Raw genomic sequence first — 121,896 nt, 5'->3', positions numbered from 1 at the left:
CTGCAGGTCTTATTAGAACACCCCTCTTGATGTGATATTGGGAAGCTGTTTCTTGCACATTCAGGAGGACAACATCAAAAGGGGGATTCCCAAGGATCCCAGAAGTCACCCACACTCTGCTAACCCAGACTTCTATTACGGGTTTGTGGAAGAGTGATGATAGAGCAAGCACCAGAACAGCAATTCCTGATTTTCACCTTCTGAAATCTTCAAGCAAGTGTAAGCTACAGGACACATTCCTCAGACAGCCAAGCAGACGCACACTGTGAGTAATACAGAGAGGTCAGAGATGACAAGATAGCTTCTGAAAAGTTCCTGGGCTGGAGCTCAGGTGGGCTGAATTTGCCAACGAATCCTCAGATGGCATGGGGATGTTCTCTGAAAGGACAGCTGGATTGCTCCCTTCGAATCAGGGGCTCAGGTTATCCACCAGCCCAGGTCCTACCACACCCCTTCTCCTCGTCTTATCACAAAGCTCTGGCACTTCAGCTGTCAAGAAGATGGTGCAGTTCAGAGTCAAAGGATGGTTACCTCTTATTTTTACCTAAAGTCTTTGTCCTTGTCTCCTTGGAGAAGGTTTCAAGTCCCTGCTTTCCTGTGATTACAGAATTCATAATCTGTAAGAACCCACTCTGCTGTGTGCCCCTGCTATCCTATCTCCCTGAGCTTTGTATTCTGATATATTTTGTCTCTGCTGTATTTCCCCCAAATCCAGGACCATTCTCATAGATTTGGTTCATATGTTCTGGTAATCCTGAAGTGATACTTGGATGTTTCATATTTCAGCAATATTTATGTTATTAGAATTTATTGCAAGTGGGCTTGATAGTACCTTCTTGTTACTATCATTTCCTGTTAAAGTGACTGTATTCAGTTGGTAGTAATTTTGCCAGTCTTCTGGATGAAATTCTCTGGGCCAGGTGTCCACATCCAACTTAGACACATATACATTGTCATGTATATAGAAATTACATCATCATATGGTGTTTTTCATAGGCACTCTCCCCACCTAAGTGCCATGTGGATCTCCTTATAGATGAATCAGGGATTGAAAGGAGGATATTTTCTGTAGGACCTCTTAGTCGCTTGGTCCAAAAGTTAGAATGTATTTGGTTGGTGAATCAGGAAACTGCTAACTCAGAAAGGATGTTTTCACAATTAAAATAGCTGAATGCTACTCTAGAAAACTGGATTCTGTCTCTGCCACAGAATTTACATGTAATACAAAGCAAGTCCTTTAACTTTTTTTTTCACAGGTAGTCATTAAATGTGTCTTCCTCTTTTTCTAGGTTCCTGACTTGAGACTGTGGGTTCTAATTTACAGAAGTTCTGAGGGCTCATGGTTGCAGTTCTCTGACAAAAATGAAGTCCTAGGCATCCCAAATTAACAAATACTTCTAATTTCCCTCTGGGCACCTCAGTTCTTTTCTATAAAACTGCATACTGTCATAAGGAGTACTACCCCATCTCAGAGGGTACTGAGAGGACTTCTCTGATGAAGCTCCATGCTTTCAGACGGAACTTCCTGTGCTTCAATTTCTGCCCATTGCCTCTTGTCCTGTCACATGGGACAACTGAAAAGAGTTTGTCCTCGTCCCCTTGACACCCTCCCTTCAGGTACTTGTACACATTGATAAGATCCCCCCTCAGTCTTCTCTTCCCCATGTGGCTCCAAAAAACAATTAATAATTTTGTCTTCCAAACTGAGTTTAAATACAGTACAGTAAATAAGGCCAGCAACGGCATATTAGTGAATGAGGTAAAACATGAAAAATGTATAACTGCTCATTAAGGGCCCATCCTCTATTCTGTGCACTAAAAAGGTGAACAAATACTGTACAATTCAGTCACTAATTACTATATCAAAATGCCTACACATAAGGGAGACAAATTAAGCTTAATTCTGTGTTTTGTAACTTCTGATACTTGACTTTGCAAGTGTAATGATACTCTTTTAACATAGTTGTTCTGTGTACAATATGGATAAACACTGATAATATTGCTAATTTAAATGTTGCTCTTTAGAGGGCCACTTTGCTTGTGGGAGGGTCACTTAAAGTCCTGGATAAATCCCCCTTTTATAAAACTGAAGAAATAATAAACATAGAAGTATACTAAGAAATAAATCTGTATATATATTTTAATCCCTCAGCAATCTTCCTAAAATACTAAAGGGCACTTCTTAATGAGACCAGCGCAACAAAAATTGAAGCAAAGATTCCAGAGGAATGTTGAGCCAAAAAAATAAAAAAGGAATTTTAAGTATGTTTGCAAAACAGTGTAATTCAGGATCTTTCTGTATATATATTTCACCCAGATCTCTTTTAAAAGCATCTCTGGACATGATAAAGGATACTAAATTTTAGGGAGAATTGTCTTATTTTACAGAAGCTAAAAGACAAAGGGGGAGAAAATGCTTAAAAGCATGATTATATTAAAAAAAATGCACCCTTATTTGGAGAACAGCTTTTGTGACTTTATAAGGAGAATATCTTAATGCAAGATCATCACAAATATGAAGATATAGATAATGTAGAGATTATGAGTTTGGTTTTGTGGTTGGATGTCCGGTTTTGGTAAGACAGATGCATTGATTTCATATATGATTGAAAATAGGGGCTTTTTTGAGGAAGTACGTTTTAACTGCATAAAATATAACTGTATAGAAAATTTTAGTTCTATTTGTGACAAAAGCCTTAAGATGTCCCACTATTCTGGTAGTTCAGAACTGTAATACATACATGCTCTCAGAACTGACATATACACTGTTGACAGCCATTTCTGATACCCCAAATAAGTAACAGGCTCATAGGATAATTCAGATTGGAAGGGACCTTTAGTCCAACCTCTTGCCTAAAGCAGGACCAGCTATGAGATCAGACCAGGTTGCTCAGAGCTTTTCCCAGTCAGGTCTTGAAAATCTCCAAGGCTGAAGAATGCAAAACATTGGCTGTTCTCATGATAAAAAGATTTTTCCTGTCAGAACCTCTTTTGTTTCAGATTATGTCCAATGCATTTTAAAAATGTATATTTTAATTGGATTCCAAATAATTGTTTCTGACTCCTTAATGATAACTTTTTAAATATGAAATCTCAGGTGTAGCTGAGGCTGATTGAGATTAAACGTGATTTTAATATGAGGTAGTAACTTTGTATGATCAGAAGGCTCTGACTTCTAAACAAAATAGTAACAATGATATAGATAATAAATCACTGTATAATAAACATTTGTTAGCATCATAAATGTAAATGATGAACAATGCAGGTATTCCCCAAAGAGGATAAAATTCAACAGAGCAAAATGTAACTAAATAAACTCTGAACAAGCTCAGATTTGTATGAACTTGTTCTGCACACACCTTGAAGAAATATTATATACTGTTGCAATCAGAAGGATCATCTGCAGTTTCTATGTGATACCATCATTTTATGACTGGCATTTATTGTTATAGCTCATGGATACAAACTTCGAAGAATATTAATAATATCCCATCTAATGACCCTCTGCTTTTTTGTATTCTGTGTCTTGGCATGTCTACTTAAAGAGAAGCTTTGTTCTTTTTAATCATCTTTTCCCAATACCATTAAAGAGTTTGTGAAAGTACAATTCCCTGTCATAGAAGACACACCTGGCACTGAGGCACTGAGTAAATAGATCAGGAAAGAAAGCACCAAATGACTAGGAAGGAGGCATTTGTTCAGACTACCTCACTTTCCTTGTTCATTCAAGCCACTAGCCAGCAGGTCAGGGCTCAAGTACAGCACATGTGTACACCAGGTCAAAGGACAGAAAAGTCCCCTTGATATTCTTCTTCCAATATGCATTTCCCTGAATAAAATCTGCCTGAGTCATAACATTCCAGTGTTTCAGGCTATTTCTTTATAAAGCTTCAGGGAAAATGATGCCTAAACCATGCATTAGGATTTGACTACCTATAACCTGCTGCTATAGATTCCATAAATCTGTCTTAAAAAGACCATGCACAAATAATAGAGCACAAAGGGGCATATGTTTATAAGATGGAGACATGCTTCAGAGGTAAGACCAGGTGCCAATACAGTCATGAAGTTTATGTTAAGCATTGCACTGTAACCACATGCCCTGGAATGAATTACTGAGCTTCTTAAATGGTCATGCTGATGTTTTTGCTTATGAGTTCTTACCTGTAGAGGTATGGCCTCATAATTACTGTAATTACAAGGCTTATGAGTCTCATCACTCAAATCACCTTGCTCCCTCAAGACATTCTCAAAATTGCTATCTATCTGATTCTCACACTCTAAAAGGCAATTTTGAAGTAAAGTTTCCATTCTGAAAAAACAACCCCAACAGTCAAAACAAAGAAATATGCAGCTATGTCATGCAAACCCACATACACTCATTGGTTTCCTTTCTCAAGCTCTGCCACATCTTTCCCACTACCCACGGCTGACGTATCGCACCCCCCATCTTGAACAACTGAGCTGTAACTTTGACCACAGCGTGTGCATAGATTGTAGGACTGGGTTTTTTTGATGATTAGTGAACAGTTAGTGTAGATTACATGCATTACACATGCATGTAGTTAGAAAACTACCGCATAGTTTTCTTAACTGGTGTTTGAGTTAATGTCAGATAACAAATGCTGATGAAGAAACATTGGTCTGTAGTCCTAGGAAACCTATGTTACTCCAGATACTTCCAAAGGCATCAACTACAATACTGAAACCTGCATGCAGGGCTGCACTGACAAATACACTCTATAATATGGTTCTTGAATATTTCTTAGGGTTTTTTTTTTCTTTAAAATTTTAGTCTGACTCTAGTTAAGTATCACGTAGAGCTAAGCAGTTCCCCTGGCTAATCATGACAGAATTTATTTAGAATGCAAAAGAAATCCTCTATCCTACGGGGAATAACTGTATGCTTAATTTTGAAAGTTCAAAATTGCCTTATGGCTAAATGTGTGTACGTGTGAAATCTCAAATTTGTGGAGATGGTGGCTGTTTAGCCCCCAAATACATAAAAATAAAAGAAAAACAGGGTAATATTTAAAAGAGAAACATTTAGAAGTGATTCCTCTCTGACAATCCCAAAGAATTATAAAAATGATTGTCTTCTCAAAGAATACTGGGTAAATTTTGTATTTAAATTCAGTTATTAAAGAGATCTTAATTTTGCTTTAAGGGTCTAATTATTGCCTCATTGAAAATAATGTGGAAGGGCATCCAATGTAGGGAGAGGATGCTATAAACAGAAATCACAACTAGAGAGTTGTTGCTGGAGCATTCATGATACTGTGTAATCCAAACAAGCAGATAAATTAAAGAAAGTTCAGCAAAAGAAATGTAGGATACTATAACTTCCACTCTCTTAGTGTTATATCTCATTTATGTCTGACTTTACATCATTCGTAGTACAGTTATAGTTAAATCTGATTTGTGGCAACCTGAGCTTTATAAATGTCATCCCTTTAGCCTTTCCTGGATTGAGTTGTAGATACTCCATCTCATGAAGTACTAAATATTCTCTGAAAAAGAACATTAGTTACAGAAGGAACATTGGCTTAGGAGCAGCCAAGGCACTTGATGGCAACATGGATTAGTTTAGACCTTGGATCTAATAAACAAAAATATAGGAAATCTGGGGGTACTTAAGAATTACATAATTCTTAAAAAAGCCTTGCAATTGTAATAAACTCATATTATCTCCAACAGACCTTTATCTAATGATATAATCAATAATAGTAAAGCAATAGAGGTTTAAATCTGGACTTTGTTAATATTGTTGTTGATGAATTGACTGAAATTGTTTATGGCTATGGTTACAAGGTTGGGCCCTTAAAAATATTCTACTACAACTTCCTTTTTCCAGTCATATTACAACATCTTATATCTTGTCTCAGACACTAATATGAAAAAAATTATGAAGGAAATGAACATTGCTTACTAGGAAAATCCTCTATAAGCTCAATTAAATGTTCTGCTTTTTACTTATTTAATATCATGTCTCAAAATCCTTCAGTTCCAGTGGTCTGATTATCTCATCATCCTGTCTTCGATTCCCTTTTACTCTAAACAATAATGTACATTTTCATAATAATTATACTTTGATTTTCTATACACTCTTGTTTTCATTTGAGTATCTGAAAGAGCCTTAAGTACTATTGAGTTAATCTTCAAAACACCTATTACATTATCATCATCATCCTCATTTTGCAAATAGATGAAAATAACAGCAAGAAGCAAGTAACCTGTCAAAGGTAATAGAGAGAGTTAGTAGCAGGGATGAAACCAGATGTGAACTGAAAATAGATGACACCACCGTTGCCATTAGCCCCCAGTAATCCTCTAGTTTGATAAAGTAGAATACAGCAGCTGTTTCTAAACTGCTGGATACCTACAAAAAGCTGTAATCTCCCAGTGTGCTAACCACTGCTTTTAGCTGCTTCTGTGTCTAAACACTTTTGCCCAAAAAGGGAAAACATTTACCAGACAGACAGCATTCGTGCTATTGAAGACATACATAAAAATGTTTTCTACATAAACAGGATACATTCATCAATAAAACAATATTGTTCAGCTGTAAGCAGGTGAGATGACAGGAAACTTTACAGAGCATTGAGGTAAAGGGGATTAAACAAAAAGTGACCTAGATTTGGATAAACTTTTAGGATGTTGGACAAAGGAGATGGCTGGGAAAACACAGCACTCCCATTGACTTGTATTGAGTGTGTCTCATTTGAATTTGTGCTTGGGGGTACATTCCAGTATAGTTACATACGAAATCACTGCCTCTCTGGCCCCTAAATTACAAATCACATACAGTATGTACACATTGTACATTAGGGATCGACAATTTAAATTTATATCCTATTTTGGCTCTGCTTTTTGAATTCGTCTGTTTTCATGAAAATTCCGAGGAAAAGAAATTTGTCTATTCAACATGATTTAGTTTGAATCTCCTTTGGTTAATTCTTGATTATCTGTGGACAGTATGTGCCAGATGTAGCCTATTTTGGTACAGAGCTAAAAAACCCAATGGACCAAAGTCAGCTCTGTGCAGATCTAGTCTCATTGTCTCAGTGCTGTCCTCCAGCTGTTGGAGGACTGAGGTGCACTGATTCTGCATGGACCTATCTGGCTGGCATGGAAATGGAGCTAATAAATCCAGCTCCACTGAACTTGATTCCTGTACTTGTTTTTCTTTGCACTATTTTTCTCTGTGCTCTAGGAGGACTCACCAGCTCTGCAACATTTATTTGACCCAGAGCACATTGGAGCAGCTGGAGTACAAAGGTGCCAGAGTTGTTTTGCAGAAGTCATTTCATGTCCAGCTCTAGGCCTGTGCTGGCTAAGCAGAAACTCAGTTAGTTCCCTGCCAAGTCACTGCAATACTTTCAACCATGCTCTGTAATACCTGTATTATCTAGGTTTTTCCATTAGTCAGGTATTTCAGCCCCACCATTATTCCAGATAATGGAGAGTAATTGTAGGACTAAATTAATTCTGACATACCTTCATCGACTTCAACAGAGTTACACAGGAGGTGAATTTGGCCCATGGATTTCATTGTTATGTTAAGAAGCTGTCAGTGCCATGTATAGATTAGGGGAGCTGACACTGATGAGTTGGTGAAGCTAAAGTGTGCTATTTCACAGTGTTATTAAATAAATCACTCTAATTTCAGTGACAGTCTGCTCTTCATCCTCCTCTTGTCTTCCTAACTTTCTTGAACTCTTACTGTATTATTTACCGTGTAAAAATGCTGCCTGCATGTGACTAAAGTATGATGACTGAACATCAAGATTCACTGAACTTCAGGGCTTGGATAATCTCTATGCTTTCCCTATGTGAAATATTCCAATGAAATGCAATACAGGTAATGTAACTTCAGTGAAAGAAGTGGACTTACAGCCTCTCATGCTGAGGGTGGATTAGCTCATTTGGGTCAAAGCATTTAGAAATAATAAACAAAATCTAAAAAATTACAAGGTGTTTATTAGAGGGAAAAAGACTGATACCTCAAGACAATGCATTTGGAAATTCTACTGATGTATACATTTAGACAGAAACTTGAAAAATAGGACCCCTCTTAAATCCTTCTTTGCAGTGATTTCTTTGGTGGCAATCTTCAGCAGTTTCTGGATCAGGAAGGTAATCCAGCATGGGTCAGAGTATCATTCTACCTGATATACTCAATGCTAGAAGTTAATTATTGTCTGAATGTGTCTGAATAAATGTGCAATTTTACTGGAAAAAGAATTACAAACTGTATTTGAGAATACCTAAGGAATATAGCATCTGCTTTGAATTCTGAAGGTTTGACAAATTTCTGGAGTGTAGTTCAAGTGAATGAAAAAAGCCTTTGGCCTTGTCAAAATTAGGATAAACAGAGCATTGTTATCATATATTAACTAACATTAGTTAACTGAGAATTTAGTTAAGTCTAGTTTAAAAAAGATTCTAGAACAGGTTAAAATGGCCAGTTTAAAGCTGAGGGAAGAGACTGGATTTAATTTTACTCTGTTTAGCACATTTTTAAAATGAGGCTTCTTGTCTGCATTCAACTTTTACCCTATTATCCAACATCTTCTTTTAACATTTTCCTCTAGTTTTTTTTTTCTCTTTTTCTGACTATTCCATCTTCAGAACAGGTAGTACTGAACTCAGATCTGCAAAGCCACAGAGCTTAACTAAGGTTTCCCTATGTTCACTTTCCAGCTCTTCTGCAGCCCTCTTTTTAGCAATACATGTTAAAAAATGCCACACACACAAATGTAAATTCATAAACACAGTTGGTTTCATGGCATTACTTTAGCAGTTTTGATCATGATACATTTTGAGAATGCAGAATGCTTTTTTTTTTTTTTTTTTTTTTTTTTTTACTCCTTGGATAATTGGTCTTTTTAAATGTACTTCTGTTCATTTGCATTTACAGAATCACAGAATAGTTGAGGTTGGAAAGGAGTTCTGGAGATCATCTAGTCCAACCCCTCTGCTCAAGCAGGTTCATCTACAGCACATTGGACAGGGTTGCATCCAGGCAGGCCTTGAAGATCTCCAGAGAAGGAGACTCCACAACCTCTCTGGGCAACCTGTGCCAGTGCTCTGTCACCCTCACAGGAAAGAAATTCCTCCTCATATTCAGGTGGAACTTCCTGTGGTTCAGCTTGTGCCTGTTGCCTCTTGTCCTGTCACTGGGCACCACTGAAAGAAGTCTGGCCCCATCCTCATGACACCCTCCCTTAAGATATTTTTAGACATTGATAAGATCCCCTCTCAGCCTTCTCTTCTCCAGGCTAAACAGGCCCAGCTCTTGCACCCATTCCTCATAGGGGAGATGCTGCAGTGCTCTAATCATCTTCATAGTCCTATACAGGACTCTTTCCAGTACTTCCACATCTCTCTTGTACTGGGGAGCCCAGAACTGGACACAGTACTCGAGATGAGGCCTCACCAGGGCTGAGTATAGTGGCAGGATCACCTTGACTTGCTGGCAACACTCTTTCTAATGCACTCCAGGACACCATTGGCCTTCTTGGCCACAAGGGCACATTGGTGGCTCATGGTTAACTTGCTGTCCACCAGAACTCCCAGATCCTTCTCCGCAGAGCTGCCTTCCAGCAGGTCAGTGCCCAGTCTGTACTGGTGCGTGGGGTTATTCCTCCCTAGGTGCAGGACCCTGCACTTGCCTTTGTTGAACCGCACGAGGTTCCTCTCTGCCCAACTCTCCAGCCTGGCCAGGTCTCTCTGAATGGCAGCACAGCCCTCAGTTGTATCAGCCACTCCTCCCAGCTTGGTATCAGCAGCAAACTTGCTGAGGAGGCACTCTGTCCCCTCGTCCAGGTCACTGATGAATAGGTTGAACAGGATGGGACCCAGGACTGAGCCCTGGGGGATGCCACTACCTACAAGTCTCCAACTAGACCCTGCACCACTGAAGACAACCCTCTGAGCTCTACCTTTCAGCCAGTTCTCAACCACCTCACTCTCCACTCATCTAACCCACACCTCCTGAGCTTGCCTATGAGGATGTTATGGGAGACGGTATCAAAAGCCTTGCTGAAGTCAAGATAGACAACATCCACTGCTCTCCCCTCATCTACCCAGCCAGTCATGCCATCATAGAAGGCTATCAGATTGATTAAGCATGCTCTCCCCTTGGTGAATCCATGCTAACTACTCCTGATCTCCTTCTTTTCCTCCACATGCTTAGAGATGACATTCAGGATGAGCTGCTCCATCCCCTTTCCAGGGATGGAGGTGAGGCTGACGAGCCTCTAGTTTCCTGAGTCTTCTTTCTGGCCCATTTTGAAGACTGGAGTGACATTGGCTTTTTTCCAGTTCTCAGGCACCCCTCCTGTTCTCATGACCTTTTGAAGATGATGGAAAATAGCCTAGCAATGACATTCGCCAGCTCCCTCAGCACTCCTGGGTGCATCTGTTTGGAGCACATGGATTTGTAGGTGTCAGGTTTGCCTAAATGACATCTAACCTGATCCTCCTCGACCAAGGGAAAGTCTTCCTTTCTCCAGACTTTCTCTTTTCTCCAGGGCCTGGGATTCCTGAGGGCTGGCCTTAGCAGTAAAGATTGAAGCAAAGAAGGCATTCAGTAACTCTGCTTTCTCTGTATTCTTCATCACCAGGGCGTCCACATCATTTAGCAGCAGGCTCATATTTTCCCTAGTCTTCCTTTTGCTACTGATGTATTTGAAGAAGCCCTTCTTGTTGTCCTTGACATCCCTTGCCAGATTTAATTCCAAATGGGCCTTAACCTTCCTTGTCGCATTCCTGCATACTCTGACATTCTTATATTCCTCCGAAGTGGCCTGTCCCCTCTTCCACATTCTGTGTACTTTCTTTTTCTATTTGAGTTTCACCAGGAGTTTCTTGCTCATCCATGCAAGTCTCCTGCCCCTTTGCTGGACTTCTTACTCATAGGGATGCATCGATCTTGAGCTTGGAGGATGTGATGCTTGAATATTAACCAGATGACATTTTTATCCTAAAATGCTATCATGGATTACAGGGCTGTGGTCTGTTTAACATGCAAGTCTCCATGCATCAGTGTGCTCTCTGCTCAGTCTGTCAAGAAAATGCATTGAAAGTCATGAAATTTCTGCAAGGTTGCTGACCGCTTGCTACATCTGTACGAATTAGAAGCCATCAGTGATATTCCTCCAACCTTAGTTCTTGCAGTCTTGTCCATTTGAGAATGCTTTGGGTTCTTTGATGGTGACCAGTACTGCATTGCTGCCAATCACCTACTGTTCACTTCAACATTTTACCAGGATTGTTCCTGATACTTCCCAGCCCTGGCAGGTGATATTTGTGTATTTTTCAGGCAACAGGATTTTTTTCTGTCAGTCCAGTTGGTAGGAAAAAACTCCTAGATTCACTTTTCCAGCTCACTAAACTCTCCATTTATGGATATGCTGTTCTTCCACTGGGCTTCTAAATATCTCATTTGCATACAGTGACAAAACCTCCATTTCAGGCCAAAATGGCCTGAAATGCCATTTCTGCCTTACATTCTGAAACATTCAGTACATTTAAAATTTTGGTGGCAAGCTTGAAAAACAGATAGCACTAATGGCAATAACAGAGGATGTGTTAAGAATCAATCTCAACTTATAACATGCACTGTAATGACAAATTTTTTAGAACAGATTCTAACATTCTTATCATAGTAAGGCTATTCACTTCCTAGATTTTTCACAAATGGGAAACAAATGTAAACCAGTAAGTCACAGGCTATGACCTTATGTTGATGAAGACAATAATGTAATAGGGTTTCTTTCAGTTTTATATCAAACTAGATAAATACATTCTTTTTTCATTGCTTTGACAGATACTTCCAGATAAGAACAGGCTACTAACCCATCCAGAAAGCTAAGTAAGTGAACAGTCCAGCTGCTTAGAAAACAAGAAAGAACCACAGAAGATATGTTTGATAGACAACACAGAGTCAGGAAGACAGGTGGATTCAGCAGCTATGAAAGGAAATTGTGAAGAAAGGTAAGAATGCAAGGGATGCCCTAGATGGTCAGATAAAAGGCCCACATAGCCTCTGATAATGGCAATAGGAGAAGCTACTCGAGGAGAAGCTACTCGAGGAGATCAAATGAGTCTAACCACTTTCTGTGATCCACTCTCCAGCATCCACAATTGTTGTATTAGGGTTGCAACAGTGTAATAAAATGTTAAGAAGCTTTAACTTCAGAGAGGAGGGGACTAAAAGAGAACAGTATAGTCATGGAGTATCTCCACAGTGGATCTCAGCAAGTTGCAGATCTATAAATGGTCATGCAAGTACAAGTGCACACCTCTCCAGTTCCTTGCTGTGTACTTACATTCTGCATGGGACTTGGAAATCTTGGGGAATGGACTGAGAAGTGGCATGGAAAGAGGCCAAAATACTTGACCCTCTGCTTGAACCAATACAAAACATGTTGGATTAGGTATCAGGAAAGATAGACAAGAGACACACCAGCCAACAAACAGAACTGCCACTGAATCTGGTTGCAGTTGTATTTATTGCTTTCTCTGTTGTATATTAACTCCTTTTCGTTTTTTAGGTTTTTTTTTTTTTTTTTCTGCAGCCATTTGGCTTACGTTTCAAAAAGTGCACTTTGAACTGTAACAGGAAGCTAATCACCCCATGACATGCACTAGCACTCTTGAAATATTTAATATTCTTTCCAAGTAACCTGATTTTTCTTACACATATATCTCCAACCTACTATTTATAAACCTGCACTAATATTAACAGGTATATTTTCTGACAGCATAAACTAGTTTAGCTTCAGTATTGTGGGTCCATGTCCTTAGCCCTACAAATGTTTTGTAGGGTGCAGAAGTCCACAGTCATATCCACTCTTTCACCTAACTGACATTTGGAAGTAATCTTGACAGCATCAGCTTGTCTTCAGTCAGTCAAATGGACACTCCAGTACTGGTCTTCAGCTGCTAGGTATGTAACTAAGTTTTCTCCTGGGACCTTTGCAGTTAGAGAAAGATTTCATGAACTTTACTAAGGGAAGCTAGTTGTTACTAAAATAACAGTGAGCGATAATACTCCTTGGGTAACAGTATTACTGGGAAGAATCTCATTCTGTCTACAAGTGTAAGCGTTAGCTTCCTTTGGTGTTGCAGACCTTGCTGTATTTTCCACACTGGTGTTCAAAACACTGTCTTAATCCTCTACCAAATCTTTGTAGAACCAGAGTATATCGGTCTTGGCTGACAACTGTTCCAGGAGGACAAAGTAGGGGCTTCTGTGGTCCCTTAATATCTCTAGAACTATCTGGGGCCATGCTCAGCTACAAAAGCATCTTTCTCTGAGAGTCATTTATTTCCCCCTTTGGGACCATAAAGGGAAAGAGGTTTTTCAAAAATCAAAAATGAAAAGCAAGCTAATTCCTGAAAGGACACCTAGGATGATCTCTAGAAATCCTAAGATCAAATATTTAGATCAAATACATTCCTGGTGTGTAGGATGCAGTGTGTATACAATGCTGTGACGTGAAAAATGTACCCAAGTCAAACTTACTAGGATACAATATTCACTAAACTATATATAGATCTAGATATATATACCTTAAGTTAGACTTTTCTAAAGGGATTCCTCAACAATGTAGTCAGCTGTATGTTAAATGTTTAGATGGTGTTTAAGGCAGGAAAAAGGTTTGATATAGATTGGAAAACAGCCTTGAAGGGATTACTTCAGTCAGTGTAACTTAAAAAAATTGTACGGGAAATTTTTTCTCCTAGACAGCCTGAAATGAGGAAAAATAGCATAGTACTTCCTATGTTTTCTTTCACTTAGCTGCACTGTCAGTACAGGTAAGGCTAATGTCCTCATTCATCGTGCATTTTGTGTCACAGGTAGGACTCGGAGTATACTTTGGTTTGTACCTCAACTAAATTTATTAAGAATGCAGTGCAAAAAAGTAATGATATAAATATCCCTGGATGTGGGTGTGTATCTGCAGTCTGGAATTTGCTATGACAGACATGATGATCTCTTGGTGTCCTTTCCAACATCATAATTCTCTAATAGCTGCATATTAGTCAGATTGGTCCAAAAGAAATGCCAAAACACAATGTATTAATAAATAAGCTTGGGTGTTATATTTTGCTATGTTACAATACTTCTACTACTGTTTTATTTAAAAACACCATTTATTTAAAGTAATGTATTATTAATGCATTTGTTAATATTCCATTTTGGTAGAATTTGAATTCTAGTTATTATTCATTTGTTCAAAAGTATCAACTTTGTAATCATAGAAATTTATCTGCATTTTTTTTTACCAATGGTCAGCAGCAGTATATGATGTCTGCTAATACTTTATTACTTTTAGTTTGGCTTTCAAATGGATAAGTCCTTCACGTATCTTTCTCTGCAGAAAGTGATAGTGGAAGGTGTAATTTTTTTTTTCTTGAGTTTAGGACAGTATCTACTGTTGAATTATTTTGTAACAAAATGCCTGTTGTCCTTCAAGCTTCAGTTATGAAGAGATTCCCTCCTATAATTTTGTCAGTGTCCTTAAGTAACAGTTTTTAACTTTTACAGTAAACCTTCTAGTAAAGCTCAGCATCTTTCCTCTAGATGACATAGCTGATAATTGGTCTGCTCTAGCCTGACATTTCCTATCCAGCTAGCTTCTCTCTTGACCTTTGTCTCTATCCTTTGAGGAAAATGTTCTCAAAACATATCTTCGCATTTTAACCAGATCATTTTGGGTTCATAATATTTTGTAGGAATCAAGAATAAAAATCTCTTTCCTCAACATCAATAGCTGTCGATCTTGACTCACGTTAGTGTTAACTATGAGATGAGGGTTTTATACATGGACCTGTAGAGCTGCACCAGATAAACTAGGTCTTTGGAATAATTTAATCTGGAGCTTTAACACTGGGTTAGAATAGTAATAACCAAGTTATATAAAATGAATCATAGTTCTCATCTAGCTAGCATCTTGAAATATTTCAGATATCGTTGAACTTTGAACTGATTTCAATTTGCTGATTTTAGTAAAACTAATAGTGATAGCATAGTTTTGCTTGTTTAATAAAACAAAACAGACAGGTAGCATCCTGTTTATTTATGATTAACATATGTATTTACTATAGATCCTACCAGACTTCTTTTATGGCACTTTCATATCATCCTCTATTATAATGGCCTTCACTCTGTTTTCCAGATATTTTAATGCTGATTTTCCCATGAAATTGCAAGCAGATTAATCAGAATTAATTTAGAAAATTATACTCTGTGTATTTATCTTTCTCTATCATTTAGTGCTCTTGATTATTCTCAAAGTCCACCAAATCCAATTTCCCTGCCTAGGAGCATCACTTTCGAGGCCTTCAGCTGCTATTATGTTATATTAATGACATGAGTATTTCACAAACCTGTCTCAAATTGCTTTCAATATGTGTTGGTGTAATAGGAAAAAATGAAATAAAACAAGAATGGAACATGAAGAATGATGACAAAAAAGAGACTATGAAACAAATGGAAAAAAACTGAAAGCATGATTAAAATTTTAGAGTAAAATAAATAGAAAAAAAAGTAGAAAAATTGCCCAAAACAGAAGACTGCAAGAATTGCTGCATTATACTAGTACTTTCTTCAGTGCTGGTTGGTAGATGCTGAAGTGGAATAAAAATACCTGTGAAAAATGTATGCTGTTGATACGCCTCTCAGTTTGTTTCCTTTCAGTTTTCTCTCAGAACAATCACAGTACCTGAAAGTAAGTATGTTGAAGGAAGAGATCATGGATCTAGAAAATTTAATTCCATTTTGCCATCCTAACACTGAGTCACTACAGCCTTCAACAGGTTACTTAATTGCGCTTTTTCTACTATCAGAAGGAGAATGACACCACAGGTCTACTTCATAACAGCACTGTAGGAGTAAGTATTAGTTATTTTTGGAAAATAAGGTTTGCATCTCCATTAACAATTTTGAAATAGTAACTCTCTACCTATCAAGCTTTACCAGAGAGAATTTCAACTATGAAGTCTGCTAAACAAACCAAACCAAAGAATGTAGAATATTCTGTTTTTAATTCTTGTTATGTATCACTGGTATAAAATCTCTGCGAGCTCTATTAATTTAATGACAATCAATGAAGAGATTTAAATTAAGCAATCAGCCATGATGGGTGTTTGCTAATACCAATTTCAACTAAAATGAAGTCCAGCATTTCATTGTTGCAGATGTTGCCCGCATATGTAATCCCTCTTAAATTGTAAATATGGTACATTTGTTCCTGTGAGCATATTAGTATAGCAAATGAAGAAAGAATTTGCTATAGCACAAATGATATGTTAGTTTTAAGTATACTGTCTGATAGCCTCATGAGACATAAGCAAGAACATTTTGCTTTGGCTATTCCATTAGTTTTTATTTGGCTTGACTAGCAATATTCTTTTGTTGTAACACCTTGAAACACTCTGGTACTCTTCCTCAGAGTCAGGTACTAGCAGTAACAGATTATTCGCTTGTTTTATTTTACAACATTGTGCAGCATCAGACATCAAGAGCGATCAGAAACCCAAAGTGTAAGAAATAGCATTAGAACTACTGTGAATTGCTCAGGATCTGCATCATGTTAAGGAGGATTTGTGAAATCGAATTTACATCATGTTAACTCCATCAGTTCCAGAATTGCAATGTTACCTTTTTGCTTCAGAGAGTGTTACAGTGAGTGCTGCCTGAATTGTTTGACAGATCAATGGGTTTTGAAAGAAGTTGTTTTTCTTGGGAGTGAATAATAGGAAGAAGAAATGAAAAAAAACATTTTAGAGATCATTCAGTCCACCTTCTGGTTGATGAGGGATTGTTCTCCATGATCTTTGTTCAATGTAATTCTGACAATCAACAAAGCTCCTATTATGACTGTATTTTACTCTCAAGAATTATCAGTATTTTAGAATAAAATGTCTGATGTGCAATTATCTGTATTTGTTTTAAGTATATCAACATCTATGTAGTGACACAAGGAATAGGACTATTGATGCTTTTGTAGGGCAGAGATAAAATAGGAACTTGAAGCATTTATTTAGACAGAGCACAGGCAAGAGGAGAAAAGGAAAGGAGGGAAACCCCATGTAGTGGCCTGTTTTTATGTAATTTTAAACTAGGTTCAAGATGTTTCCCTTCATAAAGGGGCACTCACTACACCTTATTGAAATGTCATGGCTATAATACTGCAGGTGACCCAACTGGTACCAGATACTGTAAGAATTTGCCATGCATCAGATCCGCTCTCAAACAGACAAAAAAGCAAACGGGCAGAGAAGCATGAAACTAACAGCCCAAATTCATCAATAGCTTCAAGACTGAATTCATCTCTAGTAGGTACAGTATCTAATCTACTTGGAGGTATATAGTATTTCACTGATACTGTTTGCAATAATGTATGGATAGCAACAGTGTTTCAGAACTAAGCATCTTAGATCTTCGCTTCTGTAACATGTACAGTTAGTTATGTTTGTCATGAGGAAGCCAGTAAGTCCTAAAAGGTCAACCGTTTATTATTTTTTAACAATACATAGTTAACATTGTGTATGTTCAGAGTAAGGTACATATATAATATTGCCTGTTTTTTATAGATTGAGATATAGAAACAGTATGGCTAAAGCCTGTGTTCACGAAATATGACAACTGGTGTTCAGCTGCCAATTACTGGATGTCCTTGATTTTTACAGGCCTGTATATTCGCAATTTTAAATAATGTAAGTGAATCTGAATACATGGAAACTATGGCTTACTCTTCTGCAATCTTCTATTCATGGCAATACTTTTGCTAACTTTAATGCAAAATCAGGACTCTATCAGCCATTTTTTAAAATCACTTATGTCCTAAATATATGATTCTTGCTTAAGAAAATCCAGACAGTAGCAAAGCTAAAATTAGAATCCAGGAGCTCTAGCTTCCAAGGCAATGCATACTATGCTACACCTTTTCAATAACAGAAGCATTTTCTATTAGCAAAAATGGTTTACAGAATGTATTCTACAAAGTTAAATCTTCCTTCAAAATTCAGTGTCTGATGACAACATTGTTTCCTTACCAAATTTCCAAAACCCAACAACTAAGAGACAGTCAAGAACAATATAAATAGTTCTCAAGAAAATTAAATGACTATAGCATCACAACTTTTAGTTGTGATGATATATCCAAACTACGCCACCACTTTCCAAAATAATATACAGAGTTAAAATAGTAACATACAGAGTTAGAGTAATCTGCTCAAAGCATATCACACAATCATTCTCTAGAATAATACTTTTCTGAAACAAAACTATTTGTATAAAACTCCTGTTGAAAATAAGCAATTTATATGGAACATTTCATTTTTCATGAATACCTGTGAAGATAATATAAATATGAATCATGGTCTGTGTTTGAAGAACAAGGCTATCAACAGCCAAAATCTAGAAAATGGAATTTTAAGAACATGATGAATGGTTTACCTCAAGAATATTTCAGCAAAAATCTTTGGCCCTTGTGAGGTCTCCACACCCAGCAAATTACAAGCAAATGAGGAACTGCACAGTTGGAGAACTTTATAACATAACTAGCTAGAGCAAAGAATCATTTGCATATGCAGGCTTTACACCGAACAGTATGGTTTCCAAAGCTGATGGGACAACTCTTGTTTACTTTTTCTGTAATAATTATAAAATTCTGTAAAATGATAATGTTTTCAGCTAAATTTGTAAAGCCAACACTTTACCTTCTGCTTACATCTATTAAAATACTGTGCATTCTGTATGTACTACTGTTTGCATAGCTTAGTCATCCTGGACAAGAACTTACTATAGAGAAATGTTTGGTTTAACAGACTTGTAATTTTAAAAATAATTTCTCTAGCATTTGCCTAGCACAAAGGCTTCCGTGCACCTCACAAATGCATATAACTAAAAGCAATTTAAAACAGACAACACAGCTAAGTAACAAAACGAATACTGAAATCTACCGAAGGTATCTCCTGAAAATAGCTCAGGATTACAGTTTGGGTGAGATCCCACGTATCTTAAAAAAACAAAAACAAAAAATGGCTAGCTTTACCAGAAAACTGTGTAACTATTTCCCACTTAACCACCATGTTATGTTACACAATAGTGCTCAGGTGATCTGATCATTTTATTTCCATGTTCCACCCTCGTTTTCATTAAAGAAAAGTCGTAATATATCATTATATATTTATATTGTAGGGAGAGAACAGAGATTAAGTCTGCAAAACTAATTAGAAACATTCAAATAAAACTGGCATTGTTGAGCTTCTGGAATAAGGCCAATCTGAACTAAATTTATCTAGCTCTAGCATCTCTTCTTTTTTGGGGGGTGGAAGGAGTACAGAGGGGATAGATGAGAGAAAGTAAGGCCTTCCAGAGGCCTGTTGAGTACTATGGTCTTTGCTGAAAAGTAATGTGTTATATAGCCTCACGCGCCAAAGCCCCATAAAGGATTGGAAGATGGAGCAGATTGGTAATCAAATACACAACATTTCACCTCTAGGTCACTATTTCCTGTCTGTGCTGCCTGGTAGCAACTTTAAAGTTATAACCTGATGTGGGGGAGCTCGAACTTCCTCTGTGCAGTCTGCAGACTGAAAAAGGTATTCAAGTTTCAAACCTGCCTTTTAGAAAGCTCTTTTCTTTAAAAATAACGCAACTAAGAAGTATTTCAGTGTCTTCCTCTCATGGACATTAAACTCACAGACCCTCTGAAGTGCCCACACCTATCTGAGAAAGGGCGGGAGAGCACCACCACCACCACTCCCTGAGAACAAGGGACTCAGAAGCTGCAGAGCAAGTATGAGTAAATCCCTCCTTCCTACTCCTACGGCAGCTCGCCTCACACCAGACCAACTTTACAGGGCGACACAACCAGGCAGGCAGGCAGCCACGACGCGCCCCTCCTTCGCCCCTCGGGGCCATGCCTGCACCGCGGGGGAGAGCCCACGCCCAGACTGCCATAGCCACGAACCCTGCGCCCCACGGCTGCCCGCAGCGAGCACCGGCCGCCAGGCACCGCTAAGCCCCCTCTGAAAGGGGAGGAGGGGTCGAAACTGCCACCGGGGGGACGCTGGCGGGCCAGCGTGGCGCCTCCCCGCCACGGCCTTGCGGGCGCAGGCGACCCGCCTCAGCGCAACGGTTACTGCGCTGCGACCGTTACGTTACGAGCGCCCCCCTCCCCCTTCCTTCCCCCCCGCCGGCGCCTGCGCATGCGCGCACCGCCGCCTCGCCCTTCCCCCCGCCGCGCTTCCCGCGGGGCGCGGTGGCTCTCCGCAGCGCGCGCAGGCGCAGCGGGAGGGGTGGTGCCGGCCGGGTGCCCCCACCTGGAGCCGGCGGGAGGAGGAGGAGGAGGAGGAGGGCGGCACGGTATGTGGCTGGGCGGCGCTGCGGGGCGATTCCTCCCGCTCTCCCCCACGCTGCGCCCGCTCGGGGGCCGTCGTCGGGGGGCGCCGCCGCCCTTTGCGCGCGCGGCGGCGGGCTGCGCCTGGCCGCGGCCCCCGCTGCGGGACGCGGCGCTCGCCGGGGCCCGTGTCGTGTGTCCCCCCCCCCCCCCCCCCCGGCCTGGCGTTGCGCCGCCCCGGCTGCGCTCTGCGCTGCCGCCTCGCCGTCCCGGGGTGGCCCGTGTCGGGCCGGGCCGAGCTGGCAGCGGGGAGGCCGGCCGGAGGGGAGGCGGCGAGCCGGGGAGACCGCGGCCGTCTGCCTGCGCCGCCGAACCTGCGCCAGGCGCCCGCCTGGCCCTCGCCGCCGTGATGTCCGAGTGCCTCCGAGCGCGTTAGCTCGGTGGCACTGATCTGAGCGTTTCTGCTATTTATTCTTCCCATGGTGGTTTAAGAGAGGAAGGGAGGTACGCTGCTCGGTACCAGTCTGCTCGATAGCAGTCTGCTATCTCTTTACATCTCCTAATTTCCTAAAACACATAGCTCTATTTAAAACATATGTGAGAACTGCAGTGTCTTTACATGCACTATACTTACTGCAATTTTGCAATTCATCATCTGGACTGGAAAATTCAGGAATTGCAGGCATATTTATAGTGTCTGTTTTCCATATTTCCTCGTTTTCTATATCCAGGTAACACATACAGATTGGCAGGGGCTTGGGTTAACTGCTATTGAAAATAATGTATTTTGAAGTGCTATATAGATAATTTATGTCATGGACAGATGGGAGGATGTTTCAATTTAGGGCCAGATCCTCAAAAGTAATGAACAGTGCATGAGGTGTTTGGGCCCACTGCAAAAACAAGCTATCTTTTTGTACTAAAACGTGGAGTGGTTGTAATTCCTAATAAATATTTCTATATAGTGCTACAATGATACCTGGTCTCTATGAAAGAACTGAAACAGCCACATTTGTAATACGTTCTCTTTGAAAGTAGAGAAAAAAAGGTGGGGAAACAGAGCAGGTTTTCTGAGATGGTTTTGTCTCATCCTTAAGACTGGAATTGAGAAGCTTACAAGGGGTAGGGAAGGGGCTCATTTGAAGCATGCTGCCATGTTGTCCCCTGAAGCCTAAGTGCTGGGCCATTGGGAGCTGTACTGTCTGTATAAGCAAGAAGAGTTGCTTCAGTGGCACTCTTCAGTGGCCCTTGAGTGGGCTTAGACACCGGAGATGTTAGGCTGGTGCATGTTCTTGGTGGAGTCATTCTGTTCCCCAAGGAAGAGACCACACATCCACAATCCTAAGAGCTGGATTCGGCTTTTTTGTTTGCCAGTTGGACCATTGTGATAAGGGAATCGAGACCACATCTGGAGTACTGTGTCCAGTTCTGGGCTCTCCAGTACAAGAAAGACATGGACATACTGGAGAGAGTCCAGTGAAGGGCTATGAAGATGTTTAAGGGACTGGAGCATCTGATATACTGGGAGAGGCTGAGAGCTGGGACTGTTCAGCCCAGAGAAGAGAAGTCTTGGGGAATGTTACTAGTATGTTAGATAGGAAAGACCTTCTTCAGGGTGGAGGTAATTGAACATTGGAACAGTTTGCCTGTGGAGACTCTGGGGTCTCCATCCTTGGAGATACCAAAACCTGACTGGACGTGGTCTTGAGAAACCTGCTCTAGTTGACCCTGCTTTGAGTGGGGGAGTTGGGACTAGACAGTCTCAAGAGGTCCTTGCCCTGCTGTAGTTGAAGAAACACATCTCTGTTTTAGTTGCAGAAACATAGTTTTTTCATTGTTCTGTTACTTTGCTATTCAATTGCTATGGATCAGTGTATTTTTAGTGTTCATTGCAGTGTTACTGACAGATGTCAATACTAACACTTAGTTTGTTCTGCAGATGTCCTTTAGTGTGACTGGTGAAGAGGACTTCTTTTTGGAAGAAAAAAAATTCAAGCAGTACTGTGAAGAATTTATTAAACATTCACAGAAAATAGGAGATGGTTGGGAGTGGAGAACTAGCAAGGTAAAATAATCAAAGTATCAGTAGATAGTTCCTACCTAATCCTCTTCTCAATTTTTAGATACCCTTGCTGGCCTTTTTGAGCTGTTGGCAATCTTCATAAACTAGAACATCCTTCAGAGTGGTTTACATCACATGAAATAAATGGCATTTTACACAGCTGGTCCAAGAACAAGAAACTGCAAAGGTGATTTAGCTGAGGATGTAGGCCAGTACGTCTATTAAATAGATTAATAGTTCACGAATCCAAAAGCATCTGCTGTGATGGTGCAGTGCAACTTTTTACATAGCAAAGGGGTAGGATTATCCTGAGTAATTTCTGTTTTAATCAGAACTTATCTTTTAAGGAGTATTTATTAGATAACAGAAGCATTCCAAGTAGAAAAAGCACTCGAAACTCCCAATGATGAGGAAACAATCACACAAACCATCTTAGCAAGCCATTCTAATGGTTGACTATACCTAAATTAAAAAAAAAATGCTACTTCTGATCTGAACTGTCTAGCATCAACTTTCAGCCATTGGAACTTGTACATTGTCTGCTAGGCTGAGGACTGATCTTTTGTGAGAATTCTTGTTTCAGTACTTTCAGATTGGAATCAATTCACCCTTTAACCTTGTCTGTGTTAAGCCAGACATATTGAGCTCCTTGACTATTTGGCATGTTTTCCAATCCTTTAATCATTCTTGTGGATCTCTTCTGAATCCTTTCCAGTATATCAACATCCTTCTTCAGCTGTGGACAGAACAAGAAAATGGATGTTGTATCACTGCTAAATTCAGATGTTTTAATCTTCCTACTCCTACCGTGTTTCTTTGCTTATATACCCAAGGATCACTTTAACCCTTTACACAAGAATAGCACATGGTGAGCTCCTATATAGCTAATTACCCATAAACCTTTGCAGGGGTTCGTGCCTAAGGACTGACTCCTTCATCCTACAGTCTTTGTTCTAGATGTGTGACTTCGTATTTTATATTAACATGCATGTTATTTGCTTGCTTACAACTGAGTAAAACCTCTCTGTATTAGTGATCAATCCTCATTATTTACTGCTTCCCCATCATTTTCATACCTCACCAATGATAATTACATATTGTTTCTAGGTCATTAATCAAAATTTTAAGAAGCACAGGGCCAAACTAATCCCACAGGACCCCATTAGAATCACTTCTTTTATGATGATTCTCCATTTTTAAGTTACATTTGAGATCCGTGAATTAACCATTTTTTTCATCTTTTTAGTGTGTGTCATGTTAGTTTTGGATTGTTTTAATTTTTTAATTTCTGCATGTGGAATCTACAGTTGCCTTGTGGAATTCTGTGCATGTGCTGCCACCAATTTTATGTTTATCAACCAAACATGTCTTTTTACCTTGACAAGATCTATTTTTATTAAAAATAATTATATTCACTGGCTTCAATTTTTCATTTACTGAATTCTATATCAAATCTTCTGTTATTTTGCTTGGGATGATGTCAAGCTAATATGCATATGGTCATGCAAACTATCCAGTAGATATATTGTAAAGATATATTGGTACCTGCTGGCATTCTCCCAAGTTCTCTGAAACTTCCAAAGTGCTCAAAGACTTAAAACAAAATCAGCAGTTCTTATGTGCTGATTTAAGAATATCTAATGATAGCCACTTCATGTTACTGTCCTGCTTAACCACTCCTGAAATGAAAATTTCATAATAATTGTAGAATATGGCTACAGCATCTATATTTTTTCTCTAGTAACAACAGAAATATTTTGGACACTTGCTTTTCTTTGCAAGTGTTCTTCATTCCTTTCAAATGCTTCTCTTATTTTCCATCTGCTCTAGAATTTCTTTTTCCCATACTTTTTTTTCCTGTTTGGTGGGCAACATAGTTTCTCTTATATTATCTTGCTTCTCATACCAGTTTTCAACAATGAATAGTTTGGGATATATGCTTATTATTATTAACTGCTTATTTCTTCCATTTACAGAATTCATGTCACTAGCTTTTTATTTTAATGGCTCAATACCATCCTTCGTGAATTTGAGGGATAAAAATCATCCTTGTAACATTTTGAAATGCAAGAAGTCCCAGAGTTAATACATGGTACCACTTTTACATAAATAAATAAATACGTCATAGATAAAATTGAATTTCAGCAAGTAGGAGCTTGATTGTAAATACATTCTGTTTAGAACACATCTGCATTTTTAACACACTGAAAATACTACCAAGTGTTACAATGCACCCTTTCTTACAGGCGATCATTTGAAACTTTAGATTTCAGTCCAAGGCTATATTTATGAGGGATTTATTCAGCAAAGAAAGATGCTGTGAGCCTCTATCGGGAATTCAATACATAGGTCAAAGTTTGAACTTTCTGTGAAATAGGAAGCTTTGCTGGAAGTAACGAAATGAGATAGATTTTTGTTCTCTCTATAAAAAATGTTGAAAGTTTTTTAGTGGGCCAAGTTGGCAACTCCGTGATTTCAGTGTGTGATTAAAAACCTGACCATTGAGAACATCCATTTATGCTATATAATCTGTAAAGAGAACTTTTCTTTAACAAGATGTGTCATTTTTTTTTCTTTTTTTAACAATATATTTGCTATGAGTAGTTTAGGACACTTAATTTTCCTGATGTAATTCACTTGGATCCTATTCCTCATTCCATACTCACGTGAGTAGACCTATTGATAGTAATAAGACCACACAAGTAAACTAGAGATGTAGGACTGTGTTCTTACATTTTCTGTAGAAATTAAACTTAAATGATGAAATGATACCCATTTTTTTTTGTTGAGCTGGCTCCTTTGGCATAAGCTCACATGACCCAAGCAGAACCCTGTGTTTATAGCTTTAGGTGAAATGTTTCTAAACTATGTTATTTTTTAAACCTCTCTCTTCCCCACCCCCCCCGCCAAGAAAGCTATAAAAAAGCCTAAAATACTTCAGTTGTAGGACCTGATGAAAGTGAATTTGGGTATTAATACTGACTGTTATTTGGACTGAATAGTAAATCCCGTCAGTGAATACTGTCCCTCCTCTTGCTTTCTGTTTTATATTTGTTTCATGTTTAGTTAGGTTAATCTAGGTAATGATATCAAAGGCTGTATTGCTTCACCTCTGTTTGTGATGCTCATTTATAAGGCCATTGGAGTAGAAAGGAACTCCCTTTACCCATTTCGAGGATCAAATTCTGTGCTAAAGTATTGATTTTATAATAGGGAAAGAAGTATATAAAATATGCATAGTAGGGAGAATACGTCAGGAGGGATGCTTCTGTTTCCTGCCACCTCTTCAATGACCTCGGATGCATAACTATCAAATGCAGAGACTGCTAACTCCACAGGTTTCCAGCTGTCCACAGATACTTTTCATGGCATTCAAGTGTTATAGGTTGTAAAGGCTATAGAGCTTTGGCTCCTTCTTTCCTCTCTCAGGAAAAACTAGTTCAGGGAGGTGAATGTTATATCCAACCTCCAACCTTTCTATGGCAAAACTTCTTGTGCCTTGGGGCAGTTCACCTCTGTGGGCGGCAGTAGTACTTTCTCTGCTGCTCTCGGGGATAAATACTAATGTAGGTAGCTTTACTCTTGTTGACACTCACAGGAAGCTCCGCAGGAAGGAGAGACTTCAGAGAGCTTTGAATAAGTGACCTTTGTATCGCCAAGTTAGGCCTAATTTTTCTGTCACTGCTGTCCTCTTGCGTGCTTGGCTTTTGATAGAAGGGGATGCTGTTGGTTCTATGGTTGGACTTTCGGCAAAGTTTGGAGGATTCATGCTCTTGATGATATTTAGGGGAAAATAAAGCATATCAGTAAGAGAAGTTATGAGCAAGATAATGCCAAGTTCATAATACTATCTGTACTTTAAAATTCATGGACAAAAATGCAAGCTAACGTTGTCATTTTGTTTCAGGTATGAAACTTGGTAAGAACAGAGTACACAAATAGCTCATAACAGATGCTGGAATTAGATATATTCTACAGTGTCACTGAGAAGACAGCACTAATGTGTCAGAATAGAACACATGTTGATTTAAAACTCAGAATACATGAAATAAACTGTGTCAGAAATGATAGATTAACCAGAGAGTTAAGTTATATTTAAATTTGCAGCCTTGTCAAGCAATTTAATGCTGTATTAATTTTGTAGAGAGACTGTTTTGAATAGAATCCTTTTACATCAGATGTTGCACATATGCTTTCTGTATTTGTTTGTCTAAAAATGAAATGAAACAGCTAATAAAACCCCAATATATTTGTTTCCTTTGAAAAATAAGTCCTTAACGTGGAACTACTGTTCTTTGTGTTCTGTATGTTCTTTCTCCCTTGCAGAGTGTACACAGTGATTTGTTACTAAACTTGCTTCTCCTTATTTCTAATTGACAAAATAATCTTTATATATGTGTGCAGATAGGTCATCAAGGGGGGTGGGGAAGCCCTTAAAAGCTTCTTGTGCCATTGTGAAATTGCACAGGGGTCTTTTGCAACACTATACCATGTTGCCGGGAAAGCAGAATGATAAAAAGGGACTTGGGAGAAGGTATGGATACGGCTTTGTTTTCTCTTACATTTGACCCCCAGAGCTGATCAAGAGAAAGGAATTGTGTCTCTGCACACGCAAATTCTGTTTTTTTTTTAGGAACTTACGAAAGTTATTGGGGGAAGCAGAACTAATATAAACCAAAGTACCAAGAATTGGGAACTTTATACTGGTGTGAATGCATGGCTTGAAATAGGTTTGTCCAGATCATTGTCAGCTGCTTATTTCTGCATGACTTTAATGCACTATCTTCCAACTCTTTGGCACTAATCTTGGTCCCCACATATCAGTTGATTCATTCAATTAATAGCTATATTATTATTTTAATATCTGTATTATGATTCACTGTTCAGGTCTGTGACTACCTTAACACTGAGTTGTCGTCCAAACTACCTGTGGAGATTCTGAAAAGCAATGCAATCATTGGTGCCTACAAAAAGACTTACAACTTATGCCTAATTATCATGCTGTGTTTATGTTCTAGAATAGTGATAGCATTTAGCATTTTGGTTACTTGTGCCAAATATTTTTCTTTTCTGTTTTCTGAACACAGGACTTTGCTGATGGTTATCTTAGTAAAACACACTTCCAAATAGCAAATAGAAATGTCCCACCAGATCTCAAGGAGAAAAACAATGATAACATTGAACAAACGTTATTTATGCATGTTGAAGTAAGTACAGATTTTTGTATTTATAGACTTTTGGGCTTATAAAATAAATCATGAACAGTTTTTTTTTTCTATGTTATACTCTAAATACTTGAATACCTAGTACCTCCAGAAGGATTTCAGCTCTTAAGTTATCAGTAGCTTTTAATAATGCTTCATACAGTTTTATTCATGTATGCAGATAAATTGGAGAGGAAAATTGGGATGAAGTAGAAAGGTTACAGCACCTTATATGTATGATATTTTCATCATGGAAGGATATTTATTTGCATATTAATTCACTAACATTAAGCTTTTTGAAAAGGATCGAGCATCAAGATTTAGTTGTGTTAAAGGTAAATATGAATTAAAGCAAATTTTGAAGTTAATATTAATCTGAAGTGACATTTACTGAAGAAATAAATCATGTATAGGAGTTTTATACTCAGGGCTATTAATATGAGATGTAATTAGACACTTTTCTACTGTGGCACTAATTCTTACAAGTATTGATCAATTATTTTAACCAGTGATGGAAAGAGAAAATAGATTTGGATTTCTTGAAGAAAAATAAACTTCTTTCTTCCAGAAAACAAATAGTGTTCATTAAGATGAATTGATTTGAATAATTATTTGCTTGTTTGACTCTGCATTAGACATCCAGATTATGACTAATCAAGATACAAACAGGAGAAATTTACTCCCTTGTTATGTTGTTACCATATATATGAAAAGAAATCTTGGCTTTTAATTGACTGAAAACAATTCTTTGTATTATAAACTATTGAACTGATTGACATGGTGTATTTTTCAGTTACTTTTTTCTGTGACAATTCCTTCTCTTTTTTCACCAGCACATTGACTTTCTTTTTCCAAGAGAACTGAGCCACAGGGTCTAAAATGAGTATTCTTTAGGTATGATTCCTGAAGGAAATGACACTTACAAAATCATACTGTCTGTTAGTCTATGATATCTTCCTTTCTACTGATTTTTGAGTTCACTGGCTAATTTCAGCCAAATTTTAAAGGGGGGTTAGATAACTCAAAAAGAATTAAATTACAAATTTTCTGAAGGCTGATGAGTGTCTAGAAAGATGATTTTTACTAGCAGACAAAACTCTGCCTCTCTACATTCTGTTTGGCTAGTCAGTGCGAATGTAGGGACTAGCACTTTGGTCCCTCAGAGTACGATGGGGAGCACATAGGTGTTGAAATTGTGTTGTTTGAAGGTTAGGGTTCAAACGACACAAGCAAGCTGGAATGCCTTAGTTCCACTGGTGATAGAACAACTTGATTAATACATACTAAAAAAAAGAAAAGATTTAGAAAATTTTACAAGATTGCTGATACACCAGCTTTTCTACAAATTGGAATCCATGTCGTCTTTAGAATCATTGCTTATATTTGTTTGATAGGTACCAATTATAAGCAGGATATGCGAGTCATCTGAAAGGTACCTGAAGCATTTTAAATTTTCCTTTAATTTAAATTCTAGTATTTCTTAAAATAAAGGTGAATAGCAATGCTTCAAAGGTTGTTACTTAGTTGTCTTTATCACTTTGCATACTTTAGTCTTGACTTGTAAGAACAGATTACTGTTCAGAATTGCTTTTGATAATTGTAACTTTTTTTAAAAAAATGAATCAGGTCTTCATTACAGAGTGTTTTAAATGAACATCTTGTAAAGCTGTTGAGCCCTTCTTTCAGAAAAAAGTATCAGCTCTAGAAAAAGTGTAACAAAAAAGGGGCTTCAGAGGTCTAGTCTTTAATATACTGACTATTAGTCAGTATACTGATATATACTGATTATATATATATATATATTTTTTTTCATATATATATATATATGAAAAATATAATATACTGAAACATGGTTTGAGGTCAAACCCTATGGTTTATCAAGGTTAATACCTTGTTGTGCTATTCTTGAACAATCTGTTATTTAAATAGTTTTTCTTTTCACAAAAACACATTTTACATCCATAAATTAAATGATGTTAAGTAGTTATTACAATCTTTCTAAATTTTATTGATGCATGTTCTAATAAAATAAAGTTCAACCAAAAATACTGATTTTGGGGAAACTTGGAAACTCTACCACTGGTTATGTCTGGTCAATATTTAGCATATTTTCTTAGAAATTTTTAGAAATTTTATTTATATATATTTGAAAACTGGAGGAGCTCAAGAGAAAAATACAGATTTATTTTGCAAAATCTATGGCCATTGTCTGATAGTCCCATGTGGATTTCTTTTTGCTTATTTTAGGTATCTGCAATATAGAGTTGGTTACTTTAATCTTTGTTTACAGCCTGAGGAGGGAAAAAAAGCATTTTTTTTGGTACAGTTGAGTCATCCTATTTTTGATGTCTTCTCTAGGACACGATGACTCTATAAATGTCCATTTTTTCATTCACTGTCAAGAGAAGTTAGGTGGTTTATTCAGATGAAGATGTCTGCATTTTGTCACATGAATCTCATACAACCAAATATAGATGTGATCCCTTTAAAAGCGGTAGTAATTTTTGCTGTTGACTTCACTGAGGCCAAGATTTCACTTTGACAGTGAAGCTTAAACTCAGTTGAGGACTGTATTTTGTAAAGCAGTGACTCAAAAAAAAGGATTTAAGGATAAGCCATTGGAACAGCCGACATTGGCTTAAACTTTGAAATCTTTACACTGAGACTGGCATGCTTCACTTCGACTGGCAACTTCAGGTTTTGTGCACTGGAATGCTATGGGTTTTGTCATACTGGGGGTCAGAATAGACGGTCACAGACAGTGCATGTAATGGAGCTGTACATGCTAGAATACAAAAGCACTGCTTTTTTATTTTCTGAACAGCATAATATCACCATTTTTTGGGGAAAAATTAGTGTATTCCAGCTCCTGTTGGATCTTCTGGCTTGCACAGTGATTCCTGAATTGCAAGTTACTAGTGATCAGCTGATTGACAATAATGTGAGGGAGCTGACTCTATAGCTCTTGAAGGAAGCTAAGAACAGGTTTGGGAACCGCCGTACTGTTCTGGAGCAAGTTGGCATGGTACCTAGTATAAAGCAGATTCTCTGTTTTCTGTAACTGAAGGCTTCTGCCATGCACATAAGTTAATTAATAGTTGCTTCAGTTCATGAGCAAATCTTCGGAATTTGGATTGTCTTCTTGTTTTGCTTTCACATGTCAGTAAACCTTTGACATCTGCTAGTTTCCAGACACATTCTTGCAAAGTCCTAAACTGTCCTAGGCAGTAGAGGAATGACCTTATAAACTCATATGAGAAATGCATAGGGTGCAGGGAACTGTTGTGAGGGTCCAATACCCTACTTTTAAGTGGGTACAGTATAAGGACCATGAATTGGATTTTATTCTCTACATCGAACTCGCCCTTAATGCAAACTTAAGGTAAGTATAAAGAAGGACTTACGTCTGCGTAGTTGCATTGACATTATAAAGGCAAACGATTTGCAGACAGGTGTGCTTAAATACTAATAACTACTTAAAGCAGTTTCAGAGAGTTTCTCTTTGTACTTGTCAGTTACTGAGCTGTCAAGCCACTTACCAGCTGTGTACCTGGAGGTCTCTTTCATTTGTCATTGTAGTAGAAAAGGATTGAGAAAGTTCCTCTGAGATGCTGTTCTTTGATTTCTGTTGATTTAGTTTAATCAGGATGTTTAACATGAAAACATTTTTCATGTAACATGAAAAGTTATCCTTTCTCGCGAGGAATTGTTTCCTGCTCCCACCAAACTTTTACTTATGGTAATATACCTATCTAAATGGTAAACAGAAACTACTGATGACATTGTGACTAACCTGAAACAAACCTCTGACTGAGTCTGTAGAGGACACTCATTTTTAACCCGTGAGACAGGATTCAGTCCTTATAATATGAGCTGAAGAGATAATACATCTGTTTCAGGATATCTTCTAATATATTAAAAATAGCATGAAATGCAGAGCAAGGAACTGGTACAAACACACCGTACCATTTTAAATTTTTCAAGTTGCAGTTTTGTTCTGGTTAAATTTTTATTGAATCAGTGTTACCTGTCTGTGCTGCCCTGAACTTATACCAGATGAGTATGATCTATACTTTTCCACATAAATCTTGTTTAACTGTCATCTTGTTTTCTGACTGATTCAACAGCAATCTGCATGTGTGTTCTTGCTTGATCTAGATCAAATTTGTCCTGTCAGGAGGTCAGTCAGGATCTGTATTAATGAACTTGGGATCGTATGTTCTTTTATATGACTTCTTTGTATATGGAAACATACATTTCAAATAAATATTTTTTTATTGACACCCTTTATTACCTTAGTTTATGAACATGATTCATGTAAGTTGTTCATCACAAGCTTTTCATGGAGACTGGATATGATGATGAACAGGTGAGCAGGGGAGGTAATAAGGTTGATGAACTTAACCCAGATTTGGTTTTGAGAGATACTGTGCCACTGGTACCTTGACTCTGTGTGAGACAGTAATTACCACTTCCGTTGAAATTGGAATCTTATCCTTCTGTATTTGTGCTCTTTTTTGCCCTTTCAATATCCTTTTTTTTCCTTCGAGTCTAAGTAAATTACAATGAACAGAATGTTTTTTTTTCTCCCTATGGCTGAAACTATTCAAATGTTATATAGTCATATTTCACTTACTTTATTATGAGCCTTGGGTTGTCTATTGCACTTAAACACTGCCTTTCATTTGTAGACTTTAGTATTTACTATCAACTGAATCCAACTCCAGCTTTTGTTAAGTGCTATGTGGACACCTTTAAAGCAAGGACAGAACAGTTTTATTATGTTATGTGAATTGTTGACTAAGTGAAATAAACACTGTACAAAATTCAAAATGACAACAGTCCTGCCTTGAAGAGCTTAAATTCTAAAAGAGTAAGATAGAAAAATCTGGATTCACTTTATGCATTCTTTTTGTTTATTATTCAAATAGCTCAAGGGAAGCAATAACTTGCAGTAATAATTCTCTGTGTGTGGTTTGTCTCAGCTCTTTTGGGTATTGCAGAAAAATGAGTCAGCGTGGAATCATTTCTGAAGCTACAACCATTGCTACTTTATGAAGGAGTGGGCAGGTTGGGAATGTTGAATGTCTGTTAGTACCTGATGCTGCTTTTGGAAAATGAGCATTGAGTTTTGCAAACATGTTGATTATGTTATGTATTTATTTTACTGGACTCCACCTTTGCTGGCAGATATTTATTAGTGATAGTGAAGATCTGCCTGATGGAGGATGTGGGAATGAATCTGACATCTTTCTCATACTTCAGAAATGCTATATGATTGGCTGTTCAGCTGGGCTGTTGAGTTTAAAACAATTAGAAAATTCCAATTCTTCTTCTTATTAATAATTTTTTCTTTAAACCTAGTATTTTTAGAATGAAGAACAACTCTTTTTTTTTGTGCAAAAGTAAATAAACTCAGTGTAAATATTTTCATGACCACAGTATTTGCTGGGTGGTTAAAAAATGTGAAGTAAAAATCCAGTAAACAGTACTTAAGGGGAAAACTGTAGATACACTTACGAGGATCCAGCACTCGCTGGAGATATAATAAGTAGACCTTAGTAAAGGGAAAAAAACAAGTTTTACATGCTCACTTAAAACATCAGTTTGTCATCAATGATCACAGCTTAACAGCAATGCAGCTGCTTCTGAAACAGGTGAGTTTACATCCAGTCTTTCCCATAATTTCCCTGTTGCTCTGAGGAGAGAGTAAATGATGCTGCATCTATACTCAACCCAAAATATGTTCCAGAAAAGTTGATGTAGGAAGCTGTGGTAGCTTTGGTAGGAAGGAAGGAAGAATTCTAATTTCAGCCAGTCTCAGATCTACTTGGGCACTGTTCAGTGTGCTTGGCTTAGAAGTGTTCCATTTGGTCCTCCTGGAACCAGATTGTCCTTTGGTGCTGCTGCCCAAGATCCTGCCAATCAGCCTGAATTGAGCCACAGGATATGTCTATGCCCCGTAACTCTGTGTTAGCTGGGCCAGTGATTGGCCCCATCTTCTGAATTTACTAAACGTTTCATTTTCTAGTATGTGTACCACAAACTTTTTGAAATGCCAGGTCACAGAAAGGAAATCCAAATGAAAACCTGTAAACAATAAATCAAAAAACCACTTACTCTAAAGAGATCTAAATTGTGTTGCAAAATGCAGCAAAGATGCTTGTGATTTTGCTTAAAAATATATTAATTGGAAAATGGAGTTAGCCTTTATTAAACCACAATAAAAAGTTCTGATGTGGATTTTATTAACTTGTTTTACATGAAGAGACTTGTTGAAAGAATGACATTGTTTAGAAATATCAATGCTGGAAGAAACTTCAGTATAGACATTACACCCTTTCCTTGAGCTGGAGAAACCTCAATAAAGGAAGAATGCTGTGGTGGCAGAAGTAATTTGAATCCCTGATATATCCTGCTTCTGGGTTCCTTCATTGACAGGATGTCTCAATCCGAATGGAAGGGCCTAAATGCTTCTGCTCTTACAAAGATCTGGAAGCATGAGAAATTTCTCTCCCACACAGACCTCTATAGATCACTTTCTGTGTGTCACTTTGGTATCCCTAGCAAATCTTGTTAACAGTAGTTACATTTTGCCTTCAGCAACTTTGATGACATGCTGTTGGCTTGACTGTCATTGTAGGCGGTGGCACTCTGATCTTAATTCTCTATCTTAAACAGTCTTTGATTTCTACTCTGTTTTACCCAGTAGAATATGCTTAATAAGTTTTCACAAACCTTAGAAATGATATCAAAGCAAATATATAAACTAATTATGAAGCTTTTGGGAGAACTGAGGAAGCGTATTGTATGACCTCCAAAAGTGATTTCTTTCTAGTTTAGATGCTAGTTAGATTGATTTCAACTTTTTATCTGCTATTTTAGCATTCAGAGTTGTCACTTAATATTAGCAAATAAATGCAACATCAAACACAGGAAAAAATATTCTAATTCAGATTTTCTAACTGAATATGACAGTTCAGTTAGAGTTACAGTGGTTGAAGACATGGCATAATCCTGACAGCATATCTTCCTTGAGTTTTATAATAAATAAACTTCCTTTTCTTGTGAAGCACAAATTGGGACTGTGGTAAGTGAAGATGGTTTTCCCAGAGTTTGAACTTCGAAAGCCTAGTAATGCCACTGACAAAACATAATTATTTATAAGCTCTCTCATTTGGTCCAGTGATCCTGTCTTATAGATATTAAAAAGAAATATTGTTTTGTTACCATTTAGTGCACTGTTTCATGACATCTAGAGTGCTTTTTTTTTTTTTAGGGTATTTTTATTGAATTTAGGCAGGAAAAATCCAGACTGAACTTTTTGAACTTTTTAAAAAATTCATCAAGTTACACTCAAAATTTTAAGGTATGATTTGATTTCATTAATGTACAGATTTTTTAATGTGTGTTTTTTTAATAAATCATTATTGTGAGGTGATAAATAATATTTTTTAAAGGTGGAGCCAGATTACACTTCAACAGCAGTCATCTTTGCCCCATGAATTATGCAGGTTAATTTACCTTAACATTGCATGTAATAGCATGTATAACAAGAGTCTGAGAAACTAGAGGTTTAGATTGATACCTGGCTGACTTTTCTGTTCCTCCTTCAGTTTACTAGAATAATGTCTTTTTACACAAATTTTAGTGAGCTTTGCATCAAATGTTTTAGTAGCTGCATGCTTGACATGCATTCATGTCAGGGCAAAATATCCAGAGGTTCCAACCTATGTAGTTTTGTCAGTGAAAGAGCTTGTGAGAAATTAAAATCAGTTTTTCAATTTTCAATATTAAGATGTTATTGTAGTAGGCTTATTGAAAAAAATGTTTCAAAAATAGATATTTCTTTTCTGTTAGTGTTAAAATGCTTTAAAAAAATTATCCTCAAAATACAGTGGTGTGGGGTTCCAGCTTGGGGTTTTTCCCCCCTCCCCCCAGTAAGTAAAGGTTAAATTGAGCTGCTGTAGCTGGAAGAGATACTGAAGTGATGAGTGTATCAACAGTGCTTATGGTAAGCACCATGGCATTGTGTTCTACTATTTAAAGTATTACGACTGATGTGTGTTATAACACACTGTGGCATTTCCTAAGCACTGCTGTACTTGGGGGTAATAGCAGTGAAGTATCTGAGGGTGAGTATTATCAGTAGGATACAGTGATTCTTTGTCTTTGAGCAGATACCTTTTACTAAATAGCCTGGTATGTGTGTATTTAACTAAAACACTGCCCAGCTACCATACCAAACACTTCACCAATGTTAGGCCTCCAAAACTGGATAGTCAGGAGCTAAAAGAGGCTTTACGCTATAGAAGCTGGGCAGTGTTTTTATTCAATAAGAATCATCAGTAGGGACAAGCACAAGGCTAAAAGCTCAACAAAATGTGTGAAAGACAGTGTCTGTTACTCTGAATTTTACTCTAACTTTGCTTTATCTCTAAATTATATATGCCTAAAATGTTTATTTCTTTGAACACTCATTGCTGTTTGTGCTACCTTCTATATTTTCAACAATGCTTTAGGTTATTAGTAATAGTTTCGGTATTAGTAGTGTATTTCAACAGTACACTTTTAAGACTCAGTAGAATACATGAAACATGGGTGGTAGTTGTTCAGAATTGAGCAATCGTTGAGATATGCACAATGCAAAAGGAATATGCTCCAGACAGATATTGAAATTGATGGGGATGTTAAATATAATAAAAAAGAACATTCATGTTAAAATCAGTGTGTTCCTGGAAACAATTCTGTCGTATGTGTTTAAAGTAATCTCACCTTACAAAAGGAAAGCTAAGTTTTGAATATTTTATTGAGTAATAGAAATGCTTTTGAAAATAATTGATACAGAGTTATATTTTGATTTGACTAGTCCAGGGCATGGAGATACAGGAGAGCTGTTCATATCATGAGTAGCATTCTGGAAGCCAGGATTTTGAAGCGTGCTGTTGTATGCCTATACACATCATAAGTTAGGGGTAGTGGCAAGTTGTGCTGAACAGAGTGCAGAAGCATGAGCCCTGCTCCCAGCGCTCTGGGTGGTGTTGTTGCTTGCTAGGTGGTGTGTGCTGTGCCAGGTGTCGATTATTTTGCTCTCTCCTAGAGCAGCAAAGGAGTCCTGAGGGGGATTGCAACGCTGTAATCAGAATTTCAATATTTGGCTGCTCCATGGACAGTCTGATGATGTGCCACCCTAACTCAGGGCAGATCACTGTCTTTCTGTCCAGACTCTGTTTGTCAAATGTTTGTGATACGAGCTCACAAACAAGAAACATGACACCGTAGTATTTGTCAGTACTGTTTTATCACAAAGGAAACAAAATGACAATCTAGTCTAAAGGTAACATTTTACTTTTTACGGTGAATTCAAAATATTTAATATTGTCAGTATTGCACATATCCCTTCCTTTGTGCTTTTAAATTAAGTTGTACCTGTAGAGTGTTACCCTCTTAATGTTCTAAGGACAGTGCTCATCTCTACTGGAGCAGTAGTTATTTTAGTTAAGTGCCTGTGTTCTGTAGCAGCATTATATGGTATCTTTCACATCAATTTGTATATTCACCTGTAAAGTGCAGATCATGTTGGCTTGGAGTGAGTACTGAAGGTTTAGGGCCTTGCAATGAGCAGTGTTTTGGCAAAATGGCCAAGCCTCCATGCGTTGCTGCTTAGTAGAAACTTTAAAAGCTCAGAGATGGCTTATTCTCTTTGTTTCTTGAAATTATTTTACTTCTCTTAATAAGATTCTTCATTTAAATTATGGTCCCTTTTATTTTGTTTAAGTTATGTCCATGATCCAGCAGAGAATCTAGAGGACTCTGCTTTCAAAGGTGGGGAGCAGGGGAATGCAAAACCTGTTTCCATCCCATTGTTGCTGAGGTTAGATCACCCTGGGTTGTACCACTGATATTTCATCAGAGGCAGCAAATTATCTTAAAAGTTAAAAAGACTGTGCTATTTCTAAACAAATTTTTTGTTACTGTTATTGCTAAAGTTAGTCCACACAGTTACAACCCTAGTTTCCTGTGAGTTTATCCTCCTAAAGATTTGCTAATCATTGTTACTGTCCTTTTAGCTGTGAGGTCTAACTGTTGGTCCCCTCTTCCCCCCCCAAAAAAAAATTGCCTCTGAGTGGATCTATCTGGTTGATATGGATCGCTCTCAAGGTACATGAAACCATTCTTTTCCTCCCTTTGGTACAAAGGACAGTTATTACTCCTATTTCGTCCTAGGAAAAGGTGGAATACCATATTCTTTTTCTGTGTGGTAGAACTTTCTATACTGCTAATTTCCTCTGTTAATCTTACCCCCCGAAAAAAGCAGCCTTTGTTGCGTTTATGTTGATACTGTCATTGTAGCTATTTAGCTTTCTTCTCAAGATAAGAATGCAAAATGTCTCTCAGATATATTGTAGAGTTTCTTGAGTAGTCTGTGTGATTCTGAGGACTAGATCTTCCTACATAAAACTAAATAACTTAACTGAAATTTAGGAACTTGTGATACGGGAAAATACGTACCATAATAAATAAATGCTTTGGTGTCAATAAATACTTTGGTGTCAGTACTAATAATAACTTACCTTGCCTCATACAGATGTTCACACTAAGAGGAGAAATTGCTTTTTTATTTTGTAAGAGTTGTGTCCCTATAAAAATGAAGGGGTGTCCTATAAAATGTGTGTCCTATAAAAATGAAGTTACGAAAATAAGCCTTTTCCAAACTGGACTGGTACTCAATATGATACTGCCAAAGCACAATGCTAAAATTTGGTATTAGTGTGATTATGAGCACCCCCGACCTCAAAATTATTACTCTAGTGTACAGCAAGAGTGAATTTGATTCTGTGAATTTATATGAGATATAGGTGTTTTCTTGAATGAATAAGACAATAGATCTTTAATATAAAGCTTTTTTCTATTATTATTTGAATTCAGCTTGTTTGTGTTATGTAATCTTCCTGCCCTGGTTTGCCAGGGACTAGTTCAGACATTGCTTAGACCTGTTTGTTGACAATTTAAATGAAACCCTCACACTTGTACTTTACACAAGATACTGGAAGCAAATTCCAAGTAAAGAGAACATTGCTTAAATGATCATATATGTTTGGGAAGAGAAAAATACTACTTAACATAAACTGACATCTGTAACTGGGGGTATTTCATGTTGCTCAGTGGTAGATTTCCCATGGTGATCTGTGGCAGTAGCAAGATAAGTAATCCAAATTGAACTCAAACAGTATTTACCATTTTCCTCAGAATTCTGGAGAATCACTTAATATCATATGCTGAATAAGATTTAAGTTTTACTTTCTGCAAAAGAAAACAGTAAGGGATAACAGCCCTTCTAGGGGTTGAAGATGTAGCTATTTCTATGGGATGAGTGATAAACTGAGATGCAGAAAGACAGTTTTAGTACAGAAGACAGAGACAGCTATGGCTTGTAAGAGGCAAAAGACTTAGGTTGTGCTGTAAATAATAGGTCATATTTTATATCATAAGCTTTGTGTCCATCTAGTGATTTTTGTAATATGATTATAAGTATTTATTTCCATTTATATTTTATATTTTCTCCTACTTGATAGCTTGCCAATAAAATTTCTTTCCAAGACAGCTGAACCTAGCATGCAGACTGACAGGGAACAAAAAAACACCTTCAAAGGAAAGCACATTAAAAAGCTTAGAAATCACCAGAAAACGTTAACGGCTCTGTTGGCTGTTGCACAATGGGATGCAGGAATTGCAATAATGTTCTTCTTCCATCTGGTGCCTTCAAACTTGCTGTTTTCAGAGGCATTCATTACTGTAGCAAACTGTTCACTTATTCATTCATGTGTAGCTGCCCGTTATTCTTTGGAAAAGTCTTGGGTTGAAATCAGCACAGTTCTTTGTTGCAGTGTCAAATGTATTACAAGAAGATGTCAATCCCAATGCAAATATCATCAACTTTTAAAGTATCTCTGCATGTTGTGTATATTTGGAATGTACTGTGAAGGTGTAGTCCCAGGAGTGAGGATCTTGACTGACAATACTTAAAGGAAAATCATGCAATATCTGTGCCAACATGTCTGTCTTAGACTGAAATTTCAATTTCCGTTCTAAATTTCCTGGCTTATGTTAGCTAACATCACAGCCTTAAAATTCCTTTATCTCCTAGAATTTGTGTAGTTAATTTCTCTGTTACATCTGGACTAGTTAATTTTCAGGACTGAGAGATAGTTACTGGAAGGTGTCATTCTGAGAGGGAGGAAGGGTTTTATGAACTAAAAGATGGGAAAGCACTGAAGTTGGCTTTTTCACTCCCAGTAACAAAAGGGAACAACGTCATTTCAGAACTTGCCTTCGTATTTCTCCAGCATGTGGGTTGCCAGTCTTTATCACTTTACTGCAGAATGAGGACCATCTTAGGTCATCATGAGGCTCATCTGGAGAAAACATGGGTCAAGAAAGAAAAGTGTGTATTTTAACAGAAAGAGATAGACCAGGGCGTGTGGTGCAATGAGCAGAGCATGAATTCTCAGCTTGCTGGCAAGGTCAGTATTTACAATTTTCATAACAAAAGTTGCAAGCTCTGCTGGGAGGAAAGTGATTAAAGGTAAGTGTGGAGAAAGGATGCTAAATCAGGAGACAAAGAAGAGATGCAGCATAAAGCTGTTAAAAATGCCCAAACCTTGGTCCTTCCTGAATTTCTGAAATAGTTACATTCGTATGGTAACAGTCTTTGATGATAGTGTCACAGCAACATAGGCTTGCTAGATTAGCTCTCACCTGTCTTCTGTTTTCTTCTCCCAGAAAAGAAATTATTTTTTTCAGTCCTGCAATAGTGAGCAAGTAAATACATTTATTAATAATTTTCCTGAAAATATTATGGTATTTCCTGTAATTGTAATTAAATGTTATAACGTTATTAATGTTATAATTAAAGGTCATATAATCATATGCATTTATATAAATCTTATTGTCTTGCTTTCAGAAAGCAGGAACAAGGGGCTGAACAGAGTGCATGGGGAGCATTCTTTTTGGCATGTAGAGGGTTTTAGATACTTCACTATGCAACTTTAACTGTCTTTTTTACTCTTTTTCTTGAGGATTTTTTATTCTTTGCAATGATATACCTAAGCTAGTATGTTTATGGAGTTTATCACTGTATGTTGTGCTACCGTTGCAGTGATTAAAATCCTCACTGGCAGCTATTGGGCTGGAGAATGCTGCAGAAAGATGACCAGTTTACAGTTGCTAGAACATCACTGATGTTCTTTTAACTACTAATATGCTGCTTGTGAGGGAGAAATCGGTCAGTATTTCATGGAACACAAAAGAGACTCGGTTAGGTGAAACACATTATGTCTTTCAGCTAATGAGAGAAGTTTGAAAAAACAAGCTGTAGCAGGTAGACTAGTAGTACTGCAGAAGAACTTTGGAAACATATAAACATACAAAGGTATAACATTGTAGTTTGTGCAGTAAATATCCTTATAAAAGCTTCTTTAAAAAATGTACTGTGTGTTCTCAGTATGCAGTTTTAAAATGTTCATGCCTTGGCCACTTCTTATTATTCATTATAACAATATGCTAATAATTTCCACATTTCCATTTCAAGCATCCAGCTATTGTATTACAAAATTTAAAAATAATTTAAATGCATGTGAAACTCTTTGTATATAGTGAAGTTTATGCTAAAGTCCTCTGTTAAGAGTTTCAGTATCAAGGACTTTAGGATGAAAGCATAGCTCCCATGTCAGTAATTTGAGGAAGCCAGTGTGATCATTAACCATTTTCTCGACTGATTTTCTAAGGAAATGAGTCTAATGAGGTCACTCTACCATAATGTACTTTAAAAGTTGTTGGCCAAATTTAGTCACATTTGGCAGAACATTCATATTTCAAAGATTCTACGTTCCTAACAAGTTTTGCAAAACTGGTAGTAATTCCAATGACTGATTTCCACCTGGGAAGGAAGATAAGCCTTAGTCATAGCCTTAAGCACCTAATGTGTACCAGTGTTTGTGTCCAGTAGAGTAGTGCTTCTAAGTAGGGGTCCAAGTGGGGAGTGGTAAGTGCTTTTAAGTATTTCCAGATAGAGATTTTGTCTGTCTCAGTTTAGGCAGTAGTCATGCAGGCATGGCCCACTTTTGGAGACCGTCAAAGCCAGTTATTTCTCCACTGACCAAGTCGGAACTTAGGCGCTTTAGGAACACCGTTTCATTAATGTAAAACAAGCTTATAGGTTAAGGTCTATCTTAAGCAAACTGAATCCCATCTCCAGCTTCGTTAGTTCTTCTGCATTGCACATTCAGATGGTCACTTTTGGGATGTTAGCAAATGGTACTGATACTGTGGAAAGTGAGGGTTCTGAGAAGAATTAGTTAAAAATGACTAAAGATCATCCCATTTTTGGCATCTGGGCCATATGATTTTCAGTAATCCCTAGAAGCTAACTAATAGATTTCTGAACTGTCCTAGTATTTAGCAGTGGTGAGTCCTTGGGCTGTTTGTAGCGGAAGTTTCTGAGTACATGGTGCTTTGGAAAATCAGGCCACATAGGCACTTAAAATGGAAACTTGCTAATCTAAATGGAAGTTTCTGATTTTGAGAATCTTGTCCAAGATTTATAAGCTAAGATCAGGTTAGTTTTCTTGGGTAATTACGCTGGTTCACAAGAATGAGCACAAGAGCAAGAAGAAACCTGGGATTCAAGAATTTGTATAGGAATTTTTTGTTGCACTTGTGCTCCAATTTCATTACAGCATCGGTGTTAGTCTATATTGAAATAAGTCTTAACCAGTTCAGTGACATTCATTAAGATTTAGAAATACAGTTAAAGAACAACTGAAGAGAGAGCATGCAGTTAAAATTCTGATTCTGTGGTCTGGTGTTAGCTAGAATTATTTTGCTTTCCAAAATTTAAATTTTACAGCTGCAGCCATGTAAATATGAATAGATGGAAGAAACTAACATGAGTTTCTAAATTCTAATATATTTTTATTAAAAAATATATCTTTTCTGTGTTTCTGTGTAGTTCTCTGCCCTAGCCTCTACTTAGTAATTCTTCCATAAGATTTTTACCACCTTTGAGCAAAGTAGAGTTTTTTAAAGATAATTAAGCACCTAAAAGTTTCATGAAATTAAATGGCTGAGAAGAGGACAGGGACCATAAAAGTTCTCTGCATGCAGAAAAACTTACAGCATGATCTGATAACTTACTGTGTGGCAGAGAATCCACATGAAAAAGATCTGTTAAATGTCCCAGCTGTAAGGAAGAGCCTTGTACTTCTCTGGTCCTGAAACTCAATTGACCACAAGACACAAATTTGAAAGGAAGAAAAAATCAAGCAGACAAAACTTTTTAAATAGTTCAAGGTAATTCTGAGTGTATAATATTTAGCAAATAACTTGATGAGCGATTTCAAAATGTTTTGTCACGTTAATTTGATGCAATATGAGAAAACAAACATGAGTTGATTAAAGAGCTATGCTTACATAAATAAATGGTAGCTTTTTACTATTGAGATTTTTTCCTCTTTCTTCAAACACCTGTGCTGTGAGAACACAGAGAGTGCATTTGACTAACTGTAAGTAAAGTCATATACCTGATGGGCAGCCTCTGGCCCTTTCAGAATATGCTGGGTATATGGATGTTAAGACATTGCATTCATTGCATAGCCCAGCATGCCTTTAGTGGATGTAACTGTTCCTGTGAGTGGAAGATATATATGTGTGTGAACAGTAGAACTGTGCAAAAACTTTCTTACTGTCAGATGTTAAGGTCAACATATAAACTTATGATTTTATAGTGGTGTGAATTTTTTGATCCTATGCTTTATAGACATTCAGGATTTGATAAATCTGTCCTTAACTTCTGGATATGTGTGTTCATATCCATAGCTATTGTGTATGTGTGTTGTACTAAATATGCAGGCAAAATAAATCCAGAACCTGTACAGAAAGTCCAGTGATTCCACTAAGGTTTATTACCCCGTTCTTCATCTGTGCAACCCACTTCCTGGGGACACATTGGACTTACAGGCATGGTGTAGTGCTAGGCATCCGTCATACTTAGAGTGAATCGCTATCTTTTATAGCAAAATATAATGGGAATACTCATATTTAATTCAGTATGAGAAATACTTTCCTTTTTGGGTGGCTTTAACAGTCTTTTTGCATATTTGAAGTTTTTTTTTCTGGTTGTTTTTGTAATTATATAACTATAGTACTGCACAGGCATTGGTAGCTTGGGTAGATTTCAGAGCAAGGGTATGTTAAATAACCTATCCAGCTTTCACTGAAGTTAATGAGAGGACTTGTTCTGACTCCACTGTGAACTGCATGTGATTCTGCTTTACAGATAACAGACTTAGTTGCCATGCAAGGCTCTGTTATATCCAAGTTTTTGAGTCAAAGTGTATCATATCTTACTGGTGAAGAAAAAATATTTCTAAGCCTTGTTTTCTAGCATTTTAGCTAGTCTAATTTTTTTTTTACGCAGAGCTTCCTGGACATCCAAAATAATCTGGCCATCACTGATCAAGATACCATACTTTTTGCCACTGCTGATCAGATTTGTTGTATTAGACTTCATTTATGCTCCTTGCAGTTTTCCAGGTTTTTTACTTCTTGTACTAACATTATGTATTTTCTTTGTCTGTGCATCAGAAGGGCATTCTGCTGCCACAGTAGAGTCTAATTAATGAATTTTATTTCAGTCATCTCTAAGATTGCCTCTTACAATATCAGACTTTAATGTCCTTTCTTAAAGTCTTCGTTCTGAAAACAGCTCAGAGACCACTATGATAGAAATATTGGTAAAGGGGTTGGAACAGAAAAATACCACAGGAGAGAGCTGTACTGATGTCTTTCAGTTAATGCACTTTATTATTTTCATTTGAAATCCCTGTTGTAATCTGATACGCTTATTCTTCTGGAAGGTGTTCTTGCAAACGTATAGCTGGTACTTTTAGGTTTTGCTCATTGATATTATTTTAAGCCGTATCTTTGAAAATTAACCTATGCCTATTGCTTTTCAAAGGCAGCCCTCTATCATAGGTCTCCTAACAACCTGTAAACACCAGTTTTATGAGTCTACACTTTGGACAGCTGGTTATGTTGTAGGTGTTCCAGTGAGTGGTATCTCATTTTTCAAAAAAGACTAGAAATCTTGTTGTGGTGAGTTGTTCCCTAATATGTGTGAAGTTCTTCATAAAGGACAGCGCTCTTTAAAGATATAAATAATATGTAATTAAAAATATAATCAGTTTTCTTTAGTAATTGAAGAGCATTTAATAACCATACATGAGAGATACAACAACAAAGCGCTCAGGCAAATCAAATCAAAATCAAGTGCCTAGGAAATTTAAAAATGATAATTATTAAGAAATGAGTACTTACACCTTGAACTGAACTTACTAATAATATGTAGACATACTTACAAGAAGTGGATGAGTGAACAGAAACAAGTGTTATGAGTAGGCGGGGATTGAGCTGGAGCTGATGCAGTACTTTGGTAGAGAAGCAGATGAGCCCATTCTAGTCAGTTAAGAGACTAATTTTAGAGCAGTTTGCAGGATGCCATAAGTGAGATTATAGACAGTTTCAAGATAAGGAAAGGAGAACAGAATGGTGTTTTCCCCTCTTCCTTTCTTTTTTGAGCTAAGTTCTCCCCTACCAGCACCTAACTCCTGGAGAGTAAAAGAAAATCTCTAGAAATTCTAATTAAATTTTATAAAAATTATTGAGTTAGCCAATAGCATGCCAGTTGGAGAGGGAAGAAGCCTTGCAAATACTTTCTCCTACTACACTTACACATTTTGTATTTATGTATTATTTGTTACAAATAACAGAAAAGAGGTAAAGAGAAAAAACTTTTTTTCAGCTGTTCAAACATTTAGCTAAAACCAACTTAAAATACAATTTAGGTTGTAAACTGTTTTTTTCATGGATGTTGGTTTTCTTCTATTTTTTAAAGTAGCTGTGAGTGCTAATTCATGGAAACAGAGTAGCTGTATCAATTCATTGCTTTGTTAGACATAATTAACCTTGTAGAGAAGTAGAGTTACTATGTTAACCCAAGCAGAGTATCATGCTAATATGTCTGTGTTGTTCCTGATACCTGAACCATATATTTCTAGAAGTTGTACATAAGCTTTTGCTAATACAGATGATTAATACGGATAATGTCAGGAAACCAGTTCAAACAAAAGAATAAAATGACTGCTTACACTGATTATTTTCTGTCTGTCTGCACCTTCCATATTTGTATTCAGTAGTGTGTTATTCTCTGAGTCCTACTGTAAAATAAAAAGGAATATATATATAAGCCTCTTCCTCTCCTTATTTTTCTTCTTTCCTTTTGCTGCAGTTTATAGATAATGCTTCTTCTTGAGTATTTTTAGTAATGGTAGATAAATAGCAACCATATCCATAGTATTTGAAAGAATACAGAAGACTTCCACAACTCATCCCTCCAAAAACAGGTTAAGAAAAATATTTGTCATGGAACTAGAAATCAGTTCTGGAGGATTTACAGCTTTTTAGGTTAAAATAACAGTTGAAACAAGATTTCACCATGTCGATAATAGCATTTGAAGGCAAGCTTGTAAAATTACACTCCCCCACTAGTCTATTGCAAGTAATTTGTTGATAAGTATGGTATTACTAAATTTAATTATTACTCATTATTACTAAAGTAAGACTCTTTTGGATGTAACAGCTGGTGTGTTTTTTTCACCAATTGAGTTTCTCAATCAATAGAAAAGGAAACTTTTAGATTTGGCTTTAGCAAATCTAAATGTTATGAGAATTACAGAATAGCTAGCCTTAGAAAACAGGCTTGAATGGATATGTCATGAATTCATTCAGTTTAAGTGATTGAACAACTTAAATCTTTAAGTTTCTTAATTGCAAAAGGAAAACTTTATTCTCTTAAATTTATTTAATGATGTTGGCTGAAAAGTATTTGAGTGTAGAAGATGCTTGGACTTTGAATTGAATGCACAGAATAGTCTTAAATGCAAACATTTTCAGAAGATTATTAGGAAAATAAAGCATCTTCGAGGAATGGAGGATTAAAAATTTTGATATAGAGTGAGAATTGCCAAAAAGTAAATCTGCCTTAGATCTTGAAAATAGGTCTGAAAAGATCCTAAGACAAATGACAAAATGTTCTTTAATCCTGCATGAAAAAAGTTTAAAAGAAGAGAAGCAAGCATAAGGAAAAGATTGCAGACAATTATTTATTTACCTTCTCCCTCAAGTAAATGCAAGTGAATTATTTTCACTAAAGACAGTTTCAAAAGAGGCAGGATGGCTAATGAGAATGGGTATGTGTAAACAAGCCAGTCAAAAAGGAAGCAAAAATTGAAGGGGCGTTTTAAAGTAGAAAGTAACAAATAGTTTTCATTACAGAGTTCTCTCAGGTATCTCTTCTGGGGTTGTGTTGTTGGAATGCAAAAGAAGAAACTTGTTTTTTTCTATTTAAACAGGCAAAAGCTATAGGTTTATTAACCTGACATCAGTGGTGTTCAAGGTATTTGAACAGATTCTTACAGAAGAAATGATTAAAAGTTGGAAATGGAAATAGGATGAAATGCAAGATGAATTTATGGAAGGTGGGGTTATTGATTGAATCATGACCAATAGTATTTGGCAAAATAACTGATTTTTGGAAAAAAGAAAATTTCTTGCTTCTAATTCATTTTTATTAATAGTGCTCAGGAAAATAAGAGTGGCACTAGCTCAGAAATTGGTCTTTGGACAAATCTTATATTTTAACTATTAGCTGTAGCACAAGAAGTAGGAGAGAGTTAATTAAATTTGCTGACGGCAGAAAAATAGGGGGCACCGTCAATACAGCAGAAATAAGAAATTCCTACAGAAATAACCAGAGGACCTTGAGGACTGGCATAACAGAAGCAGGATGAAATTTATTGGTGCAAAGTATAAGGTCATGTACCTAGGGAGTAAGGACAAGATAATTCTGTTTCAGAAGTTAGTGGCTCATTAGTGGGAAATGATGGAAGAGAAGTAAGAAAATGGTGTTTTAGTTGATCACAGGATGACTTTTGAGTTATGGATGTCCAATGGTCCTGAATGAAATACAAACAGTTTGGGGTTCTATCTGGTAAGATGCTCCCAGCTGAAGTAGTTACTAATGCTATTATACAATCACTGCAGAGGCCTCATCTGGAGCACTGTTTGTCTAGAGATTCATTCTCTCCCACTCAGGAAAAAAAGGAAATTCAAACAAAATAGTACTGAAAATTGTTATGGTCATTGGGCAAAAGAAAAGCCTACCTTACGAGAAAAGACCAGAAGAATTTAGCTTGTTTAGCCTACAAAAATACAAAACCTGAAAGGGAATATGATTTATCTCTGTTAATTCATTGGGGAAAAGAAGTTCTAAATTCCTGGGAATGAAAGAGCTGTTTAAGCTAAACTGAAATGTTGGCACTAAAATTAAAGGTTATAAATTGACCAATTTAACCAGTAGAGATTCTGAAATAACTTTGAAAAAGAACAGTAGTATCCTGAAACCAATTAGGTTTTAGCTAGAACTGTATAAATTTAGTAAAAGATATTTTATAATATGTGATACCTGTGATGAGAAACTGAACGTAATGAGTCAGGAGTTCCCTTCCTCTCCTATGTTCCTGCATTACTGTTAATCATTTTGTGTTATCCAAAGACAAAGTATTTAGAGTTAATGCCTTTGTTGATATCTATTGCATTTTGCAAAGCTGCTTTAAGGGTCAGAATAGTAGAGAAAGGATTGCACAAAAATGCTTATTAGCCCCTGTAAAATAGGGCCACCATCTTTACAGTATCTGTGTGAGAGAGAGTTTCACTTTTGCTCTAGATAAAGAGTCCTAAAAATGTGGACTCTAATCTTGAGAAAATGTTATCTTGAAAATTCCTCAGATCTTATTTTTTGAAAATCTGGCTTCTAAGTTCTATTTTCATGTTGTGTAGAAATTCTTCCTCCTTTTGTTTCCTTCTCCCGAACAGATTAAATACGCACTTTACTGCAGAGGAAACAGAGAAGAAAATAAAGGAATGTTTATCAAAAACTAGCTAGCAATTCTCTGTTCCAGCATTTTCCCCTCTATGTTTGGAGTCCTATTTCATTACTGAGACTCCAGCGTAGCATGGGGAATAAGTGTTCTAGCAAAAGCCGTAATGATTTTGAATGACATTTGGCTAAACAAATACCAGCCTTTCTTTTTGCCTATGGAGTCTGCTCCAGGGCACAAAGCAATGTAACTTTGTCCTTTCCTGAAGCCTTGTTGAATTTATGGAAGGTAGGGTTATTGATTGAATCATGACCAATATTATTTGGCAAAATTGAAGGCTCCTTTTTTGAATTTGGATTGAAAGCTCCTCTTTTTTTCTTCTCCCTCTACTGAGTTTTGTTACTTGTGTTCTTTTTTTGAGTTTTAGATACCAAAATCTTTTAAAACTATAGTAAATGACATTACATATGGTAAACTAAACCTTTGCAGCAATAAACAGTGGCAGAGGCAGATAAACTAAGGAACATATAAGAGAAAATGTTTAACATTTTAAATTGCAATTAGAAATCCAGTGATTGTTCAGTAGTTTGAGGTGATACAAAAATGTGCTGAGAAACTGAATAAGAGTTTTCTTCCTCACATCATCAGTGCTATGCTGAGTTGAAGTTTATATGGGCAGTTAGGTATATGGTTAAGTGAACAAGAGGGGAAGGATAAATGTTGAAGGGTTTGTAGAATAAGTTGGAAGAAGTCCATGGAGCAGGACTAAGCAGGATGAACTTGTGACTGCTCTGTTAGACCCAGTCTCTGCTGCTGCTAGCTCACTTCCCGGGAGCCATGCTGCTGGTGTCAGTGATTAGTTCTTGCTGCTCAGGCTTGGATGGAAAAGTTCCTACCACCACCTTTCTTGGCCCTACTCCAAACCAGTTTATATTTCTTTCAGAGCATGTTTGCATCATGGAAGTTTTCCAGAGAAAATGAAGAAGGAACTTGATTTAGTTAAAATGGGCTGAGAATTTGAAGGTGAGATCTTATGATCATGCTTCCATACATGTAAGAAAGAGGGCAGGAATATTTTCTACAGTTGAACTCTGAAGAGGAAGGCTATGAAAGGAACGTGTAGAGAAAGTCTGGAATAAGCAGTCACTGGTATGAACTAGTATTGTTCTCTACTATGTTTACTTAAGTTTGATACTTACTGTATTTTTTTTTCCAAAGGGTGAACTGGAAACTTTTGTGCTTCCACAGTTCAGAACTGATACTAAAGTATCATTATTAGTAATGTTAAGCAGTGTCTAAAGGCCTCAGGTAACCTGTGTCCACTTTGTACTCAGCATTTAGACATTTAATAATTGCAAAGGGATGAGAAAAAATTATTAAATCCACATGGCTATTTTCTTTTCTTGGATTTGAATGGGCGCTGTCATAGCCATTTTTAACTTAATAGTCAAAAAACTGCATTCTTTTTGAATAAAAAGACCCAGGAAATGATCAAAAAGCTGAGAAGGAGATGTGATGGGAGATCCCATCCTGAGCACAAAGCAGAGAAAGAGAGCTGAGAGAGCTACTGCTCTCAGGACAGCTGCAGAGGGTGAAAGCTTGGTCCCTGATCTTGCAACTTAGCTTGAGAGCTCAGCTCTGAGGGAAGGCATTAGAGGAGGACACTGCCAAGTTAGACATTTACTTCATAGCTGTAGCTGAGCTTTGCCTTGAAGCACAGAAACACTCTGGTAGTTAAGAATACCGTTTTTAATGAAATACAATTTTAGATTATACATAGTTTGCCGTTTTACTTTTTTTCTTTGTAATCTTGTTTCCAACTTTATAACAAAGAAAGTAATCTTTTGCTTTGTTAGATGAAATTTGTTTTCATTTATAAGTCACCTACTGTTAAAAATGGACAGACCTGACAAACTTACTTCTCCAGAGAGGATTTATCCCAAGAAAGCAGGGTGTAAAGCTGTCAAGCAGCAGTGATCTACAACCTAAGAGAAGGCTGGGATTTTTTGGAACTGTGCATGTCTGCTGCCGACTGGAGGAGTCTGTGCACCTGGCATCAGCTGCTGACTGGTCTAGGAAAAAGTTTTGGCAGTCGAGGAACAGGCGGAGTAAAACAGAGCCCTCTGTAATCCCCCAGATCATTGTATTCTTTTAGCTTCCACGTTCAGAGAAGCACTTTTTAACCAATCATTGCAAATGACTGATATTAAGGAACCATGCTACAAGGTGAAGCGTATGTGCTATTTAATGGTCCATATTACTTACCTTCTCCTGGCTGAAGGGGCAGTCATTTGGAAAAAGAATAAATGTTTTTGAAAGTGCCCTTTTATATATCTGTGCTGAAAACGTGCTCCAGTGAAATAGATGAGTTTTGAATATTAACATTGTTCTTAACTTCCCTTGCTCTTACTCTCAACCCCACGCATCTGTATGAACTTGGTTCAAGCTTATTATTTTACTTTCATGATGGAAAAATGAGCCAGCATGAGGTAAAGGGTTTGAGGTGAATACTTTTTTGATAATGATAAAATGAAGACTGAATAAAAGTCATCCACAAATGTGTTGAATTTTCATTTCCTTTTTCTAAACTAGAGGAGCATTCTCTATTTTTTTCAGAAATACTGTCTTTACTTCTATTTCATTTTTAATACCCAGCTGCTCAGCAGCCTTTATCCCCATATTAGGAGTACAGACAGTACTTCTGACTTCTGTGGAGGCACTGGTCTATTGGCCTGTTAGTGCTCTCTCCCTATGTGCCTCAAAAGGATCCCCCCAAAACAAAGCTGTAGCTCATAAAAGATTAGTGCATACCCCACACCGGTTTCTAGGAGCCTGTCTTTTGTCTGGTCAGGTGTGCTTGGTAGCGTCTGTACAGTCGGAAGTGGGGCATAGGATATAGCATGTGTATAGTCCATGTCTTTATAGAGATTTGTAGTGGAAAAAAAATGTTAACCTTGATTATAGAATTATGGTTTTATACCAGAAAATCTAATATTAATGTGCTCTTTTTAGGTTAATTTTGTCTGAGTGACTCAGACAGTTCCCAATTGTGATTGGCAATCAATAGCAATAATATGAGCACTAAGTCATGTTTCTTCATCAAAATGACAAGCCTTAGAGCAGACAGTATAATTGTTTGCTTTTCTGCACAGATAGAGACATGATTGCTGTGCTTTTTCCTGAAGAATGAGTTCATGGGGGCTGAAAGAATTAATGTGTAAAGTACCAGAGACAAAGACTTATGTAGAAATAGGAAAGTGTAAATGTAAAACAGAACGGACATTAAAAAAGTTAAGCTAACCATTCACAGCCATAGCCAATGACAGATATTTTCTGAATAGTTCTTCAGAAATTTGAAGCAGCATGGAGTGCTTTAATGCATAGCTTCTCAGAGAGGCTTGTTGCATAAACAAAAACAATATTAGGTACATACATACCTAATTTCTCATTTAGAGAGAGAAACAAGGATTTTAGAGTTTATACGAGTAAAACAACTTATATAACTTCTAATTCTCAACAGAATCTAACCTTAAAACCAAAATAAAATCTGTAATCAATTTCTTAACTTCCCAACAGGACATGTGATTTTTCCTGTTTTCTTGAGTCTTATCTCCATAATAAAGGATTAGGTATTACTGTTTCCTTTTATTTTTAGTTAGGAGGTTATATATTTCTGTATAGCATCTGATTTTTGTATGTGTTCCAAATGGTATGTATCTGTTGACTCAGTAATATGTATATAACTTAATATCTCTAATACCAACAGTTCCCTCAATACCAGTGTGATTAATAGACAAGCCAGAAAACGTTAGCCATTTCTAGGGCACCTGATACTAGAGTGATGAAAGCTACAGAAATTTTATTGAAAGTTAGGTGGTTTCTCTATGAAATTGCAAGGCTATCTGTCAGGAGGAGGAGTGGGGCAAGGCTTAATGGTTTCAAGATGGAGCTAGCATCTGAAAGGGAATATGTGATATGATTACTATGTAAGACAGGGATTAGCCTTGATGCCTCATGCTGTTCCTGTGTTCACAACCATCTGATTACACTGAATATCCCAGTTAATGTGTGGGCATGATTTTTATTTAACACACTCACTTTGGAAAACCTGGACCTCAGTAAAGCCTGACATGGAATCTGCCAGGCTAACGTGACTCAGGTATTCCACATTTACTTTTATACCTTTTCCTTTTTATTCCAGATCAAGTGGATTTGTGTAAAACTGTGTCATGTGTCAAGGCAATTGCTCATGTACAACTACTATCAACCACAGCAAAATGAAAGAAACCAAATCACCTGGAGAATCAGCAGTTATGTCAAGCATATAGCCAATCAGTCAGTTTTGGGAAGCTCAGACCAGCCCTATTTGACACATGCACCATCCGTTATAGCTGTCAGTAAATACAAATATAGTTAGCTGTTCTTATAAAATTCATGTTTCTTTTTTTCTTTCCCCACTTCTGCTTTCCTCCAAAGATTATATTAAGATTTGGGGTTTTCTACTACTGCTTTAAGTTAAAATTAAGATTCTCTACTATGAGAAAAACTGAGAGCTAACAGGAATGCTTGCACAGGAAAAGGTGGGAAAAGAATTTTCAATCAGAATGTGAAAAACTGTTTTAAGTATGCTTTCAGCACCTACTTCTCTGATTAATCGTTATTTGAACAGAAGAGAGATTTGTGAAGGAGCTAACCCTCTCAATGGTTTGCTTAGAGTTCTAAGCTATAGATACGAATATATCTTGCATCTGCTGCTGTTTCTTAGGTATAAAAATCTGTGACTGGATTTACACTAGAAATTATTTATAAGCATGGTAATTACAGGCACAGGGATATTGTATTCCTTAGTTACAATCAGTAATAGTCTTGTGCTAACCAAAGAAATTCACCAATCTTGATGAAACCAGGTTGAGGTATTTTTGCATTTCATTCTTCATTGTTCCTGAAAAGTGAATTTTGCTGACATAGGGGCATCCAGCTTTCAAAAACACATTGTCTCATAGTTCACAGAACAATTTGGCAGTGTTTTTGGTCTTTAAACTTACATATTTAATACAGAGAATCATTATTCCTCTTCAGATGATTTGTATTGGAGTTGTTTTTCAAAACACAGTTTCAATGGTGGCTAAAAGCTGTGAAGGTTCCAAGAGTGATTTTAAGGTCCTCAGAGACATGGTTATGTTGATATGGTCCTGTGATTAAAGATGCTACCTTTTGATAAACCATTAAGCATGGTTAGTACTGATTTCAGTTTTAAATTTAAACAGTTATGAAAAGGACTTTCTAAATATGTTGATGTTTTAGCACTGAGTGATCACAACTTGCTGATATTTGATCTTCATTCTGAAATGTTTAGTTTTGAAAACAAAAGCATGTCTTTAAAGTGTATTTTGCTGTCATCCATTGGTTTAAAGGTTGCTAAGGTTCATAAATGCTTTACCTAGTGAAGCTTCAGAACTGTTATTTTAAAGTTATTTTACTAAAAAAAATAAACAGAACTGTAGGGTAGCTAAATATTGTTTTGAATTTTTGGACACACAAAGCATTGTAATGTAAGGAGTCACAAAAATTAAATTCTGCTCTCCGTTTTGTTGTTAAATTAACACATATGCTTGATTAAAGCACTTCACTTTTCTATCTTAGGTTTCACAGACCCAACTTTTGTTTGTAGAGGGTAGAAGTTAACAAAATAAAATATTTTCTGAATAGTAATCTTGATACAGAATAAACAGTAAACCTTGTAATGTCACTCTGTAAGGAAAACCTGCTTTATACTATCACATAAAACTGCTAAGTCAAGACCTTTCCTTTGAATTAATCCCTTTGCACTGTGTTTACTTTCCTGTCAGCTATTCCCACCTTAAACAATGAATATTTAGGATCTTGCCTTCCCTCCCTGTTTCCTCTTGGCCCTTCCAGGCTCATTGCTAAAAATGTTACATTTTCTTTTTTTTTAAACTGGAACAGAAGGATAGGCAAACATGATGCCACTGAAGAAGATTGTGTATCTAAGAACTATTTGCGAGGAAAAATTCTCAAAACGAAGCTGTTTGGTAATTATGTTACAGATGATGAATCTAAGCTTTAAAGTTAGAACAAACTGTATTCACAATGCAACTGTATATAACCAGTGTTTAGTACAATAGTCTACATTCATCTTCTGTGTGACACACTGAAACATATAGAATTAAGCAAGGGATAAATTTGACCCCATTTTTCTTTTTTTTATTGTCATCCAGTTTTTAACTTTACAGTTTTCCCTGAACAGTGGAGAGGGGAAGCATTAGACTGTCCAAATGAAACACAGCGTATGATCTGAGGAATTCCTGCTGCATGTTCTGTGGTAATGAGAGCATGTATATCATTATAGATTCCCCTGCTGCAGGTTGTTTATTCGGCTTGAGTAGCAACCACATTTTCTATTTGAGTACTAACATATTGTATTGTAAGTGGTTGCATATTTCTCTGGTGACCCATATCTCTGAGCAATTGGAGGACAATTCAAAAACAACGAAAAAGAAATGACATTTGAACAAGACTGGAGGGCTAGCTTAACCCCCTCTACCCTAGAATTCAGTTTGAAATACAACTTCCTGTTGAAGGTCTGAGTCCCTAATGGGGGTTGAGAGAAGATATTATTTTTCCTTACTAGATACGTTCTAGTTGCTAGGAAGGGTGGAATGGGTAAATACGATTGCTTGTACTTGAGGGAGAAAATCCAAACATCATTTTTAGTTCCATTGAAATAAAGATATTTTTAAAGCTCTTTTAGAAAAATACAAGAAACTACTTGAAGGTCTCTCAAAAATAACCCAAGTCTGCACTAAGTATGCTCTGCCAGTAAGCCATACCAGCAAAGCGCTCTTACTGTGGATATAGTTAAACTGACGCAGTTATGGTCTATCCCTTGTCCCAGATGAGACAAACTAGGCTGATAAAACCATAGGTTTGTTCGTCTAACTGCACCTGCGCTATACGAGAGGCTACTGTTATCCTGCTTCTTCACATTATTGAGCACCTTAGCTATATTGGATGGTATATATGGCAGATCCACAGAGATTGTAGTTGCTCTAACTCTAGACCTTGGAGATTGCACTGTTTTAAAGCTACACCTTTGATTTTATTTAATTCAGATTTGCGTATTGTCAGTTGTTTTCAGAGACAGAGAAAAAACTGATGTAAAAGTAGCCTTGTACGTAGTGAGCTGTAATAAATTGATTTTGGTTTTACGATCTATCATGTAAATGTGTGCTTTGGCTCATGACGTACTTTGTTAGTATGCTCAATATGTTCATACAGTAAAACCCTTATAAAATGATTTGAGAAGTCCGGTGTGTCAATGTGCAATAGATGATTTTTTTTTGACAAGCAAGTGGACTTACTTTTTCTAGACTTACACACATGCAGTTCCCTTTTGCTTAGTGCTGTTTAAATGAACACGGTGGAAGAGGTAAAGCTGTTAGAGATTTTTTTTTTAATGGAAAAATCATTTTCTGTAGAGTCAGTTTTTTCTCTGGTAATTTATTTTTCTAATCAGACAAATGAAACCAGAGTAGTTTACTTAAGATCAGTTTAATCTTACTGGAAGTGTGACAATGTATTAAACTTCTGAAAGTTTTCTTCAGCAACATTTCAACCATAAACTGCATTACCCAGCAGAGCTGTATTTTTTTAGCTCTTTCTTAGTGTTCTGATGTGGAAAACTGCATTATACTTTTGATAGTACAGTACAATATTTTCTTTGTGTGGCCGTTAGAGTAGTCAAGTACCTATGAATGTGTCACGGAGACGTAGGCTGGCTAGAGACCCTATTTTCTGCATGAGAATCAGACTTGAGTGACAGCATCTGTTAGGTTATACTACTATCTGTTAGGTTACACTACTAGGGTAATACAGTTGAATGTCCAGCTGATTAATGAATTAACTAAGTGAGTCAGTTCAGCAAAGTGGTATGGCACACTTTAATTTGGAAATACTGATGTATGTTTCTTTTTCAACATTTCATCATTTCCAACTATAAAGTTTTTGTTGTGTAAAAAATGTTCATATTTCACTTTCATGTGGATTAAAGAGAAATGTTAAAATAAGTTGAGTGAACAAACATTTGTAAAGAGTGTTTGAAGTGAGATTGGGTGAGTGCTTTGTATAATGACATTAATATTTCTTTATCAGCTGAAGGCATCTCCACTGGTGAACTACCCTAAAACTTTCTCTACCTTAGTCAAGGCCATGTCATATTACTACTTACAGTCATCCTTTGACCAAGAACATCCAAATCTTTCTCCTTTTCAGTCGTGTCTGACTAGTAAGACCACGGTTTGTACCTTATCTTTGTCTTACAACCTGTCCTGAAATGTATGTATACCTGGTAGTAGCAAATTTCACCCCACAAAATCCTCCAGTTCTTCATGTGAGAATTTCTGCCTGCTACGCTATAGACAGCTTCCCAACTTTGTATCACCAGCAACATTTGTCAACAGTCTGTTGCTTTTGTGCTAAGGTTTTTAATGAAAAAATGAAGTGGGATTGTTTTACAGACGAGTTTATGAGGTACTCAGCTAATCAACTGTCTCCAGGTCAATAAGTCTCCTTCCAGCACATTCTGTTATTATCCCCCTTTTCCAGTTTCTTATACATTTTTTAATGTAATCCCCATCTTCTCCATTTTAAATAATAATTTCCCATTTGGCACAGTATCAAATGATTTACTGAATCCAGATAGATTGAATCTATTGCATTTCCTTGTCCACTAATGTGGTTATCTAATCAGAGAAAGATATCAGGTTCGTCTGGCATGCTCTTCCTTTGGTACCAATGTTACATTTTATCCCATTTTCAATATAGCTCTGTATGTTTAATTATTCCCTCTTTCAAAAATTTTTCCAACTGCTGTATATTACTGAGGTCAGACAGCAGTTACCTAGATAATTCTTTTCCTTTTTTTGAATGTAGATACTTCACTTGCTATTTTTCATTCAGATATTACCTCTCCAGAATGATTCAACTGATTCCCTGCTACTGGATCTGTAATCTCATGTGTCCATTCTTTCAGCCTTTTAGACTGGTGATTGTTCTGGTCCCCTGCCTTGGCTCTCACCAGTGACAAAGATGAGTCTTGGTCCTGTGTCGTGAGACAAATGTGCCCTCCTCCTCATTAACCACCATGCAGTGTTCCCATGTTCAACATTATTAATTATATTGTGTACTGAGGTGAAATCTGAATTTAGGTTTGGGGTTGTTGCTTTGTTATTTTCAATTTGAACCTCAGCCTTGTTGCATCTTTGCACTACTTTTTTCCTTGTTCTTCTTTGACTTATGTCTAGTGAGTCTTGTGCCATTTTTAAGTGTAAATTCAGCCTGGATTTTGGCAGTTCTCACATTCTCCCTCTAACTTAGGCTTCAAGATGTGGCTTTTTTTGCTTGTCATTCCTCTTTTCTATTCTCTGTAGGTTTTTTGCATGCTCTTGCTATCCTTTCTGAGGTGATTATTCACTGAGTTAAGTCTGGAGCCTTATCCTACAATGTTTTTTCAGTAGTTCAGGATGCAAATTATAGGCATTTTTTGCATCTCTGATTTAAATAAATTTGAGCCTTTTCCAAATTGCAGTCTTTCATCTTTTTAGTTCAGCTGCCTTAACTCATTAGCTCCCTTAATTTTTCAAATGTTTTTAAAAATCCTAACATACAGGCTTGAGGAAGGCTCGTCATGACCAGGTTCTCTTGACAGATATACAGTACAGGAAGATCCATAAATATCTCTTTTGTGAGCATCTTGCAATTGGTTGTTCTTGAGTGTTTGAGCAAGACACAGCAGTCAAGTGCCCTTAATGTATATATGGGCTGATATTTTTTGGTTTTGTTTTTGTATTTATTTTTACTTACATATTTGAAATCTTTGAGTCAGGCTTGTTTTGCATAGGCAGCTATCCTGCAATACTCTTGCAACTTTGTGAATCTGCGTAAAAATAATTTGTTGTTAATTCAGTGGCTTCATGGTGAAGAAATAATTCAAGTATCACATCTAAGAAAAACGAGATCTTGACAATATTTAAAACATTTATTCTGAGCTCTATAGCTACAGAGTTTGTCTCCTGTAGCTCCTGGCTGTCCTAATCTCTAATGCTGTTTGAGAGATTTTTATCCAAATACAATACTGCATGTCCTATTTGGATTAGTATAAACTCTATTTTTTAATTTTTTTCCGAGCAGATGATTTTGACCAAAGCTGAGTTACCTTCATCTGTGTTAACTCATATTTCTTTACGTAATTCACAGCTCGCGTATAGGCACTGAAAGTGTTGTCTTTCAGATTGACACTCTCATAGATTACACTATAATACCTTATAAGTCTTTCATCAGGAGTCCACTGGAAGTCCCTGTTTCTTCTCTTATGGCAGAAGTTCTTGAATCAGTATACTGACATAGTAAATATTTCCTTTTGACCTCTCTGAGTTTCCTATATAAGTCAAATATAATCCTAACTGTGATCACTACTTGTAAAGATAATACTTTCTCTCTCCTGCTTCCAGCTTCTGTTTTACTCTTCTGTTATTTATAATTAATGGTTTCTTCATTTACAGTTTTATTCTCTGTTTAGGTAAAAGACAAATGTTTCACAACTTTTTTCTCCCAATTTCTTGTTTTAAAGTGCTTACTAACTATGCTAGACTTGACTATGAACGGTAGTGTCAAATGCTCAAATGTTTTTATTGAGAGAAGTCAGTTTTCTGTGATGAAAGCCTAGCAGTGACTAAATATCCCAAACCTTCCAAACCAAGATAATAAATCATCTGTCAATCAATGCAATGATATTCTGCCTTTGCCTTCCTTCTCTTGAAAAGGTAAATCCCAATGAATCACAGATTTTCTGCTGAAAGTTCCATTAATCTTTGTTTCTTTAAGCCTTTTCTTCTGGCTGGTGTAGTTATCTGTGAGTTGTTTCTGTAGAGTATGGCTGCTTCATTTGCTTTTTTGGGGTATGTGTGGACATGAAGTAGAGTCTCCCACACTTTTGTCTGGGTCTGTGACTTGGAAGTTGCATATTGAATGACAAGAATAAAAAAGTATTGTACTGCTGCTAATTCTTTGTCCTGTGTACTGTATGGGGTAAAGAATCCTTTGAGAAAAAGATCATGAAATCACATAACTAGATCCTGCATTCAAGGGAGCTGAATTACTTAGGGAACTTTAATTCTTTTATCTCCTAACACTTAAGTGCTTCAGCTTACTGTCTATTACAAAACCCCTATCTATATGCCTCCACTCGTAGTGTGCATACCTGCACACTGTGTGCATGTGTTCATAAATGTGCAAATGTGATATAAAAAGCCAACTTCTGCCTTTTTTTCTGTTACCTGCATATAGTTCTGTAGAATTCAATATACGGAATGTGCTGGTAATCAGGAATTGATTCCTGCAACGGTAAATTCTTGATCTGCTCATGTATTATTTCCAGATTCAGCAAAGTCATTTGTGCTCTCTGCAAAAATGCAGAAGTCCCCTTGTACCTGACATGTTACAGAATAGGGACTTCAGCAGTAATGGGTAAAATATCATATAGACACCAAGCCTTCATTCTAAAATTATTCCTATACGGGTTGTAGTTGACTTTCAGAAACCTATAAAGAGAAATTAACAAAGAAACAATTAAATCGTATCTTTGGTTTTGATGCAGCACAATGATTCATAGCCTCTGTCTTCTGAATAAAGTTATAGTCCAGGCTGTTAAAAATATATTTCATATATTTTAGTTGTGTTTTCTTCCTCTACATGCTTTGTTTTGCAAATGCCTAAGTTTAATATTTAGGAAAGCATGCTCTTAGTTGATTCTAGATTGATTCTTTTACATAACCAGAAATAATTTAAGTAGTAAATATTTTGCCGTTTCTGTGGGACCCCGGTTGGGGTACATGCGGCAGCACGCAGCACAATAAAAGGTTCTTTCAGCAAATGTTTAGGAAAATACTTTCCAAGAGATCTGCACAAGATTAGAATTACTGAGTGTTCTCCTCTTTGGCTTCCTGTTTTGGAATTAAATGCCTTCGGGACTCTTGGAATATCTCAGTTTTGAAAAACAAGAGCAATTTAACCAATTAAATACTCCATCCTCTTAGATATGATTTCAGTCAGTTGTAAATAGGGTCAAATATATAAAATAGTCCCTGAGATACCTTAATCAAATTTGAATGAATAAATTAGTTCCAGTAGCTGTAGAGCAGCTTTTGAGGGAAGTTAGAGGAGAGATAAAATGTAGCAAACAGTCAAAGCTACATTCTAGCTCTTGCTGTGCAGGTGTCTGCAATTACTAGTGGGTTTTTTACTTCTGGTAGCCTGTGTTCCTGATCCCATAGGATAATGACGGGGTCACTTCCTGATAAAGTCGAAGGAGATCGGAACTGCTGAGCCTCTCACAGGTGGTGCGCCCTGAACGCAGGAATCCCGTGCAAAGGTTCGCAGAGCGTCGGCTCGCTCCCCTGGCACCTGCCTTGGTTCCCGGCGCCTGGTCAGTGGCTCGTCCCCAGCAGGAGGAGGAAGCGAACCTGAATCTTCCTCAGTCTGGGCAAATGCACCATCCTGGGGTAGCAGGCAAAGATACTGTCTCTCCTTTTCCTCCTCAGGTTTTGTGTTGCCACCAAAAAAAAAGGACCTCCGTAAACAATCTTCATATATTTTTTAGAATGTATTAATGGCCTGAAGTATTTTACATAGATTAGCTGTAAAATTTGAAGCAAGGTTTAGCTATGCCTGAAGTATGATTGTGTGTGGAACAATGTCCTCAAGTTCCTGCACCTACTACTGAGCAATTACTTCAGCTAAAAAAAAGAAGTACAAGAAATGAACATAAATCCACATGTTTAATGGTTCACAGGTTATCTGAATTTTAGTAATAATCTGATTTTGTAAAATAGTCATAGCAACACTGTTAGCAGCTTGGCCAACTGTCTGTATGCACAATGTGTATCATTTCTTGATTTTTGTAATCCTTCAGCTACATTGTTGTTGGCTGGTTGTTGAATTCATATAATACTGTTGACCATTGCAGGTGTTTTCAACTGTATACTGCAGCCAGACTATTTAAATGTTCCTAATTCCCTAATGAGTTTTTTAGTCAAATAAAACAAAATTTGCCTGAAGATGGAGAGTGTTTGAAAGCTCGTTTAGTTAGGAACACTGTAAATAATTCATATGGACTTTTTACTTGATTTTAAAGATTGTAGAGCAAATGCTTATTTTTGGAGCATAGCAGGCTTCAACATACAGTTGTATTGTGTTGTATAAAACTGTTGCTGGTGTATTGTTATAGTTGAGATTCTTTTCTACTTACATATGTACTTTATTTATTTGCTTATAGAAGTCTCCTGGGTGTTATTTAGCCAAAGTAATAAAGTATAGTTGCCCTTATTATTAGATGATGCCTTAACAGTGTATTTTTAATTGTGGGAATGCATTGCATTATGTCTTCTCACTTGAATTTTGTGAATTTTAGCTACATTTTGTCAGACTACAATTACTTCCTTGTAAAGACTGCTAGCAGTTAAATTTGCCTTGAGATCTATTATGTACTGCATTCTTGGAAATTAATAGTGTCACATAGTACAGCAAGGCAGTTTTACTTTGAGATCACATTAATAAAAGAAATTATTCAGTATTTTCTTTCCTTCCACTGTAAATGTCTCCAAGTATACATTTGGGACGGTTGTGATCAATGGTACTTGATAACATTATCTTTATTAATAATTAGAATATATAGAGTATTTCATTTGAAAATGAGCTGAAAGGCTTTCATTCTGTCCAAATCAGAATTCAGATCTTTGTATTTTTTATATAACAGTGATTAAAGAGTAGGAACTAAGTACATCTGTATTACATTGTATATTAATAAAATAAACAGTTCTAAGAGTAAGCAAAAGCTAAACTCTTTTAACTTGTTCCACAAAAAAAAAACATGGATTTTCTCTGTAGGAAATTTTCCTCATAGGAAACAGTTTTAGGGCCTTAGTAGGAATGAAAGAAAAGTACTCTTTCTGCGTTTCTTTTAGATAGTTGAAATGTGAAAAATATGTACTAATCATCTTTCTGTCCAGCCTTAATGGAGAAAAAATAAGATTGACTGAATTATGTGAAAAATTATAGGAATTCATTGGAATAATGAACTGTAATCTAGCAGAGAAAACTCTTATACCTTTCTTCTCTAAAAAGAAAAAAATTACTGGATCCTGATGTGTGAATATTTTTATATAACAAATCTAGAAAAAATGGAGAGATAAAATTAAAATATAATGATCCATTTTAAATTCAAAATGATCTTAATTTAAAAATGTGTCAATAATTCAAAATAATGATGAATTTACTTGTAAATCCTCAAAAAAAATCTTAATTTTATCTCCTCGTTTTCTTAATAAGAGAATAATGTATGTGCTTCAGTTTAATGTATAGTTAATTTAATTGGAGCTCCCGTATTCAAATAAGTTAGTTGTGATTAAGCTAGCTTGTTAAAGGTTGTTGTTTCTAATTGTTGTGAGCATATAACATAGGCTATGGACAAGCTTAGATTAGCACCTCCGGTAACTTAAAAATTGCACACTTTTGACAAAGATTATCTTATTCAGTTGCTATCCTCTTTTTGCCGCTAAGTAGCACGCTACTGCACGGACTGCAGTAAGTGGTATGAAGGAAGATATTAATCATTGGTAGTTTGACTGGCACAGTTGTCGCTGGGCCAGGGACACTGCATTTCTGTTACAACAGTCTGTTACCAACAGCCTCCCTGAAACACTCGCCCCTGTCCCAGTGCAGCTGCCAGGCGCGTGGCGTAGCACAAGACTTCAGAATTGCATCATCCCCCCCTTTTTTTTCCTTCAGCTGCTTTTAATTGTAACCTTTAACTTTGAATTTCTTGGTTTTATAATGGCAGATTTTAAGACATTTGATCATTTCTGTGTATAACTTCTTCACTTGAATTACTTTAAACACTATCAGTCTTAGCATTATTTTCATATAGTTTGCCACCTGCAAAATTAATGAGGATTTAAGTTTGTCTTCTGTAAGGGGTGGTAGGAATTTACTGTCAGTCTCCCCATTGAATTGAGTGTGGGCAAAACTGGGTTGCTGCTGAAATTCTCAATGCAAAAATAACAATCCTTGTTCTGGAAAGAAAAAATTGACCTAAAATACAGCTAAGCTATTACCTTTGTATTATAATATAGCGTGTTTTTTTTTTTTTTTTTGCATATTATAAAGCATAGAGTAGACTCGCTAAAGCATAGAAGCACTCGGGTCTGAAAAAACAATCATCTCGTTTAGTAGTAATTAGCCTTGTCATAGTAACTTTTTGCAATTTGTAAAAATGCAAGGTAGTGTTAAAAACAGTGGGAAAATACTACAATTTGGTTTATGTTTGGAGGAGATTCAGTGATAGAAAATTTTGCTCATACTCTGTGTTCTATTTTTTTTACTTCTATCATCATATCAAACTAACTGTGAAACAATGTATAGTTCTACCTATTTTATTTGTTTTTGTGATCCTTGAAATAACTGTGTGTACCATTGTGTAAATGTGGTGTTCTCATACAGCAACACTATTGAGAACTGGCATGATTTGCAAGTATTATATTATAAAGTAGTGTGAATGAAATTCCAAAACTTACAATTAAATATAATTTTCGTGTTATAATCGTAGAACAGAAAAGTTCACGTATTGAAATCATTTGAGGTTGTATCCACCAGCGAGCATGGATGCTCTTGGCAGCTCTGGCCAAAATTTAGACCCACAGTAGGCTTTCTCACGTGCCAGCTTAGCCTGGGACATGCCTGGGGGCCCTGGGAGCCTAAATGCCTGTTCAGTCATGCCGTGGACTTGCAGTGTCTGTCTTGCCTCCGACGTCGGCTCTAACAAGGCTTCTGAGAACACAAGTGCCAGAATGTGCTCTGCAAGAGATGCCCAGAGGAGATGACAGTTATCCTGCGTTGCCCCATAGTATAAGGGAAGTTACGGGCAATCCTGATTTCAGTTGTCTTCTTTGGCAGAGGGGCTTGAAGCTGCTTTGGAAAAATGCCTTACTCATTGGGCTTTAAGGTATTCTGGAATGTCGCTCTTACTTTCTCCTGTTCAAGTTCTACATTAGATGAAACAATTAAGTACATACTGGATGAGACGAAGGAAAAGACTATGAATCTTTGACCTGATGTTTAGAGTACTCACCTGAAAGGAGAGGCTGGAGTTCCTGTCCCTGCATCCATAAAAGTATTGTGTATATATATACACAGAGTGATCTATGCACCTTATCTATCCTGGCTTAATTTTTTTACAAATGTGCTAGTGGCAAAGAAGAGAACTGCCACCTGTAATTGCTTCTTGCCTCAGCATACCTCCATAGTAAGGACAACTGCTGAAAATGCCTAATTGCAAGGAAAACTTACGACAGTGAATATTAGCTGGTGATAGTGGAAGTAGAAGCATCCCTACAGCTTTCAAGTGAGATTGCTTAGGTCTTCTTTGAGGCCTTTAGCTTAGGATGTGCCCTTCTTTTTTGGAATTTCGCATTGTCCAGATTAGTCGGTTCCTCCCTTGGCAGATGAGCATGTCGGTGCAACTCTTTTGACTCCTTGCTTACTTTCCCAGCTTTGCTAGCTGTTAACTGTGGAGTCCACCAGAAGAGGTTTCCTAACATTCTGTGTTTCCATGCTTGAGTTCTGCTCAAAATGGAGTCTTGTACATTACAAAAAGGATAAGAAAGTGTTTCTTTTGGGGGAAGGATGAAACTACCAAATTCTGCATTTTAAATGCAACAACACAGGAAGAATGAAGAGTGATTTTGAAAGAATTCTTCACTTTTACATGAAGAGCAAATTCACAACTGTTCTGTTTTCATGGTCCATTGCTTCTTTTGCTTGAATAGATTTTGCTTTCACTTGTGATAACAATTTTAAAGCAATCAAAAGACAAATCTAATTTCCAGCCATTAGAAATGATTGCTAATGCATGAGAGACTACTACAATTTTGTTTGCTGCATCTTTTTGGATTGGAAGTCTTGATTTTAGGCTTTTGATATGCTTTGAATGACAAAAGACTGTGTTTTTTGTTTACTAACCTGTATTTTTCTGAGAAAAAAAATAATCATTCTAGTAATGACTACATTCTTTAACAATATAGAGTTAACATAATCAGCGTGCTAACTACACTTACAAGATTTTCCTTTGGGAAAGGGAAATGAAATATGGAATCCATTGCCTCTTTACCTTACCTCACTTTTGAAATGTTCTCTTTGTGGCTTAATAATCTTTCAAGGAAACTGTAGTGAAAGTTCTTTGGACTTAGTGTTTAGTAACGTCACTGATTGATTTAAGGCCTTTTTTCTTTTTTGGTTATTGAAGAGCAGTATTTAACCAAGTTCTTCACTTGGCTAATTGACCTTGAAGAAATTTATGAGAGGTTGTAGGGAGGATTTTGTAGCCACATGCAGAAAAAAACCCCTTAAGATAACTTTGTTCTCTTCAGTTCTCCACTGTCCTCATCTTGCCTCATCAGTAACTAATGATAGTCACCCTGGAAAACACATAGAGATTGTTATATTCCCCGTATATACTTAAGATAAAAGAACAATTTAGTAATGTATATAAAAATTTTTGAAACTGATGATAAAGATGTGTACACCATTCAACTTAAATTATTCAGGAAGATGTCCACACTTTTATGCATTTTTTACAGCCATGATACAGCGGGGTGAGTTTGATTAGAGCCTATAAATTTTAGCATAGTATGATTATTTAATAGTGAAAGCAAAATACTGACAATCACTTAATGCAAACGGAAGTTCTCTCACTATATTAAAATAAAAAACCTGCTAGCACGGTCTTGAGTCTTGTTTTGCTTTTTTTCCTCAGGATGTTTATTTTTGTGAGGAGATGTTTTTAAAAAAATGTTTATAGTCCTCCTTGCAATTTTCAAATAATACTTCAGTTCAGAACTAGAATCCAAGCATTTGGCTTCTTTGCAGTCCAACCTTCACTCTGTCCGCCAGGCTACTGTCTCCTGCCATCACTTAGTTTATCTTGACTATCCGAAGTGGTTGTTGGGGACATGAAGTGGACTGTAGCCAACAAGTCTGATTCTCCTCTCAAGCCAAGGTTACTTCACTGAGTGCTGTGATTTTACACTGGATTTTCAGTGTAGTAGGGGAAGGGAGAATCCGATCCAGAGGTCTAAGGCTTGTGAAAGGGTGGGGGAGGACTTGAGCTCCTGCATTAGAGGGACCAAAACCAACTGCAAAATGACCTGCAGAAACTAGAACAGTGGGGGCTGCAGGCAAAAAAGTGAGACACAGTCCAAATAAATGTGGAGAACACCCAAGAGGAAGAATAAAGAGCACAGATACAATCTCACCACGCTGCCGCACCCACCACATTAAGCTCTATTTTAATTCTATCTGATGAGCACTGTCCTACCACTCGTTTTTCATGTTCAAATCTCTGTATTTGCCAAAGGGAAAGTTTTGAATTGGGAGGAGAACTGCTCCATGAAAGCTCTTGTGTTTCACACGGTAGCTCACAGTCATTTTTGAAAAAAAGAAGACCACCATACAGGAGAAGCAGTTAAAGAAGTACAAGCATGGGACATTTGTTTTCAGGTTTAGAGGTTAAAATGAAGTGTAAATACATTTTAAGCAGTGAAATCAAATTTACTTACTAATCTGAGTTGCATCTCCTTTTCCCCCCTCTTATGACTAAACTAGCAGTACCAGTAACTGTGCCTGCATCACCTTTTCCTCTCTTTCCTGCTTGCAGACCAATCCTGCAATGCTTCTGCAGGAGAGTTTCCCAGGAGACTTGCCCAAAGCAGGAGGAAATTGAGGTCAAAGCACCAAAAAAAGAGATGAGAAACCTGGGAATTGGGAGAAAGGCAACAGTGACTTGATATCCAGGAGAAATGTGCCTGCCCTTGGTTAAAACACTTCTCTTCCCCTTTCCCCTCCAAAGACATTAGGGCCTGCTTCTGCATTTCAAAGGGAATTTGGGCTGAGTAAGGAACCTTGGCGCAGCCTGCCTCTCTGTGGGTGAGATGGAGGGAGGGAAATGTTTGGTGTCAGCAGAGAAAAATCCCCTATTGTCAGATAGTTTTGTCTTCTTCCCAGCTTACACTGTCACTTCCCTGGCCTCTTCCTTTCCATGGGAGCCCTCTTTCCAGAAGCAGCCTACCTTAACCCACACCTTATTGCTGCTGTTCAGCCCGTTGAACACAGTTCCAGCTAAAGAGTAGCGAGACAATCTGCCTCTCTCCAGCTATCAAATTAGCTTGTTACCAATGGTTTCTAACTTGTCTTTTTCATCAGAAGGAATAAAAATAGTAACTTTTGATAAGAGTACAAATATGTTGTTTTGCCTTCAGAATGACATGCAATGTAATTTCTTATCTATTGATTTAAATAATTCAGCATTTTAAAAGGAACAAATCAACTCAATTAGTTTAGGGGATACTTAAATGTTGAGAACAACTTTACATCAATTAAAATTAGTGATAATTCATTTATGAAGGAACTAATATAATTAATTAGATGGTAGCTGGGTGTCTCTTTTATAATACATACATTGCTGTGGGTATAGTGCTTTTAAACATCTGCTCAATAGTCTATTATGATAGCACAAGAATGCTTTTACGTGAGAGTAATAGAGTAGCAGATGCTTCCTGATGACAACTTCCCAATTTGTTTAGGAAACAGTCAGCGTGTCCTGGATTTGCAGTTTTAACTTGAAGCATGGCAGCCATGTAAGCAAATTGTAATGCAGAAACAAAAAATAAAGAAATTAAATTCTTTTTATCATTTTTAAGAATTGCAAGTCAGTCAAAAAACCTTCATTGTTAACATTTTAATAAATTTTTTTCTTTAGACTTGTTTATTTTATCTTAGCAAGGATCTAAACAAAAGCATGAATTTGTTAACAAATCCTCATTTTGTTGCCTGTATATATAGATGAATCTGATGAATCTTTTTGCAGAGTTATACAATCTTCTTGTGCTAAAATTGATTTCACTATTGTCTATTAAAATTAATAAAATACAGTGTTAGCTCCAAAGAGATAGGGCAATGTATACGTAAAAAGGGAAAGTAGAACAATTACATTAAAAATGTTTAAAGGGGCACAATTATGACATTTATGACAAAAATAAAATTGTGTGACTTTTTTTTTGGAAAAGTTACATCTACTTTTTGCATTTATAGCTTTATCAATAATTGTATGGAAAGGAAAGCCATTTGATTAAAGGGCAGAAAATAAACCTTGCCTTTTGAGTTGGTGTAATATTTGCTCATACTCCATGGCTTTATTTAGCCATACATAGATTTTTAGATATTCCAAAGATCATCCTAAAATGATTGTACTCATTTTAGTCGCCTCATCAGCAAAGTTCATCTCATCATCTAGAGAGATATCATCAAAACTTTTAGGCTCCAAAATGTATTTTCCCTATATAAATTCTCTACATCATACTTATGGAGACTGTAAAGTACAGGATTATACATCAATGCTGTACCTTTTTATGTAAGAAGTCTTGCTGCTGCTGTTTACCAAAAAGAAGAGGGATTAGAAAAGGCTTTAAGGATTCAAGTATCAAGCAATCTGTGTATGCAGATTACAAATACAGTGCACCTACTTGTCACAAGAAGTGCAGCAGAAAAAGAGATCTGATTATCAGAAACTATTTTGAGTAAGTGTAGAAACTTCATAGTAGACCAAAGTCCATCTTGTTACAGAGCAGAAGAGTGTAACTTTCAAATCTTTGAGCTTTGTATTTTAGCTTAGTGCTTGATTTAAGACACTGCCTAAACTAGCACTCAGAAAGAACCACAGGATAACGCAAAAAAAATGCGTCCACAAATATTCTGCTGTCCAGAACAGTAGTTCATTCAGAGCAAAGCTGCTTCTTTCCTTGTCCACTGAGTTTCTTGCTATCAAACTATACAGATCTTTTGGAAAGGCCACTTCTGGATAAAACCACCCTTTCTCTTGAAATAATAGAGTATTCTGGGAAGTAGCTCAGAGTCTCATGTCCTTCTGGTAATGGCAGGAATTCTCAAGAGACTTTCCTCACTGGCCATCTCAAGGAACAGTGAAATTAGAAAGACCAACTGGCTCCTTTACTTTCCTTTTTCTAATTCAGAAAATGAAGATAGAGGTTGCTTACCAGCTGCAATTCTTGCTAACCCAGCAAGCTGAATTCTTAAGGATAGAGTTGTTCCTAGCTTAATTTTTGTCTTTCTGAGATAGTAGGGTATTTATAAAGCATGTTTTTCCTAAGGGTATAGAGCTTTGAGTAAAATTATTTCTGTTCCTAAGTGTTAGGAGGTAAAAAAATATATGACTTCTTTTTCATTTAGTCTGAAATCATCATAAATTTATATTGTTACAGATTAGAGTCATTTTATTTTTCTATGGCAGAGTAAGCAGAATAGAGAAGTATGTGTATAAATACAGCTTTTTTTGGTAGAACAATATTTAATACATCAGCAAGAGGCAGATAGTCTTGTTACTTCCAGAAGAACCAGCGAATGGAAGTAGCTTGGCAAATATATTATAACATATTGTGCATATTCAGTTTTATTTTAGGGCAAGGTAAGCTAGTGACTAAGCAATAAGCAAGGTCATAATATCTGATGAAACATTAATGTCTGTGCCACGTGATTTTGTTTCAAGGAGGCTGGTTGCAGGGGTTTTGTGAATTTTAATCTAGATTCGGTTCTGAATATGGACTCCTTCCCTTCCCCATCCCTAAAAACTTGAAAACTGATCTGTAGTGGTTTTTTTTCATTTCTTTTACCACCTTTTTAAGTAATTAAGTAATCTGCTACTGTTCCTTCCTTTGCTGTATTCCTCACTGAAGCATTGAAAATTTATCCAGTTTAAAGCAATAGTTTACTAAAGAGAAGAAATAGTATTCTCTTTTCCTCAAGAGATTTTTTAAATAGTATTACCTCTATATTTCACATCTGATCATAGGGACTGACATGTGGGAAGAGGAAAAGAATTTGCTTTCTTGGTCTGTGACACATTTTTATGGGAACTGGGTAGAGTATACAGAATTTTACCTGGCCTGTGAAGTCAGATACAGCAATCACCATTGTCCCTTCTGGCATGTTGTCTGTAATATCCCTTCACATACAGTTTTTAAAGCTAGGTTAACATGGAGAGGATTTTCTTTAATGTTACATTTCAGTGCTTTAGATATCTGTTTCCTGATAAGCTAAATTCAAGCATTCCTGTAGCTGTCCAGAATTTCCCAGAATACGTCTGTTCTTTGAGCACCTGTGATTTTGTCATTTAGTGTCTAAAATTGTATTTACAATACCTAGGTCTGTAGCTTCCCATGATCTGGGCTCTCTGTTCATGATCTTCTATCCATGTGCCTCAGCAGCATCTGGTTGTGTAATATGCCTACTTTGGATGAAATCACTTTTACTTGGGATATCAAAATGTTTAAAGTATTCTGGTCGTGATTACTGTTACAGTTTATCAGTTCTATATCTCTTCATAGATTGATTCATGGCTGAGGAATAAGTAAGGTGAGTTGAGGACGAGAGATAAAAATACAAAATAGCTTTAAATTTCTTATGTGTTAAACCAACATGACTTTCAAAAGATGTTGGTTTTTCTTTTCTGTTCAACCTTATTCATTTGGTTGGACAGGCAATAGTGTGCCAATATTCACAGTTGGTTGGCAAAAGCAGACTTGTGAAATGCACGCCCAACCTGTGGGGCATTATGGTTGCTTACTTCATGCATGTAAATTTAGGGGTTTGAAAACTGAACAAGTCCACACCCATAGTGTCTTCTTGGAAAGTTTGTTCTAAAATATTTAATCTCAATGGATTTATTAAGTGTATGGCTCCATTTTCAGAGATGTTGAGTATCAGCAGTTTCCAGAAAAGACAAAACAACCAGATGCTTAGCACGATTTCAAAACTAATTAAAAACTAATAGATTGCTAAAGATATTGAGAGATTTACATCGTGACTGGGGTATATCTCGATGCTCTGATTAAGTTCCATCCTTACAATTTATTTCAAATCTAAAATAAACGTTGCTTACTTTACAGGGGAAACATACAGTGAGAGGAGAAAAATGTCTCACCTTGAGAAATGTTATAGCAAAACCAACATTTTGCAAAAAAGCCTTTAAATCAAAGGAATATTTGTGGATACAGTTGATCTGTATTTTGGCAAGCAAAAACAGATTATTTAAGGGTATGCTTTTAAAATGGCCTATGCTAAAGGTACTGAGGAGGAATACAAATATAACCACCATACTCTATGAGGATTCTGCCATAAAGTGTTTAGAGAGATTCGTGTCTTTTTCTTTTACCTACACAAGCAATCTGAGGTTATAAAGACCTCAGTTCTACAAATTGTTGTACACAATTCACAGTTTGAAATTTTGGTTAGCTTGCAAGTTGTTGTTGCAGGTTTTGGACTTCAGTGTTCTTCAATTAAGAAATGTCTTCAGGAATTCAAATAAGTGCTATGAAAGGGGTGATCCCTATAATGTCTGCTCTTTATGTTTATTAAATTAATTACAGTAGTGGTACTTAATTTCCCCTTGTTGCAAATACGCAAGTTGATGGATGATTTTGTTCATGTTTGTTGTTTTAGGATTCTTTGGATGATTCTCAAGTAGATGGAGTTTGTGTAACAGCAGAAGTGATTCGCTATGAGTATCATGTCTTGTACTCCAGCAGCTACCAAGTACCCGTGCTTTATTTTAGGGCATGCTTTTTAGGTAAGACCAATTTTCTATTAGACAAAGAGAAGATGAAAAATGTGTAGAATGTAATAGATGTTAAAAACACAGATTTTATATTAAAGTAGTGAACAAAGTAATGTTCGTATGTAATAAGAAAATAAGAGATGAGGCTGTTCACCAGTAAATTTTCTACTACTGCAGACACTGAGCTTCAGGACCTTGGAGTAGATGATATCATCTCAGCCTGAAGGAGGCTGATCTTTGGCTCCTGGCATCTTGCCTGTGGTTGACTAAAACTGCTGGTCATTTTTCTTGTTCTTTCTTTAAATGAATACAAAAACCTTAAAGCTGCAGGTCTGAATTTGGCTATGAAATAAGTGGACATAATTACAGTGGCTTCAGCAGAATTGTGTCTGTTAATGTGAAGCCTGTATTTAAGCTACATGGTTAGGGTCTAAATGTATCTTCAAAAATGTATGCTGTTTTCTACTTAAACTTGCTGCTTAGAAAAAAAATAACACCAATATAGTACTGTCTTTAGTCATCTTCTATGTATTAAAACTGGTTCTTGAATCACAAACTGATTTTCCTTCCTCCCTAATATGTACATCTTGCTGCTCATTACTGAATTGCTACAGCCACTGTGATTTCACTCACCATCCTGTCAGGAAGGAAGGAGGAACACACAGCCTCCCTCCAAGGCCACTGTTGGTGTCACTTATTTAATCAGCAAACATAGAGTGATCACACTGCAGCACTGTCTGTGCTCAGTTCCTCTCTGCCCAAAGACTGTGTGTGTAGGGCTGGGGGATTGAAATCTTCAAGTGTTTTCATTCAGTCTCCTGCATGGTAGCATCAGCATCTTTTGTGTTTTGAATAATCTCCTAACTTTATCTAGATAAAGATGTCTGAATGTTGCCAGTGATATCTTTTTGTTTTTAATTAAAAAGTAGCTTAAGCTGCTTTGAATGTGTTTGGTAGATTTAATCACTCTCTGCCTTATATTGTTTAATGGTTTCTAATTTTGCAGTGTTAGCATTTTAAAAGGCACTTTAGATTTAAAATTGAAGAACAAATTCTTATAGACTCCCTGGTGAAAAGATTTTAGTCTGAGGTGCAGTTTCAGGGAATGGATAATTTGGGGTAAATTTTCAAACTGAGACATGGGGAATTGGGGACTTTACTCTGCCTTTACCACCAACAGAACACTAATTTGCACACATCCTGCTGTAAATTTATTTCTCAAATTATTACAGACATTTACAAATGTGAAGTATTTTGCATTTAAACTTATTGTGCAGACAGAAGGATAAAGAAAGTTTTGTTGTAAGAGGCAGATTAACCTATTTGTGGTACTGAAAAATGTCATCGTCTTGCGTTTAGCTGAATTAACAGTACAGTGTTTCTACACAAGAGGATGGGGATGCTGCAGGTAGAGGAAATAGGACACTATTTCTACTGTACTGTACTTTCATATAATTAGTATTCACCATAAGCAGTTAATCACCAGAGAAGAGCTCCCAGAGACAAAACAAGTTGTTTAGCTTGTCAGCATCAGGGAATCGGAGGTGTTGAAACATGACTCCTTATAGCTGGAAGTGGATATTACAGAAGCTAGTGGATGATCTAATGCACAATCTTAGTATTATGTGCCAACAGCTCCCCTTGCAGTACAAAACTGTAATTGTTCCTACAAGTATAATTATGTTTTAAAACATTTCTTGGGAACCTTTCACAATGGAAAACAATTTTTTTTTCTTTTTTTAATAATTCCTATAATCATCTGAGTTCTCTTTAACATTCAACATTCTCTGACTCGTAGAGAGAGAAGGATATAAAATGCTGGCAATAAGTACTTTTCCAAGAAGATATTCAGGTAGTCTTTCATTTTAATTCCAGGTAGTTTACTTTTGCAAATGAAAAATTCTGTCAACACTGCAAATTATTTACCTAAGGTCTGTGCAGTGCTATTTGAAGATCCTAACACGAGGTTTCCAGGAACATACAGATCACGGTCACTCACAATCACTTGAGGCATTTGAGCAACGAATCTTTTGTCTTGTCATGGATCTCATATGAAGAAGACTAGATAATGCCATGAGAATTTTATCTTTTCATTAGAAAACTAATGGTCTTCCTGTGATAATTCTCTCACCTGTTTCTTGGACACCTAATAATATTCTTGGCATCCCTTGTCTGAAATAGTTGGGGTAAAATCTTCTTCTAAGACCTCTATCAGTTTCACAATCTTCAATTCCTACTATTTTTTTTTAGGTTAAGTTAACAGAATCTGTTCTTTCCAACCTTCTTGTAAGCTGTTCATGATTTCCCTTGAATCCTGCCCATACGGCTCCTCATGCTAATGAAGAGCGTGTTGCAGGAGGTGAAGGTGAGCGATACTCCTTCCCATGTTTCCACAGCCCTGCCCTGTCTTGTCTTCCCCAGCAGCAGCGCACAGAGTTTGAATTCTAAACTCTGCTTCCTCTCTGGCGCCATGTTAAGTGGCCACTACATGTCGAGGCCAGCCTAGGAAATAATAATTCTTCTGTTCAACCTGACTAAATATTTTTACATGTTTTGCAGTATTCACTTCCTCACTTTGTATGTTATAATAGCAACTGATGCTGGGCTGTCCAAATCTGCTGTCTTCCAAATAGACTGTTCTAGAACAATTAAAACCTTCCTTTCTCACGTGGTATTTGAGTCCAGTTTTCACAGGCTATTTTGTATCTGGCAGTCTCTCCTAGAAAAAAGGCTTCCAAAATAGTTGCTGTGGAGTTTTTCCTGTGATTGCCCGTACTAGCATGATTGGCATCTTTAGAAGCCTGTGTCAGTGAACATGGACAAAGAGGTCCCTCCTCTCTGCTACTGACTGTACTCAAACATTACAGATCAGTCCTTTGTGCAAGAAGACAGTTATATAGTGTCCATAACCTTGCTTCTTTCTGACTTGGATGAAATAATAACTTCTTTTCTGGAATTTATCTTTAAATTTCTTCTCCCCCCCAAAGGAAGTTTGATATGTAACGTAGTGCAAGGTAAAGATTTGAAATTTGAATTGCAATTTAAATAAAACATTTACAATGACATCTAAACTTTTGGGTAGTCTCAGGGGACTGATTTACAGGGAAGACTTTGTTCTATGCAAGGAAAAATACTTCAGCTAATATAATGATTAAATATGATGCCTCTGTCTGAAAAAATGTTTGGGAACATTATGGGATACATGAAGATATTTTTAGAGCACATATATACATGTAAAAGACTTTTTTTAGTAACTCATGATACTTCTCATGAGCATATATTCCTAAGGGGGAGCTTACTGTAGTCCTCGTCAGTCAGAAGCTCAGGTGTCTCAGGATCTTAGAGCAGGTCTAACTTCTCCAAAGTCAGTCTCATGTGTGACTTGTCTTTCAGTAATGGGAGACCTTCTTTCTTTCTCCGGCTTCTGAGATTACCAAAAAAGTAGCTGAAGAAATGCATGAACCCCTGCTGAGATCTGATGTCAGCAATTAGCCTTCTTAGAGACAGATGGTTTAGGCAATTAGCCTTCCCCTTAGATGCTGGCATCAGCCAGATGGGCTGGGCTAGGTCCAGTAAGCTTTCTTTAATCAGTAGAATAATTTCCCCTTTTCTTAGCCTTTAAGATGTCAAGGAACTTTGGTCTTTTCTGAACTGTCATCAACTAAATCCATCCATTTCAACACCCCTTGCACTGATAGTGAGCTGGAAGCAACACAGCCATAGGTGGACATGGGCATCATTCAGAAAGCATCTTGCATGTCAAGAAAAGAATAGTTTAACAGACACTTCTTCCTCTTTTTCCTACAAAGGTAGAGGAAAAATCATGAGTGCTAGCTAAACAGGAAAGAAAGAACATGACTAGTGGGAGACACTAAAGACAGCAGCCTCATTCCCCTAGAAGAGAAAGAAGGATTTTCAACCTGACCTGCAATAGTCTAGTTCTTTAATATATAGATCCTTGCCAGTAAAAGCCGTGCTAAAAAGTAGTTAAAGAGAGAAAGCCTGAGGTAATGTAACTTCCTCCAGTCCTGAAGGAATGACTTTCTGCCTGTATTCATAACAGTACTGGGCCTGACTGATGCACTTTTCCAGAAATCAGAGTTACTCTCTGAGCTCAAAAGCATGTAACCATTATGTCCTTTCTCAGAAAAAGCAGCTACTCTTAAGACCATGATGCTATCTATAACTGTCCCATGCTAACTGGTTTTATCGTGGCTTCAGACATAAAAAGATTGAATAATCTGTATCATCAAATACTCTTCTAAGCTGTGAAGGGTATTTTTTCTTGTGTGGCAGTGGTTTCTTAAGAGTAGAAAATACTAGTATTTCTTTGCAAAGTATGCCAGAATGAAGCCTCAAGTGGATTTGCGCACCATTTCACCAAAAGTCTCAAAAGTCCTTTTTTAAGGTTTGGATAGTATAAGAAACTTGATACTGGTAGTAATCTAGATGGAGGTCAAACTGCAATAATGTGGAAAAAGAAAAGCCAAACTCACAAACTTTAATTAGAAATCTAATAAATTATTAAAACCCATCAGTAAATGACAAAAAATAATAATACAGCAACTTGGGAAGCCTGCAGTGAAGTTCTCTGAAAATCTAGTTGAAATTTGTGTGCCTGGAGAATTTCTGCTGTCTATAGAAATGAAGGTGCCAAGTCAATTGGGACTATGCAACTCCTATGTAGTCTTAATGTCATGCATCGCTGCTGTGATGGGGCACTCATCTATCTGCTTATTAACTATTCCTTATTGATGGGGGTATAAATGAGTTAACTCCAAGTGGAGCATCAAGAAGCTTTTCCCAGAACAGTTTGTTATATTCAAGAAAGTTTAAATAATGAAAATCTGAGTCTCTGATAGGAAGACCATAGTTACTCTTGCCTGACTATTGAGACAGATGATTCATTCAAGCCCACATAGTGAGCTTGAGACAGAACTGATATTTAAGAGTTCTTGACTCCACCCTTTAGCTAATTTTTCATTAAAAAAAAAGGGGGGTTATTTCCCAGGCTCTTTTGGCCTTTTCTTTTTTGCTTGGTGGATGTCAAGTTTATTGTTTGCATTGTGTAGAGGCTGAGCTAATGGTGAGCTGAGGAGGTGTGATGTGCCAGCTTGTGGTTTTGGAGGCATGGAATTTCAGACAACGGTATAGTAAATCGGGCACAGCCTACAAGCAGCTATTGCTGAGTGGCATATAATTCATTTTACTCTATGTGGTAATCTGTAAATTAGTTCATGGGTTGAATTATGCAAACCATACATACAACTACAAAGTTTCACTTATGTCAACACACCTGTTCCCAGCTGTAACCAGAATAAGACATGGAGCTGCAAACATCTCAGCAGCTGTGTCACTGTGGGTGAATGATAAGTAAATATACTGTTGGGTGAATCTGAAGCCTGCACCTTCCCTTTCTGCCATTTCTCTTTCCTTGGTGCTTCTATTGCCTTCTTTTTTTCGGCTGTACTGTTTGAGTTCAACTCCATCACTGGAAGCAATGAGACAAGAAGCAGAGAGGCTGCTTGGCTCAGCAGGTGCTACAGTGGCCCCTTGTTGCTAGCAGCAACAATTACAGACTACTGTGTCAGCTCAGCTGGATATTTGAGGTCTCAGTGGGCTGCAAGAATGTGTAAGAAAGAGGGCTGCTAAACTGGTGAATGCTGGCAGCCTTGAGAAGAGGGGGCCTCAAAGTGGCCGAAGAATATAGTTGTGTTTTGTGCAAAGCTGGGAGCTTGTGAGTTTCTTAGGGTGTATGAAATGTCTTCAGTTGTATCAGCCTACACAGATGACCCAATTCACATGAACCAGTGAGTTTTAAAACATAAAACACACCTCCGGCCAGATCACCTGAAATATGTTTCCTGTATCAGCCATCCTTATCTTCTGACAGTGAAACAAGAACAAAACCAGAGCAGACTACAAAAACTCCAAACTTTTACTTTTCTTCCCCGAATGCTTTGTAGTATATTAATCCTTCCATGAGCCATTTGGACTGCAGTTGTTTTATTTTTTAATTTTTTTTATTTTTTTAAACGGAAAAAATACTAGATTTTCGGATCTTTATGCCACAGAAGAGGATGGGGGAACTGCACATCCATCCCCTCTCTTTTTGTAAGGGGCTTGCAGTTCCCAGCCATGTAGCTGACCCTCTTGTCCGTTTTAAATATTAGTCATTTATTCCTTCCTACTGCAGCTGTCCTTACATCTTCCAGGAAATTGAGCTAGTCAGTTTAGCAAGAATTTGCAGGAACACAATACTTGGGAGTGTGTATGACACCTTACTCAGTTTTAAAAAACAGATGACTTCAAACTGATTTTAAGTTTAATGGAGTATTTTGAAAATAGTGCAGAAAATTCAAAGCTTAGGGAAACTTAAATCCAAACACAATTCAATGTAGAAGTGCTTAATCTGAGTGCCTGGATCACTTTTGTTTTTTCCTAAGTGAAATTTTGGAATTACTGTATATTAACAATTGAAGTTAATTTTACTGACTGTGATCTCACTCCAGTGTGAAAGTGTTTCCACACTTTGAGTTTGGATTTATTTCTGCTTTCTCTGAAATGAAAGTAAGTTTATACTGAGATATGGTGGCAGGTGTACTACTTTTCATACATAAAAATAATAAAATCCGTGAGATGAAGACAAAACTTAGGTAATTTTTAGTTATAATGCAACTATTTCAAATGTATATAATCATTTCTATAAATGAGATGGTTAGGATCAGAGTAATCCATCCAGTGTGTATGATCTCAGTTTGTTCAAGTATCACTGTAAAAATTCACAGATACAAAGAAAGATGTACAGAATAAAATTCAGAGTGGTAAATCAAATTTTACATTGGAATATTATACATTAGTGGTGATCTAAATTTTGCATTTAGATTTGCATTGAATTGCCTTTGCAGGTTGGCTAGAAAACATGGAAAGCTGCAAGTATCCATGCCATCTTGTACTACATGCATATGGAAGATGATCTGAGCATAAATAAATCCTTCCAAAGTTAACTTATGCCCTAAGAATTATTGTAACAAAATTCTTAGTAAACTTTAGGCCATCCCCAGCATATCTTTGCTGCCTGCCATCATAAGACAGAGAGAGCATGCAAGTCTTTACAAGTCTGATTTCTTGAGGATGGCAAAGTATAGCTATTTAATATTGTTTGCCTCCCAGATGCTTCGTTTGCCACACATCTTAATGTTTCTGCTAGATGGTGCTTACGTAAGGGCAGAACTTGGTACTGTTTTATAAGTGTGTGCAGAAAATAAGATAAAACAGAGGCTGTAGGCAGCTAGTTTCAACTTATATCTAAATATGGCATTCAAATGTTAATTGGATGAATAAATTCTGTTCATTTTACAGACATGAAAATGTCAGTTGAATAAAACTATTTATCACAGGATAATGGTCTCTGACACCTGATAAATGCCAAGAAGAAGCTACTTATTGAAAATATATCAAAATAGTCTATTGCTGTTCATCAAAAACAAATATTGAGGCAAAATCGACATGCTTATTTTCAGTGGTTGACACTAGTATCTTGGCATAATTCTAATATGACAGATAAAAACCTGATTCAACAATGCTATATAAATGCAACTCAAGAAAAAAAATATAGGCAGGCATCTAGATTACCAAGGGACACTAAACTTTTGTCTGCAGAAATTTGTTCTTTGTTTTTTTTCCGTTCTCTCGTAATGAATTATGTGTATTTATTTGAAACAACTGATCATATAATTTTGTGATTTTTAATCTCTGTTATCCAAGAACTGTTTTACAAAATCAGTTTAACCTCACAATTTACAACCAGAAAAGTAAGTTGTTGTTCTCATGCGATGGAGAAGAAAGCTGAATGGAGAATTTAGGATAGTTTTATGTACACACACAGTCAAGATTTGAGCAATGCTGCTGGGAAGTTACTGGGTCAGAATCGACTCAACCATGTTTTGCTATTTTTTTTCATCTGCCTCCAGATAATCAGTATTTTCAGGTTTGCATTTGGTATTCTGTATTAAAGACATGTCATTCTTGAGAGTTTTGAATGTGTGTGGTTGTCCTCCTCTCCCTCCCCCAGATGGTAGACCTTTAACTCTGGATGAAATATGGAAAAGCGTTCACGCATGCTACCAGGCTCGGCTGCTGGAGGGGCCCTGGGACACTATTACGCAGCAGGTGAGAAGCCACTCATCCTTTACAAAATTGATAAATGCAATATATGCTGGAATCCTCAATGGTCTTGCTTCCCTCCTGGAGAGAACTAAGATACATAGAAGTCCAACTGAGGCTGTATTGAACCAGTTGCCAACAGTAGTTTTAAGCCTAGGTTTTAAAGATGTATCAGTGTTCACCTTGTAAGACAAAACATGGCAATCTCACTCATTTAAAATACTTTTCCTGACCTAACCCTGAAAATTTTTGGTGATCTCTGAATAATCTTTGGTCTAGGTAAATATCAATATAATAGCAGACTTATGTAAGTAAAATATATTACTAATATAATAACATTTCACAGACTGTCTATGAATCAAATTACCAAAAAGACTGTAATTTTCAATTTTAAATAGGCTTGCAATAACCTTTAGTATTGAAGGAAAGAAAATTACTCTGTCAGTCAAATAATTATTGCTGACTAATGTGCTTAAGTAGTTAATGAACACAAGAAAAAGCAGATGAGTAAACATTTTGTGATATCACTGCCTTCTTTTAATCGAATCACTTTTATTTAAAGTGGTTTTAAAGTCATCAGATTATTTCAGTAATATATGCACTATTCCCAGAGTTATGATGATGGCTGTCTTGAAAAACAGTCGTATCTGTGCATAGAAGGAGTTATGGCTCGGAACTAAGTTGTTTGCTCTGAATCCTCCCTGAGCTCCAGACCTGCAGTGTAGCTTTGATCAAAGAACTAGAGTCTCCAGGTCTGAGTTTTCCATTGTCAAATAGAGAAAAGGATGTATCCTTTCTTCCTACCCCTTCTTCACTTGGCTTCTTGATGTTAGCTGTTTTCAGGCACGCAGGTCTCTCTTAAAATAGCAACTTAAAATGATACAACAGAGAAATAACCTCAGCTGAGGTCTACAGGTGTTTCTGTAATTCAACTACTACAATTTAATTACAGGGTGACAATTTGTAAATGGTACTCAATCATGAGAACACAGGCAGCATTCATATTTTGCAGCCACAAACTATTACTTGTGTTACAATAGTTTCTCGAGAACTTAATAGGCATTGGTGGTCTGATGTTTGCTGTACATTTCTAAGCTTAACTGTGAATTTGCTGATTCTTTCTTAATAAATGCTTTTATATAAGCTATTAATTATCTATCTTGCCTTCTGCAGAATGAAGATGAGCAAATAGATTTTAATAAAATAATACAATTTGGGAACAGATAAATAACTTTCTGCACAAGAAGATACTGCAGTTTAGATTTAAAATTTCATAGTTTATAGCTGAAATTGATTATTTATAGTTAATACAGGCATAGAAACTAATATATGTAATATATAGCTAAAACTACATAGAGAAACAGAGTATTCAAATAGCTTCACCTTCACTACATCCACCTTATTGCATTCCTAGTACATAGAGACCAGTGAGCCTGCTATCAGATGCTAGGAATCCTTTAGGGCTAACATCTCTGGTATTTTCAGTTGAGCTGTTCTGGCTTGTGGATAGATTATACTCCCACCTGCAGAAATGTATAGGAGAATCTGCTATGTGCACTCCAGAAGTATCGTGCCTTCTCTATGCTCTCCCACGTTCTCCTGTGGCCTAAAGCCACATTCAAGCTCACTCTCTTTCTGCCTACCTGCAAAGTGCTACAAGAACCTATGGCTTGGTGTAGGTAATAAATCATAATATAATACTACTGCGAATAAAGCATAAAGAACAGGTGTGGAATTTATAAAAACAGAGTGATGGAAACCAAAAAGGAAACCAGGTCACTCCCACCCAGAGATTATTTTTACCTCTTAAGGAACAGTAAAATAAAACTGTCCTGCATCTAATAATTAAAGATGTGTATGAGATACGTGCATCCAAAGGCTTGCAGAAACAGGTTGCGTGGGTGGTAAAATGTGTGGTATGCTAAACCTATTGTCTCTGTAGCACCTCTCCAGAGGCAGTTCAGTGTAGTAGCAAACAGAAACTAAGATATTGGGAAAAACATTTTGTAGAAATGAATACAGTTATAGCAGTAAAATACTATTGAACATAACATTAAAGTGACTTTCTATTAAAAAAGGAGATTACAGACTAAGTTAAACTGTTTCTCCCAGAATAATAGACTATGCCTTAGGCCGATGGCCTAACGTTGGAACTGCTGGCAGGTAGAAGCTAGAGAAGTTTGGATCTTCCAGTAGTTCCATTACATAATTTGGAATTATTTAACTTTATTTCTACATCTTTTTTTCTATCAGTAGGTTTGTGTGTAGTTGCTTCTGCCTGAAGACCGTATGCCTGTGACTTAAGGCCACTGAAGTCCATCTACCTTGGTGGGGTTAGCCTGCTTTGCATCAGTATTGAACTTGATCCAAAGGCCCCAGCTGCATTCCTGATTTGGAAATGTACTTTCCCACATGGCTGCAGTAGAGAGCCTCCGGGAAAGTAGCTTTAAGAGGTCTACAATTTTAATTTTAGATGAAAGCAGAAAGGCACCAGGCAATGAGGGTGCATTTGCTCATGGTCATTCATTCAAGTGGTAAGAAGACAAAGGGAATGCACGGTTTGGGGAAGTGTGTGTCTCTGGAGCGGAATCAGAGAGCAGGGAAAGCACCAGTACAATTAGCAGTGCCAGTCGTACTTTCAGTGCCAGCAACCACTGGTATAACAAACACTTTCCCTTGTAAATTGAGAGATACATATGCCAGGTCAAATATAAAATAGCAGTAAAAATCAGAGTATTCTCAAAGGAATTAGAAAATAAAAGCATACTATAAACAATAGTCTGCAAGGCTCACATCAAAATCTGAGTTAGGTCCAAGGTCTTTTTTTTGCCCAAATAGATCAGAGTTTTCTCTTCCCCTTAGCTTTTCTGCTGACACATTTTGTTATATGGTTTAGGCTTGGCCTCCAGGGATACAAACTGTGTAGTGGAAGTCACTGGGCAAACTTATCAAATCAGGCTTGAACTCTCAGTATACATGAACAGCAGTCAGAGAAAGTTTAGGATACCCCAAATAAACCAAACAATTTAAATTCTACAAAGAATTCACCACAGGAAAGAAAATTTGGGCAAGCCACAGTCAATGCATATTGTCACTTAACTTTTAGGTAGGGCTGATTTTGTACTTTGATTCAATAGTTGGCAGATCATTAGGAAAACAAAGTCACATTGAGGTGTTTTATCCCACAGGTTCAGTACCCTGCTCTAATCCTTTGGAAACTTAGGTTCCTGTGTTTTGTGAAATGTGGGTGCTCTACTTGTGCACATTTGTGATACAACTATATTTTGGCTTATACTCTGTACCATAAAACATTTCTGAGATCAGGAGCTGAGACATTGCTTGCTTAAGTTCCAAATAGTTTAGCATTAGTTGCTAATATGATTTACAATATTTAGGTAGTATTTTAACTTTTTTGTTACTTATTATGGGAAGTCACACTCATTTTCAAAGGCAGTGTCTTCAAATATTTTTACTGACTAGATTATTTTTATTGCAGTAAGCAAAAGTCAACTAGTTACCTTTTCATAAATAAATTAATATGATAAGGTTGCATAGTATTTTATAATGATAGTTGATAAATGGTGATGATTTAATTGCACTTCCTCTAGTAATAATCTTAAAATGCTCAAATGAAGTTCCAGTGATTGGCTTTCTTCTGAGTTAAATCTCCCTAGAGTCTTCAGCCATCCTTTTTCTACATCCAGTGATAACTTGCTTTAGCTGTTTTAAATAATACAAATCAATTATAACACACAGCTGTTTAACAAAACTTCTAAATGTTGCTACAGGTCTCTGTGGGTATTTCCTGATGGTTTATAATGACATCAATTTAGCACACCTGGTAAGATCTGTGTGAGCTGGAAGTAGCTTAATTCTGCATTGACAGGAAAATTAAGGAGTATTTATGGATTACTGTTGCTCTTTAGAACTGTTGCCAACTCTGATTTTAGCTTCTTTTATGAAGAGTTAGAAAGGGAGTTGAGACATTGCATATCTGTGTCCTAAAGAGTTTGCTTGGAACATGGTGAGTGCTTTCGAGGATATCCTGGATTAGTTATTTCTCTCTACTTATTTCAGAAATCTCTTTCCCTTTGTGGTTTAATAGATGCTAGAAATGCACTCTTTACAAGAAGCTTCTTTCCAAGTCCCTGTTGTAACCTTTCTTGAACTGCAAACAAACAGAGCTTTCCCTGGTTGTCCCTCACTTGAATTCTGCCTTTCAGTTTAAATTAGACTGGAATCCCAGCCCTGCATCCACTGTGGTGGTGCTCTGGATAACCTTCCGGGCTTCTCCAGCTGCCAGTCCTCACATGGTATCTTTCTTCTGTTCTCTAGGTTTTTTTTCTGAACTGCATTGCTTTTTAAAAATATTTATTGAGTTAGTTATATATCTGCTTTAGTAGTGATGTTTGGGAGAGAAGGAAAAAAAGATACATAGGCCAAATAGAGAGAATTTGCAGTAGAGTGAATATAAAAATAAACCAAGGATCCTAGAGGGATTTAATTTACTAGTGGAAGAATAATAAATAAATAAATAAATAAAGAATTCTCCAGAAACTCAATTAAAAACTAAAAGAAAGTTATAGTAAATGGAAAGAAAAATCTAGAAAGGAGAAAGTTGAAGTAGGTCATTATGGGAACAGAGGGTAGCAAGAGAGACACATACTTGATACTTTGATATTTGGCAGAAAAGTCGAGTACAGTTTTAGGTAAATACATAATGGTATTGTGTAACACAGCTTGAATGTAACGATTTGTCTTTGTGTAACTGAACAGCAGATCCACCACATTAAATTCTAGGTATGATATTACCAGAGACACAGTAAGTTGGCAGCAGTCCGAAAGTGCCATGGAGAGATGCTAAATGACAAGGCAGTTTAAAGGAAAAAGGGAGGAAAAAAAAAACCCACAAGAATATGGAAAAGGTTCAAGAATGGAAAGGAGAGCAGAGAACAGATTTGAAATGAAGGGGGAGAAATCTTATTGATTGTAAAGGCAAACGCTTTACCACAGAGTAGTGCATAATTTAACAACCAGCAATGTAAAAAATAATGATTGCTGAAGTTTACTTCCTTTCTAAAGGCTATTGTTTTACCTTTTATCATTGTGGAAATCTTCCCCAGGGTGAATGGAGGTGTACAGTAGTTGAAGGTGACTGTATGATTTTAGCCATACCTTCTGGACTCAGACGACATGGTATTTGGTCCTAGTTGTAGAAGTTGGAAGTACGGAGTACCTGAGACTGCCAGATTTTGGTCCTCTAATTGTTAGATACCTGCTCTTAAATTTTTTTGCCTGACAATCATGAAGATTTAAGAACATAATAACTAATTCATCAGGCACGTTAACTATATTCACACTTTCATATAAGCTATATTTTTATTGCATGTAATGGTAAAGTTGCCTTGAAAGTTTTAAAGTATATCTAATAGCTGAACTTTCAAATAATAATTGAACTATTCTAAAATAAAAATAAAAAACTGAGCAGAAATGCTGATATGTCCTAAGTTATTCCTATCTACATTTTTTCAAACTGTAAGATAACTGATTGTCTGAGAAAGGATGCTGAGATGACAGTTTTCAACATTGAAATCCTTTTTGCTGAGGATGCATATGGAATATGTATCAGCAGTGCAGGAATTCTCATCTTAGACTGGCCGGGTGATTCAAACCTATTTTGGAGCAGCTGCATCAAAAGACGAAGACGATAATGTATCCTCCCCATCCAGTTAAGTCATTGGTTTCCCCAGAGAACTGGCACCAGGTTGGTGATGCAGTTACCTATTAGAAGGATCCATTTATTTCACAAAGACCTTCTGAAGCTTGCTGCAAAATATTAAAATATTTATCAGATTGGAAAATGGGATAAAGCAGTAGTCATTTTCATCCTCTTTTTGTTCTGATAGATATTTATAAAATATATACTAAGTAGAACAACAAGGGAAAGCAAGAGACTCTCACCTCAGAACACCATGTAGGTCAATATTAAGCAGCTCTCCTACAAAGTTAAGAGATTTACTCTAAATCAGGCAGAAAGGAACTCTGAATCTAGGTCTCGTATGTCTCAGGTGAGTTCTCTAGTCTCCTGTAGACTATTGGGGGGGGGGAGAGGTATAACTACCATTTCATGTTTCTTTTTCATATGTTTTGTGCAAGATCTGATCTGGCAGACACACTGTGTGAATGTCTACATGGCTGTGACAGATGTACTCTGGGAATTATGTCAGGGCATAGGCCATAAACTGATAAGTCTTTTCAAGATTTAGTTGGTCATGCACATGCCCAGTGGCAGAAATGCAGGATTTTTCTGAGGGAGAATTACCACTCTGCAAAACAGGCATTTCTATGGCCAGGAGGCAGTGTATTGAGGATTGTAAGGATTTTAGGCATAAGCCCATAAATATATGTGCCATGGTACATTTTTAATTCTTGTTGCTTGTACCAGTCCATATCTTATTTTTTCTCTCTTGAAGCGAACTAGTGAGAGAATTTTAAAAGCTATAATTTAGCAACTTGATCGTAGTCAATACCAAGTATCGCCAAAAATTTTGTTTTTAAGAGTATAATGTTGTCATAAACCTTGACCTTCTCCTGATAAAACAAAGTCATAAGCAAAATCAAGTATATGTGCTAAGGCTTAATCAATGTTTAGTGATGAGAGAATGTAAAATCAAACATCCAAGGGTAGAAATCAAACTGCCTTATTATAGGAGGCTCAACAGTTGAAAAACTGCCCAATAAAACAAGAATGAAAGCTTGGTAGGTTTGAGACCCTGCAGAAATAATCTAAAAAAACTAATCTGTGAGTCAGTACTCTGAAAGATTATGAAAGTGTAGAGCATGTTCTTCCCACCCCCCTCCTTTTTATTTTATTTTTTTTCCTAAACCTTGTTCAGACCCAGTTATCTCTGTTACCAAAATGTGTATTAGAGTTCTGGGTGGGCACTCCTCCCGGCTACGGGAAGGGATGTTTCATGTGTGATACCTCCATTCTGGTTTTGTCAGCCAGTATTTGATTAGTATTTTGCTTGCTCTAGTGTTTTGCTGGTGCTCCAAAAATGACATTCAGAGCATTGTGACACTGACTGTAAATGCAGTAGTTTGTGAGGACACTGCAAATCTAATTCTCAAAATTATATAAATTCCAATCTTCTGCTAACCAGAAATTCTGCTTCCAAAAGGGTGCAAAAAACTTTGGGATTCTTTGGCTGAGATGTTTCCTGTGGTTGCATTGATTGTATTATTCTGTGTCTCACTCTCTCTCTTCTCAAAATTTCTTTTTCATGAGCCTCTCTTTTCATGGCAGTGCAGAAAAGGTAAACCTAATGGTCTAACTTAAGAATAGTGATTTCTGAAAAAACATCTTCCTTCAAAGTTCAGTTCTCCTTTAGTGTGTTCCTGCCATTCTGCAACCTCTGTAATAGATTCTTAAATATGGAGTATCATTGTTGTCTGTACAGTGGTCTATTAAAAGATTCTTTACAATGCTTCAAGTCAGCTTAGAGGCTGACCTTGTATAACCCTTAAAATAAAAAGGTGTGGGCTGTTGATACCAATGCTGATTGAGGGAGAACTGAAGGTGATCATGCCATTTTCCTCTTGCCATTTTCCTCTTGCATTGTTCATGCATCTTCGGTTCAGATCATCTAATGGAAAAGTGATGAATTTCTCTAAAATATTAATACATTTCTGAAAAGACACCATTCAGCCCCTTTTTGAATCCTCGTCAACTAATAAAACTGTTTGCATTTACTATAACATTTATATTTCAAAAAGGGATTCTGTCCCATGAATTACTGATCCTAAGTTGTCATAATAACAGTTAAGGATTCTTTTGTGTCTGTTTTTTTTCCCAACACTTATTTCTTGATTTCGTCTGGGTCAGGTGTTTTTCTTCTGTCATTTGGTACTTTGCAGGCAGTTGTAGTATTATCCCTGTTGTATGTCCATTCTGTCATATAAAAAGTAGTCATCCAGATGTAAACTTCCCAAAGAACAGCATAGAACTACACTATTTTTTATTAATCCAGTCTGCTCTTTTTCAATATATAGTTAAGAATCTGAAAGACATACTGTATATAGTGCTTCAATAATCCTGTCCATTACATCATTTAATTTATAGCAGTGTTAACAGAAAAATCAATAAACATTATTTCTAAAATGTCAGGGATGTTAATGGTTTGATTAAAAAAAGGGGGGGGGAGGAGAGATTCAAAATTCTGAACAGACCACATTGATACAGTGTTGTAGAGGCACATCTTGCTGAAACTGTGGTAGGAAAGATTTAAATCATTATGGCTCAGTCATCTTGAAAAATGTGTGTAGGTAGCTATTCTTAGATACACAAATCTTTCTTGCCATATTGTGGGATTTTGCTAAGTGGGGAAGGCTGTATACAGTACATCTTAACAGAAGGTTGCTAAGACTGCTTTTAAATCATTTTGAGTCATATCAACAGTTGCTATGGATCCCCTACTAATATTTTTGGAAAATTATTAGTACAACTTCCTAGGGAAAGGGAGTCTTACCTCCATAGATGAGAAAGCTGTTTTGGAGGGAAAAATCCAAGAATGAGCAAGTTAGATGAATATTTATTTCTAACTAAAATTTCTTGTGATATATTGAACTTCTGTGTTTAAACCAAGCAACAGCATTGTACAACCTAGGAAACAGGTTTTATTTTGAAACTAAGCACTAATTCGTAGTGTGTAGCTGCACTACACTTTAGTCATGCTTTTCTTAACAAGATTGAAACACTTAATGGGCCTAAGCCTGGACCCACTAATTTCATAGGAGGCCAAAACTCAAACAGTGGCCCCTAACTAAGCAATGCAGTATACATGACGAGGCTTAACAGGTAATTTGCATGTGGAGATAAAAAGGGGCAGGATGATCCTTGCCAGTTTCTTGAGCACAATTCAGGGTAGAGTTTCAAGTCCTGGTGTTATTGTTACTTGAGTCGATTGGTATTCTGAAATGGAGATTTAACAATATTTTCCACACAGATATGTAATTAACCAATGAATTACAACGTAATAGTATTGATTCTATTGATTCTCTTCTAGGTCTGCAGAAGAATTGTTTCTGTGTACACATTCCATTTAGTCTAGGAGATGATTTCTCTAGCAGTGGTTTTGCTTCCATGGTAGTGTGCCACGGAACTTCATTAGTAGAGGTTTTGTGGAAGAAATTCTATTAATGGATTCCCTCGCTGTGCTGGCATTGCTCACTGTAGGCTGTGGTGAGTTGCTCTTCTGCCTCCCCCTAGCAGTGACTTCTAACAGACCTGTTAGAAGCTCTCTGGATCCCTGCAATTCACTATTGGAATGAAGCTTGTTACTGCATGTTCCTCCTTATTGAATGTCTTCAGGAAAAATTATAAAAACTCCACAACATTGATCACACAATTGAGGAAAGTGGAGATCATATAAATCACATATGACTCCTAAGTCATTGAAAACTTTTTTACAGTTTTCCTTTTTGTTTTCTGCAACAAGTGTTTTTAGTCAAGCCCTTTGGCAGATACTTTATTAAAAAATAAGGATTTCAAAGTGCTATTTAAATGGAAGTTAGGTATCCATGTTAACAGGGAAACTATTTATGCCTAAGCCCCTGTCCTCTCAAATTGTGAAAGCAGATGATATCAGCAGTTCAAAAGCATTTCCATGAATTCATGAGACCACTTGTCCATAAATGGATACAAAGTTATCAGCCAGAAAGGTACCTTCCAACATTCCTAATACAACATGCTGGAGCAGTAAAAGGAAAATGAACTACAGAGTGGCCAGACTCATGTACAAAATAGCTTTTTTACTGTCTGTGTTGGAGACAAAATCCATTGCTAGATGGACCACTGGTCCGATGCAGTAGGGCACTTCTATTTGTAAGGCTGAGATTCTAAAAAGAAAATGAATTTGTTGAAGGAAATGAGTTTACTCTGTATAATCAGACTTGTATACAGATCTGTTCAGGATGCACTGAGAAAGAGGAGGTTTTGGTTTGGTAATATCCCAGTTGTTGTAATGCTCTCCTCACGTTTAAAGACCCTGTAGTTGTGTTAAAGAGACAGTATCCAGGAGAATGACCTACGATGTTTCTTTGTTTTGCTTCCTCCAGGGAGAAGGGGTATATCCTGGGAGGAAAATCTTTCCAAGCTTCCTAATGTGCAGCCATGTATGCAAAATCAGTAGATGCAGAAAGAGAGCAGACAAGAAGAAGCCTAATTCTGTCTTGCTGGTTAGAGCAGTCGGATGTGACAAGATAGGCCTGAGTTCTGCTGTCTGCTGCCAAACTCCAGGCTCACACAACCAACTGAGGGTCCTTAAAGCTGCAAACTTATAGCATTCAAAGCCCCGTTTGGGCTCCTCTTTTGGTGCATTATATTTCTGACTGCCTGACAGCCTAATTCAAGAATAGGGAGTGTGATTACTGAAAATGTCCTGCAACCTGGTATATATATGACTAATACAGGAACTGTGGGTTCAAGCCTCCTCAGCCTGTAGCTCTTTTCTTCTCTCAAAAGAGAGCTGACTATTTCAGTCCTTTGTGGACAGGGACACTGATGTACTGAAAGTCTTTTTTAAACTTTGAATCCCAGTTTCATGAAAGCCTTTAGCTGTAATCCTTAGTCAGGTACTTTAGCCTTTCAGAACATGGTTTTGGTGCCCCTTTGGCATTTCCTGTTGTCCACTTTTGCAGTGCCAGCGTTCACTCTGCTGGTTGTTACTAATCCCAGTTGAAACCTATGACTCTTCACTATCTTGTGTATAAAGATCCTTAAAAGCTTGTGATAGACTTTTTCTTTTCTTTTTTCTTTTTTCTTTTTTCTTTCTTTTTTTTTTTTTTTTTTAGGTAGTACAATGTTTATAGCCTTACTTTGAGCCTGTCATTAGGAGAATTACTACTAATATTGACTGTCTTGCAGTGTCTGTGCAAGAACATAGGATTTTCAGTTTCAATAACAGTTTAGACTACTGGTCCAGCAAAAGTTGTTTCAAGTAATAGGCAATATATGATGCTTTAAATAGAAGACGGAAACACAGCAACCTACCACTAAATGGGAGGGATAAGGGACAAAGAAAGTTTTCTCTTGGCCTGAACTCAAAATGAGAGCTCAGTCACACCTCTGTGGACACTTCGTAGCCTCCTTATATTTGATATACTTAAATTAGTGTTCTGTTGCTCTGCTGCAGCAGAAATCTGCTTTCCATTCATTATCTTGTGGTAAGTGTCTGTCTTATAAGTCTGTTATTGCTATCAGATATATTACTTTCTTGATAAACTGTAAAGAGGACATAGGAATATATCTCCTTTGCTGATTACAACATTTCAAGCTCAAATGTCTTGTGAACTCTTTTCCCAGTATCTTTTTGTCTAGGAATTCCTTGGATCATAAAATAAACCCTTTTGGGGTGTATTTGTCAAATGCCAATGCAGAATTTTCTTTTTCTTAGCTCATCATTTCTTAATCAGAGTAGGAAATCTGGCTCCAGACTCATCTTTCCCATACTTCCACAGCTTGTTGGATCTTTCAGTTTTGCACCTTACACGAATCTCTTAACTTAAGAACAGATTTTAAATAGTAATTAATTAAGACTATATGCTAGATAGCTAAAGTGGTGACAACTGAATTAATCTTATTTTGGCAAGCATGGAAAAAGAATCATCTGTTTGTTTATTTTTTTTTGAGAAAATGGCTGAGTTGCCAATTGTGACAATATAATTACAGATCTGCCAGGTTTTTTTACATTATAGAGTTTTATTAAATAATTCTAACTGCAAGTTACATACTTTAGAGAGGTTTAGGCTTTTAAAACAGTTTTGTCTGAGCGTCACCTAGTGCTTTGATTTTTCTCATTCTTAAATTTAGTAATTCAAACCTGGTTTAATACATTTATATGAAAGACCTGCAGAAAAATCAGCAGTGTTGGCTGTTCTTGATAGATGTTGTGCTTGTCCTACAGTAACTCTTAGGTTCACCTTTCAAGGGTACTGCGTTAGATGTTAAATAAGTTATAAATAAATAAACATATATGTGTGTGTGTGTGTGTGTATATACAAGTTGTAAAAGGGATCACATTCCCCTCAAAACTGTAAATATTATAGAATCATTCTGGTGAACTGATCTTGGGGATGCAGTATGAAATAGGTCTTGGTTATCTGTTTATAATTTGTTGAAAATTTTGTATTCTATTGTCTCAAAGTATTGCAATAATAAGTTAGATTTCCACAAAAGTGCATCTGCATGTTAGATCTCATAGCATTTTTTTCTGCTGTTATCAATTTCCTAGTCGCTATCTGGAAGAATGTTGTTATTTTTTAAATCCATGTAAAATAGGAAGGACCTAAAGATGGTAAAACTTCTGTTTTAAACCCATTTCTTTCAAGTGTGTCATCTACCACTATTGAGAACCCTTTATTTACTAGATGTTTATATATATATAAAAAAAATATATTTATAAATATATATATGTATATATATGTTTTTATATTTATTTATTTATTTTATTTATTATATAAGATCCCTGAGGGGGGATCTTATTGATGTGTATAAATAGCTGAAGGGAAGGTGTCAGGGGGACAGAGATGAACTCTTTTCAGTTGTCCCGTGTGACAGGACTAGAGGCAATGGGCAGAAATTGAAGCACAGGAAGTTCCGCCTGACCGTGAGGGGGAATTTCTTCCCTGTGAGTGACGGAGCCCTGGCACAGGTTGCCCAGAGAGTCTGTGGAATCTCCATCTCTGGAGATCTTCAAGGCCTGCCTGGATGCAACCCTGTCGAACATGCTTGAGGTGACCCTGCTTGAGCAGGGAGGTTGGACTAGGTGATCTCCAGAGGTCCCTTCCAACCTTACCGATTCTATGATTCCATTTCTGGCATACAGGCTTCGTCTGTGACTTTCTAAGTTGCACTGTACATTACACAGGAGAAGCATAGCTGTCTTCAAAGATCAAGGATAGAGATATTCTTATTTTGGATGTACCCTGATACTTCTGATAGCTTTAAAATTTGAAAGGCAAGATTGATACTCTTGCATCATCCAACTGTAGATGTGTTCAAGTACCTCAGCAGAAGCCACAGCTGTCAACATAAGTAGCAGTAAGTTAGCAAAACAAAGTTAATGTGTGAGTGGAACATGGTGGTCAGAGCTCTGTCCAGAGGCAGAGACAAAATTTTCTAGTGATCTGCGGATAAAAGGCTGCATTCAGGCTGTGATCAGCCAGGCTTAATGACAGCTGGGTTTTAAGGTGTCCTTTATGAAAAGAAAGTGTGAATTTGTGCTGTGAAGTGGTTGTTCCTTCAGAACCTGTGTTTTCATCATCTTAGCTGTGATGAGTTTGAAGCAGCAGGTATGAAGTAGTAGGTATGGTTAATCTTACAGAAATTCTGGCTGCATTAAGTATCCTCTTATGTTTGTGTTGTAGAATCTGCCAAAACACCCCCATTTTCCTCAGAAAAACTGCAGCAGTTTGATTAATTGCCTCTTCAACTTGGACTTCATAGTTGATTATGCATGAAGAAAGAATGGTGTCCAGCTCACTTTTCTCTACCTTACTTGGCTGTGTGGTGTTAGTAGTAGTAAATGTATTAATAAAACCTTACTTGTCACTAAGCTTATTTGATATATCTTTGGCAATATATAGGGAGCAGATATATGGAATAAAAGGGACAATTATAACTGTTCCTCTGCAAAGAAAGACTTGAACATAAATCAAAATCTCTGCAGTCTCCAAAAAGTGGTTCAGTAATGACAGTTTTGCTTTTCTGGTTCTAGTTTTTTCTTTTTTGTCTCATCAGGGTCCCTTCAAGTTTTCTCCTTGCTCAGTAATATTGCAGATTTGTTTGGATTACCTAAGCAAATGCAGAAAAGCAATAGCTGCACTTCCATAATCATTCTTCAGTACCTGTTACGAACAGAAATAGACTGTTATGCCTTCAGAGGGCTCGGCAGTGGGAGTGCTTCTGTGAGTTTTACTGCAAAGTTCTAGAAACTTTACTCCGTTATATCAGTAGGGTAACTTAGTTTCTGTTTGTAAACAGAAATTGAGACAACTATACATATTTCCTGTTCCAGGTTGTATATTCTCTCTCATACCCTTAGCAGGAGCTTCTTGGAGGCTTTGTTAAAGTGGATAGCCATTACAGCAAGCACGTTTCTTTCACCAGCCGTGTTGCCCTCTCTGAAGACTTTTTCAATTAACATTCCCCTGTAACCAATACAAATCCTATTACTAAAACATTCTTCTTATGAAATGATTATTTCAATAGAAATGTTGCAACTTCAGTCAGTAGAATAAAAGAGCCCTCTACAATTAGTTATTCTAATAAATAGCTTTATTACTTTGGAGGATAACAGACATTCTGCTTCTGCAGAAAATGCTGCTTCTGCAACATGGTGATTCCACAGTAATGGAGTTTCTGTTGTAGTAATTCCATTATGGGAGAAACATTTTCTGTAAGAAGAAGGGATGAGAGAAAGAGTTTAGAGCCTTCTTGTGCCTGCTGCTGCAAGCAGTGCTGCTGGGCCTTGTAAACACAACACGCCTGTGCTCTGGCTTCACTGCACAGGCTTAGAGTCTCCCTAGCCCTCATTCATAAGAGTATTGCTCGCTTTTTACACCCTAACTTCAGCACATGTTTAAGTGTAAAGTAATCCCATTGACCTGAAGTTCGACATGCTTGAAGTTCCACAAGTGCACAATTATTGTTTTGGTAGGGGGACATGCAGGTAATGTTAAGAAAAAAATTTTTTGAGTTTCTCTGTGAATGAGAAATGTTTGATTTTTTTCCCAACAAAAAAGTTATTACTGACATATATATAAAGAAAGAAAAAGGAGATAAAGTAATAGTATTATCATAAGCTTAAGTGAAGGATTTTTACATAAAAATGGGCCTTATTTTCAGTAAGTGTGATTAAAAATTGGTAGCTTGATTTTATTTCCTGACAATTCTAAGATGGTGAAAAGAGGAAGGCATGCAACTTTTGTAATTGCATCACTATATCCATTTCCCAAAATGGAAGAGATTATGGGAAACAAATTTTATTAATCCTCCCTTCTTCTGACCGAGGGATGGAGATTGCAAACACTGCTGGAAGAATGTCTGTAAGCAGTTGGTGCTAGCTGTGACATTCAGTAGTAGTGTTCTGCATGAAATTTTGACATCCCTCCATGAATTGATTTTTATCAAAACAACATTGTGCAAACTGGATGAGGCCAGTGGTAGTTTTGGACACAAATCCCTTGCACTATCATAAATGGAGAGGCCATAAATGTTTTGATGGATGCTCTAAGGCAGTTTAATGTAACACTGGAGAAATAGAACGTATTAATACTTGAAGAGCACCAGTTACAACAGAGAAAATAAATGGTGCTGTTTCAAGAGCTGTACTGACACCAGAATACCTGCTGGCTGGGGAAGAGAAGAGCAGAACACAGTACAGCTACCTGCAGCCAGTTACCAGTTACCTGAAGTAACATTTATTTTTAATTTAAATCTGACATGGATAATATTTCCTATATGCACTGCTAGATAAAAGTGACATAATCCAATCTGATGGAAGTTCTGTACTTAATTATGCTTGTACTTAGGAACTACTAGATTTTTGCCATTGTTCAGATTCAAGTCTAACATTTCACTACATTATAGGCATTGCACAAGATAGGGGAGGGAATTAGGTTTTTACATTTTAAATCTGCATGACCTTGGAAAGGGCAGTCCAGTTTCATTAATAAATGATGACAGAATGGGTGAAAGACAGTTGATAAAGTCTGTCAGGGATGAGAAGACTTGATGAGAACTGGTCTTCTTGCACTGCATTCAAAAATGTGCTGCTAAACTGAAAAGATTTTCAGTTCTCTGAGAGCCAATGGCTTGTATTTCTTTTTGCTGTAGCCAAGGGCTCAGGCACACTGTCTAACATAAACCTCTGTGAAAGTTCACCCGTTTAACCTCACAACTGAGGCAGCTCCGAAGAGGTGCATGGATAGTTCTAGCTGCTCAGCTAACACACAGTAAGTTGCCAGCGCTCAGTCCCATTCAAACTTGTGTAGCATCCCTAGACAAAACTACATTAGTTTTCAAACTACCCAATGAAACATTTCACACCTTTCATCCATCTTGTATATGGTTTTGTATGACAGAAGTTGAGGTAACAGCTACGGAAACGGGTGCTGAACATCCTTACAAATCTTTCTTGTTGTCCCCTTAATAAAGAGGTCTTTCTACTGAAAAATAGACAAAGCAACCTTTTGAGCTTACAAATTCACCGGAGCTTGTTGCTGCTTGTGAAAATTCAGTTTCCCGTGAAAATTGGGCCAGACTCAGAAGGGATAGGCAGATGTATGATGGATTCCAGTATAGGGTGCTGAACAGATAGCATTGAGTCAGTGAAGAAAATAGTATTGTTGATTTCAAATAAACTATCTCCATCTGTGAGACCGTCGCTGTCCAGAAGAGTTGAGCAGCTCTTGGGGGTTCTTTTTGTACACTGCAGTGAGTAATTAAGATTATTGGCTTGAAACTCACACACATTGCTCTGAAAATGTATTTTTACTTGACATATTGGAAAAATATATAATTCCAAACTAAAATGTGAGAAGACTTGTTTACTGTTTAGATTGAATTTTTGCATGAAATCCCAGTATGACTTTGTATTTTTCATGTAGCTGATGCACAGATGAGAGTAGCTGAAGGCTAATATTGCTGCTGTGGAGTTTAACTCAGGATACATTACACTGCACATAGAATGGCATAATTCCATCACATAACTGCAGTGGGTGGTAAATATGTTCATGAAGCTGAGGTAGCACAAACTTTCATTCAGTCTTGCAAGATACGCTTTTGATAGTGCTTGAGGAAGACTTAGGATTCATCATATTGGAGATTTGCAACCCTCTGTCAGGGCATATGGTGAGCTGTAGAAGTGCAAGATTCCTGACTTTCCTGTCAGGGTGCTGCAGTGTTGACCTGCCTGGATTCCCCCCTAGAATGACAAGGCAAAGCCCTATCTTCAGTTCTCAGCTCGCCTGCAATGCCTACCAACAAGGGCACTGATTAATGCCAGTTTGATTGTATAAAATCTGACAATCGCCTATAGAGCTGTTGTACAATAACAGCTTCTAGCTACTGCCTGCGTCTGCCAGATTTGAACTGGTGACCTGGCAATAAAAAGCCTCTATAGCCCATTATCAATTCCAAAATTCAGTGTTTTGATAACTGTTACATTTTTATTGGCAGCTGTGTGATACTTCCTCCTCAGAGTGCTGTGTCAGTGATTTAACCTTGAATATACATTAAGCCTCATGGGGATGGCATTATGCACAGGATTTGGAATTTAGGATTTTACTGAATCAGATCTGATGCTATCAGAATGTTTTCCCAGATCTCTCAGCAGCTATTCTTCCTTGCCTCATCCTTTTCCCTTTTTAGAGGCTTTTGTGAGCTCCTCCTTAATGGGCCTTGGCTCAAGATTTCTTTTAATCTCTTGTGCTTTTGTGTTTTTCCTGTTAGACATGCAGTGTGTGGCATATTCCTATTTTTCAGGCTTTTGACAGTTCTGAGCAGTATGGTGTTTCTTTCTATTTCATTCCTATTATTTAGGGTGAAAAAACACATGCATGCAGTAAGCTTATTGGAAAATTCCCACTTTAGACGCAACTATTCTTGACGTGATGCCTGCAGACTTCAGTTGCTGAAGGATCAGTGTAATAATGAATTTCGGTTTACTGGATTAGAGGTAAACAAATAATTGACAGCACTTAGTTTGCAAAGATACCATCCTAAGTGGAAACCAAATCAACTCTGTCTTCCTGAATGTGAAAGTAGGCAACTCTAGGACATCTGCCATTCTCAGAGCCTGGCCAAAGAGCAGCATGAAGTTGACAAAACTCCTACATCATTTCCAGTTAACGATTCGTAGTTCTGTGGATTACAGTGAGATGTACATCACTCTGGCAGTGCTGTTGCTTTGGAAAGTATAGGAAGCAACCTGTGACAGTACTAAAGAAGAACATGGAGGACTAGCTAGGAGGAGGGTTTGAGTAACTGAAGCCAAATGTCCTCAGTGCCTTAATATCAACCCAGAAGCTGATGGCTTGGTCCTGTAGCAAAAGCCTCTCCCTTTACGTCTGCTGCATGAGGAAGGAAATAAAGTGGCTTTCTGTCTCCTAAGAAGACTGGAGGAGAGACTGCAGGGAACACTGAGTGTGAGCAGGTTTTACATCTCTCACATGCTCCTAAGCCTTACATTGATAACAGAGATGGTGGGACCGGAGACATTACCCTTTTGAAAAACTTAACAAAATTGTTTTGCTTTTTCATATGTATATACACCTGATTCATATATATACCTGACTGTCAATTTGAGATGTTTTTCAGGCTCACTCTGCCATGTTGTAAGATTAGAAAGAAGTAAAAGAAGAAAGATGTAGAATGTAAAGTTAATAAGCTGTTTGAAAAAGCAACTCTGGCCTCCATTCCTCACTCATTGGTGATTTGCTGAAGCCAGAAGCTTAGGATAGAATCAAAGCTCAGGCCACAGGATAATTAGGAATGACTTGTCTGAATGGTCAACTTTGAAAATAGTTTTTGTGCTATGCTCTTAAAGCCCAGATGATCTTTTTTATTCTTTTGGGGTGTGTGTGTTCTCTCTTTATACTCTTTCTTCATATAAGGAAGTTGGCTTAAATTGTTCCTTATTCTACTTATTTTTTTTCTTCCTGCTTAACAGTTTTGTAAAAATTGTTAACTATTCTTGAGGAATACCAGTGACACCAACTCTGTCTTTTCAAGCATTATTTAGAGACACAGGCTTATTTAAGCCAGCAGATAATTAGAAAGGATTTTTAATGCAACTGGCAGTTTTTCTCAATGGAAAACAGCATCAGTTCACTGTTATGGACAGCAGATGGTAGCATTCTTGCATAAGTTATCCGTTTGCACTGAAATGTAAAACAAAGCTTTCTGAACATTATTTTTTTATATGTTCCAAAGCTTCAGGGAATTATTTAAAGTTCTTTTAGAGACAAAATGGTTTATCCTCATGAGTGTATTTTCAGCATAAGAACCAAGTGTCCTTCAAATGTAAGAGATGCAATTTAATGTTTAGTAATATGGAACATATCCTGGTCTCTGAAGATTACAGAAGAACATCTGATGGGACATGATTTTGTTTTTGTTTGTAGGCAAGGAGATGGAGAAAGAGTTTTTACTGTATAGGTGAAAGACTAAGTCTGTGAGGATCTTCTCTTTGGTGCAGGCAGTGTGCTAGATCGTCAGATAAAATGCAGTCACAGAACTGCCGGAGTCTGTTTGCAACTATGCCAGCCTGGTCAAAGAAAGCCCCTTCCAGAGCATAAACTCAGTTTAATTTCTTCTTTGCCATCCACAGGCAGAACCTGCACACAGCTAAGGAAAAGGGCCTTTACCTAGAATAAAACACCCATCCCATCCATCCTGAGTCAGTCTCTGCTGTGGCTCTTGGGAGTAGCGTAGCACAGTGAGCCGGCCTCCCACAGCTGAACAAGAAGCACCATATAGAAGTGGTGAGCCTGCTGCTATTTTAGTCACGGTCTATACCCGATACTCCTCAATCCTCTGCCTTGTGTTGTGTGCCTCTCAGTTCTGGCACAGTCCTGGGCCTAGAGACAGCTAAGCGCGGTCTGTGTTCAGTTGTAAGTAGACTATCATGGTGTTTCTTATTTGACATCTTTCTTATCTGGAATCACTTTCCAGCTATTCCCTGCGGTGCTGTATTAAATGCTTATGCCCCTTACTGAGTGTGAGGAGGAGGTAAGGTTGGTTTATTTTGGTGCAGCAGCAGTAGCAGTGACCTCAGCAGCATTAAAGGAAAATCACTTCCTTAATGCAGAGTGTGAGACAGTCAGATGTGGTGCTCTGCTGGTGTCACCAGTGTAAGAGCAGATGAGCTTGTTCTTATGGTTTTGCATTGAGTGCAGGCTTGATTAAGTCATGACATGTATTCTGTTTGAATGTCTTTTGGAGATGAAAGTGAAAGCTTTATGGAGCATTGGATTGCGTTTTCGATAGCATCATGTGCAGTGTGAAGGTGGAAAGGAACATAGAAAGTCTTATCATGCTGTAGGGAAGCAAACTTAATTGTCACTAGATGTATTCTTTTTTCTTGTGGCTGATTTTAGCTGGAGTTCTTGGAAGACAAATGAAATTTAAGGCCTTTTCTACTAGTCTAGCCTAAAATGAGGACATCCCATCTTGTAGAATTTAAAGCCATCCTGAGGAATTTAAAGCCATCCTGAGGGCCTTTCCTCCTTCCTTCTTGCTCTCCCTCACAAGCTACAGAGTCCTAAATATTTGCGCCCTGGCACCATTTTGACAAGATTCAAGGATAAAGAATCAAAGCTATTAAGAGTTTTTCGATGTACCATCTTTGCTTTATTTACTATATTTGGTCAAATACTTGTTTACACAGTAGCTTTGCCTACTTGCATTCAGGTAGTGCTGACACACCGGTAACGAGCTGCTGTAAGAACCTTTATATTTTAACTAACAGTATGGCATGACTTGATTGGTGGTCTTGTATCTCTTTTTAGATAAAAGAATGTGCTCTCAAACATTAATTTGTCAATGACTTTATCATTAGAAGAACAATGTGGGTTAAATTCTGAAACAAGAAAAATTACATCAAGGATTAAGCGAATCCTGTTTTGTCTTTTTCCAGTGCAAACTATGTCTTTTCTGTTGCCCTTCTTGAATAATAAAACTACTGTATTTCCTTCTTAGGAGCACCCCTTACTTGGGCAGCCGTTTTTTGTCCTACACCCCTGCCGGACTAATGAATTCATGTCTTCTGTACTGATGAGCTCACAAAAAGAGAACCGGTGAGAAACATTAATGTACTGTGTGAGGCTTTATGTGATGGATATTAAGTAAATTGCCTGGGAAATAGATATGGTCCTTGTCCTATGGACCTTTGTCCAAGTGGAATAAATTTCTGGATTGTCACTTAGAAGCTGAAAAATAAAATAAGCTTGATGTAAATAAAGTGAAAGAGTAACCTCATTTGAAATTACTTTGTGACTGTCAGTTGCATCTACAATTCAGAAAAGTTTTGGATAATATTTTTTTGTTTGTTTTCTAGACATACAAATTACATTACATCGTGGCTGAGTATTGTGGGCCCAGTTGTGGGTCTAAATCTGTCTCTGAGTTACGCAAAACTAGCATCTGAGCAGAATACAGATGCTGATGTAATTGAAAGGTAAGAGAGAATTAAATCACACTTTTTTTTTCTCTCCCCACTCCCTATTCAAGAAGAACATCAGATGGACAGCTGGCAAAAAATTACCTTCTCCGATGGAGCTCATGGTTCTGTTCATTTAGGACTCACATTTTGACAATTTGGTTACAGAGTTGCCTTATTGCCTTTTTTTTTTACTTTGTACTGAAAGGTTGCACTAGGGGATGTGCTCGGCACACTGCCATCGCCCTTTCTGGCTATCAGGAGTTCCCTGATTACTGGGGTCTATGTCAGCTATGTCAGAGCATTTTATGGTAATCCTTCCAGTATATGGTTGATAGTGTGACCTAGCATAACTCTGCTGCGGTGAATTGAATTTCATTCCCTCTCTATTTTCTGTTTGTTGTCCCCACATCAGGCCTCTGAGCTGAAGGAGAGATTATGATTAGCTGAAGTAAAGCTACTGCAGGCTTTCCTAGGAATCAAACACAGACCAAAGGAATTCTTCCTGGGTGGTAAGCAATACAACCTGGGAAGATAACTATTCAGGGCTCTTTCCTGGCAAGAACTTGCCTGGTTACAGTTGAAGACCTAAGAGTTGGCTGCAGTTGCAACAATGACTCTCAAGTGCCACCAAGACATGGACTCACTTGTGATAGCATTGACCACTTAAAGTTGCTCGTTTCCTATCTCTGTTTTGCTGGGGTTGTGGCCTGAACAAGACTATGGTTCCTGGATATAGAATTGAAATACTGGGTTTTGAATCTACTAGGAATATCTACTAAAAATCATGTCTCTAGAAAAGTCTGCACTATGTGTGAGAATGTGTACAACAAAACACCTCTAGGTTGTTTAAGCCTGTAGCTATCAGTGCACAGGCTGGGACTAATTCACCTAGGGACCACCTTATCCACCGTACTTTGACACATAGCCCCTCTTGTGTGTTCCACATCAGATGCACTTTCCTGCCTGCACCATATACACAATGTATCTTGTCCCATGGTGCTAATCCCAGGACTGAATAATACTTTGCTGAGAATATTTTGTGTACATCATGCCTCAGGGAACAAACAGAATCAAGATTCTAGACAAATAGATTGCTTACAGTCTGCATCTGACTAAGCATGTACAGTTCTAGAGTTCATGATGCCTCATGTTATGATATGAGAACATCTGGCTTTTTCCTTCTTCACTGCCTCCGAAGGAAGCTTTGCCATACCCTGAGGGAGTTACTGTTGTAGTCAATTAGTATTTCTCATTGTACCAGTAGTTGTTCGCAAGTTTAGTCCCCATCCTGCAGCTCTTACACAAGCCTCCCCTGATAGCTGTTGAATTCTGAGTAAGTAGAAATTGCATAGTAGTGCAACCAGTAAAAAACAGATTAGAAGTAACTTCAAATAAGTCATCTTGGATTCCTTCCCAATCACATTTTATTTGTAGTATAAAACAGAATACTAGTCCTGAGCAGTTGAGATGGAATTACAGATTTTATTTTGTATGTTCAGCAGTATGTCACTTGCATACTGACTCCAATGTGTGCCACATCAGAGCTGGAAATGTAAAATGCATAGGATTTCAAATTCTGGGCTTTCAGATATTTTGATTGGTTGCATATTTTTAACTTGTATCATATGTTATTGGTGGATTGAAATACAGTATAGTCTTTAAAATTTCATTGGTGTAGTTAAATTCTTTTGACAATGATTTGGAATTAATAATGAAAGCACATCATTTATCCCATTCTGGATCATAATCTGAGAAAAACATTTTTCCGTGTTGGATTTATGAAATATGGCCTTCTGTTCATGTAACAGGACAGCAAAAACATTGCCTTTTTTAGCATTTATGGTAACATATGCTTGATAATTGCATCCATATCCCATTTTCATATTTAAGGGAGATTTATGCAAGAGGAAAAACAAAAAACACATAACAGTTATAGGAGCCACATTTAGAGGGTTAAATGTTCATGCCAACTCCATGATCTTTATTGCTGCTGCAGTGGAATAAAGGAACACCTTCAAGTACTATTTTCAGTACTAGTGTTTAGACTTTGAGGAACTTCAGTTGCCAAGATACTGCTGTGCAAAATGTATAGTCATAATTTCATAGATATTTCTTAGAGACAAGCTCTTCCTGTTTTTGTCTTGGAATCCGAAACTGTGGTGTAGCAATACTATTCATAATACAGTTTGACCAGTTGGGTTTCTTCACTATAGACAAGACTACTTATTACAAGTCTGTGAAATATCGCTGTCCTGCTCTGAATGTTAGCATCTCATCCATGTCACACTGTGCATCAGGCTATGTAACGTACAGCATGTAAGTAGAGACAGAAGAAAGCAGATATGAATGAGTCTGGGAGAATATATTCCAGACACTTTTTCCACTCCATCAGCATCCTGCTGTACCTTAATCTTTTCCTCTTTTATTCAAGAATTAAAAGCAAAACAAAATTTCTGTGTACATAAGAAATCAATAATTCTTTTTCTTTTAGGTGCAGGAATTCTTAATGCACCACACTGCTTTCTACCTTAATTTATCATTTGTAAACAAAATTGAGGATTATTTGGAAAAGACATTGTGCATTGCATTACACTTAAGATTTCCTCTGTCAGAGACACTTGTCTAATGGATGGCTGTACACAGTGGGATACTGCTTTGTCAGTATCTTGACAGTCATGCTCTAACTCACAGACATCCTCTGCCAGTAATCAATCTCCTAGATACCTTACAGCCACACATTCACTTGACTAGAAATTCAAGTTGTTACCAGTTTCTGAAGCTGTCTCTGCCGTGTTTCCTTCCTGCTGATAAAGCCCTTCCAAATTCGTCTGCAGTGCCTTGACCTTGTTCCCACAGCTACTTAGACATGATGATGATAATTGATAACGTGAAATGGATGAGCAATTGGAAAATTTCCCCACCCCACTACAATTCTTAATCTTTTCGCACCATAAATATCTAAGTAACAGAGCAGTATTGTCATCAGCATCATGTTTTCCTGAAATTTGTCCAGGACGTTACTAAACAAAAATTCAGGACAGTTAGAAATAGCCTAAGCTTAGACTGAGAAACAAATAAGGGATAACATAAATATGGGAGTCAAAGAGAGATACAATCCTAGTTAGGTAACTACTTTCTAATGGGTTAAGTGTTAGGTAGGCGTCTAATTCACTCTTCAGATCTATGCCTTAATGTCTTGTGGAACATTTAACACAAAAGGCTTATGTTCAAAAATCTTACTCTATTTCAAAATCAGGTTAACTGCAGCACTGTTTTGTAATTTTATTTAGCAAATCTTTAGAGGATTCTTAGATCTGAACTTCGGGTTTCAGCTACATATGTTATCTGAAATATTGCAGAACAGAAGAAAGAACTTTTCAGGATCCAGAGTTTTGTGAGTTTGCTCAGTTGTTCATCCCTGCTAATTTGGGAAGACATATTGAGGACCATTGCTTTCAGAGACTTTTTCTTAAGAGAATTGACTCATACCTGCCCTTGGTTACAAGATCAGCCAGGAGGACAAATCTTAAGTATTCAGCTAAGCCAAAAATATGCTTTTCTTTGGAATGTAATTACTAACTACATAATCCCTCTTTTTGTCAGCACAAACACATTACAATTTAACCTCCAATCTGGTCTGCCAGAAGGTTTCTAGTTGGTTGGTTTTGGTTACTAAAAGAAATGTTCGCTAGTTAAATTAAATGCTTGTTTTCACAAGAATAAATGCACTGAGCTAGTTAATTAGAGCTCAGTATGGTGAAGTAATCAATATTAATTCCTGTTGCAACTCTGTGAAGCTCAATAAAACTTTTTCAAGAACTTTTTTTTTTCTATTTACTACTGCAATTTAATAATTGTGGACATTTTAGTTTTATTGCCCTGCACAAAAGAAAATGAGTTCTCTTTCCTCTGAACTGTGGAGTTGCAACTAATTTCTCCAAAATTCTCTCTTCTCAAGGATACAGTGTGCCTGTATATCTGTGCACTTTTTAATAACAGGTAGGCTTTCGAAAGTGTGTTGAAGAGGATCTGTTTAGAGCATCTCTCAGCAACAAGTTTTTACCATCTAGAAGAAAAAGGTGTAGATAAAGTTCATAGTTGCAAAACTGCCACATCAAAGAGCTGTAGCATTAATTCCTAAATTTCAAAAGCCAAGAAAGCAGCCATACTAAGAGAGTAGTCCAGAAGAGAAGAACCGTGTACTGAATGCTCAGGAAGATTTAGAAAGGTGTTATGCCTATTTTTATGTCCTAGTTTTCATTAGAGCCTTAAAGTGTCTTTAAAATACCCTATACCACAAGAAAACTTTCACTTAACCACTTGAGAGCTTATTGTAACTGTCACCTATTGAAGGTTAATTTCTGCTTAAAATGAGAGAACAGTTTACTGCTGTGTTTGAGTAGAGAATCGTTTTACAGAATCTTGCCTCAGACATCATCTTTTTCTCAAACTTGTTAGAAAACAACATGTTTTTCTGTAGTATTATTTTTCAATAATGTTGTTAGTACAACACATTGGAAGAGGTAGCCCTATTAGGCTGTGTGCTTCTCTGTGGTTCTGCTAGCCTCAGCAGCAGAGGCCAGGTGGAGGAAGATACTGTTCAGGTACTTCATTTTCCCATGTTTGTTGCTGCCCAGGATTAGCCTATAGCTAGAAAAGGAGCTCTGTGAGCAGATATTCACCAGTCACCAAAACCAAAGTCTGATATTGGATCTGTCTCTTCTGGAATACATCACCTTGAAACGTGAAGGCTTATCTTAATGATTTTTGCCTCTGCTGATTGATGCCACTCCACTTCCAGAGGTAGCTGGAGCCCGTAGCATGGTGGAACACTGGCTGAGCGTGAGTGTAAAAAGATTTGGCAGAGTGCAGGAATGAACAAATCCTTTTTTCCTTTGCACTTGATCCAAATCAAATACTGAACTGAATTTTGGTGGATTCCAGCAAGGCTTCACTTGGCCAAGCATTGATCGCTTCACTAGGCTTTACAAGGTTCATTCTCTTGTGTCTAGTACTGTGTCCAGTCTGGTATAACTGGCTTCTTTTGATTAGCCAAAAGTGCTTTAGTATTTATACAAATTCTGCTAATAAAGTAGAAACATGGACTGCCGAATCTACCAGACAAGTTCATCTCTGTTCTTGGAACTGTCTGGACTCCCTTCTGCTCTGGAGGATTTGGGTTGTATAACACATAGTTGTAAGGCTTATTTTTTAGGCTTAAAACCATTTAATAGTGATCTGGTGATTAGGTTTGACTCATCCTCTTTTGACTTCTTTTCTGTGGCATCCAGAGAACACAAGTTTTTTCTGAGCTATGACAGAATCCACAGAAACATTTATTTGCTGGAAGAATCGTGATGCCTAAGTGTTGACTAGATCTGTGACCTTGTGGACGTGTTCATAAAGCAAATGATAACATCGAGCTCAAAACATGTTACTAGTTTTAATAATTTTATGCTTTTCTTTTCCTGCTCCCAGTTCTGTGCATTCTCCTAGTCCTTGTAGCTAATATTATCCCTTCATCTTAATGATAGGTTAGTCTCACTTCTGCTACATTGCAAGAAATTAAAAAAGCCCCTAATTTAACCAAATCTGTTAAAGGTACACATGCCTGATGCAGTAATAAGCATTTGTATTCTCTTCCATGCTTTCCAGTCTAACATGGCTTCAGCTGAATTTACTTCATAAGCTCTTGTGTTTGTAAATGGCTGGTAGCCGCCATTTAGATGCCTAAAGGCAATAAGGAAACAGAAAGTATCCCGTTCTCTTAACAGGAAGCTCATTCAATCAGTTAAAAGCTGGATTTGCCAATTTGAAGGTTTCCTTTGTTAAAGTGCACATAAACAACTTTTTTCCATTTGCACCTTTTATTTTTCAGCTTTCCTGCTCATTGTAATGACAGCAACATCTAGTGGCAAGATTACCTCACAACAATACCCTACATTCAGAAACTAATATAGAGCCGTTTACCTCCCCAGTAAATCGTTGCATCTCCTCTTGTGCTTTGCTTTACCAGATTGACTTTAGAATTTGAAAGGTTAAATAAAGTCATACTTTAATAGTATTTTTTGCTAGCTGTAATAGGATCCTTTTCCAAAGGTGTATCACTGAAAACCATACTTGCAACTTTTGCTAAACAAAAAAAAAGCAAGTTAAAATAACAAAAACCAGGCTCAGTTTGCTGGAATAACAAAACTGAAGCTGGTGGTTCTCTGAGATGAAATCATATAGCTCCTGCAGAAACTGACCTGGGATCCCAACACTAGCAGTTGTTTATGATAACATTTGCACATATAAGATGAAGATTTCTAGATAACTGACTAGAATCTGTCTCTGCCGTCAGGAACTGGGGCCAGACCAGCAAGCTTTGAACCATAGTTCAATGGTCAGGTTTGCTAGTTCATTACCTTTTGATCTTGCTATAATCAAACTCACTTACTGTAATTACTATAATCAAACTCACCTTAAAAAATGGCTAAGTTCTACTTGTTATGCATGTAATTGTGTAGTTGATTTTTCTCACATGTATGTCTACACTTGATTTGATGCAAATTATTTGTAAATACAGCTGTTCTATTGGCAGCCACTTTTTTCAAACCTGGCTGTCTCCTTACATTGTTCTTCTCTAGATCAGGGCTGGAATTCAGAGACTTTGTAGAAGAATATGTATGCATCTCTACTAAGGCCTACATGAGATTATTGCATCTGCATTCCATGTTTCACAGAAGCATTAGACACAGCCACAGTAGGCGTATGCTAAGGACATAACTGGGATTTCTAGGCATACGATAGCATGGTTGAAGTTACTGTGCATAAACAGTAGCTTAGATTCAGTGAAGCTGAAATACTGGGCAGATGTAGGAGATGCTCAAAATCCATCTGCATGGCATCTTGGATGAAAAGAGAAGACATTCAGAACACATTACCATCAGTTAACTCTCTGCTATATAAGAAAAAAGGAGGCGCAGAACACTAGTGATACTGGATACTCACTCTAGGGAGCAGGGGGGGATAGTTGATGGCATGGTCATTCCAACCTCTACTCTTGACTTATGCTCCAATGTGCTGGTTGACTTAAGTGCCCCACAGGCACTTCGATTTCAACCATATCCAAGTCTGGCAGAGGTTCAAAAATACCTCTTCCTATTAGTTTGTCATGTAAACCATGCCTTGAATCATGTTGTCTTTTCCTCACCTTATCACCAACTGTTTTGCAGCAGCAGGAATTCTGCTGCTTCTTCAGCACTCTTCTTCTACGGCTCTTGCTGTCTCAAACTCTTTCTTCTTAATACCAAAGACCTCTTTGCCTCCTTTTCTTCCGTTCTCTCCTAAGAGCACAGAATGCACCTACCTTCTTTATTCTTGCTTTCCTCTTCCCCTGCTGACGGAGAACCAGTTGCAAAACTTGGTTCAGAGACACACTCTGTTGCCTCTCTGCCCCATTTGCTTGGCATTTGCAGGGCAGTGCAGAGCCAGCACAAAGCTGGCAGAAATCTTCAAACTGCATTTCACCAGTTGGAAATCTGTCCTAAGGAATGTACATAAAAATCTTGATCAGCCTACTCTCGGATGTTTAAGAGTAAGCAAACTGATCTGAAAAGCTGTCTAAAGCAGTGTGCAAGTAACACTAAAGAGGCACTAAGTAAAGGCCTCATTCCAAAAGTTATTAAAGGGTATTAAAGTCAGGTTACAGTAGAGGGAGTCTTAATTCTGGAATCACAGATGGAATCTTTTCCAATGTTCCCCCCACAGTTGAAAAGGAACTGCAACCAAACTTAAATTCATTTTGATAGTGGTTACAGCATTTACAAGGGAAAATCAGGTTCAATATTGCTTCTGTGCCTGATTTGAAGCAAGGATTTAAACCTAGATCTCACAAATTCCCTGATGACTAAACTACAAAATACTAAGTGGTAGAAATTCTCAATCTGTTGTTGAATTTATTGTTTTCATATAAATTAGTTGAATAATATTTGAAGCAGAGCTTCTTAGATGAACACACAGATGAATTGTGATTATAATGTGAGAATTGTTTACACTCCAACTTCAGCCAAATAAATATTTTATTTTATTGCATAAAATAGCTCTAACATGAAACAAAGAACCCAGCCATCCACTGTAGAAGCTTTGTGTAAAATGTATTTTCAATGGCCAGATTCAAAGTAAAAGGATATTAGCAGAATGGAGGACCTAACAATGATTTAAAGGCTAAGTTAGGGAGAATTTGGCCACTTTGTTGATGAGGCCAAATTATTATTCTGTGTTTTGCTAGATGCATCATCTGTGTTTCAGGTTGATGTTGAAAAATTGGAAAAGAGAGAAAGATCATTCAAGATACAAAAAATTAAAAAAAAAAAAATCTTCTGCAACTTGTCCCAAAACATTTTTTCAGGTAGTTTGATTACGGTACGGAGATCTTACAAAAGATACACACACAAAGATACTATTTACAAGATTTTTTCCATCTAGCAAAGATAAAGCCAGAAGCCTTACTGAAAATTAAAGATGTATTAAAGTCAGTAACATAACAGTTAAATGATGACAGGTAACACCTGTAATCAACTAAAAGAAGTGGGTGTCTTCACATCAGGAAGATTTGCATAAGCCAGGGTAGGTAGTTTTAATTTACACTTCGTATGAAGGCAACAGGGTAAAGTTCTATAGGCTGAGTAGGACAGGAGATCAGATCTCTTCAAGCCCTAAACCAGAGGAACTGTCAGGTGTCATTGCCTGTCTTCGCACTAGAAACTAGAATTGTTTCCATGAATACATGTTATTTTCAACGTTTCCAGTGACAATTTTCAACTTCAGGAAGGCTGTTCTCCAAAAATATATGTTATTTCTCTTTCTCTTTCCAACTTTGCTGCTTGAGGGGATGTTTTGATCCCTGATGAAATAGTCCCACAGAAACATCAGGGTTCTTTTGGGCTAACCCAGCATAAGAAATTCATTTCTATTCCTATGGGAACAGTTTTGTGACCAACAAGATGACTCAAGATAAAATTCCAGCTACGGTAGACTGGTGTCTCTTAAGAGTCCATAATTAAGTTCCAAATTACATGGATATTTCTCAAGCAGTACGTATGTTCAACGGCCAAACAGATCAGCAAAATCATAGTACTTCAGGCTTTAAATAAACCCAACATAGTTATCTGACAAAAGGAACTATTTAGTATCCAAGTAAGTATAGTTAACCTGTACTCCAGGACAAAAAAAACAAAATGAAACAAAAAAAAAAAAACAAAAAACCCCAACTTTCAGTGATATAAGCTGGAATTACCTCTCTAAAATAAAGAGAAATGGCTAGCAAAACATCACAGCAGGTATCTTCTCATGGAGAGAGATCTGATCTTGCTGCCTCTCAAAGAAACTGCATTCTTTTAAATGTTAGGCATTTATATTCCATAGATAGGTAGACTAATACTAAGAGAGGAATATCCTCCCTCAAGTTTTTGAAATCTTAGTATGAGAGTAAAACAAGGAGACTTGTAGAAGCTATTCCAAGTGGGATACTTGACTATCATAAGGATATCATAAGGATGGAACACTGAAGAGATCATTTAACCCACCATACACATCATCGTGCATATCTTAACAGTGTCTCAAAACTTGCTAGTATCAGCTCTGATGGTGTTGCAAGTTTTAGCTGCTGCAGACTATTACTACCACTCTTGGTGCACATACCACCTGCCTGCTTTGTACTGAACCACATGATGTGTGCCAGGATCATACGATGCCCTCCTTTTTATGCTCTTACAGCAGTCTGGCCCTTGTAAGTTAGGATGGAGCAAAAATTGGAGAACTTTCCATAATTCTACGATGTAGCCTACGTACATCGGTCTCAGTCAGTTGTGTTATACTTGGACCCAAAGTTCAAAATCTTTACAGTTCTACACAAGTGACAGCATAAGAACTCAGAAGTTTAGTTCCATGGGGCCCTTTCTATGACAGTTTTTTGGAGGTAGGGTCTGTGAAAGGTTAAAGGCCTCAGAGGGAGATATCACTCCATCCTGATAGCAGGACAGCTACTCCTCCGGTTACCAGACAGACATAGCTAGCATTCATGAAAATGCTGGCAATCATGGATGGTACACAAACCACTAAAACACTCTTATTCTATGAAGTAAGTCTCTGAAATTCCCAATAGGTAGGTGTGTTTTTCTATCAAACACTAAGGTAAATTTGTTGAGGGCTTATTAAGCTCATCTACTAGTTATAAAGATGCTCTGGCTTTCTTTTTCCTACATCAAAGCATTCCTTAGAGAAGGAAAAGCTAGCTACAAAAAAACAAAAACAGTGACAGTGTGCCCACAGCATTTGAGGTATGTTACCTGCAGATACTAGATTAAGAAAAAAAAATAAAAACCACCATAAGCCACTTTACATAACAAGCATAGGAGTTTTTCCAATCAAAAGTTTTATTGATATTCTTAGCAGATCAGTTTCAGTTCATGATCTTGGTCTCTCCTTCTTGCCCTTATATAAAGCCAACAGAGAAACATTGGCTACTTTGACAACTTTGAAACGAACTCCAGGAATGTCACCCACAGCATGACCCTTACGACCAAAGCCAGCAACCAGAACTTCATCATTTTCCTAGAATGAAAGATAGTACAGTTACACAGCTATAAGCTTGTACACACTTCTGCATTAGCTTACATTAAATTTGAGCCGTACCACAGACCTCCAAAGGAAAGAGTGAAAGGACAGGAAACACTGACAGCAGTTGATTGATACCTAAGTTATCACAGAATCAGTAAGGTTGGAAGGGACCTCTGGAGATCATCTAGTCCAACCTCCCTGCTCAGCAGGGTCACCCAGAGCATGTTAGACAGGGTTGCATCCAGGCGGGCCTTGAAGATCTCCAGAGAAGGAGACTCCACAACCTCTCTGGGCAACCTGTTCCAGTGCTCTGTCACTCTCACAGGGAAGAAATTCCCTAATGACTATCGGGCAGTTTCTTTATATAGGATCATGGGAAAATCCAGGTTGGAAGGGACCTCAGGAGGTCTCTAAACCAATTCCCTGCTCAAGTTGCTCAGCTATGTGAGTGGACCACGTTGTTCAGGGCTCTTCAGGAGCAGGCAAGGTGCAGTGCAGCTCAAGGCCCCTCTCTGAGCTTGACAGATCAAGTGAAATGAAAACAAGCCAAAACAAAATGATGAAAAAAGGAAACGCAAAGGAAGTGGAGAGGGAACAACTGGTCACTGTTCCACTCAACATGATTACAAGCTGCTCAGGGCAACCGTCAACCAGCAGGTTAAAGCAAACCCAATACACAGCTCTCACTTGCTTTCACACCACACCCCAATGCTCAGTAGAAATCCTGGCCACGGCAAAAACTAAAGGCAAAAAAAAAAAAAAAAAAAAAAAAAAAAAAAATCCAGATTGCAGAAGGGAATAGATATCTCCATGAAGTGCAATTCCCCTGATGCTTGTGCAACCTCTAGAGCAGCTGTCTGCAAGAAGCTGGAAGGCTACAAACCAGGGGGCAGTCATGCTATTTCTGCTGTTTCTCATACTCCTGAAGTATTATATTTATTTTAATTTGGAAAAAAATAGGAAAAGTTATGAACACAGTTGTGATCATTCTTCCCTAAATTATGGAACATTATCCCCTTCAGTATTTTGGAGAAGGAGAGCACAAACTAAGGTGTCATTTCACTTGCAGTAATGCTGCTGAGGGCTGGCTTAGCTTAGCAAGTGGAAAGTATAAAAACACTTCTGGCATTTTGTCATCTATATCTGTAGATATAGTATTAAGATACATACAGTTCAAAATACCATGAACCTTATCCAGTCATTGTCTGATTCCATCAATTATGTGTTTCTTCACTTTCACATACAACTTTCCATAGATTGTTTCTTGAAAAATTATTCACCTCAATGAAGTTTAGGCAACCATCGTTGGGAACAAAAGCTGTTATTTTTTTGCCATTCTTGATCAGCTGGACTCTGACACATTTCCTGATAGCAGAATTGGGCTGCTTAGCTTCTACTCCACTAAAATGGAAGCACAGAAAAACACATTAGTGAAAATCTGTTTGAAAAATTAGCACATATCCATTATAATACCATGAATTACTCTATTATTTTATTCTAACTCTAAGTTGCACCTGTATTTCGAATCCCAAATTATCAGTGATTTATTTGAAGCTATCCGATATCTAAAGGTTTAACTGCTAAACAAAGTAAAATTGGAAGGAGTGTGTCCCCAAGAGAAATACCAACTAATTAAAAATTTGTAAAATTAAAAAAACATCCGGGGGCCCTGAACAATGGTATAAATCATTCAAAAACTGGCAGCATCCAAACAAAAGGACAAACTTCTAACAAAAATACAGAAGAAAAGTAGATACATCTTTGAAACATACTTACTGCATCAACCAAACCACACACACAGAACTTACCCCCGTCCCCATAAACTAAATTGAAGTGTGTGGTAAAATTCTTATGTCCTTTCATTACAGAGAATAAAAACAATTTCAAAAACAACATTAAGTGCGTAAGAACAGATACCTTTCAGCACTATCACTTAGAAAAATGAACCAGTATACAGCAGCTACAAAATAACCGCGATTGGCACGCTACAGCTGAGGGCTGCCACCCCCGCCCGCCCGCCCCGAAGCTGCGCGCGGCCCTGGGCGCGCTTTACGCACACTTTCTCCAGGACGATGCCCTTGGCGTGCGAAGCGCCGCCGAAGGGGTTGGCCTTCAGCGCGGTGCCCAGGTGCGCCTTCTTGTACTGCTTGTCGTGCCACTTCTGGTCGCGGCGGTGGCTGCGCAGCTTGCGCGCGGTGCGGAGCCCTCGGCACTTCCCTGCAACACACCCGCCCGCGCCGATGAGGCCGCCGCCACACAGCTCCCGCCGCCGCCGCCGCCGCCACGCGCCCTCCCGGCCCCGGCCCCGGCCCCGGCCCCGGCCCCGGCCCCGGCCCCGGCCCCGGCCCCGGCCCCGGCCCCGGCCCCGGCCCCGGCCCCGGCCGCGCCGCTGCGCTCACCCATCCTGCCACCAAGCCCGCCCGGCCGAAAAGGGAGAGGCCCAGCGTGCACCGCGCCTCCTAGCTGCGCCGCAAGGCCCCGCGGCGGGCTGTCCGCGCCGCGCCTGACTGGAAACTCCCAGACGGCCCCAGCAGCGGCGCGGGCAGCTGCGGCGGCGGAAGGGCGGGGCCGCTGCCCGGCGCGCGGGGAGGCGGCGGTTGCGCGCGCTGGGGTCGGCGCATGCGCGGCGCGGTGGCAGCCGTTACCCAGCGGCGCGAGGCGGGGATGGCGCCTCTCCACCGGCTGAATTAGCCTCTTATTTTCTTTCTTCGGTCCGGTTCGTGTGGGAATTGCAGACCTCGCCGGGGAGGGGAACAGGCGAGGGCGCCGCGCGGGTCCGCCCTCACGCCCGCGCAGACGCCCTAGACGTAGTTAAGCTGCTCTGTAGGCGCTGTGCGAGGGTTGAACTCCTCCCTGCTGGCGCTCGTCACGGGGCCGGGAGCCCCGCCGCTGCCCGCACGCGGGGGCAGCCGGAGTCCCGAGGAGTCCCTCCGGTCCTGCCTCTGTGAACCCCCCGGCTGCTGCAGGCAGCTGCCGGGGGATGCGGCTCTTTCCTCAGCGTAGGGGCCCGCTGCAGGGCGGCCTTAGCTCAGGCACCAGGAACCAGGGCCCAAGCTCCGTGTTCAGTGTGGATTGCTGCTGTAGCCAGTGACACAGAGACAGAAAAACTGCCAGCTGTAAAGGAGCCAGGGGCCCCCATTGCCTTAACCAAGGCTACTCACGCTCCCCTTCTGTTTCCTGTGTGTGCATGAGGGATGCTTGCAGCATTTTCCATAGGTAAGAGAAGTGCAGATTGACTCCCACACTAGTAGTGTGGTAGTTGCAGCATTTTTAGGTATGGAACACACTTGAAAGGTTTTTGACCCTCTTAGCTTGAGGAAAGAGGCACATGTTTGATGCACTTCACTGGTTAGAAGGCATGGTGGCATCACTCCCATTTTGAATAAAATGGCCTCAACTGGGGCTTGAAATGCCCCTTATATCTGCCTTAGTATTCTTAATCAAGCATTCAAGGAAACACAAGTTCTTCTACATCCTCACCAGATTTATGCAGCTGATACGTGCCACGCTGTTCACAACATAAGCAAAAGCAGAAATCGCTAAGAATGCTATATTTAGAATGAACTAGGAAGATACTCAAGGAATTTAAACTGTGGCTGAGGAAGGATTTCTTATTGCACTTTTTGACTTAAATACATTCCCCTTAAGTTTCTATTGGATTTAGACCAGAGTAAAACTCTGTAACAGAAACAGGCATTTATTAATTTGAAAGCTACTTTGAGTCAATTCCACCAAACTTCAGCAATCTGCAGATGCCAACTGAACAAGCACAGCTGCTTCATCAAGGAATCCACTCTCTAAAAGAAAAAGCCATGAACATTCATTTCCCTTTCTGAATTACTGTGAAGGGGCAATAATTAGATCTAAATGTATCTTTATCAACACAATGTATGTTTACAGCTTAAGCAGAAAATACATAGTTTTTGTATTTATGAGGGCTGTTTTTATATTAAATCTGGATAGAATAAATAATCAAGTCAGTAACAAAAAGATCAAACGAAACCATAAAGCCAAGCAACAGTTTCAGGAGCTAACAGAATACTAGTCTAAGTAAATATCTTTAGCAAATGCAAACCCAATTTGGTAATTTTAAGGACAGGGAAATTAAACTAGTAAAAATATTATGATCTTGCTTTACAATTGTAAGAAAATTAGGAACTTTTAATATTTAAAAGCTGACTAGGAAAAAAAACAGATGAATTAATAAAATTAATATATTGAAACAGACTATGGCTTTCAGTGCACAAAGTGAACAAATATTCACTCGTGTTAAGATCTTCCAGGGACAGAGATTTGAGACAACGGTACTGTAGGTTTTGCTGTTTCTTGTTTTGATTTTAAACTTATGCAGGACTTTGTGAAAATTCTGATATGACTTTTTTTTTTCCCTTTTGACCATATTCCTCAAAATAAGGGCTTGTCTGATCAGGTTGCTGCTCAGGTTTAGTGTCATCCATAGCAAAAACATGCACTCAAACATGTCATCCAATGTTTAACAATACGGAATATGTTTTTGCATATACAAACCATTCATTTATGACATAGAAAGGCACACAAATATTTATCAAAATGTTTATTAGTACTGTAGCTGGCACAAAAGGAATTTTATGATCTTGGTCTTTCTTTCTTGCCTTTGTACAAGGCTAATAGAGAGACATTGGCTACTTTGACAACCTTGAAGCGAACTCCAGGAATATCACCAACAGCATGACCCTTACGACCAAAACCAGCAACCAGAACTTCATCGTTTTCCTAGAATTAAGCAGTTACCAGATTGTTAAAAAAACTGTCATATTCCATTTAAGTAACTACTCGAGAAGTTTAGTGCTAAAGTCAAGACCTGCTTTCATAAATTTACAGGTATATGTACAATGTAGTGTAACTAAACCAAGAGTTTACTGAAGAAGTCTCAAGCCAGTAACATAACTACTTCTTATAGCATAGTTAATAGTACTAGTTTTACATGGAAGTTGCTCACCTCAATGAAGTTCAAGCAACCATCGTTCGGAACAAAGGCTGTTATTTTTTTGCCATTCTTGATCAGCTGGACTCTAACACATTTCCTGATAGCAGAATTGGGTTGCTTAGCTTCCACACCACTGAAAGTACAAAGGAATCGCTTTAAAATCATCAATATACTAATTCACTAAGCTGTAAAAAACTCAGAATCAGTTGACATAGCAGTAAAACTATACACTGGCAAAAATTTCTTCAGAGAGCTATAGAAAGTCCCAGTCATCACAAGTTTTGTACAACTGAACTGTTAGTCCCTGCAGGCTACAGCTAGACACTGTTTCATTTACTAAACAGGAAATTCCCAGATACTGGAGCACCATTATCTTTAATGCTGAACTGTCAGAATGGTCCCTAGCATGCTTTTGACCTCTCCCCACTAAAATTATCCCAAACAATTCCTAGGCATAGCTTGACACTCCAAAAATTTCAGGAGCTACTTTCAAAGGGGGTTTGTACTAAGTGCCCTCTGGGCCCTGGCTGTTCCATGCCAGTTAGTCTCAGTACCAGGAATCATAGCCACAACATACTAGTCTCCTCAGCCTATAGACACAGTTGCAATAATAAGGTAGAAGATGAATGCTATAACCTATCTTTTGTTTTTGTGTTTCTGGCACCATCTAGGTTAGGTGCTTAGCAGTGAAATAAACAGTAATTCTGCAGAGAAGCTGTCATCCATCCAGTGGCAGCTGGTTGGAAACTGTTTTTTTTTTTTCTTCTTCTTCTTCTTCCCTTGGAGAACTCTAGTACCGTTACATAACCACTTCTAAATTTAAAATGTTTCAGTTAGCTTAGCAGATAAGTCCACAAGCACTCTCAAAAATCCTCCACTTTATCTTTGAACTCTCAGTATAATCTGATTTATAATGTTTCTTATGAAATCTGATTTCTGACATCTGATAAAATTGGTTTGGCTTTAAAATCAAATTCTAACAGTTAAAATTTGAGTAACCAATGTCTTAATATCTGTAATTCTTTCCGTGTATGATTAAGTCTTCCCTCAGCAGCTTTCTTCTCATACGAGTCTAAGGTAACTACTTTTACAAAGTGTATGTCCATGTTAAAGGTGTCACTTTCTTCCCACAGAAAAGATAATTCTTGAGGATATATGAATCAGCATATCCATGGTCGTTCTGAAGTAAATGTACATTCCAAATCCTTGAGAACTACAGGAAGAGCTTATGAAAACATAAGGCAGAACTTGCTTGTTTTCAGAGACAGGTTTAGGATTCAGAGTACAGTTTGATCTATGATGTTTGGAAGTGATGATTAACAGTAGAAACCAGCTAGAGAACTAGTATGAGTGTGCCTAATCACCGGAGACATAATAAGAAATAATAATAATAATAAAATTTAAGAATGTTTTCAAAGCAGCAACCAAGGGAGCCAATATGCGAGTGACAACAGTCGGTTACGGCAGTTAAACCGACACGGGCTGAGAAGATGCGCGTCAACGGTGCGGCCCCGACCTCCTGCTCCCCACACGAGCCGGCAGCTGTGCCTTACACTTTCTCCAGGACGATGCCCTTGGCGTGCGAAGCGCCGCCGAAGGGGTTGGCCTTCAGCGCGGTGCCCAGGTGCGCCTTCTTGTACTGCTTGTCGTGCCACTTCTGGTCGCGGCGGTGGCTGCGCAGCTTGCGCGCGGTGCGGAGCCCTCGGCACTTCCCTGCAACACACGGGGCGCCCCGGCACGGCCAGCGTTAACGCGGCGGCGGCGGGGACAGCGCGGCGAGGCCGCCGGGCGGCCCGCGGCAGCTCCCGGCACGGGCAGGCGGCGGCGGGCTGCCCCGCGCCTCCATCCGCGCCCGCGCCGCGGCCCGGCCCGCGCCCCGCACTCACCCATGGCGGCGCGCGCTGCGGGCGGGCCGGGCCGGCAGCACCCACAATGCACCGCCGCGCCGCTCCCCGCCGCCGCCGCGCCGCCTCGGGAGGGAAACTACCGATCCCAGGACGCCTCGCGCGGCACCCGCCATTTTGGCCCCTGTGAGGGCGGTGACGGCCGCGCCGCGGTTGGGGCGCGAGGGTGCCCGGTGCCTCCCAACGGTCGCTTAAACCGCCGTGTGGAGCCCGTCCGCTTACGGGCGGGGAGCCAAACGCAAGCGGGCTGCAGGCACCCGCCTTCCGGCAGCGGTGCCTCTGTAGGCAACCATGGTGGCGGGTTTAGCCGCAGTCACCTCATTGCCCCCCTCTGAGGAGGGAGCTGCCCGGGCCTGGCCTGGCCGGTGTGCCGTTCTGGCATTCTTACAGGCGCCTACCTTAAATTTCAGGGGGAAATGGGTGCGTCTTGTCTCTGCTGTCTCCCACTACCAGTTTTGTAGTCCCAGAATTTTCTTAGCTATTGGTATGCAACATACCCTGTCTGGTAAGGGGTAAAATCCTTGCGGTGTTCTCTTAAATTCCTCTTCTAGCTGACAGGACAAAAAGGAGAGAAAGGGGGCATTAGTGATGTGATTATGTTGGCTCACATCTAAGAGTGTGAGTCACCATTTTAATGGCAAATACTGTTTTCAGATCACTGATGAATGTGAAACAGCAGTCTATGACTGCTACTGTCATATTTTCTGAGGGAGTGAAGGAACTCCAGTGTTACGACTGACATTTGCAATGGTGTAATAGAAACATAATAGAAACACACAGCAGTTTGCAGTGGGGCCTGACTGTGCATAGAGATTTCTCAGGATAGGATAGGATTCCTCGAGGTAATAAGGAAGGGAGGCAGGAAGGAGTCTGATTTATAACAGGATTAATTTCTGTAATATGCAAGACAGCATGATGGAAATGAAAGTTGAAAGGCCTGTGGGCAGATTAGTTGCCCAGACAGAAGGTTTTGCTAGAACTGAGACAAACTTTTGCTATATATTAAGACCCATTTTCTATCCGTGCACGCATTGTATTTCAGGGATAAGTTCATTTTGTTTATATCTGAACCAGATGAACACTGATTGTCTTGAAGTATAAAAATAGTAATGGTATATTAAGTGCTTATACCTAGTCCAGTGGTTGCCATCTACTTTGGCTGAGGCATGTTATTTTATAAGCTGCTCAGATCACAGTGACCTGATGTGTCATCTGAAGGCAATGGTAAACAATGTTGAAAATAAATCATACCATTGTCTGCCTGAGGAGATGCTAGCCAAAAAGATAAATTATCTATGTTTAAAATTACATGTGCAGTCTCATTGGTTGCATGCAAACTCAATATGTGTTTAATCATTGCTGCATCAGGCAGAACAGCTGTCATCTCTAGGTCTCTATTAACATTTATATAATCATTCTATTTGACAGAGAGTTTGCTGGACTGTGGTGACATATTCGGGGATGTGTGAGAAGCCAGGAATACTGATTGGCTAACATGTCAGTCTCTATGATCTTTTACTTCACAAACCTCAAAAACTGTAAGTCCCTATACCAAAGATAATTGCTGACTGCTTAACCTTTGTGCAAGATAGATTTGAAAAAAAAAAAGCAAGGTTTTTAGCATAATAAAATTTCCTACTGTCTTTCTGCCCTGGATGTAGTGTACTTTGCAGTGTCTACTGCAAAGTTTGAATTACTGCAAATGCTTGAATTATCACTATCTTCAGGGAGAGAAAAAAAAAAACAACAACTAGGAGATGTTTTATCATTACAAGACTTCAGCTGTGCACAAAAAAAGATCACTAGTGAAACGTTACTACCAGAGAGGGAGAAGATAATGATAAAAACAGCTATTTAATCTTATTTGAAACATTAGCCAGTTTTAACCTACCATAGCTCATCTTGTAAGATGTAAACAAAATTGTTAAATTGCTGTTGACTGTGTCCTTCAGGAAATTCATAGAATGTATTTATGGAGTAGAATGTGTCCCCGAGCTTTCCATAGCACAGTGTTTAGGCTTTGCCTAAGATCCCAAACTCTTTTTCACACTTTAGTTGAAACATAGTAAGTGAATGACCAGACTTTGCTAGCCTATTTCATTTCAGTGTAAGACAGGCAAATGTAAGTGGTGACTGATCGATTGAATCTCAAGATCTCCTTGAATTATATTTTGTCGAGTAAGATGACTGCATATAGGCTCTGTCCAAGAAGTTTTCTTTGTAAACTCAGTAGTGTTGTGGAGATGGTCGTTTTGCCATTATTCTTTACAAGAATGATGTAAATATTTGGGATAACTTCTTTGCGTGGATTTCATTTCTCTTTAGATAATCACATAAATCTGTTCATTCTTTAGGCTCATAAAAAGAACATTTTAAGAAGTATATCAAATACTTAAAACTATAAGCAAGTGTCAAGAGGTAAGAAGAGGCTTTTTCTTCATGTGCTTTGTTTCAATCAGTATTTCAGATTATGGCTGCTGGTTTAATGTAGTACTATCAGCACATATAGCAGTAGTGGATAGTACTGAGGAAGTCATTGAGTTTTCATTGATTTATCCTGGTTTAGCCTAGGTTAGCAGTTTGGCGTTACCTTTTTTCTTGTTTGTCTGCAAAAAAACCCCTTATTTCTGTGCAAGTTAACATATACCATGGAT

General features: G+C 37.8%; 3 protein-coding genes across 3 annotated transcripts; 1 reads left to right on the top strand and 2 right to left on the bottom strand.

The window, feature by feature from the left end:
- The first annotated feature begins 20,327 nt into the window (after positions 1-20,327).
- On the top strand, positions 20,328-103,437 carry ATG10 (autophagy related 10). Its single transcript, XM_062599466.1, has 8 exons — positions 20,328-20,389; positions 22,303-22,428; positions 27,513-27,632; positions 72,266-72,392; positions 80,455-80,552; positions 101,308-101,405; positions 101,666-101,785; positions 102,183-103,437. The coding sequence occupies exons 2-8, from the start codon at positions 22,303-22,305 to the stop codon at positions 102,193-102,195; spliced, it is 702 nt and encodes a 233-aa protein (XP_062455450.1). The 5' UTR covers positions 20,328-20,389; the 3' UTR covers positions 102,196-103,437.
- Positions 103,438-112,170: 8,733 nt separating this feature from the next.
- LOC134153307 (small ribosomal subunit protein uS12) lies at positions 112,171-114,879 on the bottom strand. Its single transcript, XM_062599390.1, has 4 exons — positions 114,772-114,879; positions 114,430-114,589; positions 113,653-113,773; positions 112,171-112,366 (listed from the first exon to the last, which is right to left on the bottom strand). The coding sequence occupies exons 1-4, from the start codon at positions 114,773-114,775 to the stop codon at positions 112,220-112,222; spliced, it is 432 nt and encodes a 143-aa protein (XP_062455374.1). The 5' UTR covers positions 114,776-114,879; the 3' UTR covers positions 112,171-112,219.
- Positions 114,880-116,930: 2,051 nt separating this feature from the next.
- On the bottom strand, positions 116,931-119,228 carry RPS23 (ribosomal protein S23). Its single transcript, XM_062600492.1, has 4 exons — positions 119,225-119,228; positions 118,892-119,087; positions 117,351-117,471; positions 116,931-117,124 (listed from the first exon to the last, which is right to left on the bottom strand). Exons 1-4 carry the CDS (start codon positions 119,226-119,228, stop codon positions 116,978-116,980), a joined length of 468 nt encoding a protein of 155 aa, XP_062456476.1. The 3' UTR covers positions 116,931-116,977.
- Between the last annotated feature and the right edge of the window lie 2,668 nt (positions 119,229-121,896).

Source organism: Rhea pennata, chromosome Z, assembly GCF_028389875.1.
Source record: "Rhea pennata isolate bPtePen1 chromosome Z, bPtePen1.pri, whole genome shotgun sequence".
NCBI classification, from domain to species: domain Eukaryota; kingdom Metazoa; phylum Chordata; class Aves; order Rheiformes; family Rheidae; genus Rhea; species Rhea pennata.
The sequence above is the reverse complement of the archived record's forward strand: the minus strand, read 5'-3'. Positions and strand labels throughout refer to the sequence as shown.

Bases quoted from the DNA above. Each gene is read 5' to 3' on its own strand.
- ATG10 (XM_062599466.1), top strand. From the start codon at position 22,303: ATGTCCTTTAGTGTGACTGGTGAAGAGGACTTCTTTTTGGAAGAAAAA. The intron at 27,633-72,265 runs GTAAGTACAGAT...TTGTTGTTTTAG, and splicing joins CGTTATTTATGCATGTTGAA to GATTCTTTGGATGATTCTCA. The intron at 101,406-101,665 runs GTGAGAAACATT...TTTGTTTTCTAG, and splicing joins AGCTCACAAAAAGAGAACCG to ACATACAAATTACATTACAT.
- LOC134153307 (XM_062599390.1), bottom strand. The intron at 113,774-114,429 runs GTGCGTAAAGCG...CTTCCATTTTAG, and splicing joins GGCATCGTCCTGGAGAAAGT to TGGAGTAGAAGCTAAGCAGC. The intron at 112,367-113,652 runs GTGAATAATTTT...CTTTCATTCTAG, and splicing joins GTTGCCTAAACTTCATTGAG to GAAAATGATGAAGTTCTGGT.
- RPS23 (XM_062600492.1), bottom strand. The intron at 117,472-118,891 runs GTAAGGCACAGC...TTGTACTTTCAG, and splicing joins GGCATCGTCCTGGAGAAAGT to TGGTGTGGAAGCTAAGCAAC. The intron at 117,125-117,350 runs GTGAGCAACTTC...GCTTAATTCTAG, and splicing joins GTTGCTTGAACTTCATTGAG to GAAAACGATGAAGTTCTGGT.